Below are 138595 nucleotides of genomic sequence, written 5' to 3' on the forward strand. Positions count from 1 at the left end.
GTACTACCTCCTCCTGGTCATGAACTATGGCAATATGCACAACTATTTCCAACCAAGGCACCTTACCTGAGCTTTGATGTCCAGAGCCTTCACTGGGGTTCATTAATTGGTTGAATGATTGGTTGAATCATTGCACATGTGGTTGAACTCAATCTCCAGTGCCCACTCCTTACCTGGAGATTGGGCTAACACCACATGGCCATAGGCACCCACCATGAGCACCTTTGTAGCAGGTAGCAGAAATTATCAGGTGAGGTCCAAGGGGTCCACCTTGAATAACAAAGATATTCCTATCACTCAGGAAAATCCAAGGGCTTTTAGGTTACTTCCCAGGAATCTGGAACAAAGGCAGACCTCTCTTCGGGAAGGTCAAATTTCTTACCACACATGCACCTAACATATTGGAGAGCTGAAGTAACATGAGCTATACTAGTTATTACACTAAAGTTTGATTTTATTGGAAACAAAAGTATTTGCTTACATAAGTCAGTCTCATCGAAAGGATAATAGATAGCATGCAGAAAGAAGAGGCAGCAGCAAAATATTATAGGATTTGCTATCTCACCATTTTTTACCTGCTTTTTCAGGTTTGGGACCCAAGGTTTCATACAATGGCATGAAACGTTGATTTAGAAGTAAAATTAGTCACATTAAATCCCCATTTCCTTCCTTTTATATAACAACATTTTCATCTATATACAATAGTGTGCTTCATCGCACTGTAGATTTGCTTCCATAAGCATTCTGAAAGCACAGAGAAATCATTCTATGCCTCCTTCATCTCTCCTCAACCTCAGGAAGGGTTAGTATGTCAAAATGTCACTGCCCCATTAGATTCTGTGGTCATGTGATCTCTTCTGTCCTCTTTCCTCTTGTTTTAAGTGGTTTTATCTGCTAAATCACTACTTTATATTTCTACATATTCAATTACATCAGGAGTAGCTCCAGGGAATTTCAAAATGTTATTATAAATAGTGAGTGGGCAGAACACCATGCAGACTGTTTGAAATAGACATAAAATTTTATTTCCATCGTTGCCTTCTTATTACATTTGTTCCAGCTAAACTGTATGTGGTAAAAGGCAAAACAAAATAAAGGTGAGTTAGTCAAGGAAAACAGATTGGATACCCATAAATTCATGGTAACCAACCTTGACACATGCTCAACAATGCCAGAACATACTCTACATTTGTCTGGTCAACTCATTGTTCTTCCTTTACTCTGACTTTATACTCTAACCTCAAATCTTAACTCACCCTTCTTCTCAAAATTTAGCAGATGACGTCACCATTTAACAGAAAGTACAAGAATTATGTATATATACACACACACACACACACAAATGCTCCCCTCACTTGCCATGAAATATTCTAATTTGCCATATATATGGAACTAAGCTAACAGTGTTTCTTTTTGGTTGAAATAGAAGTACAGCACCTTTGCCTATATCAGGTTAGTACCTCTGTCTATGCTTTCAATCTCATCTTCACTCTTCTCTGGAAAAAGGCATTATTGATTATTCCCTTGATTCCTTTTCTTTCTTATATATTGCAACATCTCTCTAGATTGTTCTATTGGTGTTTAAACATCCTCAAGTCTCTCCGATTTAAAAATAGAAATCCTGGGAATTCCCTGGTGGTCCAGTGGTTAGGACTCTGTGCTTTCACTGCGGAGGGCAAAGGTTTGATCCCTGGTCCAGGAACTAAGCTCCCACAAGCCCCTCAGCACAGCCAAAAAATAAAAATAGAAATCTTTCTCTCCCTGCTACGTCCTATACCAGTTAGCAGCCTATCCCTCTTCTCACCTTTAAAGCCAAATTTCTATAAAGAAGTGTTTCAACTTAGCTCCTACTCAGTCCTCTAAATACAGCAGTCTGGAGTTTTGCCTCTATCATTGTGCTAAAACAGGTCTCATGAAGTGCACTCAAGGCCTCCTGTTGCTAAATCCAATACTTTTCAGTATTGTTTGATTCTTCTGCGCACTCCTTGAAATACTTTCTTCCTCAGGATCCCAGGACACGATATTCTCTTGATTTGGTCATAGCTACAGCTGTTAACTTTGAACTCTTTTTCATCCTTTACTTAGATATATAATGTTGAAGCTCCCAAAAGTTCTATCAGAGACCCTATTATATTGTCATTTTGCATGTTTTCTCTTGGAACCATCATCTATGCTCATGTGTCCATTCCTCCCTAAACGTAGATGACTCCCAAATCTTATCTCCAGCTCAGATTGGTTCTTTGTATTTCAAGTATGAATTTCCAATAGTCAACTTGGCAAATTGTCTCAAAATCTCTTCAAACACAGTACACCGAAACCACAGTCATGACTCACCTTCCTTCTCCAAAAGTCTTATCCTTCTTGTGATGGTACATGTCTCATCCATTCAATTGAATATGACAGAAATCTGGGGTTATCCTTGATACTTTCCTCTCCCATCCATCACCATGTTGAGTCAATTTTTTGCCTTATATCTATTTTTTTCTGCCTCCATGCACACATTCCAGTCCAAGGCACCATAATAATACCTTCATCATGTTATAGCTAGAGTGATCAAATGATGTCACTTCTGCTTAAAACACTTTAATAGCCATCTATTTCTCTCTTAGGATGCAGATCAAAATCCTTGAGTAGTTTACAAGGCTCTGTTTGTCCTGGCACCTACTCATCCCATTCTTCCCCTGCCCCTTGCTTTCTTTGTTTTAGCCACAATGGCCATCTTCAATTAATTGAAGTGCCACACTCCTTCTTGCCCTGTGTTCTGCATGAAATACTCCTACTTCTTTGCTTTACCCAGGTCACTCCTAACATGTCTTTAGCTCTCACTTTATTCATCTCCCCTAAATAGCCTTCCTGATATTGCTGTCTAGATAGAATCGCCCTATCATATGCTCTCATGGTAACACTGACCTCTCCTTCATTAATGTGTCACCTTCATAATGTTATATCATTTATATTATCATTTCTTTAATCTTTATCTCCCCTGTAGAACAGAGAACAATCAACTTATTCTACCCCCAGAATGTACCGTAATGTCTGGTTATCATTTAAGTATTTGTTAAGCACATAAATAAATGGACTTGAGGACATGGGGAGGGGAAAGGGTCAGCTGCGACGAAGTGAGAGAGTGGCATGGACATATATACACTACCAAATGTAAAATAGATAGCTAGTGGGAAGCAGCCGCATAGCACAGGGAGATCAGCTCGGTGCTTTGTGACCACCTAGAGGGGTGGGATAGGGAGGGTGGGAGGGAGACGCAAGAGGGAGGAGATATGGGGATATAAATTTATGTATAGCTGATTCACTTTGCTATACAGAGAAACTAACACACCATTGTAAAGCAATTATACTCCAATAAAGATGTTTTTTAAAAAAGAAATACTACTGAAATACAAAAGAAACATTGTTTCTGAAACACAAAATCGGTTATAGAGAGCAGACTTACTGCATTTTAGGGTAACATTTACACAGGTATGGAGAGGAGGCATTTTGTGAATTTCCCTTCTGCTGCCCTTATTGGTCAAAATGTGTCCCTCAAGCACTTAGGAAGCCTCAGAAGTGATCTAGAGATCAACTGGGAGGTAAACTAGCGGGAAGGTTAAATGGGGGGGAACCAAACACCTTCCATGCTCTCTGTTCCACTTGAACTGGGTTAACTTTGATTTTCTCTGCGTTTTACATTAGACTTCCGTGGAATATTTTGTTTTTATAAGTGCCTACTCTTCCTCTTCCTCCTCAAAAATTTTGAAAATTACTGAACTAGGTAAATTTCAGTGTACAGAGAAGAAAACTGAAGCCCATGTTAAATAAATGAAATAACCCAAAGCTGCAGAGGTGGTGAGTGTAGAATCTCTATATTAGATGGAAAAATGAAAAATCACGAAGAGGAAGTGAATCCCCTGGAAAGAATATGGTAGTCCTTTGACAACAAAGAGACATTGCTCTTTTTCCTCTCCTCCTTTCTTCCCCCTGGTAGTTCCCTTTCCCTCCTGCTGCTTTTATTCTTACAATACTTGCTACATTATCAAGTCAGTGGACTTCACAGACTGAATGTGAATATTTCGTTTTCTGACTTTGTAAAGGAGGGTCACTCTGGTAACTAAGTTTCCCAGGCAATTTCATTCTGTCATTTGCCAGATGGAAATCCCAGATAATTTTTAATGCCAGAACTCTCCCCAAATAACTAGTTGTCTGTCACTCATTTTTGTTTCTGAAGTAAATGTGAAAATATTCAAGCATTAGCTCAGTCTGTATTGATACAATTCATGCATACCAAGGAATCCTGATAAGCAGGAAACAAATTAGAGGTAAAGTATATTGTCATCCCTTCTTTGCAAACACAAGAGGGCACTAAATGCTGAAAAAGAGGTCAGAGATTTTACAAAGGGTACATAAGTAGATTTTCTCACTAAAGGGAGCAAGAAAAAGTTACATTAAAATAATATACTATATGCACTCTTAAAAAAAGTATCTCTCTATAGAACACACACGCTGCTTTAAGATAACGGAAAAGGTAATTATGTTAATCTAGAGAAACATATTACTATCGGAAGAATTATAATAAAAATCAACCAGAAAAAAATGATATCTTCCTCAGGAATCTTAAAATAATGAAAAATCTATATCTATATCATATATTTCATTGCTATCCTCTCTCTCTGTGTCTCTCTCCTTTCCTTCCTTCTTCCCTCCCTCTATACTTATGCCTCTATTTCTATTTTTTTCTCCAGCTATAGGTCCAGCTTTATACCTTTAGCTATAGTATATTGGCACGTATCTCTCTGTCTTTCTAACTCTCCCTCTTTCTCTCTCTCTCTCTCTCTCTCTCTCTCTCTCTATATATATACACACATACATATATATGTCACATAAATCAATGAAAAACTCTAACATCTCAACAAAAATGTGAGCAAAGCATGAAAACAATTCACAGAAGTAGCATGGCAAAAAAATTATAAGAAAAAAGTTTATCTATAATAGTAAAAAAGTAATATAATCTAAACAAAAACAAAATTTAAGCGTTAAATGCTAGTAAATATTATATGCAGCAAAATAGATACTCTCATACACCATTGGCAGGGGTATTAAACTGGTCAAACAAACAAAAACCAAAAACCAATTCCAGAAAACAATGTGAAGATGCATGTGTTTAGATAGATAGATTTTTTTTTTTTAAACATCTTTATTGGGGTATAATTGCTTTACAATGGTGTGTTAGTTTCTGCTTTATAACAAAGTGAATCAGTTATACATATACATATGTTCCCATATGTCTTCCCTCTTGCGTCTCCCTCCCTCCCACTCTCCCTATCCCACCCCTCCAGGCTGTCACAAAGCACCGAGCTAATATCCCTGTGCCTTGCGGCTGCTTCCCCCTAGCTATCTACCTTACTACGTTTGTTAGTGTGTATATGTCCATGACTCTCTCTCGCCCTGTCAAAGCTCACCCCTCCCCCTCCCCATATCCTCAAGTCCGTTCTCCAGTAGGTCTGCGTCTTTATTCCTGTCTTACCCCTAGGTTCTTCATGACATTTTTTTTCCCCTTAAATTCCATATATATGTGTTAGCATACGGTATTTGTCTTTTTCTTTCTGACTTACTTCACTCTGTATGACAGACTCTAGGTCTATCCATCTCATTACAAATAGCTCAGTTTCATTTTTTTTTAAGGCTGAGTAATATTCCATTGTATGATAGATAGATTTTTTAACCTGAAAATTTACTTCTTTAAATCTACCTTAAGAAAATGAGAGATATGTAAAATATGAATGTACAGATATTTGCCAGAGCAATATAATAGTAACAAAGTAGAAATAAACTTAATACCTTACAGTAAAGAAAATGCTATAATAAACTTCTGTTTTAGCCATAGACAGAATATGTTGTCATTAAAATTTAGGTATTCAAAAACTATTAAATGATATTTGATAACATTATGATATAATGTTAAATTTTTTTAATGGGAAATAAAATTATATACACAGTATGTTCCCAATACATTTTTTAATGTTCTTTTATTAATGGTGGTTAGATTTATGCAGTAGGGTTACAGATACATTTTATTTTCTTTAAAAATTTTTCATACTTTCTGAATTTTCTAGAATGGGCACATACCAATCTTATAATTAGAGAAAAGAAACATCTGTAAATTGTATTTTGAAAAAAAAAATCAAAGTTTCCCCAAAGATGCAAGAATAGTAAAAATAGCTCTTATTAGGATACATTTAATAACTGAAAATGTTCAGGTTAAAAGATATATCACTATCTGTCTATTTACCTATCTATCTATCCATTCATCCACCCATCCAATCATACACCAAGACACATACTTATGAGTAGTATATCAGAGTACTTATTTTGTTATGTACCTACCAACATTGAATAATATAATCTTTTCTTATATAGCATTGCTTAATTACTATTGAAGCTGAATATATGTTGTCTTATGATTTTCTGGCCACTAGTAATTCTACTACTGTGTTAAATTTTCTGCTATTATATAATGTACATTCCATATTCAAAATTTCACCTATATACCAGAAATTTCCATTTTAGAATTTTTTTCTTCAATCAAGAAACTAATTCAGGGTTACACAATACATTTGCGTTCAGTATTTCTTTAGTGTCTGGAACAGTTCTTTAGGCTTTCTTTGTCTCTGGCAACATTGATTTCTTCAAAGACTACAAGCTAGTTATTATGTGTAATGTCTTACAAGAATTTGTGCCGTTTTTTTCTTATAATTCAATTCAGAGTATACTTTTTTGTCTGGGATATTGATGAGGTAATGCATCACATCAGATGTCCCATTTTTGGTGACTAGTAAGTAATTTCTGGGAAGATATTTTGAGATAATGTCTATATCCTATTTCTCATCAAAGTTTACATCATAGCTTTATCATCCTTTGATGATTCATGCCCGAATCAATTATTGCTATGATAATCACAAGATGGTGACTTTCTAATACCATCATTCCTTCTACTTTTAGTAGTTGGCATTCTTCTACTGTAAAATTTTTCCTTTCTCCCCAATTTACTTATCAGCAGTATAGGCACATGGATTCTTCTTTTAATCAATGGATTATAATTCATTACCATAATTCTTTATTTTGATATTCCAATTATGCCAGATTTGGCCACTGGAAGCCTCTTCAGGCTAGGCCTTCATCATTTTGACATCTCCATCTTTTTTTGAGCACTTCCTTACTTTGTGGCACCACAAAGTGTTCCAAGCTCATCTTGTACTTTTCCTGTTTCAATCATGGAAAATTCTAATCTAAGACTACGGGGTTCCTTCTAGCTTTTCACTATTCTATGTTTGTATCTCCCTTCTCTAAGAGTGACAATCCTGGCTCCAAACATCATCAATGTCTTTCCTCATTAGCTCAATACTGCAATATGCAAAAAGTAGTTTCCGAATTGCTAGACTCATGCTACTGTGAAATACAAACCTACTGAGTAGAGTTCAAAACTAGTTTATATATATTTTTGTCTTTAGAATAAGGGTATAGTTCAAAAATTGTTTGGTTTAAAAATATTTTTTAAATTAATTTGGTTAGTTCTTTTATTTCTTTTAGTTATGTTACTTGAAAAATTACTTTTTACAAAGCTAATTATATTTGGTTAAATTTAGCTTATATGAAAAAAGTTAATATGAAGGTTCTTCTGGACTTATTAATACATTTCAATTTGATGCCAAATTAGAAATATTTACTTTGTTTTTTACAATATTACTCAAAGTATAAAATAATTATCAATGAGTCCATACTGATACAAGTAAATGACTGAGTAAATAAATGGGGGACCAGAGACAAATCTCCTATGCAGAAAAATTCCAAATAATTTATGCCTTGATTTTGTCCCCAAGGAGATGGAGCATAACTCCTTACTCCTTAAGTGTGGGCTTCCTGTCAAAGCGGACGGTATGAAAAAGAGTAACAGCAGTAAAGAAATCTACTAAACACTACCTCATCCAGGTAATCAAGGTTAACATCAATAATGATAAGTCATTTTGATAGTACTTACCCTCGATATAATGGGATGAAAATGGCACTTTACCTCTATCTAATCATGAGACAAAGTTCAGACAAATCCCAACTGACTGATATTCTAGAAAATACCTGACCAATACTCCTCAGAACTGTTCAGGTCATCAAAAACAAGGAAAGAATGAGAAAATATCATAGCCAAAAGGATTCTATGGAGATGTGACCTACTAGATGTAATGTGGCATTCTGAGTGGGATCTTGGAAGAGAAACGACATTAGGTAAAAAGTAGGGAAATTTGAACAGATATGAACTTTACTTAATGATAATATATCAATTTTGGTTCATAAATGTAACAAATGTACTACACTAATGTAAGATATTAATAATAAGCGAACCTGATTGAGGGGTACATGGGAACTCTCCCTACTATCTTTGCAATTTTTCTGAAAATCTAAAGCTATTCTAAAATGAAAAGCTTATTCTAAAAATCAGTGTAAAATATTTGGAAAAGACAAAATGTATGAAGAGGAATACCTACATCATCTTTTTCACCATTCCTACATAAATACCTTTAATATTCTTAGCATATTTCTCTCATTCTTTGTCTCTTTCTCCCCTTTCCTTCCTCCCTTTTTTCTACCTCTCTATTTATCCTTGTCCCTCTATTTCTATCTGTATCTCTTTAAATACTTTTCATACTTCCCTTTCTCTCTCTCACAGTCACTGACTCTCTTTGGGTAAGTGTATGTGTGAATTGACCGGATCCCAAAATAAAAGAGATGAGATATTTTAACTGATACTTGAAAGTAGCAACCAAATCAAGAATATGGAAGGATTGGAGAGCAGGCAGAAGAATTGGTGAAGAGATTTTCTTGGAGAAAGCTGTTTCTATACTGTGAGTCCTCCAGCCACCCCACCCCAGACCTTGGCTAAACCTTTACTTGAAGCCTATCAGGCAGACAAGTACTCACAGGATCACTCACAAGACTTAAAATTTGTTACTGTAATTAAGAAAATGACAACCAGTAAATGATTTGTACCAATACAGTCTATGGCAGCAAGGTAGAGAGAGTTACACTGGGATAGGCCTGAACTCTCAGGCTTTGTTGAAGCAAGGGGAATGAGAGAGTTTTCCCATTAACCAGTTGTAAACCATGCAGGAGCAAGAGGCAGTATTGGGTTATCCTAGTTTCTTGACCAACGAAGCTGCCTAGAAAGGTAGAGGAGCCCTAGCTGCAAGAAGCTGGATATGGCCGACAGAATCTTGGGGGCTAAGGATATGTGCTATAAGCAACCACGTGGAATGAGGAAGTGGCCACCCAGGTCAAGGGAATTGCTGGAGAGAGGTGCTCAACAATGGTAGTCACTAAGGATCCAATAACATTTGTCAGCAAGTGAGATCATGAAGCCATCCAGCCTAGTCAGGATGCCTCTGTGCCTATTATGGGCTGAATATTTGTGTCCCCCAAAATTCATATGTTGAAGGGCTAACCCACAGTGTGACTATTTTGAGGCAAGGCCTTTAGGAGTTAATTAGTTTTAGATTAGGTCATGATGGGATTAGTGCTCTAGTAAGAAGAGGAGAGATCTCTCTCTCCACCTACATACATTGAAGAAAGGCCATACAAGGACACATTGAGAAGGTGGTTTTCTACAAGCCAGGAAGAAAGCCCTCACCAAGAACTGAATTGACCAGCACCTTGATCTTGAACTTCCTTGTCTCCAGAACTGTGAGAAATAGATATCTGTTGTTTAAGACACCCAGTCTATGGTATTTGTTATAGCAGCACAAGCTAAGACAATGCCTTTCCTCACTTCTACTTCCTTTCTTCTCAGCTTTGCCTCTAGAAACCAAAAACATCAGCTAGAAAGTGGATTAGGAGAAGGGCAGAGAGATGAAGGAGTCAATTATACAACCTCTTTCCTGAAGGCAGGCAGCTGCCATCTACAGACCTTAGCATAGAGGGAGGTAAGAAATCTTATCTTTCAATAAAAATTGAATCACTTAATTGATATCTGGAAATGGGCACATTCTAATTACTGAATTGAAATAATATTTTGTAAAGTTAAGTGATATTTTAACTCTTTAAAAGCAGAAAAGTATTGGATTCTTTCTAAATACCATCCAGGGTTAGGAAATGTTTACCTCTACCAAACAAATATTTAAGGGACAGTGAAAGACTAACATGAATTAGTGTTTCAATTGTGCAAAAAATCATGTTTGCTCATTATCCTGAATATATATCTGTTATGGGTTGAATTGTGTTTGCCCTGAATTTCATATGTTGGAGGCTTAAGCCCCAATACTTCAGGACGTGACTGTATTCGGAGATAAGGCCTCTAAAGAATTAAAAAGTTAAAATGAGGCTGATAAGGTGGATCCTAATCCAATATAACTGGTATCCTTATAAGAAGAGGAAATCTGGATACACAAAGAGACACCAGGGGCAAGTGTGCACAGAGGGACAATGATGTAGGGACACAGAGAAACAATGGTCATCCGCAAGCCAAGGAGAAATAGAAACTGAACCAAACTGAACTTGCTAACACCTTATCTTAGACTCCTACCCTCCAGAACTGTAAGAAAATAAATTTCTGTTAAGTCATCCAGTGGCAGCCCTAGCAAACTAATACAACATCACCTATATATATTTTACATATCACATTTATTTCCCCAACACCTTCCAGTTCTCTGTTTCTAACCCTGAATGCATTCCTCAAACTAATTCACTTTCCTTTTCCTCTGTTATTGTCCTTGGCTTCCTTCCTAGGCTGAAACTGGAATCCTTTCTCTTCCATTAGGCCTTCTTTTAGCCTCTATAGGTACAAAATGAGCAGATCTAAATGGATGCTGGCACTTTTCCTGAAGCCTCTTTTACAGGGCTAATGTAACCACCAGATGCTGTTCTTTCCATTCTCAACTCAAATCCTGTGGTTGAACTGAGCCAAAGTCTGCCAGCTATACCTTATAAATATCTCATCAACTAATATCCCACCAAGACTTGGAGAAGTGAACTTCCCCTAGGCATTGGAAATATATAGCAAGTCATACAAAAGCTACAAGTTCAAAATCTTTGATGGCTCCTCAGCACAAGAGGATCAGCCTCAGGAAAGGAGGTGTAATCACTGACAGCTGCAGATTTGCACTATACCAATAATCGTCTCCTTTCCTTCTACTTTTTCCTTATGCTCATGTCACCTGGAGTGGAGGTGTGTGTGGTTATGTGACTTTCCTCTCTCTTGCCAAAAGTCTCTTTGTCTGGAAGAACAAAGGGTTTTTTTTGTTTTTTTTGTTTTTTTCAAGAAGGAGGTGCCAAGGCAATGGAAGAGATGGAAAGGGTAGAGGCAATGGGATCATGTTTGCTGCCCACCACACCTCTTGGGTCATATGAGAGCTCCTGGGTAAGAGAGGAATTAGAATCAGGGTACGATGGAGCCCCTGTCACGAGGGACCTAGCAAGAGCCAAGGAACTGGCACTGCCCTTGTGGGACTCGGTTGTTAGAAAATTGAGCAGCGGATCATTCCCCTCCCTTCCTTAAAATATCCTGCTTTGACCTCCAGGGACCTCAGCAGCTTTAGTTTAACTACATGCATGTATTATCACAGGTCCCCTGAAGTTCCCTCAAGCAGTTGTGAAATGCTGGATTTTGACAAGGGAGGGCTGAGTGAGATGTAGCAGGTGCTATATGCTGCTTGTGGCTGAGCAGAAAGACTGAGTTTTGAGAATGTTTGACAGGTGCTCTTTGAGGATCCCTGGAAATGATAAGGGAAGATACTTTGCTGGGACAGGGGGTATGGGGGTGCATTGGAAGTACTGACTGGGGATAAAATTAAGGTGGAAGTCTACCTCCTTTCTGCTTCATATTTCCATGCAAAATGACCTCTAAATGCACAATGATCTCATCCCAATGAGATGCTGATCAATAAACTTTTGAAGCAGCCTGTTTTTCTTTTACAGACTCCCATTTCTTTGTCTTTGAAGATGACTTTTCTGGCAATTCTGGGATAGAGCCAACCCCTCAATGTAAAGCAAGTATGTAATCAAGCAGGGTGGGCTCATTTTCTCTGTGAGTGACTGCTTGCAACTACAAATAAGTATCTAACTTGGGGGAACTAAATAAAGAATGTGATTAAGAACTTTCTTCTTAAAACATGAAATTACAAACCACAGCAGGCTCAGTTACAAGTATGCTCATGATTTGCGGGGAGTCAAAGATATTCTTGATGTTTCTTATGCTACTGGTTAAAACCATGTAGCCTTTGGGTGGAGCACTAGAAAGAGGATTTAATTAGGTAGATAAAATGCCAGATGTAACCACTGAGGCAGTGATACCCTTTAATTGCATTTTCTTTGTACTTATGGTTGAAATTGTAACCAAATTAGGTACTTTGAAAATAGACTAAATTTGCACAAACATATTTTATAAAAGGCCTGGCAAATTTTAGTGTACAAAACTGTATGCTTTCACTAACTTGAAGCTCCTGTATTTCAGTTAAGTTTGGTTTTCTATTTAACCCAAGTTTTAAGGACTCCTTTAAAATTTCAATAGTGGGTATATTTTAGGGAACATGAATTGGATGACAGCATATTTAAATCCAAGCATTATATCATCTTTTAATGGGAAATTACTGTTTCTCAGAAGCTTTTATTTCATTGCCACAGCATAACAGATCATCTGAACGCTACATAATGGAGCACTTTAATCAATATGTGATTCTGCTGGGTCTTAAGAGTTCCTTCCATTACTTCAAGCAATATTTGTATCGATATGTTTATGCGTGATGCATTTGATTTCAAAATCCAAAAATCTTTCATTTGCTTCATAGATTACAAAAAGTTTTAGACTAATAAAAATAAATTCCTTCATAGAAATTAAAGGCATGGATATATATTTAACAATAAAAGGTTCCATCCTCTCAAAAACTTTACCACTTAAAGTCAACTCAACAACAATAACAAATACAATAAAGTGAAAATGGCAACCCATGGTTTAATATTTGAACAAGTGAAAACATATGAGTTATTATATTCATTGCACCAAACAACCCTGTGAGTTAGGAATTATTTTCTCCATCTTATAAATAAAGAAACTGAGGCTCAGAGAGATTAAGAGTCTCACCAAATATCGTATGGTTAAGAACTGAGAGAGCTAAGATTTAAGATCAGTTTCATCAAACCCCAAAGCCGACACACTTATCCATAAACAGTATTGCTTGATGGGAAGGAAGAAAATCGACTATCAGGCTATCATAGTAATCAAAGACGGGGGCTATAAAGTGAAAGCAGTAGGAGATTACCCAGTGTGACTTCCAGCTGGATGAAATAATTTTCAATAACTGAAGAGTGACACATTTCAAAAGAAGAAATAACAGAAAATTGGTAATTTAGATATACATTTAAAAAATATTGCACAAAATCAAAGGTGATTTTAGTTTCCACCTTGAAAAGCTATGTGGTAATGAAGAACACGAATTGTGGAATCAGGATGTGATGGGTCCAAGCTCTCGCTCTTTTAATAGCTATGCAACCGTGGGCAGTTAACCTTTTTAAGCCTTAGTTTACTAAATCATTTTTTTAAATAGGGATAAAAATAATAATTTCGTCTTAGCCTGGATTTCCCCTAATAGCAGAGCCCGAGGTAAGACTTATATACAGGATGATTATTTTGGGAATTGATCTTAAGGAAGGTTTGGGGGTGGTTTGAGGGTGGGAAGAGTCAAACATACACAAACATGAAAGGAAGACAAGCCAATCCAAGGGCTAAAGGGGGTAGATCCCTCTGATGAACCCTTGAAGAGCTGTGTTAAATGCATCTCAGAATTGCCCCTCCAAGAAATAAAAAAGGGGAATATTTATCCCTCATTCCCAGTTGGTCAGAGCAGCTTTATGTTGTGTTAATGTTCTCCTACTTAAAGGTGTGCGTGTGTGTCAGAATAGTGTGGAGTGGACAAGCGCAGGAAACCCACTTCATGGTGATGGAAAAACCCTCGGTCAGGAAGTATGAGATACTCAGTAGAGTCAAAGCAAGATTCTTTCAAACTGCACATGTGCATAACTAATTGCTATAGTAAAAACTGGCATATAAAGGTGAGCCAAAAAGTTAGTGATAGAAAGGATATCAGCAATTGCCAGAGCCTAGTAGATTGGATAAAGGATTGACTACAAATGTGTGGAATAGTTTTGGGAAATGTTCTATATTGTGAATGTGGTGATTGTTACATAACTATATACATGTCACAAATATATCTAATTGCACACTTAAAATTAGTGATTTTAATTATTAATATAATTATAATTACTAATGTACATTATGCCTCAATAAAGTTAATTTTAAAAGAGGGTGAGCCAAGATGTGTAGTACATACAGAGGTATCTGATAATAAGTACCTACCTCACATCATCATGAGGAATAAATGTAGTAATATATGCAAAGCACATTAATTAATACATATTTGAATAATAGTAGCTATTATAATTACTAATCACCAACTTGAGATAATCCTGGTGACTTTGAAATAAGTGGGACAGTTGAACTAGTTTGGAGGAAACTGATTTAGCCTTGTATCTGTTCAAATTAGAGTAATATTAAAACATACAAGTGACTTAAGACTTTAGAAATGTTCAATAAGCAGTTAGTGTGGAGCTGGATATTTGACTGGGCACCTCAAAGAAGAGAGAGTTAATGAAAAAAAATGAGTAAATGAGAATAACAAGGGAGATTTTGCTGAAAGAAGATGAAAGAGGCAAGGAAATCATTGAATATAGAAAACAAAGATGAAAACTAGCATTCTTTTAATGTATACTATGTGCCAAGGACTTAGCATTATTATTTAATTTTCATAAACACACTGTTTGCTGGATATGACTGTCTCCATTATACAGGTTAGGAAATTAAGGTTTAGAGAGGTTAGCCCACTAGCTAAAGTTTATGCAGCCACTTCGAACTTGGACAGGTCTGCCTGACCCAGAACCTGACTTTAACATGCATGCTCTTTCTTCCATATCATACTTCCCAAAGAGTAGGAGAGTCAGAATTATGGATGGAGACTCAGAATGGCACAGGCCCATTGTGAAGATCTGGAAAGAGGCACTGGATATAATAATGGCTGATACAAGGCAGTGAAGGATAACCTTTAAGGCAACAGCTTCTTTCAGCTGCATGACAAGATTCAAAAAAGATACAATGGTAAAGAAAATCTAGACCCAGTGGGTGTAGTTTCTCTGATGGGAAACTTTATCTGTGAAAGATGAAAGGGAAATATAGTAATATAGGTATCTCCACTCAAGGCCCAAGATCCAGATTCTCATTTGATGCAGCCAGTGTAGACCATATGGGTTCATTTGTTTTTTTATCTCCTGTTTATGTGTATGCCAAAGAAAAATAACAATCCTAAGCATCTGGCATTTAAACAAGAGGATGTGATTGCTTTATACCAAAGGACACTTGTTATTACAAGAATATAGTAGCACTAAAGCACAGATGGGTCTTTCTTACCTCTTGTCATCTGCTGCCACTGCTTGCCAAAGGTCTAGAATATGTCTTCAAAGAGAAGCCAAGAGATTGGTGCTTCGATGGTGAGGCAAAGTCCTGATTTACTCTCTCTATCTCTGCTGATTCTAGTTGTTTCTTTAGGTAAATTTTATGTTTTTTTTTCAGAATTAGAAAATTATTTCTCAGAATGGCACTGAGCCACAAGCTGCTGCAAGTATGTAATCCAATTATTCTCCCAGATTCAGGAGAGCAAGGGAGGAGTCAGCCACTGACTCAGGGAATAGGAAATGTGATGATAGACCTTTGACGTATCATTCACTCAACAAATAGTTATGAGAACCTTTCTATGCCAGGCACCATTCTAAGTGCCACAGGTACAACAGAGAAGAGAACTGAGAAAACCTCAGGCTCCATGGATCTTATACCAAAATAAATATGCATCAGCAATTAAATATGCAAAGTCAGAAAGAGATAGCAGCTATGAAGAAAAATGCCAGCTAAGAGGATAGTGATGTAAGGTTATTGTCTTAGGGTGGTCAGCAAAGTTCTTCCCAAGGAAGTGACATTTGCATAGAAAACTAAATGATGGAAGACAACGAACCACCAAGCATCCGTGGGAAGATCTTTATGGGGAGAACAGTCAGTGCAAAGTGCTCAGGAGATGATGGGAAAGTGCTCATTCGGTTTGAGGAACAGCAACAAGACAGCATGGCTAGAACGTGATGGGAGAGGTGGGAAATGGACTTAGATCACGTAAATATAGTGTGGCACTCCTACTGACAAGAAAGGTGTTTAGATTTTCCCTTATATGTGACAGAAAGTCATTGGCAGACTGCAGGAAGAAGGGCGTCATTTGTAATCTCAGTGGCTGTTGCAAACAGGCATGAGAGAGATGAAAACATTCTTGTTCCTGGCCTTCTGCTGAGACAGTACCCCATCTCTTCAGTCTGGGAACCAACTGCATTTTTCTAGTTACAAGGCATAGTAGACATGCCACCCAAGTGCTCAGAATTGTACTGGCTTTTCTGATGACCACAATAGTTCCAGAGGCCAGCCTGTAAAGTGAGCATTTTTTTAGGAAAGGGAAGAATGTCAGATGGTAGGAGCGATGAAGGTCCTAGTAAACAGGACTAGAGCTTATTGTAAAAGTCCAGGGCCTAAATAAGTCAGGATTCAAAGAAATAAATATTGCAAATAAGGAGACTTAGCCCCCTCCTCTGAAACCAGTACGTAGTGAGTGAGGAGTCTGTGTGGAGTGAGAAAATGCCTGCAAATCCCAGAGAAATGGTTGAAGCAGCATTTTGTTGCAGGGGAAACAATATCCCACAACTATATCCTTACCGACTGGTAAATCTATAACTACCTCTGCTAGTCAATAAAACTGTCTCATATTTGTTACATTTTTATTGTTTCCAAAGTCCTTTCATGCATATGATTTGTTTGACTTTCCCAACAACTTTGGGAGATGGGTGGAACAAGTTAAGAGCCTTAATATTCACAGATGAGGAAGGAAGGATGCAAAGTCATCTGTTCAAGGTCATTGTGCCTTTTAGCTCATTAAGGGACAGAGACAAAGATAAAATGCACGTCTTTTGACTCCTGATTCAAAGATCCATAACTTAGAGCATGCTATTTTATATGGATTGTAATGATGTTGAAAATACATGGAATAAATGAAACTTTTAGGGGTTAAAAAGTAAATGATTGCCAAGTAGCCCAAAAGGAGACACTTACTGTAAGAGTTAAAGCCTTGGCATGTAGAGAAATCGAGAAAGCCGACTGATCCAAACGACAGACTGGAGCTGCCATACCCTTGCTTTAGATACCAGGGAGAAGGACTCATTAGATGACTTTCCAAGGTCTTTTCTGGCCTCCATAGTGTAGCTCATGAACTTGTCCTCTTCAGAGTTAAATCCATCTATTTAATCAGGCTGCTAGAATAAAAAATGTTCACATGCAGGTGTTGCTCAATTTTATACACTTAACTTTCATACAGCTTAGGCTTTCATGCATTATATACTGACACCCCTGAAGTGCTTTCCTAAAGAGAATTCATACTTTTTTTTTTTTTTTTTGCGGTACGCGGGCCTCTCACTGTTGTGGCCCCTCCCATTGCGGAGCACAGGCTCCGGACGCGCAGGCTCAGCGGCCATGGCTCACGGGCCCAGCCGCTCCGAGGCATGTGGGATCCTCCCGGACCGGGGTACGAACCCATGTCCCCTGCATCGGCAGGCGGACTCTCAACCACTGCGCCACCAGGGAAGCCCGAGAATTCATACTTTTACTTACCAGTTGGCAAACAAGTATTTTAAGCAATCATTTGACAGTTTAGTTACCAAAGTATCACCATTTTTATATCTACAGCTGTGTTTCTATTGTCATTTAAACACTTTTGCATACCACCCTTAGTGTAGGACACAAGAGGCAAATTTTTAAAAAAAAGGCACTACCAGATGATGCAATAACATTGAAACAAAGGCTGAATAATCTGGAAACAAAGGCTGAAATTATTTGGAGGGCTAAAAAAGATAACTTTTTGGTCTCAATACAAAACTGTGTGTTCAATTACATTAAAAGAACATGTATTCATTATTCATAACGTAATTCTGGAAATGTATGGTTAAAGATTGTGTCTAAAGAGGCAGGGTGTAGCAATGGAGGAAACTGACAGATCCTAAAATGATGAATGGATAAGCAAAATAAAGTATTTCAGTGATAAGAATTCAGAGAAAGTTTCTCAAGATCTCAAGAGTTATGGATAAGATACATACCTTTATCAAAAGAACACAAAGAGGAGCCAACTTTTTGTTAACAAAGTTTAGAGAAGTTGATAAAATATTAGCAAATTTGGCATCAAAATATTCCATTTAATTTTGCACAAAATCATCATTAAATGTCTTTTCATATATCACTTCAAATATGGTACAGAATCAAGAATAGAAAACATAATTATATAAAATTATAGAACAATAATTTTATTGTTTTTATTTAATCTACATAAAGCAAAGATTGTACCATCTGTTAAATCACAATATCTACAGCACCTAGCAGAGTACCTGGTATATGGGAATAATATGAAACAAATCACATCATAAACCTTTTATTAGACTCAAACAATGATTAATCAAGAAGAAAAAACCAAACGCTTGTATCATAACTAGCAATTTATTATAATTACATGTAAGTCTATTGCTTGACTTATGTATATTCACATTTCAAACACAATTCCAGAATGCATCAAGTAAGGAACTGCCTATAGTCTGAAATCACTTGACCAGAACTGATATATTCCTAGAGGTTTAAATAGAGAACAGATAGCAATGTATAGGAAAAAAAAGGTGATTTCCATTTCCACAGTTAACCATGACCTTCACCAAAACACTTGTCTCAAGGCCTATTTTCTCATCTGTAAAAGGTAATTCTTGGTTCTAAAACGTCAATAGAAGGGGGGAAGAATAGAGTAACATGAAAATTAAGAAAGGTCAAGGCTTCTTTGGTTATGTCCTCCTTATTCTTAAATCATCCCATGCTTGCCCCAAACTCAAAGTCATGCCCTCCTTAGCACTCTCAAGGCCCTCAGCTCAGACCTCTACATCACCCGTAATTCATCATCACTTATCTATTTTTCCCTTGTTAGAGGGTAATTCTTCTTATCTCCCAATTATTGGGGAGGTGGCAGTTGATAAGGTCTCAAAAACCTAGAACCAATTCAGAGGAGCCTGTGAAGAGTGTGACCATTAGCTCTGCCTGAGGTTGAAGTTCTCAAGGCACTAAGACACACTTTGAGCAGGGCTCAATGGAAAATGGGTTAGTCTTGATAGCAGCTAAAATTTTAACACATTATGCCCGCACTGTATAATGTGACCCTTAAAAGTCCCTTAGGTGGCTACCGTTAGGCTTATAGAAACTTGACCAATGCCATCCAACTTTTAAGGAGCAGAGACTGAATTCGAATTCACGACAAACATGTTTGACTTTCCACCAACTGTGTTAGAAATCGCGTTTGCGCCCCGGAAGCGGACCCTTTCAGCTGCGAAGTTAACACCCACGCGCAGGACTCGGGAGGGAGGGGGCTGCTAGAACCTTGGAGACCTGGCTACGCGCGGGCCTTAAGGGGGTGGGGTCGCCTTAAGGAAGGAGGGGTTTTTCTCACCCGACAAAAAATAACTCCTCAACTGGAAAGGGGTTCTCTTCGAGTGCCGTCCATGCTAGGCGGAGGGCTGGGCAGATGGAAGAGGACCAGGCCAACTGGCTGAGGACGCAGCTGGCCCGTCGGCTGGCACCGGAGGATAGTTCAGAGAGAGGGGAGGCGGCAGCCCGGGAGAACCGGGAGAACCAGGAGCCCGGGACGAGGGCCAACCCAGTGGGATGGGACCAGCAAGGCCTGTTGAGAAGGGAGCTGCCAGGCCGAGGGGCCCGGGGGACAGCGGGCCCCAAAGCGGGACAGGAGGCGGCGGAGCCGGGGCCGAGTGAGTCAGAGGGCAGGAGCGAAGAGGGGCGGGCTGGCCTGGAGCCCGGCGGGCCGGGGGGCGGGGAGATAGAGGCCCCGGTGGAGGACTTGGGGAGGAGTAGAGAGAGGCGGGGAGAGAGCGCCCTGGCGGACTCAAAAGAAGAGCGGCCAGGGAGCCAGAGGAGACAGGGCTCGTGGAAGCCGGGAGACCAGCAGGCCGGCACGCTCCGGGAAACGTACTGGGAGAGGTCCCAGGAGCGCTACAGGGAGAGGGCGGTGAAGCCGAGGGTCAAGGGCCAGGTCGACTGGAGGTACCGGCTGGAGAAGAAGCCCAGCTGGCTGAAGCCCCCGACGCTGGTGGAACCCGAGGAGAATGAGGGTTATAAAGAGGATCTCTTGATCCCGGCGCAAGTGCGGCGGCCCGTGGTCAAATTCAGTCTCCAGGCCAGATCTCGCCTCCAGTCGCAGCGGTCGGCAGTCTGCTGCCCCTCGAGCAGTGTCATCAACGAGCTGACGAAGATGGGCGACCCGAATGTCCTGGAAATGGTGCAGGAGGAAGGTAGGAGCCGGCGGGGTGGCGGGTCGGGCTCCGTGAGTGGACCGCGCCAGTCTAGGCGCGGGGACCCTGGGGGACGTTGGCGGCCCTGCGGCCCGGATCCCGGGGATGTTCGCGTAGCGGCTTGCTCTGCGCGAGACAGGGACTGCAGGCGAACACTCCCTGCCCGGGCCGGGGATTTTTTCGGGCTGCTCCCGCGAGGCCAGCACCTGTGCAGAGCCACCCGTGCGGTTCCGAGACCGCCCTCCTTGCTCCTCTGGACGCCGCGGACCGGTCGCACAGTGCAGGGAGGCGAGGCGAGCACTACGGGCGAGTGAACTGAGGTGCTCGGGCCTCTGCACCCAGGCGGAGGAAAGAAGGAGTCTCCCACCGAGAGAGCCTAAGCTTAGGGCGCATGACAGCAGTTCCCTGTGTGGGGAGCTGGCCCTCGAGTCTTGTTGCCCCTTTCTATTCGCCGATTACTGCTCAAGCTTTGAGATTATCGTTAATTATGGAAGGGCAGACCGAACCCTAAGGTCCATCAATTTGAGATTCTTATGCACTTGGGGAGGATGCTGTTTTACGAGCTTTCATTGAATGTTTAGTTCCGTTGAAAAATGTTTGCCCATTGTTTGCTTCGGGGTTTCCCATCTCCCAGTACCCATGATACTTGGACTTTCTTCCTGAGCCATGCCTGAGGCCCCAGGAACCGGCCAGAAGCTAAACAGGTGTGGGTCCAGGGAAATACCAAGCCCTCTGGGACAGGACGGAACAGAGAGAAGGCCAACCCCTGGAAACTCCCGTGTGGTCACCCCGGACCTGTATTCTGTGGGTCTATTTTAGTACACGCATTTTCCTGAAAATGCATGTATTTTTCTGGGTCTATCTCCAGGGCCCTCAATGATACTCAGTTCTCTCAATGACACTCTACTTTCATGTCTTGTTTAGTGTTAGATCTAAACATGGAAACAGGTTTTTTTAAGGGATGAATGATCTAAGAAGTCATACTATTTAGTCTTCAAAGACAGCAAGAAATAAAGTGCGTTATTGCATCCTCCTCCCCTTTCTTAACAGCTTGAGATATACTTTATTTACATACAATTAAAGTCACCCATTTAAAACGTACAATTCAAATTTTGGTATATTTACAATTTTGTGATCACCATAATCTAATTTTAGAACATTCTCATCACCCCAAATAGAAACCTCTTAGTAGTCATTACTCCTCCCCCCACCCCCCCTTCCCCTACCCTCAGCTCTAGGCAGCCTCTAGTCTATTTACTGTCTCTCTAGATTTGCCTATTCTGGACACTTCATGTAAACAGACTCATACAATATGTGGTCTTTGTAACTGGCTTCTTTCTCTTAGCATAGTGTTTTTGAAGTTCGTCCATGTTGTAACTTGTATCAGTGCATTATTCCTTTTTATTGCCAAATAATTTTCCATTGTATAGATATATCCACATTTTATCCATTCATCAATTGGTGCACATTTGGATTATTTTCACTTTCTTGGCTACTGTGAATAATGCTGCTATGAAGATTTATTGCAAGATTTTGTATGAAAATATGTTTCTATCTTTCTTGGGTATACACCTAGGAGTGGAATTGCTGAATCATATGGTACCTCTATATAAACATTTTGAGAAACTGCCAAACTGTTTTCCAAGCGTCTGCATCACTTTTCATATTTTCGCCAGTAATATATAACAGTTCCAATTTCTCCACATCTTCACTAACATTTGTTATTGTCTGTCTTTTTTATTTATAGCAACCCTAGTGGTTGTGAAATGCTATCTCAACGTGGTTTTGATTTCCTTTGTTTCAGTGACTAAATGTGTTAAGTACCTTTTTCAATGCTTATTGACCATTCATATATCTTCATTGGAGAAATGTCTTCAGATCCTTTGCCCATTTAAAAAATTGAGTTATTTGCCTTTTAGTTATTGTGTTGTAAGTGTTCTTTATATATTCAGTATATATGATTTGCAAATATTTTCTTCCATTTGGTGGGTTCTCTTTCCATGTTCTTGATGGTGTCACTTGAAGCAACTCCCCCTTTTTTAAACAAAAAATAATTTAAAGATAGAGGGAGATACAACTATTGAAAACTTTAAACTTTGACTAACGGCTCTGCTAAATAATGCAGTAAACTTGTTAGGGAAAATGATTGATGTTCAGTGTGCAGAAGAAGTCAAATGTCTTTTAGACAAATAAGATTAGAAGTCCTATTCTGTACTTATTCAGTGATTTACTCCTTTGCAGAGAATTATTTCCTATTGTAATTTCAGTAACCTGAAGCAATAGATTTTTTTTTCATTTGAAGCATTCAGTATTTACTTATCAGTCCTTCTGAAGTAAAGCTATGAGAAATATATTCTTCATTGAAGGAAGAGTGGAGGGAAAAAATGTGGAGTATGTAACTTTATACATATAATGAAGGAAAAAATATATCAATATTGCATTACAGAGATTGACCATTACTTTCTCTCAGATGTTAGAAGATCTACTTTAGCCTCAGGATAATTTTGCTTACTAGAATGTATACGTAAATCAGTGTTACTTCAGCTTGAGGTCATACTGAAGTATCAGTCCATCCCAGGAAGGTTTTAGAACTTTTCCTGAAGTAATTTCAGTTCCCCTTTTCTTGGCAAAGACTTTTGTAATTGATTTATATTTCCTCTTGTTGTGATAAAAGCTTTGCCTCTGATTTGGGTGGAGGTAGGAGAAAAGGATATTAATGTGGAATACATGTATTTGATGGTTGGGTCTCACGAATGCATCCTGCCCAAATTCCTATAACCTGTTTTGTTCATAGATCCAGAATCCAAATAGCAGAAGACAGTGGCATTGGTACAAGCAGAGCCTAAGGAGCAGGGTGGTCCAGCCCACTCAGATGACTCTTACTTTTCTAAATGTCTTTCAATATGTTGATTAATTTGCTGAGTTGGTTTTATTGCCCATTATTAGGATTTCTGTTACTTCTAGGGTTATATGAAAAGTGCATTGCAATGAGGATATATTTTTTAACATTGACAGTCACGTGGATTTTTGGAAACCCAGTTCTAAATATATGTTTCTGGAGTTTAATGACACAGTTATGAAAACAAAAGTGTTGGTTGCAGAAGGCTGAACAATACTGGGTTCCACAGCATGAATTTTTAAGAGCTACTTTTATTCCTGTGTTTTAAAATATAAATGGATTTCTTAGAGTAAACTCCCCAATATAGGTAAACCTGGATCTCTGTATTATGTAGTTCCTAAATAACCTTTGAAGAGCAAATATGAGAAAGTTAAACAATTGATTTACATGTGATAAAATTTCTTCCCGGAGAGAGAATGTTAACATTGTGTCTTTCAGACATAATAGATGTTTCTAGGATTTGTCATATTTTATCAGTTTATTTTCTTAACAGTTGAACATTTAAGCAATCAGTGATCTCCAATTAGCTGTTTTCCCACAATCTAATAATTTTTAAAATGAAATTATAAGGACAATGTGTAATAGACCATTTAAATAGTTATGTAAAGAAACACTGCTAGTAAAATATCAATGTTGCTGAAATTGAACTATTGACTGGTTGACATTGTAAGGAAGTTCTGATTTGAAATATTCTTTTCTTTGGCTGATTTATGACACATTCAGCATTGGAAAAGAAAGTTTAAGGGTTTAACATTGGAAAAGGCAGTTTTAAAATTTAATATAAAATTGCTTGCGTCTTTACATCTACATCAAGCATTGTATTTAACCAAACCACCTATCCTTTAGTAATATGAATATTTGATTGCATATATGTTATTTTATGCTGCTGGAAGAAGTGTAAACTGAGAAGACCATTTGGTAAATGCAAGGGCTATTTTTGGGTTCTGGGTTTGTTGCAGTGTGTATTCTTAGTAATGTGCTTTCAGTGAAAACTCCAAGCTGTCTTTGGGCTGGCTTAAATTTTAGCTCCTATTTTATGATTCTCCATAGTGATTGATATTAAACCCTTGGTAGTTCTGGTTTCTAGCCCACAGGAAAAGTACAGTCAATTCTATTGACTTTAGAGGAAGTTGCAGGAATAATGAGAAGCCGATCTAGAGTTGTTGGCTCCAAATCTTGCCTCTTCAGATAGGCCTCTGTTTTGACAGAGGTTTGGAGATTATGCACAGTTTCTTCATCTTTATACTCTGAGTGAGTGTGAAAGTGTATCTGAGTCTATGGCATGTGTGAACATCTGATTGCGTGTGTATGTGAGAGAGAGAGAGTGAGTTAGCACTATGTGCCAGAGGGAGCATGGTGTGTGAGGAAATACATCTATCTTCTTTAATCTTTCTGCTTTCAGAAAGGGATACGGTTTACAAAGTGTGCTCTACACGGCTCTCAGGGAGCTTGCAGTCTTGTGGAGGAAGGTATAATTGGGCTAGGTACCCACAAAGGGCTTAAGCTCAGGGTGGTATGGGGGCAGGGAAGAGGCTAACTGTGAGGCAGATGAGGAGGTTTCAGGCAAGGCTTGAAAGGAGGATGTCAAAACTGATATAAAGTGAAAAATAAGCAAGAATTAGACTAAAAAGATACTGTTGTTAGATCCAGGGCGAGGAAGCAGCAAGTTGAAAGGTGAAAGCATAAGAGAGAACTAGTACGGACAGGAGATAATCTGGAGGAACTGTATTCACCCCTTTCCACATTCTCGAATAAACGCATTGCATCAAGTTCTGATAGCAGTTTGAAAATATTTTTTAACTAGGTGTTTTATGTTAAATGCAGCAAAAATAATTAGAGGAAGGAGGGGTTAATGCTTCCAGTTTTTCTACTTTATTTTCTAAAATACAGAATTATAAAATACTCTATAACTCTAGCTTAAGGTGTGCATTTGTTTGCTCTGTGCTTGGAACTATATTTAGTTCCATGCACAATAGTGACTGTTTTTGCCCTCAAGAAAATAAAAGCCTCCTTACGTCAGTGTGCAAGTACAATATGTTGAGAGACAAAGCATGTATTTCTTAGAATCCTGTTCTTTATCAACTCATAAGAGTTTGCTAGATTGGTTTCCTTTTTATTGGAAAGTCCAATGAGAGGTGGTCAAGACATTATGGAATTTTGAGCTGTACATCTAGACAGTATTCATGGGTAAAACCCTTTGATGATGGTACTGTATAATATTTTATATTTTTCAAATAATTTTTACTTATATTTTTAATCTTTTAGATGAGAAAACCTGTACTCAGAAAAGTTGTGATATGGCTGTAGCTACAGTTTGTTAGTTTTCAAGCTTTGCTAGCTATTAACTTTTTAATAGATCTTGCAACAAAAAACAAAAGATATTCTTTCATCTTTATTCTGACACTCTAAAACTCATCCCAAAGAATTTTAAACAGTTATGAAAATTAATAAAAGGATAGAATATATCCTAATAATAATAGCAATATCAACAAGAATAACTAACATTCATTGATCACTTCTGTGCCAATGACTGCGTGAAGCAATTTACACGCATATTTTTCATTTGATGCTTGCACATATCTTAGGAGATAGACATTAATGCCATTTATGTGATATTTGGTAGCTCTGAATTTATGTCATATTCTTAAGTTGCAAGGAGGCTAGGAAATGTGTTTTTTCGTTTTTTGGTTTTTGTTCTTTTTTTGCTAGAGCTCTTTGCTGTACCATATAATTAGTATTTTGTTAGTAAAGAACAAGGAAGAGAAAGGATATTTGTGGGGAGCCAGCATCTGCTGTGTTAATTGCCCACCATTAATAATCTTCCCTATTTCATTAAATGAAATCTCGACTTGCTCAAGCCTAGGAGTCTTTAATCTTCTTTGTCTCTCCACCTGCACATCTGAAATTTGATAGCAGTTTGTTTCCAATTTTTACTCAAATATCTAAAATCCATTTATGTGCCTTCATTTGCACTGTTGCAACTCCAGGCCAGACTGCCATCATCTCTTGTGATTCATTGCAGCAACCTCATAATTTGTTTCCTTTCTCCGTTCTTACTTTCTTTTAACCCATTCTCCAGTCAGCAACTAGTGCTTTTCATAAAATTGAAATGTAAATTCTATTTAAAAGCTTTTTTGTGGCTTACTATTTCTCTTAGAAAAAAGTACAGGCATACAAGGCCCTCCACAAACTGTCTCCCACTCCATGCCTGTCCAACATCTTCTCAGGCCTCTCTGCCATTTACCTACTCATCTCTAGCTTGACCTTCGTTTCTTTCAACACCTAAAACTGTTCCTGTCTCATAGCCTTTATGTGTTCTTATATGACTTGTATCCTCTCAACTTTCACATCTCAGTATAAACATTACTCCCTCAGAGAGATTTTCTCATATCTAACTTGCACCCCTCCCTGTTTCTCTCTCCCTCTCTCTTTGCTCTTTTTGTCTTTTTTATAGCATTTATCACAATTTTTGGCCTGTCTCCTCTACTGTACTGTAAATTTCTTAAACAACAGAAAATCAATACATGTTAGCCATTATCACCACTGTCATTATCAATATTATACTGATGATCAATGTCAAGAGCTGTGAAAAGTCTGAGATTTTACCGCACATGGAAGTTAACCAAGTAACCTGTTACAATTTCATGGTTACTGGTAGAAGACATGAGACACCTGGATCAGAGACAAAGGACAGTTTACTATTCACAGCATTAACAATAGGGTGAGTAGCAGCGTGTTCTAGTTTCCTGAGCCCAAGTTGCCACAGATCAATGCAGAGAGGGCCTGCACATTCGGTGGGTGGTTTGCAGTACAGGAGAGCAATCTGAGCTTAGGGAGCTTGAGTCTTTTTTATTGGTCAGTAATTTGCCTTCCCTTTGCTCTGGAGGGAGACACTGATGCAGTCTTCCAAGACTGTAAGCAAATGTGTGCTTTGCTCCTGAAGGAGTCTCTATCACTATCTCAACAAAGATCCTTGAAAAGATAATCCAGAACAAAGGGCAGTCCGTGTCTCATTTGCAAGATGTGCAGAAACTTGAAAGACCCAAGGAGAATTGTATCCCAACAACATCTACCCTTAACTGTTCATCCCTAAGTAACATACTTTGGTTTTGTATAGCTAACTTTATATAACTGAAATATTACTAAATATTTCTGCCTTTTTTGCTGAACTATTTTTGGGAGATTTATCTATGTTTTTGCATGTAATTAAAATTAAATCACTTTTGTTGCTAACTATAAAACGTGGTATGATTATACCACATTGTATTGATCCATTTTACTATTTCTGGATATTTGAGGTGATGTTGATTTTCTAGTTAACCCCAATAATACTGTTATGAACATTCTTGTACGTTCCCATAGTGCATGTATTTCTACTGAGTTTATACCTAAGATAGCATTTTTAAACTTTTTGATCTCAGAACCCCTTTATACTCTTAACAATCATTAGAAACTTCAAAGAGCTTTTGTGTATGTGAGTTAAGTTTATTGGTATTTACCAAGGATATCCACTTTTCCACTTCTATTTGACATAGTACTGGAAGTTCTACCCAGAACAGTTAGGCAAGAAAAAGGAATAAAAGACATCCAAATTGGAAAGGAAGAATTAAAATTGCCTCTGTTCACAGATGATATGATCTTTTATTTAGCAAACCCTAAAAATTCCATAAAAAACCTGTTAGAACTATAAATGCAGTCAACATTTATAAAGTATCATAATATGAAGTCAACACACAAAAATCAGCTGCATTTTTGTATATAAACAATGAACAATCTGAAGAGGAAATGAAGGAAATTTTTTTACATTAGTATCAAAAATAATTAGATACTTAAGAATAAATTAACCAAGAATGTGATGACTTGTACAAATAAGACTACAAAACATTGCTGAGAGAAATTTTAAAAGTCATAAATACATGCAAACACATCTCTTGTTCATGGATTAGAAGACTTAATATTGTTGAGATGTCAATACCACCAAAGTGATTTATAGATTCAGTGCTATCCCTATCAAAATTTTCATTATGTTTTTTTGTAGAAATAGGAAAATTCATCCTAAAATTCATATGGACTCTCAAGGGACCCCAAATAGCCAATCAATCTTGAAAAAGAACAAAGCTGAATGACTCACTGATTTCAAAATTAACTACAAAGCTACAGTTATCAAAATTGTATGGTACTGGCATAAAGACAGATATATAGACCAATGGACTAGAATAGAGAGCCCAGAAATAAACTCTTGCATGTATATGGTCAAATTATTTTTTACAAGGATGACAAGGCCATTAAATGGGGAAAGGTCAGTCTTTTCAATAAATGATGCTGGGAAATTTGGATATCCATATGCAAAAAAGTGAAGTTGGGTCCTTACCTAACACCATATACAAAAATTAACTCAGAATGGATCAAAGACCTAAATGTAAGACATAAAACTATAAAACTCTTAGAAGAAAACATAGGACAAAATTTCATGACATTGGATTTGACAGTGGTTTCTTGGATATGACACCAAAGGCACAGGCAAGAAAAGAAAAATAGACAAATTGACCTCACAAATATGAAAAAAAATTGTGCCTCAAAAGACACTGCAAGTAAAGTAAAAAGGCAAACCACAGAATGGGATAAAATGTGAGCAAATCATATATCTGATCCAGTTAGAGAACTCCTAAAACTCAATGATAAAAAACCAAACAACTTGATTTAAAAATGGGCAAAGGACTTGAATAGGCATTTCTATAAAGAAGATATAAAAATGGCCAAGAAGAACATGAAAAGATACTCAACATCATAATCATTAGGGGAATGCAAATCAAAACTACAAAGAGGTACCACCTCAAATCCACTAGGATGCCTACTATCAAAAAGAAAAAAATACAAAAGTTGGAGAGGATGTGGAGTAATTGGAAATCTGGTGCACTCTTGGTGGAAATGTAAAATGGTACAGTATGGTGATTCCTTAAAAAATTAAAAAAAGAATTACCATGTGATCTAGCAATTCCACCTTGTGTATATACCCAAAAGAATTGAAAGCAGGATCTTGGAGATATTTGTACACCCATGTAGATAGCAGCATTATTCACAGCAGCTAAATGTGGAAGCAACAGAAGTGTCCATCAGTGGATGAATGGGTAAGCAAAATGTGGCATACATATACAATGGAATATTATTCAGCCTTAAAAGGCAGGAAATTCTGACATATGCTATAGCATTGATGAAACTTGAGGACATGCTATGTGAAATAAACCACTCACACAATGAAAAATACTACATGATTCCACTTATATGTGGTACTTAGGGTAGTCAAAATCATAGAGACAGAAAGTAGAATGGTGGTTGCCTGGGGCTGGGAAAGGGGAGAATGAGGAGTTGGTAATGGGTATAGTGTTTCAGTTGTACAAGATGAAAAGAGTTCTGAGATGGATGTTGGTGATGGTTGCTCAATATTATGAATGAATTTAATACTGTTGAACTGTATGCTTGTTAATGGTTAATATGGTAAATTTCATATTATGTATATTTTATCACAATAAACAAAATTGGGAAAGAAAAAAAAACTATACAAATGGTAGGTTTATATTTTCTGTATTTTCAGAATATATACTAACACTTCCTAAAATTACAGTTACTGTGGATGGCTCTTAAGTGGTAGCAATATTTTATTCCATTCCCATTGTGATTTTCTCCCCCAAGTTTTTGACTTGTGAAATATTTCTCAGTGTTTTGCAAATTGGAGTCCCTAGAGAATAAGAATCAGAATTCTATATTTAACAGTTTTTAGCGTCAGAAACTTATTTGAAGATGTATTTCAGTCCAAATGACTCAGCACATAACTATCATGAAGATATCTGTGTCAGGAAAGTAATTTGGCCTATTTAAAACTGGTAGTCCTCTGTTAGTACTTTACTTGTAACCAGTGTGGTTCAGTTCCAGGAAAACACACTGATAGAATAATAAATCTCACATGGTGAGAACAAAGAGATAGGGATGGACATCCCTACTGAATGTTTTCCTCTCAGCAGTTGTGTGGCTATGGAATTACAACTGTATTCATCAGAGTTAAGTTTATTTCTTAGTGGGTGAGATTATAACCTACACATTAGTATTTGATGATTTTCCTCTATATTATAGACAGTTTTTGGTGCTGAATTCTTTTGAGTTTGTTTTGAACAACTTAGCTCCAGGAAGATCTTGGATGTTTTCTTCCAACATTATTTTCTTTGGACTTCTTTTGTTTAAATTTTGAATTCCTATTTTCTCCTTATCAGACTTTTAACATACTGTGATTGGTTGGCCATTTTAACATGATTTTGTTGTTGTTGTTGTTTAATTTAGAGAGAAGAGCCAGTAGAGAAGAACGTTTTTTTGAAGTAAGTGAGGTAAGGTAAATATATGTGTTGGCCTCCTATAAGTCAGAACAAAAAATTGAGCCAAGGTTAGAAATGCACTTCATATGAATACTTAGGTCTTTGTACTCCAGTTATTTACTCATACTACATTCTTGATGTTTTGTCCTCCAACCTGTTCATTTTTAAGTAAGTAAAGCAAGTTCCATGTTTCATGCAGATTTAATACTGAATCTTTCTGGATGTTATAAGGGAGCAGCCATAAGTTTGGATTTGCTTTGAGGCTTTCTGTGATATAAACTCAGAAATGCTGAGACTTGATATGCAAGATAATAGTATTTGGCTTAATACTTTGCTTGACTATAATGCAGGTATAATATTTGATAGCTTTTTTGTTAAAGTTATTAGTAGTATGTGATTAGTGCATTTTTACTGAGGTATAATTGACATATAATATTATATTAATTTCAAGTATACAACATAATGATTCATATCTGTATACACTGTGAAATATCACCACAGTAAGTCTAATTACCATCCATCATCATACAAAGTCACAGATTTTTTTTTCTTGTGATGACAGCTTTTTTTTTAAACAGCTTCAGTGAAGGCTCCTATATTTTTATAAAGTCTTTATTGAATTTGTTACAATATTGCTTCTGTTTTATGGTTTGGTTTTTTGGCCCCGAGGCATGTGGGATCTTAGCTTCCCCCCAGGGATCGAACCCGCACCCCCTGCATTGGAAGGTGAAGTCTTAACCAATGGACCCTCAGGGAAGTCCCTTGTGATGATAGCTTTTAAGATTTATTCTCTTAGCAACTTTCAAATATGCAATACCATACTATTGACTATAGTCACTTTGCTATAAATTACATCCCCATGACTTATTTGTAACTGAAAGTTTGTACCTCTTGACACCTTTCACCCATTTTGCCTACCTCCAGCCACCTCTCCTCTGGCAACCGCCAGTCTGTTCTTTGTAAGTTTTGTTCTATTTGTTCATTTGTTTTGTTTTTTAGACTCAACATACAAGTGAAATCATACAGTCTTTTGTCTTTCTCTGTCTGACTTATTTCACTTAATGTAATACCCTTAAGGTCCATTGATGGTAGCAATTGGCAAGATTTTATTCTTTTTTTATGACTAAGAAGTATTCCATTGCATATATATAATATATATATATACATCTTATTTATTAATCATCCATTCATGTATACTTAAGGTTGTTTCCATATTTTGGCTATTGTAAATAATGCTGCAGTGAACGTATGGGTGCATGTATCTTTTCAAATTAGTGTTTTCATATTCTTTGGATAAATAACCAGAAGTGGAATTGTCACATCCTGTGGTAGTTCTGTTTCTAATTTTTTGAAGAATCTCCATACTCTTTCCCGTAGTATCTGTACCAATTTATATTCCCATCCGCAGTGGACAGGGGTTCCCTTTTCTTTACATCCTTGCCAACACTTGTTATTTCTTGTCTTTCTGATGATAGCCATTCTGACAAGTGTGAGTTCATATCTCATTGTGGTTTTCATTTGCATTTCTCTGATGATTAATGATGCCAAACGTCTTTTCATGTGCCTGTTGGCCATCTGTATTTCTTTGGAAAAATGTTTATTCAGATCCTCTGCTCATTTTTTAAAATTGTATTATTTATTTTTTTGCTGTTGAGTTGTATGAGTTCCTTATATATTTTGGATATTAACCTCTTATTAGTTATATGACTTGCAAATATTTTCTCACATTCAGTAAGCTGCATTTTCATTTTGTTAATGATTTCCTTTGATATGCAGAAACGTTTTAGTTTGTTGTAATCCTGCTTGTTTATTTTTGCTTTTATTGCATTTGCTTTTGGAGTCAGATCCAAAAATTATCTCTAAGACTGATGTCAAGGAGCTTACCACCTATATTTTTTTTCTAGGGTTTTATGGTTTAAGGTCTTACATTTAATTCTTTAATCCATTTTGCATTAATTTTTGTGTATGGTGTAAGATAGTGATTTAGTTACATTATTTTGCATGTGACTGTCCAGTGTCCCCAACAGCCCTTATTGAAGGAGACGCTATCCTCTCCACATTGTATTTTCTTGGCTCCTTTGTCATAAATTAATTGACCATATACGTGGGTTTATTTTTGGGCTCTCTATTCTGTTCTATTCATCTATGTTTCTGTATTTATACCATTATGTTTTGATTACTATATCTTTATAATATAGTTTGAAATCAGGAAGCATGATGCCTCCAGATTTGGTCTTCTTTCTCAAGATTGGTTTGGTTATTCAGGGTCTTTTGTGGTTCCAGACAAATTTTAGGATTGTTTGTTCAGTTCTTTGAAAAATGCCTTTGGAATTATGATGGATTGAATTAATCTGTAGATTGCTTTGGGTAATATGGACATTTTAACAATATTAATCTTCCAATCCATGAACATGAATATCTTTCCATTGTTTTGTATTCTCTTCAATTTCTTTCATCAGTGTGTTACAGGTCTTTCACCTCCTTGGTTAAATTTATTCCTAAGTATTTTATTCTTTTTGATGCAATTGTAAATGGGATTACTTTCTTAATTTCTCTTTATGAGAACTCATTGTTAGTGTATAGAAATGCAACTAATATTTGTGTATTGATTTTTTTTAACATCTTTATTGGAGTATAATGGCTTTACAATGGTGTGTTAGTTTCTGCTTTATAACAAAGTGAATCAGCTATATATATACATATATCCCCATATCTCTTCCCTCTTGCATTTCCCTCCCTCCCACCCTCCCTATCCCACCCCTCTAGGTGGTCACAAAGCACCGAGCTGATCTCCCTGTGTTATGTGGCTGCTTCCCACTAGCTATCGATTTTACATTTGGTAGTGTATGTAAGTCCATGCCACTCTCTCACTTTGTCCCAGCTTACCCTTCCCCCTCCCCATGTCCTCAAGTCCATTCTCTAGTAGGTCTGTGTCTTTATTCCCGTCCTGCCCCTAGGTTCTTCATAACCGTTTTTTTTTTATGTTCCATGTATATGTGTTAGCATATGGTATTTGTTTTTCTCTTTCTGACTTACTTCACTCTGTATGACAGACTCTAGGTCCATCCACCTCACTACAAGTAACTCAATTTTGTTTCTTTTTATGGCTGAGTAATATTCCATTGTATATATGTGCCACATCTTCTTTATCCATTCATCTGTCGATGGACATTTAGGTTGCTTCCATGTCCTGGCTATTGTAAATAGAGCTGCAGTGAACATTGTGGTACATGAGTCATGTGTATTGATTTTATACCCTGCAACTTTACTAAATTTAATAATTAGTTCTAACAGTTTTTTGGTGGAGTCTTCAGGGTTTCGGTTATATAAACTCATGTCATCTGTGAATAGTGACAGTTTTACTTTTCCTTTCCAATTTGTAGGCCTTTTATTTATTTTTCTTGCCTAATTGATCTGGCTAGGACTTCCAATACTATGTTGGCTGAAAGTGGCAAGAGTGGGCATCCTTTTCTTCTTCCTGATCTTACAGGAAAAGCTGAAAGCTGTTTAGTATGATGTTAGCTGGGGGCTTGTCATATATAGCCTTTATTATGGTGATATATGTTCCCTCTATACCCACTTTGTTGAGAGTTTTTAATCATAAATGGATGTTGAATTTTGTCAAATGGTTTTTCTGTATCTTATTATTTTTATCTTTGATATGATCATATGACTTTTATCTTTTGTTTTGTCAATGTGCTGTATTATGTTGATTGATTTGCTGATGTTGAACCATCCTTGCATCCCTTGAATCAATTTCCTCTTGATCATGGTATATGATCCTTTTAATGTATTTTTGAATTTTGCTTGCTAATATTTTGTTGAGGATATTTTCATCTGTGTTCAAGAGGTGTATTAGCCTGTAATTTTCTTTTTTTTTTTTTTTGTGGTGTCCTTGTCTGGTTTTGCTATCAGGCTAATGCTGGCCACATAAAATGAGTTTGAAAGTGTTTCCTCTTCTTCAATTTTTTGGAAGAGTTTGAGAATGATAGATATTAAATTTTCTTTGAATGTTTGGTAGAATTCTCCAGTGAAGCCATCTGGTCCTGGAATTTTGTTTGTTGAGAAGTTTTTGATCACTTATTCAATTTCCTTATTAGTAATCAGTCTGTTCAGACTTTCTATTTCTTTCTGATTCAGTCTTGAAAGATTGTATGTTTCTAGGAATTTTTCCAACTCTTCTATGTTGTCCAATTTGTTGACATATAATTGTTCATAATAATCACTGAGTCTGCTTACATTTACATTAATTGTACTTATTGCCATTTTGTTCATTGTTTTCTGGTTGTTTTCCTCTCTGTTCCTTTCTTCATCTCTTGCTCTCTCCCCTTGTGGTTTGATGAGTTTCTATAGTGATATGGTTGGATTCCTTTCTCATTATCTTTTTTGTGTCTACTATAGATTTTTGCTTTGTGGTTACCATGAAACTCACATATATTAGACTGTGTGTGTGTGTGTGTGTGTGTGTACACACATACAGTTCATATTAAATTGATAGCTAGTTGTTTGAATGCATTTTAAAACTCCACATTTTTACTCCCTCACATGTTTTATGTTTTTGAGGTCACATTTTACATCTTTTTATTTTGTGTATTCCTTAACTAAATATTGTAGTTATAGTTATTTTTACTACTTTTGTTTTTTATCCTTCATACTAGCTTTATAATAATCCACTACGTTTACTATATATTTATCTTCACCAGTGAGATTTTTACTTACATATGTTTTCTTGTTATTAGTTAGTGCTCATGTTTTTTCAGCTTAAAGAAGTCCCTTTAACGTTTTGTGTAAGTCCGGTTTAGTGGTAAGGCTTTAGAGGCAGCAGGAGAGCACAGGGCTGGGTCACACCCACTGCTTTTAGTGATGGAGCAGGAGAGTGCAGGGACGAGGCACTCCCACTGGCTTTAGCTGGACAGTGGGAGAGTGCTATCACTGTATGCACCCACTGGTGCTAGCAAGGTAGTGGGAGAGGGCAAAAATGGCCCCCAGCAACACCTCTGTCCCTAGAGAGAGTCCTAACAGGCCCTGCCCTGCCCCTCTGATAGATGCTTTAAGATTGGCAAATGAATCTTTTTCACGTATAGTTTAGGTGCTTTTCAAACTGCTTCTTTTGTGGTAGGTCCCAGGGTGAGTGAGTCTAGAAATGAGCCCTTTAAGAGTAAAATCTTAGTTCCCTATAGCCCTTTGGGTCTCCTGAACATAAGCCCTGTTGGTTTTCAAACCATTCATTTTGGGGGCTTGTCCCTCCAGTGCAGGTCCCAAGGGTTGGGGTGCCTGATGTGGGGCACAAACCCCTCATTTCTCAGGAAGAAGCTCCATATTTGTGAGATCCTTCCTGATTATGGGTGAGCCTCACCCAAGAGTGGGATTTTTGGTGGGATTGCATCTCTGTTTTTCCCACCCTCATCATTGTGGCCCTTTTATCCTTTGTTTTAGAGGTGCTAGTCAGATAGTTTTCATTTTTTAGAGGGAATTGCTCCATTTTTAGCTAGAGATTTGATGTGTCCGTGGGAGGAGGTGAATTCAGGATCTCCTTATACTGGCATTTTGAACCTGATAAGTGCTTATTGATGACTATGCCAGGGTTTAAGTTACTCAACCTGAATTAAGTAAATATATTAAATAAAATTATAAATAATAAAGTTAAATACAATTTGCAAAAATATAGGATTCCCTTAAGCAAAGTCCTTATTTTATTTATGTAAACTTGCAAATAGATACTAACTTTTTTTTTTTTGTATACAGAGTGTAAGCATTCTAAAAGTATTTCAGATAAAATAATCTTTCTGTTAGGCTCTAGTTGACCCAGAGCCATACTCGTAGAGTTGGATGTCCTTGAATTGGGTTAGGGATGAACAGCCAAATAGAAAAAGTCTCTTTAAAAATAGCTTTTTAGGAGTGACTGGAATTCCCACCCTGGGAAACACAACTTACCAGAATAGGTTGGCTGTGTGCTACTTAGCTGGATAAACTGGCTCGTTTAGCTGGTTGACTTAAGATTTCTAGAAGTTCTGGGATCCTTTAGAAGCTCAATGACCAAAATACTAAGAAAAATAGAATATGAGAATTGAATAAACTATGAAAATCAGTTGGTCCAGTTATTTTTACAGTGTAATTTGTAGACCACCTGAATAAGGATTATATAAAGAATTTCTTAAAAATGCAGACTCCTGGGACCAACCTCAGACTACTAATCAATATTTTTGGGGATAAGGTTGGGGAGTCATGATTTAAAAAGAGCATCCCAGGTTATTCATATTGCCATTAAAGTTTGGAAACCACGGTCATAAAGCATAGGCCCCACAACTAAAGTGATGTAATGTGGCACAGAGAACATATTTATTTATTTATTTATTTATTTATTTTGCGATATGCGGGCCTCTCACTGTTGTGGCCTCTCCCTTTGCGGAGCACAGGCTCTGGATGCGCAGGCTCAGCAGCCATGGCTCACGGGCCCAGCCGCCCTGCGGCATGTGGGATCTTCCTGGACCAGGGCACGAACCCGTGTCCCCTGCATTGGCAGGCAGACTCTCAACCGCTGCACCACCAGGGAAGCCCAGAACATATTTATTGAGTGAGTTAGTGAATTAAGACAATTATCTAGAAAATAAAGAACATCAAAAATTAAAGCTTACATGTCTTTGGAGCAGACTGAGGAAAGATTTATCTTATGAGATTGACTGATGCAACTTGAATGATAATAATATTGTCATTTTCATTTTGTCCATATTGACATAGCAATAATATACTTCTTACAGATCTTTATATGTATTGCTCAAGTTAACTTCAAGTAATTATGAATTACTTCATATTCTTTGCTTCTTTGTGTATCTTTCATATTTATATGTATATTCCAAACTTAAACTTCTGTAACAAAAAACATTCTCAAGTCATATTTATACTGTTCCTTACCTCTGCACATTTCAAGAGCAACCGTAGTATTTTAGAAATAGCATATGTCATAATTTTTAGTTTTTTTTAGTGTTACTTTTATACGAAGGCAGTAAGTGACAGGGAAATGTTCAACCTTATGAGAATAGCACTATCATACCAAACTCCCTTTAGACTTAACCTATAGTTAGGTCTAGCATATATATATTTTTAATATAAAGTATGTTGGAATAAAAACAGCACTTCTCCGAAACAAAGATGAAGAATGGCTGATAAGGTTTAGAGTTATTAAATGGGTATATTATTGAATTAGCTCCAAAGTGACTGTTGCTCTTACTTCTAGAAAGATGGAGTAGATAAAATTTTCTCTATTTCTTTTTCTAATTATAGCTAAAAACCCTGGATATTATATGTAAAACAAACATAATAAGACTGTGAATGTTAGAGAAGAAGACAAACTGGCTAGGGACTTAACTCTAGGGGGAAAGCCATTAAAATGACAACAGATTTCACATTAGAAACCATGGAGGCTAAAGGAAGCAATACAGATTTTTTCAAGAGCTCAGTGCCAAATCAGAATTCTGTAGCCAGTGAAAATACCCTTCAGGAATGAACAGAGAAATCAAGACATTCACAAAGGAAGGAAGGCTAAAAAAATTTTTCACCAGCACATCTATTCTAAAAGATTGGCCAAAGGAAGTTCTCTAACAGAAAGAAAATGATAAAATAAGGAATTTTGTAGCATGGAGATGAAGGAAAAAATCAACAGAAAGAGTAAAAGCATGAGTAAATGCAATAGACTTTCTGTCTCAAGTTTTCAAAATTATGTTTTGAAAGTTGAAGTAAAAACTTTACAAGGTCTGATGTGGTTCTCAATATATGCAGAGAAATAGTTACGACAATTATAAACAAAGAAGGTTTGGGATTGTAAAGGGAAGTGAGGGTTTTATACTTCATTTGACAAGTAAAACATGTATACTGTAAACTGTGATAAATAATGTATATGTAATGTAATTAATATCAAAGCAACCACTTAAACTATACAAAGAGATATACTCAAAAACGGTTTAGATAAATCAAAATGGAATTATAAAAATATTTCCAATAACCCATGGGAAGTCATGAAAAATAAAACAGAGAAACATAATACAGAAGAAACAAACAGAAAACACAAAAATAAAATGGCAGAACTTTTAATTCCTAATACACTAGTAATTACATGAAGTGTAAATAGTCTAAACACACAAATTGAAAAGAAAAAAGAGTTTGGCAAAGTGGATTAAAAAATGCAAGTAAAAGGATTAAAAATATACATTATGGATGAAAATAAATGCAAACACTAACAAAAAGAAAGCATGAGTGTTATATTAATATCACATCATTAATGTCGATTACACATTGGAGTAAAGAAAATTACCATGGACAGAGCAGGACATGACATAATGATAAAAGGAATCCATCCAACAATGAAACATAGCAGTGCTAAATTTGCATGCACAAAATAATAACATCATAATATGTGAAGCAAAAACTAATAAATGGGAAGGAGTAATACACAAATCTATAATTATAACTGGAGACTTCACTCTTCAATAATAGATGGAACAACTGAATAGAAAATCAGTAAGATATAGATGAACTCACATCAACTAACAGGATGTAGCCAACATTTATATAGTATTCCACCTGATAGCAGCAAAATACACATCTGTTTCAAGTAATGATGGAACACATGCCAAGACAGACTATATTCTGGGCAATAAAACAAACCTCAACAAATTTAAAATAATTGAAATAATGGAATGTGTTCTTGAACCACAATGTAATCAAACTAGAAATCAGTAACATTGTTAACAGGAACATCTCCAACTATTGGAAACTGAACAGCATAGTTCTAAACAATCCAAGGGTCAAAGAAAACCTAAAGGAAAAAACAAAATGAAAACAAACAGACAAAAAAAAAAGTGACCTGAATAAAAGTGAAAATGCAACATATTAACATTTGAAGGATCTAGCAAGAGTAATGCTGAAACGAAATTTGTAGCAAATTTGTAGCACTGAACATTTATGTTAGTAGGGAGGAAAAGTCTTAAATCAACAATAAGCTTCCCTTTCAAGAAATAAGAGCAAAATAAACCCAGACAAAACAGAAGGAAGGTAATAATAAAGATAAGAGCAGTAATCAGTAAGTTGAAAACAGAAAAATATTAGAGAAAAGCATTAAAACAAAAAGTTAGCTCTTTGATAGATAATAAAATTGGCAAACGTCTAGCTAGACTGACAAAAAGAGGAAAGAGAGAGAGGGAGGGAGAGAAAGCGAAATATTTGAGTGATCTCAGGAGTATGTGCTGTGGTGTGCGGGCTATCATGGAGCGTGAAGATTTAAATCCACCATACACCAAGGGAGGCATCACTATTACTTTAACTACAAGTGGGTTTTGTGTATTTATATCTATGTATGGCTTTTCTCTTGGGTTATAAGTATAAATCCTTAAGAATTCTGGTGATGCATTTTCTAGGGTATTCACTTTAATAATTTCAAACAAATGGTGAAAGGCCTAAAATAGCCAATTAATTCTGTCCTTCCTTTTGGTGCCGTTCAGGATTCAGCATCATTAAAAGATTGGAGCCTCTTGTTATTTCTCTGCAATGTAGTACTTCTTAATCATTTCTTGTATCTCAGATTTTTTTTTATGATTCGTTAAAGCTACCTCCAAATTTCTCATTCTTTCTCAAGCGCCCTCTCTCTCTCTCTCTCTCTCCCCGCATAAACATACACACACATTATACACCCACACATGCACATGTATACACACAGTTTTGCAACCAATTTCAGGTGCTTCATAGCTCCCCTGAGTTGTAGGTTTAGTACTTCTGCACAGAGAACCTAGAGTTTTTATTGTTAAAAGTTATATACTCCCCACTTGCATTATTATTATTAATAGCATTCTATCTTCTCCATGACGCTATTAGCAGGACCTGAACAGCAGAGAGTCCAGTTTTCTCATCAGTGAAGAACCAAGGGTAAGCAGCCATCTGTACTGTACTTTCTTGCATGGACATGACGGGGTGTTTTTTTTGTAGTCAGCAATCGTGACTATTTCTCAGTTCACAGTTTTTCAGGTTCTTATACATGATATTAGAGAATTTTTTACTTTGGAAAAAAATCAGTTTCTTATGGGGAAAAAAATGTCGTTAGACACATTAATGAGAATGACACATAAAGCATAGCACTTTGCTAGCATTTTACTTTCTCAGTTTTACAGATGAGAAAATGAAGGATCTGAGAAGTTTAATGACTTGACCAAAATTATCCATTTGTTTAGGGGGGCAGATCCTGGACTAGACTAGAACTCAGGTTTCTGAGGCCTAATTTAGTATTCTCTCTCCATACATCTTTCTTCTTACCTGTAAGTACATGCCTAAGAATAATCACGAAGAAGTACAGTTTATTTAAAAATCAAATTCGAATATCAATTAAGAGGTTAATAAAGGGATTCAGAATTTTTTGTTAGTTGTGTAGTAAATAAAAGATGCTGTTTGGGAAGATGGGGAAATAGAGTTATACTGACAGTTTTGGTACAGATGTTTCCCTTTTCACTAGAGTACTGATCTTTATGTTCCAGAATGAAGGTTGTAGGATTGATCAGATTATAATACTTGAAATTTTATTGTTTTTCTTTTTAATTTATGTTTATTTTTTGACCATGTAAAACATTCACGATTCCAAAGTTGAAAACTGTAAATCAAATAAAGTTTAGTGAAGCCTAAAGCTTATGCCATTTTGGTGTCACTTTTCTTTTTTTTTTTTCGGTACGCGGGCCTCTCACTGCTGTGGCCTCTCCCGTTGCAGAGTACAGGCTCCGGATGCGCAGGCCCAGGGGCCATGGCTCACGGACCCAGCTGCTCCGCGGCATGTGGGATCTTACCCGACCAGGGCACGAACCCGTTTCCCCTGCATCGGCAGGCAGACTCTCAACCACTGTGCCACCAGGGAAGCCCTTGGTGTCACTTTTCAAGAAGAATAATGGGACAATAATTTACTTTAAAGTTTTTACAAAAATGTTTGACTGTGAGAACACATTGCTAGAATGGGACTGGTGCAAGTAAGGGGCCCTGAAGCTTAGACTTTATTAGCTTGAAGGTAAATGTATCTCAGTTTGAAACTATGAAACAAATCATTTCAGAGGAAAATTTCTTCCTTGTTTTTCCTCTTAAACCTTCTGTAGTAACCATTTTTATTTAGTTTATCTTTCCAATGTATCCTTTACTTTTGTGTGTGTGTGTGTGTGTGTCTACATACATATGTATATTTATATTCTTCCTGCTTCTTTAAAGGCAGCATACTGTATATACTGAACTGTTCTTTGGTTTTCACTTAAAAACATATCCTGGGGCTTCCGTGGTGGTGCAGTGGTTGAGAGTCCGCCTGCCGACACAGGGGACACGGGTTCGTGTCCCGGTCCGGGAAGATCCCACATGCCGCGGAGCAGCTAGGCCCGTGAGCCATGGCCGCTGGGCCTGCGCATCCGGAGCCTGTGCTCCGCAACGGGAGAGGCCACAACAGTGAGAGGCCCGCTTACCGCAAAACAAAACAAAACAAAAAAACATATCCTGGAGTTCACTCTATACTCTATACTGTGTCAATTTCACTCTAATTTGTTAGTATGTGGCATAGTATTCTATTGTGCGGGTTTAGGATAGTGTATTCATACAGTCCCTTTACTGATGGATGTTTGGGTTGTTTTTAATCTTGGAAATCTTTTCTCTTTTTAGTCTTTAACCCTTGGGAATCAGTTTTATAATATTTTGGCCAAATTTATCTTTCTAAGTAGGATTTAAGTATCAGAAAATAAAGGCATATGTAATTTTACCATATATTGCCAAATTCCCCTCCGTTTTGCATTTATAAGAAATATATGAGAGTCCTGTTTCTCCATAGCTTCATTAACAGTGTATTAATAAGTTTAGATGTTTGCCTGTCTGTTAGAGAGATAGATAGTGGACCTTTTTCAGTTGAGAGCTTTTTCAGTTAGCTCTGTATCCTGGGATAGTTTAAACTTTAATTTCTCTCAATATGAGTGAGACATTTTATCTTTTTCTACATTGATGGTCATTTTAATTAATTTTGCTGGATCATTCTGTGTATATTTCTTTGTCTATTTTCCTGTCAAGCTATTAGGTTTTCTTTTTTTTTTTCTTGATTTTTTTGGAGCTGGTCACATATTTATTATTAGCCCCTTGCCCGTGATATGTTGCAAATAATTTCCCCAATTAAGTCATATACTAACAATTGAAGTTTCAAATTCCAAATGATTTTAAAGTGGTTTATGGTATTTCATTCTTTATGATGACGTTGTCTTTGGTCAAACAGTAAGTTATTAAAATTAAACAGTAGGTTTCCCTTTTTTAATCGACTTTGTATTTTAGTATAGTTTTAGACTTACAGATTTATTATGAACATAGTACATAAAGTTCCTTATACGTCATGTTCATTTTTCCCTATTTACATCTTGCATTAATATGATATATTTGTTGCAAATAATGAACCAATATTGGTACATCATTATTAACTAAAGTCCATACTTCGTTCACATTCCCTTAGTTTTTCCCTGGTGTTCTTTTTCTATTCCAGGATCCCATCCAGGACACCACATTGCATTTAGTTGTCATGTCTCTTCAGGCTCCTTTTGGCTGTGACAGTGTCTCAGACTTTTCTTGTTTTCAATGATCTTCACAGTTTTGAGGCATACTCGTCAAGTATTTTGTAGAATGTCCCTCAATTATGGCTTTCCTGATGTTTTTCTCAGAATTAGACTGGGGTAGTGCATTTTTGGGAGGACGACAATAGGAGTAAAATGCTTTTTTCATCACATTATATGAAGGGTACATTGCCTACCCACGTGACTTATCATTCTTGATGTTAACCTTGATTGCCTGGCTTGAAGTCATATTTGTCAGCTTGCTCTACTGTGAAGTTTTTCTTTCTATTCTTCCTTTTTATACTGTAGAAGAAAGTCACTGTGTGCAGCCCACTCAAGAATTGGGGGATTATGCTCCACTTCCTTAAGGGTAAATGAATTATTTGGAATTCTTCTGTATGAGAAATAGGTCTCATTTATTTATTCATCAGTTTATTTATACATTGTCTATTTATTTATATCAGTTTGGGCTCAGAGATATTTATTTTATATTTTGTATTATAGACTCAATACTACTTCATTTACTTTGTTGCTCAAATTGGCCTTGCTTTGATTACTAAGAGCTTTTTGATTGATCCCTGTATCCCTTTGATAGAACCCTATTGATTTTGCTTTGTTTTTAGCTTTTCTTACTTTCTGGCATTACAAGATGCTCTAAGCTCATCTTGTCCTTGTACTTTTCCTGTGTCAGTCCCAGAATCAACCATTTTTCCAGGGAAATTTTCTTTTAATGTTATAGAAATATCACAAAAGAAAAATCTGTATCAATCAGGGTCCTATTAGGCATACTCAAAATAGGATAATTTGAGGAGGGCTTAAAAAAAAACTTTTACAAATATGGAGTGCCAGAAAAGCCCAGTGTGTATAGATTTAGTAACCGTGACTCTATTATCATCCATAGAACTGAAGGGAATTGGGAGGGAACAATTATTAGATCCAGGAGAGAGTCATGTACTTGAGACATTCTTGAGAGGCTTAATGACCTTCAGTGGAAGGATACAGCCTTCCTGAATCCAGCCTCAGAAAGGAAGAGATTTACACTCTTTTCCCTCCTTCCAATCATTTATGGGAAGCCAGAAGTCAAAGGAGCTCTTTGATACCTATCAGTATAACCAGTCGCCCTCCCAAGAAAAAAAGCAAGGTAGAGATGGATAGAGAAGGGTTCTGCTGAGACAATCCAAAGATATCCAGCAGGATATCATTGGATATATTTTCCTTTTGGAAAAAAATGTAATCCTACCATTATTATGATAGAACTTCACTACTAATGATTCTGTAAATACAGAGGAATTCACATAATTTAACCTTTTATTTTGAATAAAGTAGTCAACAGTGGATTTGATTGAGTACCTAAATGGCTAGCTAAATTGCTAGAAGGATGCTAAAACCATTAAATGAAACACACAAAAATGGAGAAAATTATACCTAAAAGAACCTGTTTCAGAGTGAGTGCCATTTGTCTTGGGAGGAATAATTTGAAAAGTACTTAATGTTTAAAGAAGGAGGAATGGAAATTGGAAAGGCACACTAGAGGCATGCCTTAATAACAATCAACATGCTGTTAACAGGTTTTGAAGGGGTGTAGATCTTGTTCACCTCAGGGATGATATTCCAAATATTTAATGATATGCTTGACATAGGCACAAACCAGCCAGAATGTATAAATGAACCAGAAGCAGTAAGTATGAATATAAATTAGTATTTATAATTGATCTATGTATGTATTTAGATATGATTGCTCTAGGACTCAGACATTTGTCTCCTAGAGGTCTTATTCAGTCTCATGGCATTAAATACCAATGATATGTTGTAACACTTAAATTTAAGTTTCTAGTATAGACATCAGACTTAAATATTAAGACCTTCAGACTTAAATATCCAAGCCATTTCCCCATCATATGCATTTAAATATCTAAAGACATCTCAAGATTTACATGTCTAAAATGTAATTTTTTCCTAGACAAAAAAATGCTCTTTTGAAGTCTTTCATATCTTAGCTACATACAATCTATTCTTCTAGTTGTTCAAGTTAAAAATTATCATCTTTATTGTTTATACATTACATACAACGAAATGTACCCATTTTAAGTGTACGGTTTGACAAATTTTAACAAATCACAACAATCAAGATATAGATTTCCATTACCTCAAAAAAGCTTCCTTTTTCTGTTTCACCTCTGCCCTAGGCAACTGCTGATTTGTTTTTTTAATTTTTTTTCTAAAGTAGTATGTTAATGGAATCATACTATATGATGTATGTAATAATATATACTATTTTGTGTCTGGCTACTGGCTTTTTTTTGTTCAGAATCTCATCCAAAATTTCAAATGATACTGATAAATTGAATCTTGTTGAATATATCTGTAGTTTTTTGGTTTCTTTTATTTTGTTTTATTGCTAAGTAGTATTCCATTGTATGGATATACCAAAATTTGTTTATCCATTCACCTGTTGATGGATATTTGAATTATTTTCAGTTTGGGGACCATTATAAATAAAGCTGTTAGGAACATTTGTGTAAGAAGTGTTTGTATAGACATATATTTTCATTTCTTTTCATTAATTTCCTAGGTGTAAAATTTCTGGATCATATGAAAAATGTATGTGTAACTTTATATGAAACTGCTAAACTATTTTAAAACGTGGTTGTATATTTTTCATTCCTACCAGTAATGCATGAGAATTCTAGTTGCTCTACATCCTCACCAGCACTTGATATTGTCAACTTTTTAACTTTAGTGATTGAATGGAGGTTATCTTATGGTTTCAGTTCTCATTTTCCTGATGAATGATAATGTTACACATCTTTTCATGGGCTTATTGGCCATTCATACATCTTCTTCTGTTAACTATATGTTCAAATCTTTTCTGTATTTTTAGAAATTGGATTATCTTTCTATTGACGTGTAAGAAGCTTTTATGTATTCTGAATGCAAAACCTTTGTCAGTTGTCTTTATTGCAAACATTTTCTCCCAATCTGTGACTTTCCTTTTCTTTTACTTAACACTGTTTTTAAAAATACAAAGTTTCGAAGTTTCAAAGTTCAATTTCTCATACTTTTTCTTTTATGATCCATGTTTCTTGTGCTCTAAGAAATATTTATCTGCACCAAAGTAGGGGAGATTTTCTCAGATTTTCTTCAGTTTTATAGTTTTAACTTTTACTTTTGGTCTAGGATTCATTTTGAGTTAACTTTTGTAGATGACTTATGGTGAGAATTAAATTTATTTACTTTTTAAATATGCATATTTAGCACTACCTATTGAAATGACTGTCTTTTCCTCATAAATTACTTTAGAAGCTTTGTGGAAACTGACTGTGTATGTGTGAGTTTATTTCTAAACTCTCTATTCTGTCCCATCATATGTCTTTTTTTTTTGTGGTACGCGGGCCTCTCACTGTTGTGGCCTCTCCTGTTGCGGAGCACAGTCTCCGGACGCGCAGGCCCAGCGGCCATGGCTCACGGGCCCAGCCGCTCCGCGGCACGTGGGATCTTCCCAGACCGGGGCACGAACCCGCGTCCCCTGCATCGGCAGGTGGACTCTCAACCACTGCGCCACCAGAAAAGCCCTGTTGTTTTTAAATAGCAGCAACATTAACTCATCTATACATAGTAGGCTCATCAGTTAACAGAGCAGGGAGTTTCCCGCCTTAGTCACCAGTTGCTTAGGTCTCTTTAGCCTATTCCAGGAAAACAACAGTTTAAACAAAACTTTGCATGACAAGAACTGAAGCTCTTTATTGATAATTTTATTAGATAATTTATCATTTCATTATACTATAAAATACAGTACTTGCCTTTTTTGTGCCATAGGTTTTCTTTCAAATATTGATATCACAGATGTTCTTAATTAATTGCTTTGGTATTTTAAAAATAATGGTCATGGTAATTGAAGACTGAAGACAACTCAGCATTTAAATAATCAAATGACTTTTCCTTTTTTTCTTCAGTATTTTGGTAGTGAAATATTTTAATGGTAATGAAAGATTCTTAATCTTTTTTGGATCTGATTAAAGCTTTGGAACCTCTTCCTAAAAAAAAAAGTAATTACACACACATGTACATGATAATGGTAATTTCAGTGTTTTTTCAGTAATGAAGTATTTTACACTATTGGGTACATTTTCATACCATACATGGTCCCAGAATAACTGTAGTAATTTTGCTTTCTTTGTCAGATGTGTATAGGCATACTTAACAGAATACCTATTATACCTATTTTACTTTACATTTCCATTCTCATGTTTTCCTTCATTATTCTTTTTTCTCTTTCTTTTTTGTTTTCTTCTTAATCCAGGTCCACAAATGTGTATTATTTAAAGTTATTGTAAAGGGATTTAGGGAAATTTACTTTGAAGTCTCCTTTTTTTTTCTTTCATTTATTTTTTATTGTTTTCTTCCTTTTTTTTGTTTTCGTTCTTTTCTTCTGTCTTCTCCCACCCTCCAATTTAATTATTACACATACACATGCATATTCACATGAGTGATCATACTGAGGGTCTTGTTTGTTTGCGTGTCTGTTTTTGCAGGGGATCTTTTCTTTAATCCTGGGCAGGATTTGCTAACTCTCTGTTGATTGCTTCACAGTCTGCAAAGCGATACAATTTGTTCCTGAGGCGGCGTCTTATGGTAACCAGTGCTGAATGATGCTGCTTATGCTTTGGATGCATTGCTAGTGCTGCAGTGCTAGCCCAAGCCATTTTTGTTGCAATGAATACTATTGATTTGGGGGACTTTGTCACTGATTCCTATTCCCCAGGCAACTGGGGTTTTAGAATGGTGATTCTTAATCTTTTTTGGGTCTGATTCAAGCTTTGGAAACTTTTCCTAAAAAAATGTAATTACATACACACATAAATACACACACACGCCCATACACATATACACACATGCAGTTTACATAGTTTCAGAAGTTTACGAATCCCCAGCAAGAATCCAAGTTTATAAACCTCAGAAAAACGACCTCATTCAATAGACACCCAGATATTTGCCTCACTATAAACAGGCATTTCCAAGAACAAATCAAACACAAATACAAATATAAATACAAACCTCATACACACTGCAAAAAATGATCTTAATGTCATGTCCTGAGCAAAACAAAAGTGATGTGTTTTAATAGTGTACAATTATATGTAACAAAATTATCAGGTTTTTCTGCCCCAGTTGGCTTCAACCAGTTTTTGTTAACAGTCCTAAGATATGTACCTCATGGTGATTTACAAGGCTACCAGTGATTTCTCTGTATTTAAAATTTTTTTTACAGTTTATAGTTAGGATATGACATAATAATAGATATTTGGGTTTTTCTACATAGCCAAAGGCTACCTTGGCTACCTTTCAGGAGAAGGGAATTACATACACCCATTTTGACTGAACATTCAGGAAATAATTAGATTCACTATTCTAGTTACTTTGTTTATTCCCTAATAGACAAGAACTCTTGAGTGTGATTTTTGTTGATTTCTATGTGCACATCTTCTATCACCAGAACTTCTCTCTGTGGACCTAAATTTAGCTTGTTCAAACAATATGACCACTTATAAATATATGGTGTTTAAAAAAAACCTCTATCATACAGAATATGACTGTCCCAGATTTAGAGCAAAAAGATTATTGTTTTTTCCCTCTAATTTTTTGCTTTGATTATATTTAATCTAATTAGTATCTTTTTTCCTTCCCCAGTTGGCTCCACAAATTTTGGTGAATTTCATAAGATATGCTAATACTGTGATGATTTACAAGAGCTCAAATAATTTTTTTGTTTTGTTCACCTTTTTTTAATGATTTATAATCAAGATATAACATGATAACCATTTGAATTTTTTCAGGGTTTTCTTTTTGTTTTGCTTTCTTTTAGGAAAAGAGAGATGATTATGTATCCTTTGACTGGGGTGTAGAGAACTCAGACATAACATTTGAATTACTGTATTTTGATATGTAATCTCTAGACTCCCTGAATATTTTTTGTTTCTTCATTCTTTTTTCCACTCATTTCCTCCTGTGCACTGGGAGCTAGTTCTTTCTGAGACACATCAGTTATGCATTCACATAGATAAAATACAGTTATTCTGTTCACAGACCACAGATCAAACATGAGATTTTTGTCTTATTCTTACTTGACTGATCTACAACCAATCCTTTTTATGGGTGATCTGCCTGGCCTGACTTGAATGAAAAACAGCATAGAGTACCATAAAAGAAACTCATAAACTAATATAAATACCAGTTATGAAAATTAAAAACCCAGTTCCCCAATCACAGGTTAGCTAAAGCAGTTGGAAAGTTGCCTATGTTATAAATTTGCATCACAGGGTTAGAGAGATCACTGACATGCACTGCATCATCTATTTACATCATTCGAGGTATTATATGTCGCCTATTCCAAATATTAACTATTACATATTATATATAAACTATAAAGAAGACCAAATCAGTCAAACATGAAATCTCTTCTTTCTGAAGCTCTCTAGTGTTTTTGCAGTTTTGAAAGGGGAGGAATTAATGAACTACACATGTGAAAGCTGAATTTGTAAGTTTGACGATTATACTGAGAGAATTGATAACACAAATTTAAACAGCGGATTGCATTTAGCTCACTTAGGAAGTTGATGTTGAAAGGAGATTTGCATGAGAGTTTACTTGCAGTGAAGCCAGCTGGCACGCTAACTTGCTTTCTAATTTTTAACTGCATGTTGATTTCATTTTAGCCCTTCAAAAGTTGAATTAGAAAGTAGCAACTTTATGAAAACATACATATAAGCATTAATCATAAGTTTATGTTCTTGCAGTGAGATTCATTAATTGGTCTATAATTAATTATACCCCCAAAGTAGTGTGTGACCATGAATTATTTGTTGGACTAATTGGTACGTTGTTTAATGAAGATAACAAGTCTCTCTGAATATGCATTTTGGGATCAATGTATACATGTATTCATTTTGTTTTGGTATAATTGTAGCATTTTTATTGTGTGTGCATGTAGTAAATATGCTTAGCTTCATCTTGAGTCTTTGTTGTTTAATATGTAACTTTATGGCATTTCCCTTTCTAAAATAAGCATGATCTTCTGTTGATGAAAACTCTGGTTGTCTTCATCTGTCATTTCAGGACTGAAAAAAATTATATGCTGACCAAATTTTAGCTAATCCCTTTCATGTTTTTGCCATGTGAAAGTAAAACTGTAATTTAAAGTTGTGTCATTCATGTCTCCTGCAGTTTAAAAAAGATGAACAAAGCAAAGATTCTATCTTCTTCAGAGATGGGATTAGGCAAATTGATTTTGTGCTTTCCTATGTTGATGACATAAAGAAAGAAGCTGAACTGAAGGCAGTAAGTACTTATGTAAGAGAGATGGGAATAATAAGAAGAAGCACGTTCTATACTTTGACAGGGATGTTTCCTCTGAATTATGTTGTAAAAGTTAGCAGCCCCAGAGTGTTACTGAAAGCTGAAACTGAGTGAAAAGACTACAAAATACGCAGCCTAAGAATGGATGTGTAAAGTCAATTTTATTTTTTGGATATTTTGGACAGTGACTTCTTTTTCTTCTCCCAAGTGACTGATATATTTTTTATATAGCTCACCTTTGATATTAAATGTGACCTCCAGAATTTGAGGTGTATATCTGAATATAATATTTCTTTTGTGTTTAATTTTCATTTTGACTTTCATTAATCCATTTTATCTGAGTAGCCTTGATATTATGTTCTTTCTGACCTTATCACTTTCTGAACTTACATTATTTATTCATTTTTTTTACTTGTTTACTGTCTCTAACACCATAAATTAAGTTCACAAAACCAAGGACTTTGTCTTGTTCATTACTGTATACTCAAATGCTTAGAACAGCAGTTAGAGCATAATGGATGCTTAATAAATATTAGATATTTGAAATAATGAATTAATATATTAATTCACATGGGTAAGCATATAAACACATATTTGCTAACATACTTACATAGGAAATAAATGTCACATAAAGTAAAAAACTGTAGCTGTTATCCCCGTAAGGCCCTGTACATAGCCATTTCTGTCCATTTCTTCCACCCTTTGCCTGGAAACTCTTCCACCAGGCCTCTAAAATTCATTTACTATCACCATATTCAGCTCTTCTCTGAATGTCCCCTTCAAGCCTAGCTCCTCGTGTGGGTTTGGTGCCTTCCACAGCAGTCCTCTCAAGCGGTGGTGGTTTTTCCCTTACGCTTTTTCTGGAAATGGATGAATGCCTGCTCTCCTTTTATCATATTGTTGATTACAGTCTATCCTCCCTCGCTCAGCCTTGAAGCTCCTGAGTTTTAAATCTCATCGGAGTTATCGCTACCCTGCATTGTTGCTGTCATTAATCCATCCCTGGCCTTCTGTTCTATTTCTCAACAATTTTAGCTCCTGGATCACCATCACTCTCTCCACAAATACTCCCTTTTTAAGTATTGATTATCTCAGTGGTTATCTAGATGATTATTTTGGCATCCTAGCCTCTCTGTTCCTTGAACTCCCTTTTGCTAGTATCTTAGTCTCTAACTCAGCCATTCACTCCCCTAGAACTTGTCATTACTAATAACTACAACTCTTTATAATCTCATTCAAAGTATCCAACTGTCTGACCAATCCCTCGAGTATGTCTGACCAATACTCTTCTTCCTTCAGCTGCACCAGGACCAGATAAGATGCAATTATCTTAACTCCTTTTTACTGCTGCTCCTTATCTTTATGCTCTTCTTTATGCTTATTCAGTTTAAATCTCATATCACATTATACTCTATTGCATGTGCCATCAAATCCCTTGCCCATCTCTCAGTTGTACTTAACTTTGGAAAACAATTTTAGTTAAACCCAACTTTCCACCTGCTAATGCTAGAACCATGCAGAAAGACAGACATACATTTCACTTACTGGTTTTATCTCATATTTGTGCTGATAGACCTCAACTCGGTCCTTAATGCTATCTGGCAGTCATACTTCCTTAATTTATTCAGTTTCCCACTCTCCTGGGTGACTGTTTTATAACTTTTTCTCTCTCACACCTTCTATGTATCCTCCCCATTTTCAAGCTTAGCTGACCACTTTTCTAAGTCACTGAGAAAACTGAAGCAAGTAGAAGAGAAATTCTTAATTTTCATTACCACATTTGTCCATCTACCAGCATCTTCCACCTGTATAATCTACCTTTCTTCCTTTTACCATAGATGTACTATTTATCCTTCTATCTAAAGCCAACACATTTGCTTGTGTTCTGGATCCCTTTCTTCTTGCCTACCGTTTAGGAGTCAACAAGACTACCCCCAGGTTTGCTGACTCACTAAAAGGACTCACAGGACACAGCATGTAGCCATACTCAATGGCTATGTTTTATTGCAATGAAATAATAAAAGCAAAATCAGCAAAAGGAAAAGATGCATGGGGCAAAGTCCAGAGAAAACCAGGAGCAAGGTTATAAGAGTTCTCTCCCAGTGGAGTCACACGGGATGCAGCTAATTCCTCCAGTAACAATGTATGACACCACATTGGAAGTACTGTTTACTAAGGAAGCTCATTAAAGACTCAGTGCTGTAGGATGTTATTGGGGGCTGGTCCTTGTAACCTTCTGCCTATCTCATACCAACATTCCGTAGTCCCGGAAGAAAGCAGATGTTCAGTATGAACTACATAGTTTGTACAAACAGTTGAGGTAAAGTGAGCCACTCTTAGTAGTCCTGGGAATGGTGGGAACCCTCACAAAAACCAAGTTCCCAGACACCGGAACCAACCTTGCAGGCAGGCCTTTCTAAGGATAGCAGTTTCAAGCCTGTTATATTAACTCTTTTCTGTATACCTACTTAGGGATATTGCTTTTACGATTCTTTCCTCTCTCTTAAAATTGCATTTTGTGTTGTTCTTTACCGGATCATTTCTTTCAACAAATAAATGTGCTGTTAATTCTTCCGTATTAAAAACAAAAAGCAAGCACAAAGACCTCCTCTTAATCTCAATTTCCCTGCCAGCTAATGTCGACTTCTCAATTTCCTTTTTGCCCAGTTTTCTCTTAAACCCATTCCTATCAGGCCTTAACATCACCCACTTTGCTCATCTTCAGATAAATGAATCCAGTGATCAAGTCTCAACCCTCATCTTGCTTGACCTGTTAGCAGCATTTGCCACTGATTACCATTCCCTTCTCTACAGTTTATGTTCTTCACTCAGCTTCCAGGTCTCCACATTCTCTTAGTTTTCTTCTTATTTCACTAGCCGCTCCTTCTCAATCTTTTCTTCTCCCTGATTTCTTGTTACTGTAGTGCCTCAGGTTCAGTCCTTAATCCTCTTCTTTTCTCAGCCTACATTGATTTCTTTGATGATGCTTCCTGTCTCACAGTTTTAAAATTTAAAACCATGTTTGTGCTAATTCCAACGTTTACCTTTCCAGTTTGTACTTCTTTCCCCTGTGACTATTCTGCATCTCTACTTGGAAGTCTTAGAGAATCTCAGACTCAGCACGTCTAAAATGAACTCCTGGACTTCCCCTGAAAGCCTGATTCATCTACAAGTCTTCCCCAACTACAATTATTTATCATACATTTCAGTAGTTGCAAAGGATATCATCTATAATGTTTTGTAAATGGTCCAGTTTTTAGCATATATCTCTAGAAGGTAAATACCATGGAAATTTGACACTCACCATCATTTATTTTAAAAAATGAATTATATGAAGAAAATCTCTTTTAACACTTTGAATTTTACATCATTTATTTTTCTCCACCTAAAATTTTCCTTCCACTCTGTCCACATAATTTTTTCCTAATTTAAGTGTTTTATCTTTGGGAGTCTTTTATTGTTTGTTCAGTCTTAAGTTTGCTACAACAAATGTGTATATACCTTGAAATGTTTTTATTTCCTTTCACCAGAACAGTCTAAGCCTTAAACGTCTTCTTTTGTTTTGAGGTTTTTTTTTTTTTACAACTGTACAAGTGCATAATTGATAAAACATCATGAATATACTACAATATTTGACAAGTAGTTATCAAACATTAAAAGTAAAGTCATCCTAAATGCGTCAAATAATGAAATGAACACGGAGGCTTTAAACAATATTTTCCACATCTTACTCCTCCGCCATCTAGTGGGAAGCAGACACATAGCACAGGGAGATCAGCTCAGTGCTTTGTGACTACCTAGAGGGGTGGGATAGGGAGGGTGGGAGGGAGACGCAAGAGGAAAGAGATATGGGGATAGATATATATGTATAGCTGATTCACTTTGTTATAAAGCAGAAACTAACACACCATTGTAAAGCAATTATAGTCCAATAAAGATGTTAAAAAAAAACCCCAAAACAATATTTTCCTTATTTGTAGATGAATGAGAATTATTCCTAGAATGAGATGGTTCAGCTTCAAGTATATTTTTATATATGTTTGTATAAATTAAGCTTGTTCAGATAAATAAGTAGGTTGGAATAGAAAATGTACTGTTTTAGCAGTTTGAATCGTTTTTGAGCTCCTGAATTATAGCCCCAAATTACAAAGTGATTTATCATAAAAGTAATGTTTAATGGTCTGTCACCTAATAATCCTCTTAGCTCGGCCTTCAGTTTTACTGGGCTCAGAGAATTGGTGTCCACATGACTTGCAAAACCATTTGTTACTACAGTGAGAAGATTCACTTTTTTTTAATACTGATAACAATATTTTGAATGTCCCTCTCTGCCCCTTGTTGTTTTGTTTTGTTTTTGCCTTCCTGGATGTCCACAGCCTGCCTTTTCTTTGGTAACCTAGGAGAAGGGCAATTGTGAAAGGGTATCAGAGAGAGGAGAATTATTCATAGACATATTCTCACATGTAGTAAACTTTGGAAATGGAGAAAAAGAACCCATTAAAATTATATTTTATTCCTTGTAAAGTTTGAAGATCTCTCAAGGTGAACATATCCATTTGAAGATGTGTCCTGTAACATCCTAGTGAAACCTTTTAAAATTTCAGTTACTATTTTTCACACTTAAATCATAATTTTTTACATTTAAGTCACATTTACAGTTTTTCACACTTAAGTCACATTTACACTTTTTCACACTTACATAAGAGTTAAATCATACTTGAATCACTGTTACAATTTTTTCACACTTAAATCATAAAGCCAAAAGATTTTTTGACAATTAATCATTGTTTTAAAGCCCACAGTAATGATTATTTGCATTTAATTGAATTAAATTTAATTTTACTTTTTCTAAGTGAAATTATTCTTCATGATTAAAAAGTCATGATGATATTTTGGCTTAAAATTGCATTAAATATGTCCTTTATTTGAAGAATACTGATATCTTTGTAGTACTGAATCTTCCCAACTAGGAGTATAATATGTCTCTCTGTTTATCAAATTTTTTATGTTAATTAGTATAGTTTTCTGCATTATTTTCAGATAGAGGTCCTGCATATTTCCTGGAGATTATTCCTAGATGTATTGGATTTTTATAGTTATACTGTGATTTATAATATAGGTGAAAAGCAGGCCATGGCAGTCAGATGGGGGTAATACATAGAGTACTTTTTTATACAACCAAGGGACCATCTGGAGGCACAGTCATTGTGTAACAAGTCTGTTTATCACTGGGCAAATAAAAGGGTTTTACATAATACTACTAATTTGTTTTTCCATAGGAAAGAAGAAAAGAGTTTGAACAAAATCTCAGAAAAACAGGTCTTGAGTTGGAAATTGAAGATAAAATGGTAAATGTAATTGTTAATCTATATCAGAGTCTTAGTTTTTTAAGTTTTGTTTTCTTCTCCTCTGACCTTTGACTGGCTAGACTTTGTGTTTGGGAGTAAAACAATAGCTATTTTGGCTACTGACATGTAACTGAGGATGGTAGGGCCTGTGGTCTTCCAGGTAAATAAGTAGGTCAGTACTCTGAATTTGAGATGATAAGGGATGAGTGGAACACTTTAAAAATAGGCATAAATAGTTCTAGTCAGGATCCAGAGAAAGTAAAGACATGGTTTTTGTTTCACATCTGTGTCATTTTGAAGGCAGCCTATAATCTAGCACCCTAACTAGTTAACCTGGCTATCTTGCAACACAACCTTCTAGTTAAGCCAAGACACTTTTTGTGCTCATGAATATGCCAAGTTTTTTTTTTTTAACCTCCTACCATTTACTGGTTTTCTAGAATTTCCTTCAAAATTACTTTTAAAGACCTATTTCAGATCCCACCCTGTCCATGAAACTCTAATACTCTCTACTTCTAAATTAATAGTCTCTACTTCTTATTTATCCCTGTATTTTACTGAACTAGTAAATATGAATTATACCACATATTCTATGTGTAACTTAATTATTCTCCTGTGTAATGAACCCTTATTACCTAAAGTTCCTCCTTTAGGTGTAGGTGATACATCAAAACTGGGTAAGAAGAGGGAGTATATCTTATACTTTGTATGTATCTATTATACTTATACTTTGTATGTATTTCTCATATACCCTAAACACAGTTCTAAGCTTATAGCTAGTTGCTAAAAACTTAAGAGATTTCCCAGAAATCTCTTAAGTTTCTATGGACTTCAGACTAGTGTACATTGACCCTGAAATATATTTTTTAAAATATTCTTTGTCTCTGTCTGTCTCTATGTCTCTCTGTCACACACACACACACACACACACACACATATAGTATACACATATATACATATATATGTAAGTATAATATGTATAACTGTTTTGAGCATTTGCAAAGTTTTGCTGAAATTTTTCAATAAATTGAAAATACTTGATGTCTTTAATTTGTTTGAGATTTTGTAAAATTTTCTTTCTTTAATCAACTCAGTAATCTTTCTGTTATTTTGCCTCCATCTTATACAGAACTCCGAAGATGGGAAAACTTATTTTGTCAAGATCCATGCCCCTTGGGAGGTATTAGTTACTTACGCTGAAGTGTTGGGAATCAAAATGCCTATTAAGGAGAGTGATATTCCTCGAGCTGACAAAATGCCTTTTAGCTGTATGCTTGGGCCTCTGAAGCTCCCAAGGAATGTGAAGCATCCTCATGCTGAATATTTCACTGCCCAATTCACCAGACATCGGCAGGAGCTCTTCCTCATTGAAGATGAGTCAAGCTTCTTTCCATCCTCATCAAGAAACAGAATTGTAGGTAGAGAAAACCTTTGGGCACATCCCTTGGCGTAAGGGATGTGTGCCTGTGTGTGCTTTTATATGTGTGCATGTGTGATACTATGTCTACAAGAGGTTTCTGTTTAAATTTTGATAAGTGTTCAGTGGTATTGGGCAGGTTTGAAGGGCTACTTGGACCGCTTAACGCTGTTAACCTCCCTACTTCTCCAGCTGTCGTTTAAAAATGAGTGGTTGACAGTGTGGACACAGCAAAGAGAGGCCTCTTGCAATATTGGGGAAATCACTTAATTGAGAGCCAGAGGACTTTGGTTTTGTAAGACTTTTGTAAAATGGTTTTATAAACTTATAGTTAGGTTTTATAAATTCAGTGCATAGCAGAAAGAATATTGGTCATTCCAACTGGAAATGGAATGTTTTAATTTCTTTGTATATGATGTTGACTGAAAAAAATACACAACCTAAAAGTTGAGAATTATGTTTTATTCAAGGACATTACTGCGAACTCTGAGGAACTGTTATAACAGGTAAGGGAGGAGCCAGGGTACATAGGACTTGTTGCTGGAAAAAATACATGTAGTGGGACATTAAAAGATTACTGCTAATCACAAAAAACAGATATCTCAAGTTAAAGATTTTAGTGCTTTTCTATGCATGGGAAGATGCAAGAGTCTGGGCTCATTGAAATTATTCCTTTGATATGCCTCTTAACTATGTAGGACGTGTATCCTGTTTTTCTCCATCCTGAATTCCCTGTTGTGGGGAGGCTACAGTGGCTGACGGCTTGGTGGCAGGCAATATTTCTTGTTTACTGACATGGCAGGTGCCATATTACTTTGTTCACAATAGATAGCATTTGAGAAACATCAGAACTTTTTCCTTCCATTTAAAACTGTTTTCAGTCTTTCTTTTTTTTAATTTTTGTTTTAATTTTTGTTTTCAGTCTTTTGAATAATAATATTTCCTCTCCATTTGTAGTCCGAGGGTCTTGAAACTTCCCATTGACAAGGAAAAAAAAATGTGTATGTGTTACACTATCACCCTTTATAAAATTTTGTACTAATTTAGAGTTCTATTAACAACATAGGAGAATGCTGTTTTCCACATATCTTTCTCAACACTAAAAAGTACCAATCTTTCTTTTTCTTTCTTTTTAAACTGTAGCATAACATAAATAGAGATAGGCACACAAGTGTGCACTGCTCTTTGAATTCAATCACAAAATGAACACAGCTATGTAACCACCACCCAGATCAAAAGAGAAAACTTTCCTAGCCCTCCAGAAGCCCTAGAGCCTCCTTCCAGTCACTATTCCTGTCCCTCTCAGCAGAGGTAGAGTTTCACTTTTAACAGCAGAGATTAGCATAATCTGTTTTTTTATAAAATTTATAAAATTTATAAAAAATGGAGTCATACGGTATGTATTCTTTTGAGTCTGGCTTCTTTGGCTCAACATTTATTTGGTTGATTAAATTAGCTACGGTTGGTTAATTTTATTCATTAATTTTCATTACTTTCTATGGAAACTTATTTGTGTATGTATCATTATGGTTTAATTTACAATATCAAATGAGATTTATCTCCTTGATTATGTTTATTGGGCATTTAGATATGCACTTTTTTTTTTTTTTTTGCGGTACGCGGGCCTCTCACTGTTGTGGCCTCTCGCGTTGTGGAGCACAGGCTCCGGACGCGCAGGCTCAGTGGCCATGGCTCACGGGCCCAGCCGCTCCGCGGCATGTGGGATCTTCCCGGACCGGGGCACGAACCCGTGTACCCTGCATTGGCAGGCGGACTCTCAACCACTGCACCACCAGGGAAGCCCTAGATATGCACTTTTGTTAAGTCCCTGCTAATGTCTCTTGATTTTGTTTTTCAGTTAGGTCTTCCCTTGTTGATTTGTAGGAACAGTTTATATATTCTTTATTTGAACCCTTTATTCATTATATATTTTACTGATATTTTCTTACTTTGTGCTTCCTTTTTCATCCTTTTTATGGTTTCTTTTCATAAACAGGTGTTTTTAATTTTAATGCACACTTGACTCTTGAACAACATGGGTTTGAAATGCAAGCGTCCACTTATGCATGGATTTTTTTCAATAGTAAATACTACACTACTACATGATCCATGGTTGGTTGAATTCTTAGATGTGGAACCGCAGATATGGAGGGACCTTGTGTACAGAAGGCAAACTATATATTATACTCACATTTTTGGCTGCCCAAAGGGTCAGTGCCCCTATCCCAATGTTGTTCAAGGGTCAACTGTAGTCTACTTTCTCGAGCCTTTAGTTTATGAATAAAGCTGTTAACCTTTAACTACCACCAAGATCATGAAGTTATTTCCTGTATTCTAGAAGTTGTATTATTTTACTCTTCACATTGAGAACTACTGTCCACTTGGAATTAATTTTTCTTCATGGTGCAAAATAGAGGCCTTTTCTCCCCCATATGTATAGTCATTTGACTTACACCAATTATTGAAAACATTCAACTTTCCATATTGTTTTACAGTTCCCTCTTTGTCATAACTCATGTGTCTAGATATTCATAGATCCACTTCTGAGTTTTATTCTGCTCCTTTGACCTATGTCTGTTTTTGTATCCATACTGACAATGTTGAACTTTGACTGAGTTCTGTTCCCAGAAAATCGGGACAATTTAAAAAAATCTCCCACTCTTGTTCTGTAAAACCGCTTACTGCAAAGAACCACCCTTCCCTATATGACTTAAAGAATATTCATAGATAACCCCCCTGTTTGACTTGACAGCACTGTTCGCCACATAATTTATTCTAAATTCATCTGCTAATTGAAGTGTTCATCAGTATTAGTTGTCTCTATCCCAAATAATAATAATAAAAATAAAAACTTCTCATATATCTATGTGGAGCAGGTAGTTACAGCTTAGAACCAGGTGCCTAGACTACACTCCCATAGAACCAAGGAAACAGGGATGTTATCTTTCTTGATGTTTACATTTAAAAGGGATGGTTCCTGGAAAACTTAAGAAAAACACTCCTGAGTTATGAAACTGGCAAGAGGCTTATTTAGCTTTTAAAAATATTTACATACATCTCAAAGAGAAGAGAAAAAGAATTTATAATTACAAGTTCTCTAAAGGAAATGCTCTAAAATTTGGCACCAGGGAAATTTCAGTTCTTTCCTTCCTTCCTCCGTCCCTCCATCTTTCTTTACTCTCCTTCTTCTTTCTCTGTCTTTCTCCCTTCCTTCCTTCTTTCCTTCCTCCCTCCCTCCCTCCCTCTCTCTCTCTTTCTTTCTTTCTTTCTTTCTCTCTCTCTCTTTCTTTCTTTCTTTCTTATTGATATAACATATACCAAACCCATGTATCCAAATTTGTATTCATCTTAAAGTAATCATATTTGCAAGTATATACTTAATCCAGTGACCCTGCAAATGTGCAAAATAATTTTGAGATTACTTAAAATACTCTTACTGTTAATAATAGCAAACACTTAAATAGCACTTACTATGTACTAGGCATTTTTTTTTGTACAACATAGTGATTCAATAATTTTGCAGGTTATGCTCCATTTAAAGTTATAAAATACTGGCTATATTCCCTGTGCTGTACAATATATCCATGTATCCTATTTATTTTATTCATAGTAGTTTGTACCTCTTATTCCCTATCCCTATCTCACCCCTCCCTCCATCCCTCTCCGCACTGGTAACCACTAGTTTGTTCTCTATCTTTGTGAATCTGTTTCTGTTTTGTTATGTTCATTCATTTATTTTATTTTTTAGTTTCTACATATCACATTCTACTGTAAGTGATAACTTACAGTATTTGTCTTTCTCTGATTTATTTCACTAAGAATAATACCCCCCAGGTCCATCCATGTTGTTGTGAATGGCAAAATTGACTTCTTTTTTTGTGGCTGAGTAGTATTTTAGATCTATATTTACCCTTACAATTTCTTCCTTTCGTTATTACTTTATAGTGATAAACGTTAGACACATTCCCATTCTTTGTTTCATAAGTGGTTAGCTGAACTCTGTATCCTCATTGATCCCTTGAAACAAAGGACTGTTAGGTAAATTAACCAAAATTCAGTTGAACTTACTTCCCCAAAGGGCCCTAAACTTTGCTGCACCCTCAACCTTAGCCAATGTTGGCATGTAGACTAGCCCTTCCTTAACACAAAGAAAGACACTTCCTGAACTTGGCTTACTTCTCCCTATAAAAGAAGTCATTTTATGCTTGGCTTTTCAGATGTTCCCAGATCTCTCTATTGCAACAGTCCCCCTCATCCTCTTGCAGTAATCGTTAAAATCTTTCCTAAGTTTGGATTTGTTCTTGTTTGACAACACCATGCTGTATTTATTACCATAGCTTTATAATAAGTCTTAATATTTGGAAGAGTAAAATTTTCCACTTTGTTAGCTCCCCAGTGTAGAGTTATTTTTGGAGAATCTTTTTGGTGAATCTTTCCTAGAGAAATAATCCAAAGTATGTAAAATAGTTAATATTTATCACATTATTTATAAAAATCAAAACGATTTTGCATAAAGTATCATTTATTTACCAAGACATAATATTAAACTGCCCTTAAAATGAATAACCAGATTAAATAATGATGATTATCTAATGTTTGTCAAGGGTGACAAACATTGCAATCAAGAATTCCTTAAACAGTAAAATATTTAAAAGGGGGGGTGAAGAGAAGTATATCTAAAACAGTGCTAAGAAGAAGGACCTTCAAGATGGTGGAGGAGTAAGATGTGGAGATCACCTTCCTCCCCACAAATACATCAAACACATCTACATGTGGAACAGCTCCTACAGAACACCTACTGAACACTGGCAGAAGACCTCAGACTTCCCAAAAGGCACGAAACTCTCCATGTACCTGGCCGTGTGGCTGACAGGGTCTTGGTACTCTGGCCGGGTGTCAGGCCTGAGACTCTGAGGTGGGAGAGCCAAGTGCAGGACATTGGACCACCAGAGACCTCATAATATCAATTGGCGAGACATGTCCCAGAGATCTCTGTTTCAACGCTAAGACCTAGCTCCACTCAATGACGAGCAAGCTCCAGTGCTGGACACCCCACGCCAAACAACGAGCAAGACAGGAACACAACCCCACCCATAAGCAGAGAGGCTGCCTAAAATAATAATAAGTTCACAGACACCCCAAAACACCACTGGACGCAGTCCTGCCCACCAGAAAGACAAGATCCAGCCTCATCCACCAGAACACATGCACCAGTCCCCTCCGGGCAGACACCAAAAATAATGGGAACTACAAACCTGCAGCCTGCAAAAAGGAGACCCCAAACACAGTAAGTTAAGCAAAATCAGAAGACAGAGAAGCACACAGCAGATGAAGGAGCAAGATAAGAACCTATCAAACCAAACAAATGAAGAGGAAATAGGCAGTCTACCTGAAGAAGAATTCAAAGTAACGATAGTAAAGATGATCCAAAATCTTGGAAATAGAATGGAGAAAATACAAGAAATGTTTGACAAGGACCTAGAAGAACTAGAGAGCAAACAAACAATGATGAACAACACAATAAATGAAATAAAAATTTCTCTAGAAGGGGGGCTTCCCTGGTGGCACAGTGGTTAAGAATCCGCCTGCCAATGTAGGGGACACGGGTTCGAGCCCTGGTCCGGGAAGATCCCACATGCCGTGGAGCAACTAAGCCAGTGCGCCACAACTACTGAGCCTGTGCTCTAGAGCCCGCGAGCCACAACTACTGAAGCCCGCGCGTCTGGAGCCCATGCTCCACAACAAGAGAAGCCACTGTAATGAGAAACCCACGCACCGCAATGAAGAGTAGTCCCCACTCACTGCAACTAGAGAAAACGTGTGCACAGCAACAAAGACCCAATGCAGCCAAAAAAAAAAAAATCTCTAGAAGGAATCAATAGCAGAATAACTGAGGCAGAAGAATGGATAAATGACCTGGAAGATAAAATAGTGGAAATAGCTACTGCAGAGCAGAATAAACAAACAGAATGAAAAGAATTGAGGAGAGTCTCAGAAACCTCTGGGACAACATTAAACACAACAACATTCGAATTATAGGGGTCCCAGAAGAAGAAGACAAAAACAAAGGGACTGAGAAAATATTTGAAGAGATTATAGTTGAAAACTTCCCTAATATGGGAAAGGAAATACTCAGTCAAGTCCAGGAAGCACAGAGAGTCCCATACAGGATAAAACCAAGGAGAAACACACCAAGACACATATTAATCAAACTATCAAAAATTAAATACAAAGGAAAAATATTAAAAGCAGCAAGGGAGAAGCAACAAATAACACACAAGGGAATCCCCATAAGGTTAACAGCTGATCTTTCAGCGGAAACTCTGCAAGCCAGAAGGGAGTGGCAGGACATATTTAAAGTGATGAAAGGGAAAAAACTACAACCAAGATTCATCTGCCCTGCAAGGATCTCATTCAGATTCAAAGGAGAAATTAAAACCTTTACAGACAAGCAAAATCTAAGAGAATTCAACACCACCAAACCAGCTTTACAACAAATGCTAAAGGAAATTCTCTAGGCAGGAGACACAGGACAAGGAAAAGACCTACAATAACAAACCCAACACAATTAAGAAAATGGTAATAGGAACATGCATATTGATAATTATCTTAAATGTAAATGGATTAAATGCTCCAGCCAAAAGACATAGACTGGCTGAATGGATATAAAAACAAGACCCGTATATATGCTGTCTACAAGAGACTCACTTCAGACCTAGGGACACATAGAAACTGAAAGTGAGGGAATGGAAAAAGGTATTCCATGCAAATGGAAATCATAAGAAAGCTGCAGTAGCAATTCTCATATCAGACATAAATGACTTTAAAATAAAGACTATTACAAGAGACAAAGAAGAACACTACATAATGATCAAAGGATCAATCCAAGAAGAAGATATAACAATTGTAAATATTTATGCACCCAAATAGGAGCACCTCAATACATAAGGCAAGTGCTAACAGCCATAAAAGGGGAAATCGACAGTAACACAATCATAGTAGGGGACTTTAACACCCCACTTTCACCAATGGACAGATCATCCAAAATGAAAATAAATAAGGAAACACAAAATTTAAATGACACATTAAACAAGATGGACTTAAATGATATTTATAGGACATTCCATCCAAAAACAACAGAATACACTTACTTCTCAAGTGCTCATGGAACATTCTCCAGGATAGATCATATCTTGGGTCACAAATCAAGCCTTGGTAAATTTAAGAAAATTGAAATTGTATCAAGTATCTTTTCTGACCACAATGCTATGAGACTCGATATCAATTACAGGAAAAAAGCTACTAAATAACCAAGAGATCACTGAAGAAATCAAAGAGGAAATCAAAATACCTAGAAACAAATGACAATGAAAACATGACACGACAACCCAAAACCTATGGGATGCAGCAAAAGCAGTTCTAAGAGGGAGGTTTATAGCAATACAATACTACCTCAAGAGACAAGAAACATCTCAAATAAACAACCTAACCTTACACCTAAAGCAATTAGAGAAAGAAGAACAAAAAACCTCCAAAGTTAGCAGATGGAAAGAAATCATAAAGATCGTATCAGAAATAAATGAAAAAGAAATGAAGGAAACAATAGCAAAGATCAATAAAACTAAAATCTGATTCTTTGAGAAGATAAACAAAATTGATAACCATTAGCCAGACTCATCAAGAAAAAAGGGGAAGACTCAAATCAATAGAATTAGAAATGGAAAAGGAGACGTAACAACTGACACTGAAGAAATACAAAGGATCCTGAGAGATTACTACAAGCAACTATATGCCAATAAAATGGACAACCTGGAAGAAATGGACAAATTCTTAGAAAAGCACAACCTTCTGTGACTGAACCAGGAAGAAATAGAAAATATAAACAGACCAATCACAAGCACTGAAATTGAAACTGTGATTAATAATCTTCCAACAAATAAAAGCCCAGGACAAGATGGCTTCACAGGCGAATTCTATCAAACATTTAGAGAAGAGCTACACCTATCCTCAAACTCTTCCAAAATATAGCAGAGGGAGGAACACTCATTCTGTGAGGCCACCATCACCCTGATACCAAAACCAGACAAAGATGTGACAAAAAAAGAAGACTACAGGCCAATATCCCTGATGAACATAAATGCAAAAATCCTCAACAAAATACTAACAAACAGAATGCAACAGCACATTAAAAGGATCATACACCATGATCAGGTGGGGTTTATCCCAGGAATGCAAGGATTCTTCAATATACACAAATCAATCAAAATGATACACCATATAAACCAACTGAAGGATAAAAGCCATATGATAATCTTAATCGATGAAGAAAAGTTTTCAACAAGATTCAACACCCATTTATGATAAAAACTCTCCAGAAAGTAGGCATAGAGGGAACTTACCTCAACATAGTAAAGGCCATATATGACAAACCCACAGCCAACATTGTTCTCAATGGTGAAAAATTGAAAGCATTTCCACTAAGAGCAGGAACAAGACAAGGTTGCCCACTCTCACCACTATTATTCCATGTAGTTTTGGAAGTTTTAGCCACAGCAGTCAGAGAAGAAAAAGAAGTAAAAGGAATCCAAATCGAAAAAGAAGTAGTTAAAATGTCACTGTTTTCAGATGACATGATACTATATATAGCGAATCCTAAAGATGCTACCAGAAAACCACTAGATCTAATCAATGAATTTTGTAAAGTAGCAGGATACAAAATTAATGCACAGAAGTCTCTTGCATTCCTATACACTAATGATGAAAAATCTGAAAGAGAAATTAAGGAAATGCTGCCATTTACCATTGCAACAAAAAGAATAAAATACCTAGGAATAAACCTACCTAAGGAGACAAAAGACCTGTATGCAGAAAACTATGACATTGATGAAAGAAAGATGATACAAACAGGTGGAGAGATATACCATGTTCTCTGATTGGAAGAATCAACATTGTGAAAAAGACTCTACTACCCAAACCAATCTGCAGATTCAGTGCAATCCCTATCAAACTACCAATTTCATTTTTCACAGAACTATAACAAAAAATTTCACAATTTGTATGGAAACACAAAAGACCCCGAATAGCTAAAGCAATGTTGAGAACGAAAAACGGAGCTGGATGAATCAGGCTCCTGGACTTCAGACTATACTACAAAGCTACAGTAATCAAGACAGTATGGTACTGGCACAAGAACAGAAATATAGATCAATGGAACAGGATAGAAAGCCCGGAGATGAACTCACACACATATGGTCACCTTATCTTTGATAAAGGAGGCAAGAATATTCAATGGAGAAAAGACAGCCTCTTCAATAAGTGTTGCTGGGAAAACTGGATAGCTACATGTAAAAGAATGAAATTAGAACACTCCTTAACACCATACACAAAAATAAACTCAAAATGTATTAAAGACCTAAATTTAAGGCGAGACACTAAAACTCTCACAGGAAAACATAGGCCGAACACTCTATGACATAAATCACAGCAAGATCCTTTTGGACACACCTTCTAGAGAAATGGAAATAAAAACAAAAGTAAACGAATGGGACCTAATGAAACTTAAAAGCTTTTGCACAGCAAAGCAAACCATAAACAAGACAAAAAGACAACCCTCAGAATGGGAGAAAATAATTGCTAATGAAGCAACTGACAAAGGATTAATCTCCAAAATATACAAACATCTCATGCTGCTCAATATCAGTAAAACAAACAATGCAATCCAAAAATGGGCAGAAGACCAATATCAGTAAAACAAACAATGCAATCCAAAAATGGGCAGAAGACCTAAATAGACATTTCTCCAAAGAAAATATACAGATTTCCAACAAACACATGAAAGGATGCTCAACATCACTAATCATTAGAGGAGTACAAATTAAAACCACAATGAGGTATCACCTCACACGGGTCAGAATGGCCATCATCAAAAAATCTAGAAGCAACAAATGCTGGAGAGGCTGTGGAGAAAAGGGAACCCTCTTGCACTGTTGGTGAGAATGTAAATTGATACAGTCACTGTGGAGAACAGTATGGAGGTTCCTTAAAAAACTAAAAATAGAACTACCATATGACCCAGCAATCCCACTACTGGGCATATACCCTGAGCAAACCATAATTCAAAGAGAGTCATGTACCACAATGTTCACTGCAGCTCTATTTACAATAGCCAGGACATGGAAGCAACCTAAGTGTCCATTGACAGATGAATGGATAAAGAAATGTGGCACATATATACAATGGAATATTACTAAGTCATAAAGAGAAACGAAATTGAGTTATTTATAGTGAGGTGGATGGACCTAGAGTCTGTCCTACAGAGTGAATAAGTCAGAAAGAAAAACAAATACCATATGCTAACACATATATATGGAATCTAAAAGAAAAAAAATTTTTCTGAGGAATCTAGGGGCAGGACAGGAATAAAGACACGGACATAGAGAGTGGACTTGAGGACACGGGGTGGGGGAAGGGTAAGCTGAGAAGAAGTGAGAGAGTGGCATTTACATATATACAAATGTAGACTAGATAGCTAATGGGAAGCAGCCTATGTCACAGGGAGATCAGCTCAGTGCTTTGTGACCACCCAGAGGGGTGGGATGGGGAGGGTGGGAGGGAGATGCAAGAGGGAAGGGATATGGGGATATATGTGTATGTATGGCTGACTCACTTTGTTATATGCAGAATCTAACAACATTGTGGGGCAATTATACTCCAATAAAGATATTTTTAAAAAAGGAAAAATAAAGTTTATGGAACCAAAAAAGTAAAAAAAAAAAAAAAAAAAGTTATGGTCAGCTTGGGAAGATTCTTTTAACCTCTATTCTCTCCTGCCTTAGAAATAAACTTTTTTTTTGAGATTAAAAAAAATAGAAAAAAAATAGAACAGTGCTAAAATGGCCAAAGTCAGCAGTCAGAAAAGCAGAAATACTGGAAAGTTCCTGCAAGACAAAAAACAGATGAGATTAAATTGAGAAATATACAAAAGCAGAAGATACAAAGCCCAAATTATATGGAGGAAAAAACTGATAAAAATATGTAAATGATTGCAAAGTAGTTGCAGAGGTGTGATAATCTTGAGTTAATAAATTCTGATATCAAGAAAAGGCCCTATTCAAAACATCAGAGTAATTAATGAAAAGTATTCAAGACAGCTTGGCCAAGTGTCAATTCTACTCCATATTATCCTACCTGAACTATTAGTAGCAGTGGTATTGGACTCTAACTTGAAACCGTGATTATAGTATGAATTCTGGTACAAAGGACTCACAGCGGAGCTTGGGACAGGAGAAGAAAAATAACTTATATGACCCATTCCCCCTCTCCCCAAGGGAATAAGGAGCTCTCATACCCAGGAGGTGAAATACCTGTGACTCCATACAACCCCAACCTCTACATCTTCCCCCAAACAAAAAGGGGAAGGTTCCTTCCATAATCAGAGCCTGTACTGAGGCAAAGTAGACTCTGTTAAATTGTGACTTGAAAAAAATATAGAAAGCATAAAGTTCTGAAATGTGTGTTTCTTTATGCTTACCTTATAGGTTTATTATATTCTCTCACGGTGTCCTTTTGGCATAGAGGATGGGAAGAAAAGGTTTGGGATTGAAAGACTGCTAAATTCTCACACTTATGCATCTGCCTTTCCACTCCATGATGTAAGTATGTGCTTGGTCTTGAAATACTGAGCCCATTTTCCCTTTCCCACATTCAGAGGCTGCCTTGTTGGGAGAAGGAATCTTCCATTTGCTTCCTGTTTTATGACGGGTTGCTTAATCTCGCTCATGTTGGGAAAATCCCCACAGACTCCCTAGGTCCAAGCTGAGAACTATGCTGAAACACATAGTTAATACCTCTCTACATTGAGATTTCGGTGGAAATTCATTTAAAAATTATTACATTTGCACATGAATTTTCTTTAGAACACATATTGAAAACAGCAGTTATATTAAAAGGACATTTTAGGACATAACTTTTGGAAATTTCTATCCATCAAATCTTTTCTTATTTATAAAGTTAAGTTGTAAAGGACTTAAATTGCATGCATTCATGTATTCATTCGTCAAATGTATAATTGGTTTTAATTATATGTAAAGTATTCTGTTAGGTATTACTGGAACACAACTATGAATCCAAGCTCACAGACTAGGAATTTCTGGGAAATAAAGCATAAGTACAACTGCAAAAAAAGCTAAAGACTTCAGTCCATAAGAAAGATTCAGACAAACAACCGAGATTCTGGAGTAGGATTGAGGCTGGCAGATCATGTACAAAAATATTGAGTTCAACAAAGAAGTGACATTTTATAAGGTGCACCCATTCAACCAAACCTAAAACTTGGCTTGTCAACTGAGATAGCCTAGTTTCTGGGGGTTTCTGAGAGAAACCTTTCCTTTTGGATATTCAGTGTTTAAATTTCATCACCTGTTGAACACATATAAACTAGTTTGGATCATCTCCTGGAACCTTGGTTTCCTTTTTTCCTGTTTAACTCTGCTATACTTGTAAAGACTTTTTGATGATGACCTCTTTTCGAGAAACACATTCCTTTGGAATATAAAAGAACTAGGTATTTCTATTTAAACAAGTAGCATCTAAATCATTGCCCTTTTTTTAAATTTTAATTTTTATTTTATTATTTACTTATTGGCTGCTTTGGGTCTTCATTGATGCATGTGGGCTTCCTCTAGTTACAGCAAGCAGGGGCTACTCTTCGTTGCAGTGTGTAGGTTTCTCATTGCGGTGGCTTCTTCTTGTGGAGCACGGGTTTCTAGGCGTGCAGGCTTCAGTAGTTGCAGTACACAGGCTCCCGGGCTCTAGAGTGCAGGCTCAGTAGTTCTGGCACACAGGCTTAGTTGCTCCTCTGCATGTGGAATTTTCCCAGACCACGGATCGAACCTGTGTCCCCTGCATTGGCAGGTGGATTCTTAACCACTGTGCCACCAGGGAAGTCCTGCCCATGTTTTTGAAAATGATGTTGCTGTCATGGTTTCCAAAAACCCAAAGCCAATCTCTCTCTTTTCCAGCTTTCCTCTGTCAATATTTATTCAACAGTATGTTAACTGTTGACTCTAGGTCTGTTAAACATTGGTTAGTTGATTATCTTTGGTATGTTAGCGGAATTTTTCAAAATGAGTGGCAGTTCTCAACACTAGTATCAATTCAGGTGAATTTAACTTGTGTTAGAGAAACTACCCCACCCTGCATACACACATACACACACTTTTCCCTGGGACAAAAGAACTTCTAGGGGATTATGGATTCTAAATATTGCCACAGCGTTTGATCAAGTAGAGAGATCTATAGCAGGTTAATAAACACTTTGCAACACATTCTTTGTTAATCATTCTTCACAAAAGGGCTCATTCTTCTTTTGAAGATTTTGAGGATTATTATGTTTGTTTGTTTTTAGGGCATTGATTCTTTTCTTACTCTCACCAGGTCATAAAGCCAAACTGTCCTCAGTCACCAGCAATTTTACTCCATATATCTAGCCTTCCAGCAGAGTCCTCCACGGTCACTAGAAAATCAGTGTTACTGAGCTCTTGCTACAAAGAACTATCATTTACTATTAATTTTACCTTTTTTCCTTTCTTCTCTCCTGAATACAGATTTAGGTACTGGATTTTTCTCTTATGTGCTTTAAAGAACCTTTTTTTTTTTTAAAGATACGCAAATAGGCAGCATTTTTCTTTTTTTCTATTTCATTTCTCAAGATTCAGTAGGACAACCTATAGAAGAAGACAAAATTTGGAATCTGGATGATATAAAATCTTACACCTTGTCATACAGAGATTTTCATATGTGCTTAAGTTTAGATTGGGTGTTTGCTCAGTGTTGTCTTCAGTAGTTTACTTGTCTAGGCAAACAGTTCAAGAGAAAATATGGAACAGCTATGTGTAGACAGTGCTCTGCTAGGCCCTAATTAACTTTATATTAATAAGCCTACTCAGTACCTAAAAATGGGGAAGGAACTTACACGTGAAACAATATTGAGGCTTTTAAGTGCTAAAGTCTGTTGTATATTTTAAGTCCTTTGGGAAACATATCAGCGATGGCCAGTGAGGACAAGACAGGTTGCCTAGAGGGGATTCCAGTCATAGCTGTGTGACTTTGGATCATTCACTTAATTTTGCTTGAGGTTCAGTTTTTCCATTTATAATATAAAAATGTCAGCCTATTTCCAAAGTCCCAGCCAGTTATACAGTTGTGGGAATCCCTGAGCTGTTGGAATTTGAGTAGAGATGAAAGGAGGACTCCAGGTCAAAGGAGCAGCTTGAGTAAAGCCAAAGTCTCAGACTTTAACTTCTGTTTTTAGATAGCTGGCTGTGAAAATTTAATAAATAAAGCACTATTATTTTCATTTATTGTAGAGTGTAGCAAATGTACTACACTCTACAATACACTAAATGATTTAGTAATTTACATCAGTAGAATATGAAAATCCAAATCGGAAAGTGAAAGAGAACATTTGCCTCATTCACTAGGCTTTTTATAAAAGCAGTGTTCCTTTATTCACCCTTGTCTTTTGCTTTGTCATTCAGTACTTTCTTCTTGCGTGTCTGTAGGGTCAATATTGGAAGCCATCAGAACCTCCGAATCCTGTCAATGAAAGGCACACACTTTGCCAGAACTGGGCTCGGTTTTCCTATTTTTACAAGGAGCAGCCTTTTAATTTGATTAGGTAAGTTTCTTACACAGAATCAAACTGATTAAAACTTGATTATGTGGTTTTTATTCACAATGGCATCGTATTCCATTCTTTTTACTACTATTCTCACCCACTACATTTCCCATCTTCCCAGTTTTGTATCTACGCTACCATTTAGTCATTCATTTGTGAGCAAAATGCTGTTGTCAGAATGGTCTTAACCACACTGCAGAGATAGCTTGATGGTTCAGAAGTTGGGCCTTAGCATTTAGGTACATGGGGTTCAAATCCAAGCTCTTTCTCTTAGAAGCATATAAATATGGTCAGGTTATTTAACCTCTATGAGACTTATATCTGTAAAATAGGAATAGCAATAGTACTTTCCTTATGGGGTTATTTGATAATTAAATGATATATGTATATTTCCTTAGCATGGGGTTAGCACTTAGTGTTTAACACAATAGTTTTTTGTTTGTTTGTTTTCCTCTGCGTCTAGGAATTTAGAGGATAGCAGAAAGGTCATGTATGGATGTTTGTGTGTGTGTTGATCCCAGAAAGCTGTGAAGGCAATTGTTCTATTATCTCAATTCTTTAGACAGTTTCATTAGCTATGCAAGAAGACTATGGTTGCAGGTTCTTGCTTTGAACCATGACAATATTACATGCATACAGGATGTTAGGAGACTCCTGCTATGATTTCAATAAAGAAACAATCAGATTACAGACCCCTGGTTGCTAGTAGCAGTATTTTTACTCAGTGAGGTATGCTTTTACTGCTCTGCTTGCACAGCCTCCTTTTTATGAGACTGATTCTGATGTCTACACCCAAACCAAGTGAAATGTTATTCCAACAGTTTCATTTAAGGCAAATAAGAGGCGACATTTTTAAGAATAAATAGAAGGCAACTAGCATATAAACTGTGGTTTCCGTAAATCTTTATATAAACTCTTGATTGGATGGATATTTTAATTGTTCTGATTAATGGCCATTTAATTTTTTTAATTATAAAAGTAGGACATGTATCTAAAAAATTCCAAGCAATAAAGAGATGTGCAAGTTTTAAGTGAAATTACACCTCCATTGAATTCCACAGAAGTAACTATGGCTATTTGGTAATAGCCATTCAGTCTTATTTTTATGTGCATGTGAAGTAAAATACATACACTTTTTTTTTTTCCTGGAGCAATGGAATCTTTATTTACTTTTTTGCTAAGATTTTCTTTTATCACTAAATAGTATATTATTGGCATACTTCCCTTTGAGTATACACAGATCTATCTTGTGCTTTTTAACACAACACAGGGTACCATATTATAAATTTTGCATAACTTATTTGTCTATTCTTCTATTGAAAAAGACTAGGCTGTTTCAAACTTTTCACTATTACAATTAGTGCCCTTGGAGAATATTTTCATGGTATGTTTTCAAAAAAGCAAAGTTGTCAGAATGAGGTTTACATATTTTACATTGTTCAAAATATATTGAGAGTGTTTAGCTGTCTACAGATGTTTCTGCTATAAATATTCCCCAAAGGTTTGTACTTATAACCCTTGATATAGACAAATGCATTACACCTCAGGTCAGTACCTTGTTAGCACTTGCTGATTTTCTTTTACAACAAAGTGGAAGCTCAGATTTTTCCATCAGATGGCAGTATCTAGCTTAAATTTAATAACATTTTAAACCTTTTCATCCTATTATTATAACTTTTCATTTATAGCAAATTATACTGCTTTTCCATTTCAGTAATGAAATAAGTTTTTTAATAAACTTAAATTTTTAACACAATTTAATGTAAAGAATTGATAGCTAGGTGTAAAGTTTTTAACTAGGTAATCGAAAAGACAAGAAAGAAAACACTATATTATCACAGAGGGAGGAACTGCAGAAAACAGCTCTTATTCCTAAGGTTTCTTCTCAGTGATTATGTAGGATAATATCCTTATTAGTAGTAATAGACAATAAAGTATTTAAGGGTAAAGGACCATGATGTACATATTCAACCAACTTACTTGCAAGTGGTTCAGAAAAAGGCATGTATATATGGGGAAATATAATATGTGAAGTGAGATAAAATGCAAATGCAGCAATATTTTTACAATAAAAGAATTAAAGGATATATGGGTATTATTTGAATTATTCTTGTAAATTTTTTATATATTTGAAATTATTCCAAAGAAAAATCTTTAATAAAAGGAGAGTCCAGAAATAGATCCACATATATATAGTCAATTGATTTTCAACAACGGTGCCTGGTCATTCATTGGGGAAAGGATAGTCCTTTCAACATATGATGCTAGAACAAGTGGCTATCTACATGAAAAATGTGAATCTTGCTTCTTTCCTGTACAAAAATTTAAACTAACTTGAAATGGATGAGAGAACTAATTGTAAGCGTTACAACTATAAAACTTCTAGGAGAACATATAGGAGAAAATCGTATGTGGTTTGGAGTTAGGCATGGACTTTTCAGATCAAATGCAAAAAGCACAATTTAAAAAAATGTATAAATTTAACTTCATTAAAATTAAAAATGTATGCTCTTTAAAAGACAGTTACAAAAATAAAAAGGCAAAAAGACTGGAGAAAATATTTGCAACACACATATCAATAAAGGACTTTTATTTAAGGAACTTTTGCAACTCAATAATAAGACAAAATTTAAAATGGACAAAAGATAAAAGATTCATCACCAAAGGAATATAATTATGGATTGCCAATAAGTACATCAAAAGATGTACAACATCTTTATTCACTAAGGGGATAAAAATTAAAATTTCATTAAGATGCCACCACACACACACTAGAATAGCTAAAATCTAAAAGATTGGCAACAATAAGTGCTATCAGGGATATGGAACAACTTGAAATCTCAAACATTGGTGGTGGGAATGCAAAATGGTATAGCAACTTTAAAAAAACAACTTTGACAGTCTCTTATAAAGTTAAATATGCACTTTCTATTCTACTTGTCCCAAATCTATTATTAAAATGTTTATCATTGCCTCAGTGATTTGAGGTACCACCTTTATCATATGCTAGATTTCTATATGCAGTTGAGTTGCTTTCTGGATGTTCTGCCTATTCTGTTGATCTAGCTAACTATCCATGCAGGCTATTTATTTAATTTAATTTTTATTTTATATTAGAGTATAGTTGATTTGCAATGTTGTGTTAGTTTCACGTGTGCAGCAAAGTGATTCAGAAGGCTCTTTTAATTGTAGTGGCTTACCTCTAGAGGCTTACCTCTAATATCTAGTTGGGCTAATACCTCATCATAGCTCTTACTCTCAGTGTTTCCTTGTACATTCTACATGTTTATTCTTCCATATAAACTTTAGTATCAACTTGTCTAGCTTGTTACTAAAAAAGATGGTTGGTATTTTTATGGGTATCAAATTAAGTTTATAAATTAACTAAGGTAGGCTGGTACTTTTTGTTGTTGTTGTTTTTTTTGTGGTACGCGGGCCTCTCACTGTTGTGGCTTCTCCCGTTGCGGAGCACAGGCTCCAGTCGCGCAGGCTCAGCGGCCATGGCTCACGGGCCCAGCCGCTCTGCAGCAAGTGGGATCTTCCTGGACTGGGGCATCATGTCCCAGTCCCGTGTGCCCTGCATCGGCAGGCGGACTCTCAACCACTGCGCCACCAGGGAAGCCCTAGGCTGGTATTTTGATGATGAGACATTCTAATCAAGGAAAAGTTGTCAAGGGAAAGGTATGTCTTAGTTTAAGCCTACTTTGGGGTTTTTCAGGAGTGCTATAGAGTTATAAAACTTTCTTAAGTTTAATCCTAAGTATTTTATATTTTTGTTGCTATTATAAATTATGTATTTACTTACATGTTATATGTTATTGTCTTCTGAGTGTTAGTTTTATATTCTAATGCCCTGATGAATTCTTTATTGAATTAGTTTTATTGATTCATTAAGGCTATCGAGGTATATTATCATGTAATCTTTAAATAGAAATATTTTACTTTTCTTTACCAATTCTTATGTCTATAATTATTTTCTTTTATTCAATTAATTGGCTGATAATTACAGAACAATGTTGAATAATAGTTGGTGTCTTTGCCTTGTTCCTGATCTTACTGGAAATGCCTCTGGTGTGTCCTCATTTAGTAGGAAGTTCTTTGCCTTTGTACATTAATTTATCATCTTGCCTGGGGCCTTGGAGAGTTTTGTTTGCTTGTTTGTTTGTTTTAAAATCTGATTGTTTTAACACATTATGTCTTGGAATTGGTTGTTCTAAGTCAGTTTTCCCTGTTCCTGGTGGATCCTTTAACTATGTATCTTTTATTTTGTTTGGGTTTTTTTTGTTTGTTTGTTTTTCTGGAAAGTGTTCTTGGGTTATAGTTTTAAAATATAATTATTTTCCAGTGCTTTGATTATTTTCTTTGGACTCCAGTTATCTGTATGTTTGGTCTTTTTTGCCTGTCTTCATATCAGACAATTTTCCTGAGACCCTTTTTACTTCTCTAAGTCATTTTCATTCTTTTGATAGGTATCCTGTTTTTCTTATCATCTTTTATTAGATTTTCACTTGGTGTCCATTTATTCTCTTGAATACCTCATAATTTCATCATCAGTTCTGACATGATCTTATAGGGTTCTTCTCTTTCCTCTGTTTTTTGGTTTCTTTCATCTCTTGTTTTATTTATTCCTGTTTTTTCCCACTTCTTATTTTTATATTTCTGATATTTTCTTACATTTCCAGTTATTTATTTGAGATTTAATTCAGTTTGTACTGCTTTTTTACAGTATTCCTCATGTTCTTTTGGGAGAATTTTCATTAGCTGAAGCTCTTTGTTTCACATTTTCAGGGTTTTTTTAACATAATTTTGTATAGTATGCTCTGCTCTTTTCTGTTTGTGTTTAATTCATGGAGTTTCTAGCATTAGAGTACACTCTTCTGTTAGTTTTTTTTCCTATTCCATGCAGTTTCTTTCATGGATGATATCCTGTGCTTGTCATGCGCCTTTTCTTTCATTTCTATAGAACCCTAACTCTCTCTCTTTTCTGCCACTTTTAAGAAGTACCACCCTTTATATCTGATTCTTCCCCAGAAACATTGCTTTTCTGAGGCTGCCACTTCCAGGCTTACTCATTTTCAGATCCCTTTCTTTTAGCTAGTACTAGGAATTACCAAGTCCCAACATGTGTTCAGTATTATGGCATTTAGTTAGACTTTTTCCCAGGGATTATTTTGTCTGTGTTTGTCTAATGTCCCCACCCTACTTTACATGTTTTCCCTAGAATTTCTTAAGCATCTTCTTCACTGCTCTCTGTACCTCAGGCATGGCAGCTGGTAATAGGTACTCAGTTGGAACTGGGTTTATTTCTTTACTTACAAGTAATTTGAAGATCATGGTGTTCTCTGTCATGATGCTTGAAGGCCTATATCAGGTATGGTTTTATTTCCTCTCCTTGTTGATTTTATGGTTTTATGAAAGTTTTTTATGGGAAGACTTGTTAAAAATAAAAATATCCTTAAAAGTAGAAAGGAATTGTCTATAGATGCATAATTACAATGCCCACATTCCTTTAATGAGCATTTATTTAGCATCGCTAGATATCAGCAAGAGGCTAGGGCTATAAAGGTAATCAGAATGTGGTTTCCTAACACAAAGATATTTGCAGGAGGACACACAAGTGCATAATAATTACAGCAGAGTGATTCTCATGAAAGAACAGAGCACAGAGGAAAGAGCACCTACCTTTATGACAACCTCAGGGAAAATTTCACAGTGATTATTCTTGAGTGTGTCTTGAGAGAAGTAGCAGGTTGCTAGGTAAACAAGTTAGTTAAGAATATCCCAGGTAGAGAGAACAAGTACAGAGCACTGGGCTAAAGAAGAGCATTGTGCATTTAGTTCTTCATTTAGGAGGCGTGGCTGGTAAGATTTGAATGTTTATCAGTAAAAAATCATGAAGAACACTGCTAAGATGAAAGGAGAAAACCTTTAAAGGAGGAAACGGTCATTGTTTAATCTTGTGCTTTAGAAACATTACTCTCTTGGAAACAGGACAGATAGTAGAAGGATGCAAGACCGAAGTCAGGGAAGTAAGGAGGCTGTTAAAATTTTCCAGTAATAGGGCTTCCCTGGTAGAGCAGTGGTTGAGAGTCCGCCTGCTGATGCAGGGGACGCGGGTTCGTGCCCCGGTCTGGGAAGATCCCACATGCCGCGGAGCAGCTGGGCCCGTGAGTCATGGCCGCTGAGCCTGTGCGTCCGGAGCCTGTGCTCCGCAACGGGAGAGGCCACAACAGTGAGAGGCCCGCGTACCACAAAAAAATAAAAATAAAAAATAAAAAAATTTTCCAGTAATAGATATTGAAGGTCATATCCAGGGCACTGGTAACAGGAAAGAGGGGACTATGGATTAGAAAAAGGCTTTTATGGGACTTCCCTGGTGGTCCCAATGGTTAAGACTCTGCGCTTCCAGTGCAGGGGTTGCAGGTTCAATCCCTGGCCGAGGAACTAAGATCCCACATGCCTCATGACAAAGCCAAAAAAAAAAGAAAAAGAAAGAAAAAAAAGAAAAAGACTTTTATGACAGAATTTATTGGACCTAGTGGATTGGATATAGAGGGTTAAAAAAAAATGATGACTAGGGGTGCCTGGAAAGAGATTTAGAATATAGGATTTGAATTCCTAGATTTCACATATTTCATGTTATCTCTACACCAAACTTAAGTTCCATGTCCAAATATTTGTAAATATTTTTACTGCCTTTTGGGTACTGATCATTTTGTCATATTAGATTATATTTTTTCAGGGAGAACTGGGAATACAAAGGTTACCATCATTGGTTTATCAGTCTTCAATATTATATGCCTTCTGATCCCAATTTTTCTTTCCAATTTAAGAGCTCCAGATAATTTTTCTGATATCATCTATTGGGATGGCTTAATGCGTATAAATAAAATTGATATACTGCTATATAGCAAATAGGTTAGAACAAATATGTTTACAGTGACTATAATGGTGCTATTAAAAGCCAAGATAGTGTAATTGCTAAGCTAAGTTTCTCAGATGTCCATGAATTCATGGTAAAAATGAATCTCTTTAGACCAAATGTTTGCATTTTGTTCATTCATTCCTCAAGCCTATATTTATTTCAATTCCATCATCATTGTTTTGATTATTTGCTATGTCTCAGACTAAGTCCTGGGAATACAAAATTAGACCAGTGTCTTCTCACAAGATCTCACAACGAAGACTATTGAATGTATTCTACCTATGAGATGCCCTGTTAAATGTTATGGGGCCACAGATGAGTGCAAAATCTAGCAAGTAAAATGGACAGGTTAAGAAATACCGTAAGTGTAAATAAAAGGCAAATTTTTCTAAAAAATTAATACTCAAAAGAAGTATTTATTCTCCTTATGTTTGATACTTCACAGAGTATCTCATATTATTGGCTTTTTCTCATTTTCTTTGTTTTGAATAATAAGAATTTAACATCTTAAACGTTATTTCAATAATATGTAAATAATATATACGTATTTACCATAATACAAATCTAAGACATGTCTCTTGCTTTTTGCATTCTTAAGAGATGGTTTAGTTGTTAATCTATTATTAAGCTCCTCAAATCCAAAGTTTAGTAAAATTATTTCTATAATTCCATACATAATAAATGTTCATTTGAGAATTTCTCTTTTTGAGAATATTTTAAATACTAATTAAAGGTCTGGAGTTCTTGAGGACTTTTTTTTAATTCTCAAGGAATAAGATTCTTGAAATTTGAAAGGAAGAAAAATGTAGTTCTTTGAAATATCCAGTTTCTTTATGAATTCCCAAATAACTTTTTGGTTAAGCATATAGCAGTAATATTGATGTTTTACCTTAAAAATGATTGATTCTATAATTTTTAAAACATCAAATGGAAATAGACACGATGAATAGTAAATTTTCCCAAATCAAATATTTTTATTCTTTTTTTTAGATTTTGATGTTATGCAGTATTATAATAATTGCTATGTTTTTCAGCAAAAACAAAAAAAGAGAAAAAGCAAGTTTACTCATCCTATGTGAGTGAACCTAAGGAAGTTGTAAATGGTAAATTAACAAGGGAATACAATGGAATTATAATTTAATTTCAAGTTTGTAGTAATTTGAAAAGCAGAACAAGGGAAAACAACAATGTAAAAATGTTTATTATCACTGAAAATAATGAAAAAATGAAAGAATGAAAGATGGTACAAGCAGAGAGATGCCTGTTTCATTAGAAAAGATTAGAAATTTTGAAAACTGAAGAATGGGATATTCAATAAAATTAATATTGAGTGAAAAAAATTAAAAACCTTCTCATTGGGAAATTAAGTTTATGTTAAGTAAGTTTATGTTATGTAAAATTTAAACCCTTTATGTTTAGATTTGCCTGTTTTTTGAGCATGTGTGGAAATTACAATTTAATAAATAGTGCTGTAATAGATTTATATATATCATGCTATTAGAGCCCAAAAGGGATTACATCTCTGTCTAGGAAACTGTGGTAAGACTTCACGGATTTGGTGAGCTGAGCTCTACGTGAATAAGGGAGAAGATTAACCTATTTTGTGTTGTTTTTTTAAAAAACCTGGTTTTATGAGGCAGAGAAAACCTTGTTCTCTGGTTCTTTGAGAGATTCCTTAAGGAGAGAGTCGGTTTAAAAAACAACAGAAAAAAACCCCCAAAACTTGGTTATAAGACTTGAACATTTATGCCAACTAATGCCGTCACTTTTTAACTCCTTGTAAAGCAAGTGCTGAACTGTATATTTTATGGAACTTTATTAAACACTCATTTTTGATTCCTTGGTTTGCTCCTTGTCTTACAATTCTATAAGCATCCATCAGAGCTCCAAATTTAGAGGAAGATGGAAGTTCATACATACAACCACTCTCATCTGTTGTGGTCTGAGTACATTCTTCAATTTTAGAGAGAGATAAAGCAAAAGTCCATGCACAGATTGTGAATGTGATTTTGATTTGTTAATTGCTAGAAGAATGTTCTGCACTTTATTTCAAAACATTTAAACTCTCTTTAAAATTTAAAAGCTTTTCAAATTACCTGATTATTTCAAAAGTAAATCTTAACTTCCACTCAGTTGGCTTCTTACTTACATGTGTTGTCTCTTTTAATCCTTACACCAATTCTATGGCTAAGCATTATCCTGCATTTTATGATGTGGAAACTAAGGTTTAGAAAGTTTAGTAACTTTATCAAAATTTCACAGCTGGAAAGCAATGGAGCCAAAATTAGAATTCAAGTTTGTCTGAATACAAAACCAAGACTCTCAGGACTGTATCATTCTTACAACCTCTGATTCTCTTTTTACCCTCTTTCATAGGGATTATTACGGAGAAAAAATTGGCATCTATTTTGTCTTTCTCGGATTTTACACAGAAATGCTGTTTTTTGCAGCTATAGTTGGCTTAGCTTGTTTTATTTACGGCTTATTATCGATGCATGATAACTCAAGCAGGTAAGTGCAACTGAGTTGCCCCAATAGAGAATCTTAAGCTAACTGAAACTGTTGCTATTATTTTTCTGGAATTTGTGTCAGAATGTTTCCTATGGCAGCAGATAATTGATATTTCTGAAAAAGACCCAAACATAGCAGCTACCCCTCACCTGGTGCTTTATGGAAAATTTGTTTTTAATGATGGGCTCTAAAGATTCTGTTCCTCAAAGCATGATTTGATCTACAAAAATTGCTAGTTCATTTCCCCTTGTGCCATATGTAAGAAGCTGTATAAAGTTGTTCCAATAAAAGCAGCTTTGGACTTTCACCCAAACACGTCACTTTTAATATAACTTTGCTCTTGGGAATCTCTGGCAGTCCAGTGGTTAGGACTCCACACTTCCACTTACGGCGGCATGGGTTCCATCCCTGGTCGGGGAACTAAGATCCCACATGCCATGCCGTGTGGACAAAACAAAACAAGACAAAAACAAAACAAAACAAAACAAAAACTCTCCTCTTCCCTCTGCAGCACTGAGATCTGTGACCCTGAGATTGGGGGTCAGATTATCATGTGCCCACTCTGTGATGTAATGTGTGACTATTGGAGACTAAATTCTACCTGTTGGGCTTCAAAGGTATGTATGTATTGTGGTATGTTGAAAAGACTTGCAATTTCCCTCCCTCATTTGATACTAAGTAGTCTTTGTGATGTTGTTATTGTTTTACAGTTCTCCCATTTATTTGACAATGAGTCAACAGTGTTCTTTGCAATATTCATGGGAATTTGGGGTGAGTAAATAGTTACATAAAAACAGCTTTCTCCATGTTATCTGTTTTATGGCCATTCATATAACATATACAGTTGGCATACCTTATAAACCAAAGGTGATTTTACATCTTTATGTCTTTGCTAGCATCAGTACACTGATGGAGTCCACATCAATGGTCATTCATCTTGATCCTTGGTCCAGAAAGGTCTCTATTAGTCATCTGCTAATTTCTCTGAAAAACACTATAATTTTTGAAACTTCATATGTATTCAGATTACACTGTCAGAACTGTGGTAAAAACAGGCTCAGTAAGTGCTTAATTCAGGAGAAATAAACATAAGTATTTGGTGGCTGGAGGATATTGAGTCATGGACACAAACTGGAACAAGACTCAAAAATTGTTGAGAGCTGGGCTTCCCTGGTGGCGCAGTGGTTGAGAATCCGCCTGCCAATGCAGGGGACATGTGTTTGTGCCCCGGTCCGGGAAGATCCCACATGCCGCGGAGCGGCTGGGCCTGTGAGCCATGGCCGCTGAGCCTGCGCATCGGAGCCTGTGCTCTGCAATGGGAGAGGCTGCAACAGTGAGAGGCCCACATACCGCAAAAAAAAAAAAAAAAAAAAAAAAAATTGTTGAGAGCTAATACTCAACATTTGAATTTGAATTTAAATTTCCTGTGTCAAATTCTAGTTCCAGCTTCCAGTTCCATTTGGTAAAAATCTCCCATGTAAGGTGGAATTTCCCTTAATTTTGGAAATGTCCCAGTATCTCTTCTCTTTTGTATCACGTGGGAAGTAGAAGTGTTATGAAGTTATTCCCGCCATCAGTGAGGAAAGTATTTTCTGTAAGAGTAACTTGGCAAGAGGAGGCCTAAAGACTTCTAAAGCATGTCTAAAAATTTGGGGGACTCTGGTGAAAGATAGACTTTTTTCTCTCCAATTTAACAAAAAAAGTCTTTAAGAAGCACAAGTGTGTGCATTTAAAAACTGGCCAAGGAGGGACTTCCCTGGTGGCACAGAGGTTAAGAATCCAGCTGCCAATGCAGGGGTCACGGGTTTGAGCCCTGGTCCAGGAAGATCCCACATGCCGCGGAGCAACTAAGCCTGTGCGCCACAGCTACTGAGCCTGCGCTCTAGAGCCCGCAAGCCCACGTGCCACAACTACTGAAGCCTGTGTGCCTAGAGCCCATGCTCTGCAGCAAGAGAAGCCACCGCAATTAGAAACCCACACACCACAACAAAGAGTAGCCCCTGCTCGCCACAGCTAGAGAAAGCCTGCATGCAACAACAGAGACCCAACGCAACGAAAAATTAATTAATTAATTAAAAAAAGAAAAATACTGGCCAAGGGAACAAGGCAGCTTGATTCAGGCAATAGGACACCAACATTTGTGGGGGTGTGTACATGAAGCAGAGGTTCTTATGGGTTTCTGTTACTTCTGCTTGACTGCTATGGTCTGAAGAGAAAAGGCCAGATTCAAAGAGAGAATGGGAGACAGAGAAGTCTTACCCACAGTTCTCCAGCAGCCTCCTCTGGTTAAGTTAGTATATGGACATCTCTTCATTATGTGGCTACCAAATCCTGCCTGTCATTTTTTGGAATCAGAAATGGATGATAGGTACACAAATTACAACAAATGTAGTAGTTTTCAATTCTTTCCATTGACAGAGATTGTACACCAACACTAACCTTATATGTCGTAACAAATAGAGGAGCAATTATGCATAGAACACCCAGCAGCTGCAGTGAACATGGGGGTAGAGATATCACTTCAAGATAATGATTTTGTTTCCTTTGGATATATACCTAAAAGTGGAATTGCTTCATCCTATTATATTTATATTTTTAATTTCTCAAGGAACTGTCATATTGTTTTCCATAACAGCTACACCAACTTACATTCCCACTGACAGTGCATGAGGGTTCCCTTTTTTTTCAGTTTTGTTCTTTTGCAAAGGAATATCCAATCTTCCCAAAGCCATTTATAGAAGAAACTATTCTTTCCCCATTGAGTATTCTTGGCTCCTTTGTCAAATATTAATTGACCATAATATATGGGATTATTTTCTGAGCTCTTGATTGTGTTCCATAGGTCTCTGTGTTTCTCTTTATGCCATGCCAAAAGTACCATGCTATTTTGATTACTATAACTTTGTAATATAGTTTGAGATCAGGAATATGATGCCTACTGCTTTGTTCTTCTTTCTCAGGATTGCTTTGGCTATTTGGAGTCTTTTGTGGCCCCATACAAATTTTAAGATTGTTTTCTCTATTTCTGTGAAAAATAGCATTGGAATTTTGATAGGGATTGCATTAAATCTGGAGATTGCTTGGGTAGTATGGACATTTTTATATTAATTCCTCCAATTTATTTCCATTTATTTGTGTCTTCTTCAGTTTCTTTCATCAGTGTCTAGTAGTATACAGTGTACGTATCTTTCATTTCCTTGGTTAAATTTATTCCTGGGTATTTTGTTCTTTTTGATGTTACTGTAAATGGGATTATTTTCTTAATTTCTCTTTCTGTTAGTACATGGGTAGTATATAGAAACACAATGGGTTTCTATATATTTATTTTTATCCTGGAACTTGACTAAATTTATTTATTAGTTCTAACAGTTTTTTGGTGGTGTCTTCAGGATGTTTTTTATAATTTCATGTTATTTGCAAACAGAGACAGTTTTACTTCTTTCCTTCTTTCTTTCTAATTTATATGTCTTTTATTTATTTATTTATTTTTGACTAATTGCTCTGGCTAGGATGTCCAGTACTCTATTGAATAGAAGAGGCAAGAATAGGCATTCTTGTCTTGTCCCTGATCATAGAGGAAAAGCTTTCAGCTTTTCACCACTGACTATGATGGTAGCTATGGGCCTGTCATGTATAGCTCTTATTATATTGAGGTACATTCCATTTATACCTATATTTTTGAGAGTTTTTATCATGAAGGATGTTCAATTCTGTTAAATGCTTTTTCTGCATCTGTTGAGATGATTTTCTTTTATCATTTATTTTGTTAATGTGGTATACCATGTTGATTGATTTGTGGATGTTGAACTATCCTTGTATCCCTGGAGTAAATCCCACTTGATCATTGTGTGTAATTCTTTTAATATATTGCTGAATTTGATTTGCTACTCTTTTGTTCAGGTTCTTTGCATCTATGTTCATCAAGTATAACTTCTTTACTTGTAGTGTCTTTGTCTGACTTTGGTGTCAGGATAATGATGGCCTCATAAAATGAGTTTGGAAGTTTTCTTTCCTCTTCTAGTCTTTGGAAGAGTTTGAGAAGGATTTATTCTTCTTTACATGTATGATAGAATTCACCAGTAAAGCTATCTGATCTGGACTTTTGTTGGTGGGGACGTTTTTGATTACTGATTCAATATCCTTACTGGTAATTGGTCTGTTGAGATTTTCTATTTCTTCATGGTTCAGTTTAGGTAGGTTGTATGTTTCTAGGACTTTATCCATTTCTTCTAGGTTATCCACTGTGTTGGCATATAATTGTTCATAGTAGTCTCATGATCCTTTGTATTTCTGTGCTATCAGTTGTCATGTCTCTTATTTAGTTTCTAATTTTATTTATTTGAGCCTTATCTTTTTTTCTTGGTAATTATGGCTAAAGGTTTTCTATTGTTTATCTTTTCAAAATAAAATAGTTTCGTTGATCTTTTCTATTGTCTTTTTGTCTCTTTTATTTATTTACCCTCTGATCTTTGTAATTTTCTTCCTTCTACTACCTTTGGCTTACTTTGCTCTTCTTTTTCTGGTTCCTTAATGTCTAAAGTTAGGTTGTTTATTTTAGCTTTTTCTTGGTTCTTAATGTGGGCATTTATCACTGTGAACTTCCTTCCTAGAACTGCTTCTGCTGCATCCCGTAAGTTCTGGTATATTGTATTTCCAGTTTCATTTGTCTCAAGATATTGTTTAATTTCTCTGTTGATTTTTCTAAGTTTGTTCAGTAGCATGTCCTTTATTCTCCACATATTTGTGAATTTTCCAGTTTTAACTTTTCCTGTAATTCTATTTTCATACCATTGTGGTCAGAAAAGATGCTTGATATGATTTCAAACTTTTGAAATCTATTGACTTGTTTTGTGGTGCTAATATATGACCTTTCCTGGAGAACATTCCATGTGCACTTAGAAGAATGTGTATTCTGCTGCTGTTAGATGGAAAGTGCTGTCAATGCCCCTTAAGTCCCTCTGGTCTAACATGTAGTTTAAGTCCAATGATTCTTTATTGATTTTCTGTCAGGATGATCTATCCATTGTTGAAAATGGGGTGTTGAAGTTCCCTACTATTATTATGTTGCTGACAATTTCTGTCTTCAGGTCTGTTAACATTTGCTGTATATATTTTAGGTGCTCCTCTATTGAGTGCATAAGTATTTATAAGTGTTATATCTTCTTCTTTGATGGATCTCTCTATCATTATAGAAAGATCTTCTTTTCCCCTTATTGTGATCTTTGTCTTAAAGTCTATTTTGTCTTATATAAGTATAGTTAATATTGCTTTCTTTTGGTTTCAGTTTGTATGGAATATCTTTTTCCATCCTTTCACTTTTAGTATATATGTGTCCTTTCAGCTGAAGTGAGTTTCTTGTAGGCAGCACATAGTTGAGTCTTGTTTTTTTATCCATTCAACGACTCTGTGACTTTTGATTGGAGAATTTAGTTAAGTACATTAAAGTAATTATTGACGGATATGGACTTACTATTGCCATTTTGTTAATTGTTTTGTAATTCATTTGTTCCTTTCTTCCTCTTTTGCCTTCTTCTTTTGGGGTATGATAATTTTCTGTAATGGTATGCTTAGATTCCTTTTTCTTTATCTTTTGCATGTCTTTTATAGGTTTTTGCTCTGTGATTATAGTGAGGCTTTTATAAAACATCTTATAGTTATAACATTCTATTGCAAGCAAAGCAAATTAATTCCAAATGCATACTAACGCTCTATATTTTTACTTTCCTTCCCATGTTTTATGTTTTTGATGTCACAGTTTATATCTTCTTAGCTTGTGTATCCTTTAACCAATTATTATAGTTATACAATTTTATTGTAGTTAGTTATTTTTACTACTTTTGTCTTTTAACCTTCATAATAGATTTACAAGTGTGTTACCTACCACCATTATAACATGAGTATTTTAAATTTAACTATGCATTTACCTATACTAATGAGATTTGTACTTTTATATGTTTTCATTTCAGTTTAAAGAGGTCCCTTTAACATTTCTTGAAAAGCCATTCTAGTTGTGATAAACCCTTTGCACTTTTACTTGTCTGGAAAACTTTCCAGGTAGAGTATTCTTGGTTCTCAAATTTTTTTCAGCACTTTGACTATATGCTACTCCCTTCTGGACTGCAGTTTCTGCTGAAAAATCTGCTGATAGTCTTATGAGGGTTCCCTTATACATAAGTTGTTTTTCTCTTCTTGCTTATAAGATTCTCTCTTTGTCTTTAACTCTTGACCTTTTAAATATAATGTGTCTCAGTGTGGTTCTCTTTGTTTTCATCTTTTTTGGAACTCAGTGGGTTTCCTAGATATGATATTTGTTTTTTTCCCCATGTTAGAGAAGTTTTTACCCATTATTTGAATATGCTGTCTCTGTCTCTCTCTCTTCTCCTTCTGGGACCCCCTATAATGCAAATGTTGGTCTGCTTGATATTGTCCCATAACTCCCTTAAGCTGACTTCACTTTTTTTCACTCATCTTTCATTTTCATTTCATTCATTTTTTCTCCTCTGACTGAATGAATTCCACTTCCCTTTCTTGGGGTTTACTGATCCTTTCTTCATTTTATGTAGTACGTGCTGAACCCTTCTATTGAATTTTACAATAAAATTATTGTATTCTTCAGCTCTATGATCTCTGTTTATTACTTTCTTATATTTTCTGTCTCTTTGTTCAAATTCTCACTTTATTCATGCATTGTTCTCCAGACCTCAGTAAGCATCTTTATGACCATTATTTCGAACTCTTTATCAGGTAAATTGCTTGTTTTCATTTCATTAAGGTCTTTTTCTGCAGTTTATCTTGTTCTTCTATTTGGAACATATTTTCCTTTGTTTCTTCATTTACCTTGCCTCCCTGTGTTGATTTCTGTTCATTAGGTAAAACAGCTACCTCTCCCAGCCTTGAAAGTGTGGCCTGTGATTGTTCAAGCTGCCTTCTTTGTTCTTAGTGGTTCCCAGTATTTGGGGGGTGTGCCAAAACCCATCAGTATCCCAAATGGGAAGATCTCAGTCAGCACCTAGATGCAGACTGTTTGGAAGCTGGACCCTCAGGCAGCAGCTATTAAAGTCTGCAAGTAGATCTGTTTCAAAGAAAGATTGGAAGATGGGCATTTGTGTCTGCTGCCTCTACTTTTAGCCCTGGGGAGAAAACCAGTTAGGAACTGTTTGTTTGCTGCAGCAATCAAAACAGTATGGTACTGGCATTAAGATAGACATGCAGACCAATGAAACAGAATGGAGCCTAGAAATAAATCCACATGTATATAGTAAATTAATCTTCAACAGGATTTCCAAGAAAACAAAATGGGGAAAGGATAGTTTCTTCAACAAATGGTGCTGTGGAAATCTGGACGGTGACATGCAAAAGAATGAAATTGGACCCTTATCTTTGTCAGCTGAAAAAGAATCCACAACCTGAAAGTTGAGAATTATGTTTTATTTGGCAGACTTTCTGAGGACTTCAAGCCCAGGAGGCAGCCTCTCAGATAGCTCTGAGGAACTGCTCTGAAGAGGTAAGGGAGGAGCCAGGATACATAGGAGTTTTGCAACAAAGACCAGGTAGTCAGAACATCAAAAGATTACTGTTAATTAAAGAAAACCAGATACCTTAAGTTAATGAATTAGCGCTTTTCTTTGTATGGGAAGATGCAAGAATCTGGGCTAATTGAAATCATTCCTTTGATATGTACCTTAGCTATCTGGGGCCAGTATCCTGTTCTTTCCCATCTTGAGTTCCCTCAGGGCTCACCATCTGGGCTGTAGTGGCTTGATGGCTGCAACATCCTTTGTTTACCGATATGGCAGGCAACATTTTTCATTCACATCTTACACCATCACAAAAATCAATTCAAAATGGATTAAAGACTTAAACATAAGACCTGAAACTGTAAAAATCCTAGAAGAGAGTCTAAGGAAAATCTTTATGACATTGGTCTTGGCAATGATTTCATGCAGATGGCACCAAAGCCCAGGCAACAAAAACAAACAAAATAAGCTAGACTACCTCAAACTAAAATGCTCTGCACAGCAGAGACAACAATGAACAGAGTGCAAAGGCAACCCATTGAAAGGCAGAAAATATTTGCAAACCATCTATCTGATAAAGGGTTAATCTCCAAAATATATATAAAGAACACCTGTAGCTCAATAGTTTAAAAAAAAATAACAAAACCTAACCTGATTAAAAATGGACAAAGGACTTGAATAGACATTTCCCGGAAGAAGTTATACAAATGGCCAACAGATATATGAAAAAATACATAATGTCATTAGTTATCAGAGAAATGCAAATCAGACCACAATGAGATGTTATCTCACACCTGTCAGGATGGCTATTACCAAAATGATGAGGATGTGAAGAATTATAATGAACTCTTGCATACTACTGGTGGGAATGCTAAATGGTACAACCGGAAAACAGTGTGGAAGTGCCTCAAAAAATTAAAATAGAACTGTCATATAATCTAGCAGTCCCACTTCTGGGTATTTACCCAAAATAATTGAAATCAGGATCTCAAAAAGATGTTAGCACTCTTGTGTTCATTGTAACTCTCTCCACATTAACCAAGATGTGGAAACAATCTAAATGTCCATTGACAGATGAATGGGTAAAGAAACTGGTGTGTGTGTGTGTGTGTTTATATATATATATGTATATATATATATGTGTGTGTGTGTGTGTGTGTGTCTGTGTGTCTGTGTAAACTAGTTACATCTATGCCTTAGAAGGGTTATAAGGGAAGGTTTTTCTGGGGGTGTTGGTAATGTTTTATATACTTTTCTGTAAATATGTTGTTCTTTAAGGGAAAGTTTGTTTAAAAATTATATATATTGTATATTATACTATATAATATTATATATTATACATACATATATATATAGAGAGAGAGACAGAGACAGGGAGAGAGACAAAGAGAGACAGAGAGAGAGAGAGAGACATACTGTGTTATGAAATGGCTCCTATGTTTTCCTTAAATTTCCCTAAGCCTGAGAATGTGATACAATTGCTTGAATGATTTCAGTAAAAGACATGCAAACAAAATCTAGGTGTTAGTAAAAAGTCAAGTTTAAATATTATTTCAAATTATCTGAATGAAGAGAGAGAGAGTAGCTTGCCTGAAAAAAATTTTTCTTGCATGGACTGCTGTCTAAGAAACGAATTTGTATTTCTATATATGAGTTATTTCAATACTATTACATAGTATTATGCCAAAATTTATAATTTTATCATCAAACAGCGACAGAAGAACCATCATACAACCAAAATGATTTTTTAAAGTAAAGAAAAATCTAGTTATTATCTCCTTATTCACTTATTCCTCCATCTCTTTATTATATTTGTTCTTATGCATTTCTTTGCCCATAGTCACATTGTTTTTGGAGTTTTGGAAACAGCGACAAGCCAGACTGGAATATGAGTGGGACCTGGTGGACTTTGAGGAGGAGCAGCAGCAGCTCCAGCTGAGACCTGAATTTGAAGCTATGTGTACACATAGGAAAGTGAATGCAGTGACTAAGGTATATTAGGAGACTGAAATAGGCAGTATATTCCAATGGACACCAAGCTGTGGGTGGCCTCTCAAGTAATGCTGTGTATTTCAATTTGCCTTTAAAATACTCTACAACATATAAATCATATAAACTTGTTTACTCACTTCTAATATACATTTTGAACGCATGCACAAGTAGGTAGTAAAGTATAATGAGCCCCGGGATGGAATCATCACCCAGCTTCAATTATTATTATTTCATGGGCAATCTTTTTTCATTTATACACCTACCCCTCCCTGCCACTAGATTATTTTGAAGCAAATCCAAGTCATCATATCATGAAATACATAGTTTTAATACTAAGTGAAATAAAAGGAAATGGAAAATAGTGTGCATGCTGTGGGCTTTGTATATAAATATATAGACATGGAAATGATGCTAAGTTAATGCGTGAAAATTAAAACAGTATTGTATTAAGGTAGTGGGCTTACGAGTGATTGCTTTATTCAACCAAAGGTTATTCACCTAGTCCATTCTAATTAATTATAATGGGAAGATCATTGCACTGGTGTCTGGAAAGGAGAGTCTAGATTTTGGGATAACTGGCAAACTGGCTGTATGTTGTTGACTGAGTTATTTGACTTCTTGGTACCTCATTTTTGTTTCACTTGAAAACGGAAGATACTTTGCAGACTCTTGGCTGCATATTCTTAGAGTCTCCACCTTTCCATAATCTATAATCACCATGTTACCTGATGCTATTAAAGAGAGAATAGAATATGTCTCTAAAAATCTCTTCAGTAGAATTCCCTACTCTGTTCAGGACACTGTTCTTGTGTATAATACTCAACATTCTTCTCATAGTACAGGCATTCACTAAACGTTTATTAAATTGCCTTGAAACATTACAAAATATTCAGTAAATGAATGAAGAGAAAAATCACCTCAGAAAATACATTAACAATTTGGGTGGCTATTTGAAATTAATAAAAAATATATTAAAAGAGATATTTTCATAATAATGACATGATGTATATTTGTTCATACTTAATGGGATAAAGAAGAAAATAAAAGCAGGTCTATTGGCTTTGCCAAACACCGTTGACCAAAAGCAAGATGTACTGAATGTTTACATTTGAAACCAGTTGAAAAACAGTATGTATTGATTCACTGTGAATCGTCTACTTCACTTAGCTTTAATGGCTTTGGAAATGAGAGGCTTTTTTTTGTTTGTTTGTTTGTTTTACTTCATTGCAGTGCTTCTTCAGTGGTTAAGCACAACCAGAATTCTTACATTTGAGTCTGTTGGGAACACATACATGCAGGAATGGACACACACACGTGCACACACAAATATGCACACACACACGAACACACTGACACATTGGATACACACATGCATATACATGTACATAATCAGATGTATCCACACACATCCTGGGGTTCAATAGAGCTCTTGGGCAGCCTACCCTGACTGCTATGTTCTGTTTGCATTCAGTCCTTTCTGAAAAATCCTTGAGACTGTACAGATGTAAAATCTTATATGTTAAATAGAATTACATGATTTAGATTTCTGCTGACAACTATTTTTTACTGTATGACAGTATTTTGGCCGTAAGATCTAACTGCCTCTCGATATAGCTAAAAATATCAGCTGGTATAATTAATATCTTCCATTAATGACTTAAAACACCATAATTGTAGAAAAGTCTGGGCCCCTGAACTGTGTGGAAGAAGACAATTAATCCTATAAATATAAAGAAGGCACCCTACTTAATATCATACAGAGCAATTACAGAGCAGTGCATTCAACTCAATTCAATTTAACTCAATTAGAAAATTTTAACATCATTAAGGCATGTCCACTTAAGCAGCAGCCCTCAGGTTTTGACTTTGTTTTTCCTGTCTCCCTCTCCCTAAATACAACTCTAATTCAACACTCAGGAAATAATGTGTATCCTTTATATCTCACATCATTTGTAAAATATTTCATCTGGGAGCCCTAAAGGTTTCTACCTAAACATAAGGAACCACTACTAGAATGTAGCATTCCATGAGCTGTGGTGAACCCATTGAGGAGGTTTCTACTTTAACATGGCTTTGTGATTTTGACTACTGCTTGGATTCCCAACTTTGTAGATTTTGAATTTTGCTGTGATTTCTTCACAATTACAGGAGGTGGAACCTTACTTGCCTTTGTGTAGTCGTATTCCATGGTACTTTTTATCGGGAGCCACAGTGACTTTATGGGTGAGCATTGTTTAAAAACTATTATCATCTATTGATGTAAGATCATACTGGGATTACCTCAATAGTTTTGTCTGCAATGGCTTGAGTCCCTCTCTTCCCTCCCACTCCACAGTATTTTTTTTATCTTGAATGGAGCTCTTATATAGAATAAACTGTAATTTGCATGGATGTGCCATGATTAAACCTTGCATAAAGAGTTGGGGGGAGAGAGAGGTACTTTATCTTAAAGCCCGTCCCTCTCCCTCCCCCAGCTCTTTGTTAATTTGGTGATAACTTGAAACCAGAACAGTAAAATAAATAATTTGATTACAGACTATTTGTTTAGTTTTTTTAAAAAAATTATTAATCTATCTTTTATCCATTTAAAATACTTATACAAAATGAAAAACTTTATACCATTAAGGTTCGTTCTCTTGCCAAGATAAATGGAAGAAAATGTTACATCTTCTACATGAAGAATTTAATTAGCATATCCCATTGTTAGGGAGTCAGATTTTTTCCATGCCTTTTACCTGATAGATTTCTCCATCATCATAATCTATTTCCTGCCCTCCCCTTTCAAAATGTATGTCCTCTTACAGTTGACCTTTAGTTTTAGGAAAACAGGCAAGGTTACCCTCTGAGAAGTTAGCCTGTTGAAGTATGAATAATTAGCAGTTGTAGACTGTATTTTAACCTCACCATTCCATATTGTCCTATAATATTTTATCTTTAACCTTTTTTGATAAAGGTATTGGTTTTTCTATTTTAAATGTGTGTTTTCCTAGATGATATAACAATCATTTTAGGAGAGATGATAGAATAAAAGGGGGTGATAATCAATTTGGGACACTCCTTGAAAAATATTCTAGAGTGTGGTTCCAGAAAGATCACTGTCATTTATTTCTAGTACTCATTCAATTTGATTCAGTTCCTCAACTTTCACAATAAAATTCTCCAATCATTGATATAAAGATCTTTGTGATTTTGTAATATGTAAAGGTATAAAATTTATACAAATATCTAAACTACCAGGCATATCAGACTACTAATGGCAGTATTCTGAGGGGAAATGAAATCGAATCTTTAAACGTATTTTTCTTGAGAAAGTAAGTGATCTTCACACTACACATTTAACTACAACCTAGAGCAGAGGTTACCAAACATTTGCTGTAAAAGATATATTATAGGCTTTGTAGGCCACAAATCGTCTCTGACACATAATTGTCTTTATTTTTCTTTACAACCTTTAAAAATGCAAACAAACAAACAAAAAATATTCTTACCTTAAGGGCCACGCAAGAATAGGTAAGGCCACAAGCAGACTCTGGCTTGCTGGTAGTTTTCCAACTCATTCTAAAGGATAGACCTAGAGGATGGTCAATGAATACTTTTCTATTTTCAATTTACTCAGCTGCTACCATACACTTATCGCTAACCCTTTTACGTTCCTAGTTTTCATTTCCTGCCATCTATGGTGAGAGGGACTGACTTGGCTTGCTTTCCATGTCAGATCTGCTAAACTTAATATATGAATTGAAAAGAAGAGTATGTTTCAGATATATATGCATCACAGGGATTCAGAGACCAGAGTAACCAGTTTTTGTTTCCCTTCCCCAGATGTCTCTGGTCATCGCGTGTATGGTAGCTGTGATTGTATACCGCCTGTCAGTCTTTGCTACATTTGCTAGCTTCATGGAAAGTGAAGCATCCTTAAAGCATGTCAGAAGTTTCCTCACTCCCCAGATAACCACATCTCTCACTGGATCGTGCTTGAACTTTATTGTCATCTTGATCTTGAATTTCTTTTATGAAAGGATATCTGCCTGGATTACAAAAATGGGTAAGCCGGCCAAATCATTAGTATGACTCTGAAAAAGGGTTCCTATCAATGCTATACCTCCATTCTGGATAATCCCCAAGGGAGTTCTTTGTTTGTTTGTTTTTGTTTCAAACTAGTTTGTTTAGGGGTTCCATTTTCAGTCCTCAATAGATTTTATGTATTTCTCATATGCGTCTTCACTCATTAGTTCATCTAGTTCTGAAGGGTTACTGAGTGTCGTCTTGATCAGCCAACCATCTTCACAACAAGATTTGTTGACAAGTCCTGCATTTTCTGTTAGAGCTTCATTAATTTCAGTTACTTCTCCTGATAGAGGAGAATAGAGTTCACTAGCAGCTTTCACACTTTGCAGAGCACCAAATTCCTCTCGTTTGTTCAATTTTGTCCCAACTTCAGGCAGACTACAGTAAACAACACCTCCCAAAACTTCCTGTGCAAAATTGCTGATTCCCACTGTTCCAACACCGTTTTCTGATGTTGCCCATTCATGTTTGTCTGTGAATTTACGACCTGACAGCAGAGTGGGGCCGGTGCGCAGCGCCGGACAGCGCCCGGACGGCGCCCGCCCGCAGTCCCCAGGGCTGCAGCGGGCAGGGCGCGTTGGGCGCAGAGATGGCACACAGGCTGCAGACCGTGGCCCGCACGCTCTGCGCCACTCGCAGAGCCATGTTCGCAGGGGTGCAGAGGGTCTCCGCGCGCTGGGAGTTCATTTTTTAAAGGCACATTTTAAGGCAGTTTTGCTCTACAGGTAGACCCATAGCCTGGTACTTCAGAATCCCCTAACAGCTACATTCAGGCCTATTATAGTGGAAGCAGGAAAAATAACTAATAACTAGGACTAATAACTAGGACTCTGTAGATCTTTCTGAGTATTCTTACCTTAATCCTTCCTTGATGGGGTTAGTTGAAGCCTAAATAAAATCCTCACACGTTTCTGAAGACACAGATAATTTTTATTTCATGTGTATGGTATTTAGAAGGTATTGGATTTTGAAAACCATTGTGAGGAAAACAGAACAATCAGGTCCTCCTGAATAAATCTAAAAGTTAGTGCTTCTCTTTTCGGTTGTCATGTGTTAGAACCTGGGTTATGTTCTTTTAAAAATTTCTCCTAAAGCCATGAGGGAAGGTGAAGGGGTCACAGGTGGAGTGGTAGGTTCAGTCAGGAAGACTAGCACAGAGCACAGTTGCTCCTGGTCTTGCCCCCAGCAAGTTGGAGATGAGATCAGAGACTCAACTCCAGGCCTCAGCTTCTTCTGGGACTGCTGCCTCCAGGAGCTCATGCCCCCCTCCCCTAAATCTGTACACTGACAGTGTGCCCAGTGGTAACCAAAAAGGCAGCACGGTATTTACTCAGCACTAGAGTAAGCACTGGCAAGCAGCTGTCATTAAATCTATTTTCGAATTTGGAGTTCTTCTCTCTTAGTTTTACTTATTTTTTCTGTTAGCAACAGCCAAAAACTAAACAATTATAGCAATTAGCACCTACAAACAAAGCACCTAAAAAATATCTCAGCTTTCGTCAATGAGAAAAATCTCTTGCATTCACATTAGAGATTTTGTAGGAATGCAGCTAAATTTCAGTAAAATGGAAGCGTTATCTGTGTCTTTAGAATATGTGCCACTATTTCAGTGTTGCTGAAAATGTCATGGATTTGGCTGCATCAGCTTGTGCTCTTGGGAGATCATCAGTTCAGAAAAGCATGGCCCCTTACTCTTTCATGCCTCACGTTTTTTTTTACTATGGTGTGAAGAGACTCTAACATTTTCTTATCTTTGGAATTCATAAAATGATAGATCATGATCATGCATTTTAAGTAAAGGAGAGGGAAAATATGTACTATTACTGCCACCGTTTGCATGACATTGTTTTCAAAACTGATAAAGCCGCTTAATTCATGAGAGGAAAGCACAATTCAGTTTGAAATCATCCTCTGCCCTTCATAAGATTCACTTTGTTTACACCTGATTGAAAACAGAGGAGCGAGATCTGATGTGTTTACAGGGTATCATATAGTGTTACGGGGATAAGCATGAGGCTCTTCAGTCTAAAAGGCACTTGAATTCCATATTTTGACTGTGTGACCCCAGGCAAGTACTTCATCCCTCTAAATGTACTAATGAAGGTTTCTCAGCCTTCTCTGTTGATTAGATTAATACACAATCTCTAATTGAAAGCCTAGTACACATCCATAGCTACTTAATATTGGTCAGTTATGACCAGAGTGGGGAAGATTTCAACAGACTCTCAGAATAATATGACTAGATATCCACTTATCCCAGGGAGTAAAAAAAATAAGGAGAAGCAGGAAGGTGCATTATTAAACCTTGGTGTTTTTTATTTACCAGAAATTCCTCGGACTCACCAGGAGTATGAGAGCAGTCTTACCTTGAAAATGTTCCTGTTTCAGTTTGTAAATTTTTACTCGTCCTGCTTCTATGTAGCTTTCTTTAAAGGGAAGTTCGTGGGCTATCCTGGAAAATACACATATTTGTTTAATGTGTGGAGAAGTGAAGAGGTAAGAATTCTCTAGAGAGGTGAGGTTTGTGGCTTCAGTAACTCAGTGTTAACTAAAAACCTTTAGGTGTGCCCGGCACTAACTCAGATTTTATCAAGCTGCAGGAAAAGTCAAAGACACTGACTGTCCACAGAGCATATTGGTCTTAGAATCCTGCTGTCTGATAGACTTTCCAGTTCGTTCTGGGCAAGAAGTTATATTGTACCTATTGTTTGGTATAAAATATGAACTATGAACTGGAATAAGTAAGTTCTGTATTCCTGAGGACTTCCATCAAAGGATGAATAACTTTCTAGAGGTACAGCAAAAAGGGCTCTGCCACGGGTACAGAGTTACAACAGTTCAGTGCTTTCCAAACCTGGCTGTGCATCCAGATCACATAGAGAAAATAACAACTTCCAGCCCTAATCCAGATATAAAGATTCAGAATTTTCTAAGGCCCAGAAATCTGTTTTTAACATAGTTCACAGCTGAATCTAATGTAGCTAGACTGGTGATCAAGCTTGGAACTTGGAACTAAATATCCATTTATATTTCTTTAATATCTGTTCCAATGCAAATCTTCAGATTCTCACCCTCTGGTTTGGGATTTCTTTTGTTGCAGAAGTCCATCTTTCATCCTTTACTTTATTTTTCTCCTTTTTCTTCTTACTAGTGTGATCCTGGAGGCTGTCTAGTAGAATTGACAACCCAGCTGACCATCATAATGACTGGGAAACAGGTCTTCGGAAACATTAAAGAAGCCATTTATCCGTATGTATGACTTACAAGTTTTTGCTTTTTTTTAAGTAAGCATGAGAGATTTCCTCTGGAAAAAATGGAATTCTTTGATTATCATTGTGCCTTTGTTAGCTAATGTTTAAGTCAACAGCAACAAAAAAACTTCACTTTTAATCAGCAGTCAAGAATATATTGGGACTTCCCTGGTGGCACAGTGGTTAAGAATCTGCTTGCCAATGCAGGGGATACAGTTTCGATCCCTGGTCCGGGAAGATCCCACATGCCGTGGAGCAACTAAGCCCATGCACCAAAACTACTGAGCTTGTGCTCTAGAGCCCACGAACCACAACTACTGAGCCCATGTGCTGTAACTACTGAAGCCTGTGTGCCTAGAAGCCCGTGCTCCGCAATGAGAAGTCACCACAATGAGAAGTCACCGCAGTGAGAAGCCCGCGCACCGCAACAAAGAGTAGCTCCCACTTGCCGCAACTAGAGAAAGCCCGCATGCAGCAACGAAGACCCAATGCAGCTAAAAATAAAAATAAATTAATTAGTTAATTTAAAAAGAATATATTAAGGTAATACATACTTTTAAATATACATCTGTTGCTTGAGAAAGTTTAGGGAAAGGTAGTTATCTCTGTCTCCTGTGAAGTTTCCACTGGGAAATCTGTTATATGCTCCGTAGGTCATTCTACATGTTCCATTTTATTTCTCAAAATTACTAAAAGTTGAATTCTTTAAAAATATCTGTGTGTCATGGACACATCTATTACTGAACCAAACTCGGGTCCACTCACCTGCCTGCAGTAAATCCAATCTACTGACACCGGGTTATGGTGAAGGAAATTGCAGTGTTTATTGTAACTCACCATACAAATAGTCTGGGACAGCTAGTGCCTGATGGGTTTCAGAAAAGCATTTTCAAAGTCCAGGTGAGGGAGTGGGGGGTACAGGGTATGTGATCAGCTCATGCACAAATATCTGATTGGTTGATGATGAGGTAACAGGGCTGTGTCACAGGGGTTAACATTAGGCTCTAGTAGGCCTGGGGGCTATGTGCTCATGGTCATCAAGTAGTTAACATCTTCCATTTGGTGGGGGTTTTCACATCTGTAAAACAACTCAGGAAATGTGCATCAGATACTATTCTCTATTACTTCCGAGAGGAGCTAAAGCAGAAGATATGCGGAGGAGTCTGTCCCAGGAAGGCCCCATAGGGTCCTTCTCAGTTACACATCTAGGCACAGAAACTGTTTATGAATGAAATTCTGGCACGTGAAGGAATCACTCTCTGTCCCCAAAGCATAGCAATAATGAATACATTATAAAAAAAGAAAACCAAAATGACAGTAGATCTGAAATATAAGGTGAAAATTCCCATGTATAAAAAGAGGAAGAATTAGGGGCTTCCCTGGTGGTGCAGTGGTTGAGAGGCCGCCTGCCGATGCAGGGGACACGGGTTCGTGCCCCGGTCCAGGAAGACCCCACATGCCGCGGAGCGGCTAGGCCCGTGAGCCATGGCCACTGAGCCTGCGCGTCCGGAGCCTGTGCTCCTCAACGGGAGGGGCCACAACAGTGAGAGGCCCGCGTACCGGGAAAAAAAAAAAAAGAGGAAGAATTATAAGCCTGTAATCTTGTGGGGCTCTGAGTTAGGAAATTATAGTGTCAGGGTGTAACACCTATAGGATGAAGTGGACCAAAAGTGCACCACTTAAGACAGGGGACTAGCCAGTTTAACTGTACTTAAAGCCAGGGACTGGGTGTATTCTTACTTACTCATGAAAGATGGTTGAAAACACCCTCCCCCTCTCTCACCCACTGCCACAGTTTCATAGTACTCCTGGGGTGCTATTTCATGTGCTGACAAAGGAAGAACATAGATGTATACTTGCAAATGGTATTTGATACACCACATCCCTAATATTGCCACAGAGAAATAATACCAAACTGTTACTTTAAATCCTAGCTCTAGATTGAGAACCTGGAGGCAGAATGGAGGTAACCCCTAAACCAAACACAAGAGGGAAAATAAATAAATATGCACAGAGAGGAAAAGAGACAGGACAGTAAAAGAAAAAAGAAACAAGTAAATTTAAGACTACAGACCAAGATTCAAAAGCTTATAAGATTTAATGCTACAAAGGCCACTAACAAAATCAATTCTTAGAAAGTGAACTTACTCTAGGTAGGAGATTCTGGCAAAGCCTAAAAACATAAAAGGAGGTGATACTGTCAATAAAAAAGATAAGGAAATAATTTAAATTAAAACAGATATAAATGAAACAAGAACAAATGAATATGGGCTTCCCTGGTGGTGCAGTTGTTAAGAATCCGCCTGCCAATGCAGGGGACATGGGTTCGAACCCTGGTCCGGGAAGATCCCACATGCTGCGAAGCAACTTAGCCCATGCACCACAACTACTGAGCCTGCGCTCTAGAGCCCATGAGCCACGACTACTGAGCCCATGTGCCACAACTACTGAAGTCAGCGTGCCTAGAGCCCATGCTCCGCAACAAGAGAAGCCACCGCAATGGGAAGCCCGCGCACCGCAATGAAGAGTAACCCCTGCTTGCCGCAACCAGAGAAAAAGCCCACGTGCAGCAACGAAGACCCAACATGGCCAAAAAAAATAAATAGAATAAAATAATAAATAAATTTTGAAAAGAGAGCAAATGAATTTGAAAAAGAATTAATTATTAAATGTAAAATCATACTTTAAATAAACAGAACAATAGGTGGTATCAATTACAGATCAGACACAATTGAAAAATGAATTAGTTAATTGGAAAATAGTACTGAGAAATTCCCACATTGTACAGTGCAACAGAGAGACAATGAGGTTAAAAATATTAAAGTGACAGGAGGCTATATAGTGGCTTCTACATTAATCTGCTAGTAGTTTCAGAAAAAGAAAATTGAGTAAACAGTGGAAAAAATCCTTTGAATAGGTAATTGCTGAAAATTTTCCAGAAATGAAGAAAAACATGAGTTCCAGAAATGAAAATGGATCCTGAGTATGAAGCAAAATAAATAAAATTAAATTCACACCCAGATATGTTATGGTCAATCTACAGAACATTAGAGATAAATAATCTTAAAATCTTTCAGAAGAAAAAGGAATGCCATCTACATTCAATAGGTTTCTCACTAATAACATTAGATGCGAAAGTATTTTCAAGATTCTTAGTGAAATAAAATGTTCACCTTAGATTTCTAGAAGCATTTTAACTATTATATAAAGTACAGGTGAAATAAAGGCATTTTTAGACATGAAAAAACTAAGAGTTTACATTCATAGACCCTCATTGGAAGAACTACTGAAAAAAGAAATGAAAGTGTGTAATGCAAGAAACATTGGTTAGTACAGCAATTGGTAGCTCAAAGAAAAATGTAGTACTTTGGTATAAATCTTTAAAATATGTGAGATTTGTATGCTGAAAACTACAAGTCCTGTTGAAAAAAAAATTACATCTATGTGAGTGGAGAGAAACGTGTTGATGGATTGGTAGACTCAACTTAATAAAGATGCCAATTATCCCCCAAATTGATAAATAGATTTGTTATTCCAATCAAAATATCAGTAGGATTTTAGTAGGTACAGATAAGTAGATGCTAAAATTTATATTGAAGGCAAATGAACTAGAATAGTCAAAACAAATTTGATAAAGAAGAATAAATTTGGAGGAATTACACTATTCAATTTTACGACTTACTATAAAACCATTTAAATCAACATGGGATTGTTGAAGGGATAGACATATAGGTCAAATGGAACAGAGATTGAAGAAATAAATCCACACAAATATGGCCATTTTATTTTTGACAGAGTTGCAGAAATAATTCATTGAAGAAACAACAGTCTTTTCAATAGCTGGTGCTGGAACAACTGGACATCCATATGCAAAATAACAAAACTTCATGAGTTAGTTCAAAAGTTAATTCAAAATGGATCATAGATGATAAAACCATTTTTTTTTGAGAAAGCAAGGAAGTGATTACAAAATTCAAGATGAGGGTTACTATGTGGGGATCAAGGGGTTTGTAATTGGAATGGAACACATAGAAGTGCTTCTGTGATTCCTAGCAAAGTTCTCTTTCTTGAACTGGGTAGTATCTTTTCCTTTGTGATTCCAGTTACATGCATGCCCATCTTTCTGATATTGTCTCAAAAATCTCAGGTGTTCTTTTCCCTTTTTAGCATTCCTTTTTTCTTTCTATTTTGGTTTTGATATAAGCAGAATATGTTTTCCTTTTAATTCACACATTTGCTACAGTATTTCATATTGTCTTATTTGTTAATTTTTGCCAATTTGGAGAGTGTGAATGATATCTCATTTTGGTCTTATTTTTCATTTCCCTGATTAAGAACATGAATGAGTCTCTTTTGACCATATGTGTTTTCTCTTCAATGAAGTGCTTATTTGTGTTGTTTAATCATCCTTCTACTTGTATGTATATCTTTTTCTAATTGATTTATAGAAATACTGTATAACTCTGGTTACTGTGTTTTTGTTTGTTTGCTTTTTGGTTATATGTGTTGCAAATATTTTAACCCAGCACAATTTTTGTTTTTTTATTTCTTAATAGTATCTTTTTTTTTTTTTTTTTTTTTTTGCGGTATGCGGGCCTCTCACTGCTATGGCCTCTCCCATTGCGGAGCACAGGCTCCGGACGCGCAGGCTCAGCGGCCATGGCTCATGCGCCCAGCCGCTCCACGGCATGTGGGATCCTCCCGGACTGGGGCACGAACCCATGTCCCCTGCATCGGCAAGCGGACTCTCAACCACTGTGCCACCAGGGAAGCCCATTAATAGTATCTTTTTGGACCAGATAATTGTTTGGTGTGAGGTGCTGTCCTTTGCGTTGTAAGATGTTTTGCAGCATCCTTGAATTCTACCTGCTATATGCCAGTAGCCCACCTTCTCCCCAGTTGTGACAGCCAAAAATGCCTCCAGATACTGCAAAAGTCCCCTTGTGGGCTAAATCACTTCCATTTGGGAACGACCGCTGTAGATGGACAAAAGTAGATACTTTTAATATAGCAAAATTTTTATCAATCTTTTCTTTTATGGTTTAGTATTTTTAAAGTCTCGTTTAATACACCCTTTCCTACCTTAAAATCAAAAACCTATTCTCATATAATTACATCTAAATATTTTTAGCATTTTAACATTGTTGCCTTTCTCTTTTAAATTCTTAATATACATGGAAAAGCTTTTTGTGTTTGATATGAAGGTCAAATTTAATTTCTTACACACACACACACACACATATATATATACATATATATTACATATATATAATATATATCATGTTACCATTTATTGAGAAGTCCCTCTTCCCCACTCTCCATGATCTGCAATACCATGTATGCCAAATGGCAAGTACAAGGCTATTACTAGGCCTCCATTCTGTTCCAGGATTTGTCTGTCCCTACACCAATACTACATTCTCTCAATACAGCTTTATAATAACTCTTCATATCTTCTGGGACAGGTTTTACCAACTTATTCCTCATCTATAGAATATCTTGGCTATCCTTTGTCTTTTGTCTTTCTGTGTAAATTTTAGAAACATCTTGTCAGATTTCACATGGGAAAGTATTTTGGTTTTTTGATTGAAATTACATTCCAGTTGTTTCAATAAGACAACTGACATTTTATTATGCCAGGTCTTTTTATTCATGAACATTTAGTTTGGACTTTAATGATTCAAATAAATATTTAAACTTCAGCATACAGGTCTTATAAATCTTTGGTCAAATCCATTTCTAGGTACTTTTCATTTTAATTGCTATTGTAAATGGTATCTTTCTAAAAATTATATTTTCTACCTGTGTTTTGTGGGTATATAGGAATGCAATATATTGATAAATCTATTATTATTTCTAATAATTTTTATCTAACTTCATTGGGGTTTTCTATGCAGATAATCCATTCACATTACTGTTAGTAATTATAGATGTCTCTTCTATTTCCAATTCTTTTGCCTTTTTCTTTTTCATTTTATTGTTCTGGCTAAGATCTCCAATAAAGTCTTGAATGTGATCATACACACCCTTATTTTGTTCTTGATTGTAAAGGGGATGCTTCTCACTTTTCCCTATTAAGAGTGATGTTAACCCCAGGATTTTGGTAGATGCTTTTGGTCAGATTGAGGTAATTATCTTCTTTTCCTACTTTTCAGTCATAAATAGGTTTTAGTAGGTGATTGAAATACATCAAATGCATTTTTCTTCATCAGTCAACATGATTTTATATTTTTCTCCTTAAATTTGTTAATATGGTCTCTTACATTGATTGTGTTTCTGATAAAAATAATCTTTTTGTTCCTTAAGTAATCCAGCATTATCATGATATATTTTATATAGTATAGAATTTAGTTAGGTAATATTTTATTTAGGATTATTGCATTTATTTTCATGTGTTAGATAACCTCTTCGTTCCCTAGTCATACATTTTCTATTGTAACCCACTTCTCATTTCCCCAAGTGGCCTTCTGAGTATCATGACAACATAAAGGATAGTGAATTAAATAGATAAAAACCATCCTGTAGTGATCCTCTCCTCCACATGCTCTTTAACAGAACTGTCTCTGAGTAAATACACTTCCCTGCAGAGAGTCAGGGTTGTCTTACTTTCTCAATCACCCAAGTAAAGATCTTTTGCCTCATCAAGTACTGTGAACAGAACACAAGGTTCTGACTTGGACTTTAGCTGTAGTCTTACCTCTACATGTTCTGTGATCTAAACTTACTTACCCTCCCTTACCACCATTTTTTAGATCTAAGACTGATTCTCTGACCGCTTTCTTTTAAACCCTATTTCATGTATTTATTTTTATCACTTCCAACAGCTTGGTTCTGAATTGGTGGAGACGCCGAAAAGCTCGAACCAACTCTGAAAAGCTATACAGTCGATGGGAGCAGGACCATGACCTTGAAACTTTTGGTTCTCTCGGGCTATTCTATGAGTACTTGGAAACAGGTAATTTTCAACCACTGCCTTGAAACATGGAATAGGCTGAGTAAAATAAGTATTTTTCAGCTCTTTTCTTCCTACCTTGCACATAGTAGGTGTTCAGTAAATCATTGGCTAGTGGATGAAAAGATAGATGGGTGGGTATGGAAAAGGTTGGTTCAGTATTTCTATTTCCCACCAAATAGAATGCAGAATGAAATTAATTTCAAAACACCAATCTCAGAGATATTTTTCCTATCAATTTAATGTTAATACTGTTGAACCAAATAAAGTAAGGATCACTTTTTTTTGTGGAAACAATCAAAATATTTATTGACAGATGAATGGATAAAAAAATGTGGTATAAAAATACATATAATGGACTTTTATTTTATTCAGCCTTAAAAAAACCAAATCCTGCTCTACATGACAACTTGGATGAACCTTGAGGACACTATGCTAAATCAAATAAGCCAGTCAACTGTGTGATTCCACTCCTACTCACATGAAGTACTTAAAATAGCCAGACACATAGAAGCAGAGATAGAATGGAGGTTGCCAGGGGCGGGGGGGGGGGGGGGGGGGGGGAAATGGAAACCCTCCCCCCTCTTCAAATAACACTTAACAAGGGCAGCTTTGTTTTAACCTAAAACAGAAGAAATGAGTGCCAGTTACAAACATTCATACAAATCTCCAATATCAATTCTTGATAAAGATCTTAATTTAATACCTTGTCCAACTAGATTATTTGGCTTAGGTTTTTGTTTTGTTTTGTTTTGTTTTGTGGCAGAGCCCTAACCACTGGACCACCAGGGAATTCCCCTTGGCTTCGTTTTATAAGGCAGAACACTGTCTCTCCCTCCATGTCCACAGGAGAAAGGGAATGTTGCCATATCTTTTCTGAGTCTCTTTTTGTTAACTATGAAGACTTGCATTTTGTAAGGCTAATCTCTGGAATTCTGTTATAAGTAAGGATCAGTTTTTAATACCTGTCTCAAATTAGTTTAAGTAGCTTTCTCCTTTCATTTGCCTCAGTGACTGCTCATAGAATATGTTGAAAAACATTTACAGAGGCTGACATACATTTAGTGTATGTCCCTTGTTTCAAGCTGAAAAGAAGAAGGCAAAAAGCAGTTATGCAAGGGAAACCCAAATTGAATGCAAGAAATGCATAAAATATTCTAAGGATTGAAAAGAGAAGAGACCTTGAGATGAAATTTTAGGAGAAATAATAATGGGGACTGCTTGTGAAGTTTATCCAGGGTGTTTCCTCTCAGATGTCCTTCTCTGCTTCTTTGGTGGAATTAAAGAGGACTGTTTTCCCAACTTATTCTCATGGCCCATAAAAGTCATGGTAGAATAACGGAGATGACCTGAATTTGCTACCGATTCTCCACTATAACACATACATATGATACCTGGATTAAAATAGGTACATCAGGACAAATAGGAAGAAGTCTCCAGTTATGAAATTAGGTAGTCCTTGCTTTATGAAGTGATAAGGCTGTAATTTTTAATTAATTGCTTATGTTTCAAGTGAATTTGTACATAAATGTATCAGAGATTATAACTAAAATTAAAAGATGAAATCAGGGTTTCATAACAAGATTAACTACCATTTATTGAGACACCACTAAGAGTTAATTTATTCTGGATATTTTACATACATTATCTCTAATCTTGAAACATTCTATGGAAATAGTCATTTTATCTTAGAGGGTACTGAAACTTGGATAGATTAAGTAATTTGCCATGGGCCACAGAGATTATAGGTAAAGATCTGGGATTTGAACCTAGAAATTCAAGCTGTTTCTACGTAATACTTTGTCTTAACTTTCTATTTCTTGGTTCAGTAGAGAAGTCAGGAAGGAGGCAGTTTGTTCCCTTGGTTTAGTAGATGACAAGACTGATTCTAATGAGAAATCTTATGAGAAGAGCTGAAATCCAGAAACACTCAAGATCTAACTAAAAACAGAGGACTAGTAGAAGATTCTTTTTTTTTCCTTCAATGGAAAGCCATTTTTTGTATCTCTTCTTATTTTTTCTTCACTCATATGGGAAGCCCAGTTTGCCAGCTGCATGGATTCTTTCACCCCAAGCACTGATGGAAACAAAAGAAGAAAAGTGGAGAGAGAAGCCAGCTTACACAGGTGTTAAGCCTCAATGAGGAAAGAGAGTAAAACTTATTTAGAAAGATGTCAAGTTAGTATAGAGGATCAGAACCTTAACAAATACCTCATTCCAGGATATGTATATTTCCTTTGCCCACATATATTTCTGATGCTTTATATGATTCATTTCCTGATTTGTTGTCAGATATCTTGTTTGTTCTTCCTTTTCCTCTGTTAACATCTTCAAATCTTAAATAATGCATTCATTCATAAGGCTTATAGTTGAGTGTTTTTATATACCCCAAACATACAAATGAGTCGGTCATTATCCCTGATCTTAAAAAATACATAGATTAGCAAAATAGAAAACTTGATTACCCCACTGATGTGCCAATACCCATGTAAATGCTGGGGTAGCATAGACCTAAACATAGACCATAATAAAAGACTGTGTTTTATGAATAATAACAATATCTTATCTAACAAGAATAAATGCTTTCTTCAGACAAGCAGGTCTCAAAAGAAACAGCAGAGATGGAGCTGAGCTGTGCATGACCAGCTCAACAAATAAGTCACTGTGCTTCCTATAGGGAAGAGGATGTGGACAGCTGGAAAGAGACCTGGAGTGTTTTGCTGATGTAGATCCCTCCAAAATGAGGGAAGTAGCAGGAGTTAGGCAGAGTGTTCCCCGTTTTCCCCTCCACAATAATGAGTTTGTGAATTTTTCTTTTATCCCTGCAGTTATCCAGTTTGGATTTGTTACATTATTTGTGGCCTCTTTTCCTTTGGCTCCTCTTCTTGCTCTCTTGAATAATATAATAGAGATTCGAGTGGATGCCTGGAAGCTTACTACTCAGTACAGGAGACCTGTAGCTGCTAAGGCTCATAGCATAGGTGTTTGGCAAGACATTCTTTATGGAATGGCTGTCCTTTCTGTTGCAACTAATGTAAGTAGACCTATTTCAGTGGAATAACTGTACTTTTTTTCTTTTCTTGAGGATGGGGAGATGGGAAAGATGTTTAACTCAATCTTTATTTACATTGATTTCATCATGGTCCATAAAGATAAAACATCCCTAAACTTTTATGTGCTAAACAACATAGGCAACTCTATGACATGCAAACTCTTACATATACAAGGAAAATTGTAAAAACATGCTTATTAAAATACCATGATATATTTTCATAGCATGTGACAAAGTAGACAGAAAATAAGTAATGATATAAAGGATTTAATAATACAATTAAAGCTTGATTATACATAAAGTTGTATACTACAAACAGAATACACAACATTTACCTGTCATTTTTTTGGAGCACTTATTAAAAATGATAAAACTGAATTCCCAAAAGCAGAAATTTTACAATGAATATTCATCTACAATAATGGTATAAAAAATGAAGTTGATAATAAGATAGCCAAAAAAGAAAATTAAACCACTTAACATTTATGCTTCCAAGGAAGCTTATTGTACAAAGATGAAATAAAATTGAAGTTATAAGGAAAGCTTAATTAAAACGAAAGCCTATCAAAATTTTCCTAGCTGATTTTAGGAATCATCCAGAACCATATTTATAAAAACTATATACCAATAAATGCTTTTATTATTGAAAAAGAAGAAGGAAACCATGAGCTGAACATGTAACTTATGAAACTAAGAAAAAATGTAAAGCTAATCAATAGAAAGCAGTAAGAAAATTAATGAAGATATAAACAGAAATAAATTAGAAAACAAACAAAAAGCAATATAATTGCTAAATAAGTCGAGTTGGTTCATTGAAAGGATAAACAAAACTGAAAATCTCAAACAAAAAAAGAATTACAGGGTACAAGTGAGAAAATTATAAGAATGTTATGTATACATTTATTCTAATAATTTTTATATCTATTTGAAATTGTCACTTTTTTAGAAATAAAACTGCCAAAATATATTCAGTAAGTGATAATAAAACATGAAATGGACCAGTAACTATAGAAGCAATATTAAAAGATTTTAAAAATCTACCACTAAAAATGTAGATGGCAGGGCCAAATGGTTTTAAATTGACTTATCTTACCTAAAGGAAACATGACATTTATAGTATTCCAGAGCTTAGGAAAGGATGGGAAAATACCATTCCTGTGGCATCAAATACTGAAATTAATTGCACTGAACTGTGGGAAATTTACCAGTATGGTCTTCTATTTCTTCATTCTCCATTCCCTACACACACACACACACACACACACACACACACACACGTCCAGGCCAGTAAATTTGGTTAAGAAATGTAAGAAATAGCAAGCCATGGTGGAAGGAGATAGACACAGGCATGGTGTTTTTGGAGACAGATACATTTAGGTTAAATTTTCAATGTAGCACTTTCTAGCTATGAAATCTTGGAATACTGATTATACACTGTAAATGAGCTATTTTATGTTCTAGGTCAAAGACTCATATATTAATTTGATTAATAATAGCATTCTAATCATTTTGTATCCATAAGGCATATGGAACTGAAAGATATACAAATCAGACATTTGTAAAACTGCATTGTTAGCTCACGATCTCCCTCTTGTTTTGTCCTTTAGGCTTTTATTGTTGCATTTACATCGGACATGATCCCCCGTTTAGTTTACTACTATGCCTACTCAAAAAATGCCATTCAGCCTATGAAAGGGTATGTCAATAACAGCCTGTCAATATTCCTGATAGCTGATTTTCCAAACCACACTGTGCCTTCGGAAAAACGAGACTTCACCACTTGCAGGTTTTCTCTTGTTTTCATTTTGTTTTTTAAATGTATTTCTTAAGTTCTCCATTTCCTTCATGTCTTACAAAAAAAAATTTACTTGGGGCAGTAAAAATCCTGGATAAAGTGCATGAATTCTAGAATTCACACATTGTATGGCTCTGATTTGAAAAAGTAGAATGCCCAAAAGTAAGACAATATTATGGGTAAAGATAATGTCAATTTTGAATTGTTTCTTATTTTCTAAGTTTATTGGAAAAATTTTCTTCAACAAATACCTCCTTGGTCCCAAGTTGCAATATCTGTAATCATACAGCACGGTCATATTTTACGTGCATTTAACCTACTTGAATTTAACTATGTGTCCTCAAAAAGAGGCAGAGTAAGGAAGAGAGAAATAATATGATTAGTTCACCAGCCATCCCATTTAAAAGGTTTCTTCATGTAGGGAGTGTGAACTTGGATTTGTAAACCTGCTGCTTTCACACTCAGTGTCTCACGTACTGTGAGGATCTTTTTACTCTAGGATTTAAAGTTATATATATTTATTTATGTATGTGTGTGTATGTATGTATGTGTGTATATATATATATATATATATATATATATATATATATATGGTACGTCAAGTCTTTTAAACTTAAACCTTAAACCAAGTGCTTCATCTGGGATTCCAACAACAACAACAAAAAAACCCAGCAAAATGTTGCAACACAGGTAGACAAAAGCATTGTTATATTCTATATTTATATAGAGAGGAATCATAACATGGGCAACTGTCAGATTTCTTGATGTCATCACTTCCTACCTGAACTAAATCTTTGAACATTAATATCTAGACACTTGCAGAAAAAAATGAACTCACAAATTGAACACCAAGAAAACCCCAGAAGGCTAATAAGGAAAACAAAAATAATGCAGTGTCATATAAGCTGAGAAAATAGAGTTTCAAGAAAATAGGAATGGTCAACAATGTCAAGTTCTGTTCTTCACAGGTCAAATAAGATCTGGATGAAAATGTTCCTTCAGTTTAATGATAGGAGACAGTTGGTGTCAGTGGAGTGATGATAGAACTAAGTGTGTTAAGGAGTAGGAAGAGAGGGAATGGAATGGAAAGAGCAAATTTTGCTATAACTCTCTAGAGAAATTTGTCTCTGAAGGACAGGAGAGCAGTTTCACTTGTGTCTCTTGCTACATATGTACTATACAAAAGTAACATATGGCTCTTCTTTTTATCTGTATAGGAAAGATAAATGTTTCATAATAGCAATTATTTTCCTTTGACTTGACTTTTGTTGTCAACTGAAAGGGTCTCTTACAAGAAATAATATGAATTTATACTAGGTCTCTTTGTTTGAAGTTATAGCTTATATTTTGCATTTACTTCCATTTTTTTCAGGTACAGAGATTACAGAAATCCTCCTGATCACGAGGAGAAATATTTTCATAGTATGCAGTACTGGCACGTCCTTGCTGCTAAGATGACCTTCATCATAATTATGGAGGTGAGCCTTTATTAACTTTCATGCCAGTTAGTGTCTTTTCTCCCTTTAGGCATATATTTCTAAGCATATTTGTTCCGCAGAAAATTAGCATTATCTCAATAGACTATTTTGAAGGAAGTATTTGTTCTCATAAAAAGTAAGTTAGGAATATTTTAAGTACAGTGGATTGCCTATTACTCACTTACTCTTGTTGAAGACACCAAGGTAACAGAAAAGAAAAAATAAGACCTCTGTCTTTGAGGTCAGTCAGAGGGCAGAGGACCCACTTATTTTACTGAATACCTATTATTAATAAATAGTGGTTGCAGAGGCTATAATAATAACTTTGTAAGTTCGGCTTTATTATTCACCCTTGACAAATGAATCCAACAGTCAGCAAAATTAGTTAGTTGGTTTAAAGATAATCGGCTAATATTAGAGCTGGGTTTCAATGCCAGATGTCTCACTGCCAAGCTTCTGCTCTGTCCACTATATTATGTTTCCTACCTTGTGGAAAATCTAGGGTAATTATGGATATAAGACATGCAATACAAAACAACCAATACAGAGCGGGTATTTGGCTAAGTTACAAATTGAGTGCTACAAATCATAAGACATGAAGGCCGATAAGGGAGAGATAAATAAATGTTAGGCATTTTTTCACTCGACAGTAAAGTCCAATAATAGACTAGATAAGTCTAATACAAGAAAATACAAATTCCTATCAGTTTTTGTTTAATTTGTTTTATTTTTATCAAGGTTATACATGTAAGTAATTTAAATCCTTACCCCTCTCAGTTCCTTATGAATTTATCACTTTCATTCCCACATTTTCCATCAGCGGTTTAGATCATCTTTCAGCCTGGTAAATTACAAAAGGAATTCTTTGGAATTTTTGTTTCTGTTTATTTTTTTTGATCATCCCAGGCTCCGACTCACCATCATTCTGGAACTTCTCTTATACTGAATACTATATTTTCTTCCATCTATTTTTCTCCCATTCTTGAATTACTAGCTTATTTTGATAAAGCACATCTTTCATTAATTTTCTGAGGAAAATAATGGACAATTTTTGAGAACTTGAATATTAAAATTTCTTCTTTTTCCACATAGATAATTAATTGGTATAGAATTTGATTAAAAGTCATTTTCCCTGAAAATTTTTGAACCAACTTTTTTTAGGTATTCCTGAAATTTTCTAAGACATTGCTCTATTTTCTGTCAGCTTCTAGTGTTGCTATGAAGTACAATACCATTCTAATTTCCCATTCTTTGTTTATGAATTTTTTATGTATCAATAAGCTTTGAGGATTCTCTCACTAGTCCTTTTATGAAACTTCACAAGACAGTCATGTGATGTTGGACTATTAATATTAATTGTTCTGGACACTCACTAAGCCCCTTTGACCTGCAAATATAATTACCCTTTAAGTTGAGAAAATTTGCTTGTACTTTTTTTTTTTTTTTTTTGCGGTACGCAGGCCTCTCACTGTTGTGGCCTCTCCTGTTGCGGAGCACAGGCTCCGGACGCGCAGGCTCAGCGGCCATGGCTCACGGGCCCAGCCGCTCCGCGGCATGTGGGATCTTCCCGGACCAGGGCACGAACCTGTGTCCCCTGCATCGGCAGGTGGACTCTCAACCACTGTGCCACCAGGGAAGCCCTGCTTGTACTATTTCTTTGATAATTTCCTTCTTTTCTCTGTTCTATCTTTCTGGGACTTCTGTTATTCAGGTGTTACAAATGTTTTGAAGTTCTGTTATGTTTATCATTTATTTTTTCTCCTATAAATAGTCAGATTCATATCTTTGCTTTTTTATTCTACTGTTCTCTTGCTCTCATCATTATCTAGGTATCCTCTTAGTTCCCATTTGTGTGCTTCAGTCTTACCCTTTCGTATTAGAGACTTTCTTACGTATTTGGTTGTTCTTGGCAATCTGCTCATATTTAAGAGCGAAGCAAGGAAAGCCCGATTATAAGCTTTGTGTGCATACAGGAAGAACGTCACTTGGGTGGGCTTCACTGTAGGGTGATAAAGGGGCCTTTTCATTTGAGACCTACAAAATTTTGATATCTATAATTCTAACTTCTCTGATGAGTTATTTTTCCCAGAGAGAAATCCTCCAACCTCCTGTTTGTTGAGCTATTTCATGACTGTGTTGAGAGCCAAGAAAGGCAGGAGGGACTAGAGATCTCATGGTTCAGAATGCTGAATTGCATTGAGTTGCCCTGTTTCCAGTATGGTGCCACACCTCCATCTTTCGCCATCTCTGCTGCCTGTGAGTTCACAGCTCTCTGTCTTAATTTCTGCAGAAAATATAATTTCTGCAGAAAATAAGGTACTCAGTTGCTGCCAGGGTGGGATTGGAGAGAAGTAGTTCCTGAACATGGTTGAGAGAGAGGCTCTGAAAATTCATCTGCCCCTTATACAAATTTTTAAATAAGCCTCTTATTTTTAACTCCACCCACACTACACCTTCAAAGTCCTTAGTTGAACTTTTCTGAACTTTTCTGATGATTTGAAACAAAATTGGCCTTTGTCTTGATTTCTACCATCACTGTATCACCAACTGCAAATTTAAGTGCCAGCTTTCTTCACTGTCTCGAGTCTGTTATCACTGTTTCCTCCCTTTTTTGTGTGTCTTTGTGAACAATACAATTTTTAAATTTCTTTACAAATATTTTATTAGGTTTTCAGGAGGAAGCGTAGATGAAGAGTATATTCAATAACCACGTTCAACTGGAATCTCTGTAATCACATATTTTAGTATATACTTATTTGCTTAATGTTGGTCTTTGTAGGAAAGTTCCAGGACAGGGACTATATCTCTTTGTTTTTCCTTCTAGCTACTGTATCGAGCACAGTTTGTTGAACGAATGAAACAATTTGTATGAACATCTGCTGAACATTTGACAACTCTAGCAGTGTGTCTGATTTTCTTTTGTTTCCTCTAGCATGTTGTGTTTCTAATGAAATTTTTGTTGGCGTGGATGATCCCTGATGTTCCAAAAGATGTTGTGGAAAGAATCAAGCGAGAAAAGTTAATGACTGTCAAGATTCTCCATGACTTTGAGCTTAACAAACTAAAAGAGAACTTGAGAATGAATTCTAGTGATTTTGCCAAGCATCTCATTATTCAGGAAAACAAAGTACAGCTGGCTAAATCAGCAACCTAATCAACATAACAAGTAAGCGGCTGGTTGCCTGTCTGACTTCACAGTTTTCCCTGGGTTTGGGGCCAGAAGCCAGAAGCCATGTGTCAATTTTACCCTTTCTTCTTTTTTGCTTAACTCAAAGTTTTTGTGCACTCATATAGAGGCCAACTTAGCGGAGGCTGGAAGAATACCACTTGTCTGCTTCATTGGCTGGGCCCACCCCAGATATTGTTTTCTGGGGTTCTATAAATGATTGTTAAATGGATGTGTGAAATCAGAATATTGGAAGATCATGGGATGTTGCAGTTTAGAATTAAACACTGGACGTGAGCTGTCCCATCACCTTCCAGTGCAGCTGCACAGTTTCATGGTCTTCATTCTGTTGGGTTGTGTTATATCTCTGTCCCATCAAGAAAAGTATTGGGACAAAAAGAAGTGAAGAAGTCTACTGAGCCATAAATATACCCTGCCATTTTAGACTATGCAGATGTAAAACCAATATCAGATGAGATAAGAAAACTTACATATTAAAAATATTGGGTAAATCTCATGGCAGGGGTTTGTTCCCAAAATCATCCTGAATAAGGTAAACTTCCATCAGAATTCCAGATAGTCCTTCCAGGTAAATACAAAATTGATTTTTCAAGAGACTGAACATTTGGGTTTAAGCAAAAGACTAACAACTAATTTCTTTAAATATAACATTTCAGAAACAGGAGTTTTAAAACTGGATTGTCTTATCTGGGAAACAGCATTAAGAAGGTTTTAGATTGTTTCAGGTCTTTAAGTAAATGAAAGATATAGAGAAGTGAGTGTGTCTTCTTAGTAGTTAATGAATGCAAGATAGTGTATATCAATTAATTTATTGACTTCAATCTAAAAAAGCATTGAATTATTTTTAAAAATAATTTTTCTTCCACAACACCTATTTTGCATCATGAAGCCTGTTTGAGCATTAACTATTTGTATAAGTTAGGTACAAGTTGTTTATGAAATTCTATCTCATTTAAACCAGTCTCAAATCTTGTAATGAGTTTACAATTTTTTCTATTGATGCACTGCTGTACAATGCTCAGTGCCTTGCTCCTATGCCTTTGGCCCACAAGATGTGGTTGTACTGTTGATTTAATGTGATGTAACATCTCAGGTGTGAGCTTCTTTTAGAGAAATTGTTAGTTTAACATCAATCACAGAGTTTAACACCAAATGTGGATCACCCAAGTAAGAATGAGGTGATGGATTTGATAGCTAAGTAAAAAAAATATATTCGTTGAATTATTTCTCTCATACTTAAGCCTATGGCACATGTACCCCAATTCTTGTTCTTCTTTCCCTTAAAAAAATACTTAATATATATTTTAAACACTATAGAGAGATGTAGTTTAATTTTATAACATTTGAATCTCTAGTTTCAAATTACACTTCATTTTCAAAAGAATAGTGTTTTTTAATTGCACACAAAAGAAGAAACTTTATTACAAGATTTTTAAAAAAGTAGTGTTTCGTTATTTGATCCTAATACGATTTTATAGAATTGCCAGTATTAAGTGTATGGCAGGTAGTATTAACTAATGATCAATATTAAGCATTTAGAACTGAGGATTATGAATTTATAAAACCATGAGACAGTTACCCCAGTATTAGCAGTAATTTATCATCCACTGGGTAGATTTTATGAACATTTTTGCATAATTTGAAATGATCTCATTATTGAAGAATGATTTCACATGTGGAGGAGTTTATTTTCTTTGAGAGAACCAGTTAGTGTTACTATGAAATTAGCCACAGATGCAGTATTTTTGCTTGTCAAAGCAAACTCTGTTACTATTGATGTTGTACAGCTCATACTGCTTCCTTCCTGGGAGCTAATAAAAATAAGGAAGAGCATGGAAAATGGTTTCTCAGATATAAGGTTTACTTTTTATGGCTTAACAGTGTTTATAGAGCTAGACTGTAAGATAAATAAAGACAAATTTAATTCACATGGTTATCTGTACACTGCAATCTTAAAACAACTCAAGTGTTGGGTTTCTAGGATGTACGGAGAAACTAGCAAGGGAAGAAATAGTTTTTAAGATAAGTCAATAGTTCCTATGATGGGTAGATATTTTCCTTTTAAAATGTTGACAAATACTTTATATTCACATTTCAGTTTTCTACCAAGAAGTTTCTCACATTTTAAAAGGAAATACAGGTATCTCTCACTTTCCTAAAAGTTTGATGAACAAAATCCGAAAGCCAAATCGCTTCAGATAGATTTGTCTTGTCTAGTTAAACCCATTAGTTGTTGTAAGAGGGCTGAGTTGAGCACCTGACTACCAGATGTAAGTTGATATTTATCAGCATGGCAGATGTTTTTATAATTCAATCAAATCCATAGTTATTTTTTTCAGAAATGTTCCAGAAATCATTTGAGACTTTCTTTGAAATAATATGAAGTACAAAATCCAAAGAAAAAAAAAACCTCTTTTCAAATGTCATCTCAAATTTTCACCTTCATCAGTTTTTCTTTGCACAAAAGAAGCAGAATCCACTTCAAAACATTTCTTTTAGAGGAACCCATCAAGAAGAGGGGGGTGTCTTAATTAAATGGAATGCTATCTTATTTTTGCTGCCTCTCGTGACTCCTGTTGACTCTAACAGTCTTCTTTTAACTAAGCCATCAAGCAAATTATCAAGGAAAAGAAAGAGGAAAGAAGAAGATAAAGAAGAGGAGGGACAGAGGAAGGAGATAAGAGTTCCCTCCTTATGAACCTGTGTGTGCTCCTATGGGGAGAGAGGTGTTGTGAGGTGCATTGTGCAGCTGTGGATGCTAAGAAGAATGTCTCTTTCCTAAAACATCTAATGAGGGTGAGAGAAAAGCCAAAGAAATTTCAAGTTGAACACTATTATATGTCAAAAGTAAAACTGATTTCCAAGTGACTTTGTAGTGTCAGCTGCCACGCGTAGCCCTGGGTCTCTGTTGATTACAACAGTTGAGGCTGAGGAATTTGTGCTGCTGATTCAAAAGGTGAATATATTGTTGTGAAAGAACAATATATTCTCTTTTGTTTTTAATCAGTACCAGTTATTATGTTATCAAAGAATGTTATTAAGGAAAATAGCATTGCAAGAAGTACCATTGGCCAGGCTTAGATGTCTGCTCACATGAATCCCTATTACTGTTATGTTATTTTTTTTTTCTAGACCGTATTTTACTCCACTACTTTATGTGTAATAATTCAAGTATGTCAGTTATTCCAGGATTATGTAAAAATTCAGGAGAATATTAAAACGTGGTTCAATGTGTGTTAAATACATTCTTCCCTCTCCTAAAACTGTTTGACTAGGTGTGTCTTTCCTATGAAAGATTATGTGTCATGGTGTTAACCAAGAAAACAAGTGATTTCTTTTCTTCTCTTTCTTTCTTCCATTTTTTTTTTTTTTGCAAGGAGGGTGGTATGCAGGTACACAAGAAAAGTATCTCTTAAGTTACATATACATAAATTTTATAAATCTCAAGAGATTCAAATATGCACAATGAATAAAGTAATACTTAACTTTAAACTACATTTTGACATGAGCTCAACTTATTCTTACAGTAAAATATTGATATGCTTTTTCTGAATTTGAGTGCTCTAAGAGGTTTTGAGGTCATTTTTTGTTGTCTAGAAATATTAAAATGCATTACGTATAACATGTTTAATTCACAAAATTACATGTTTGTCACATTTAGAGATGCACATTCCTTGAAGAAGGAGTCTAGATGGTCCAGAAAAAATGGAGAAGGTGGTAATTTTTTGTTGTTTTGCCTTTTTATCTTTTCTACTTTGAAAGGTGATTAAAATGAACAAAAAGGCCCAAGGAGAAAAATAGTGTGTTGAGATATTTTCCAAAATTTTTTCTAGGTCCGCCTTTCCCCAAAAGAAATCCACAACCAGCTTCCTTGGAATTGTCTGGGCCGCTTGTGAGATATGCATATCCCTTGGTCCTATCCCATATCCCAAGGAACAGAGTCTCTTGGAGAGGAGCTTTTAAAAACCTTCAGGGTTACTTTGGGGGGTGGGATATAAGACTGATAAGAATTTCATAAAAATGCCAAATTCCCTAGCCAGAAGTATTTTTTGGAATAACTCTCAAACATTTATTTATCATTCCAACCTATCAGAGAAATATGTAGGCTCAGGATTTCCAAATTTGTCAAACTGTTCTAATCCTGCAGTGTGTAGAAGTAATTGAAATCTTACACCCTCAGAACCCTAAGCCTGTGTAGTTAAGAAAATAATTACAGAAAATGACTATAGAAAATACTTTTTAAAAGAGGGGAGATAAGATTAAATATATTTTATTTTAAATATATTTACCAGTATATTTTACGAATATATTCAGGAAAATAAAACTGCATACTGGTGAGAAATTAAATTCATCACATTGTAAGTTTTAAAAATGCAAATAGATTCTCAGACAGGATATAATCAGGACAGCAAAAGTACTGTGAATATTGTAGAATAGAGGATTTGTTATAGAGATAGGCCTTTTGAAATTGTGGAAGGAACTGGGAAGTAATGGTCTGGGAGGGAGATTTTGGAGGGTCAGAAGAAAGGTACCATTTAGCTCTCCTGAAACACCGCCATGTGTGGACACATTGGAGTGTGCACAAACATCCAGGTGCTGTAGTGAGACTAGGGAGGAAAGCTCAGGAAGGAGTCTGTGGAAAGCTGTGGCTCCTGTGTAGCTACTGCTCTGAGCTTTCAGCCAAGCTTCACTCGGGGGCTCAGGGCCACTCCTGGCCAGAAAGATCTGGATGTGGAGTGGAAGAGAGTATGGACAAGTAGAGCCCACTGGACCCCCTTCTGTGTGTCCCTCTCCAAAACTGGCTTCAAAGACACTCAGAAAGAAATAGCTGTGGCTTCCCTTCTGTCTGCCTCTTTTGTAACTCTAACCTGACGCCATATAAGGAAAAGACTTGGTGGTCTTTTGGTAAATGGTGGTAAATGCAGCTTCACCAAGTTGACAGAGTACAAACTACCATGTGGACAAAAAAATTTAAATAAAAATAAACTATTGGTCATTTGAACAATGTGATTAAAAAATAACCTTAATTTAACTTCATGAAATGTTGTACTCAATAACTGAAGAATAGGAATTTCTTTTCATGCAAATTCTAAACATTTACAAAACCTGACCAAATACCAGGCCATTAAAAACAAACAAACAAACCAAAAACCCCAGCAATTTCAGTGGGGGAAAATTGATCAGATAATTTTTTCTGTTCACAATAAAAATGAAACTAGAAAACAATAATAAAAAGATAACTAGGAAAATTATATTACAAATTTTGAAATAACTCATCATAAAATGGAATTTAGAAAATAATTTCAGTTACATGGTATTGAAAATACTGTGTAGCTGAAATTTTATGGGTGCACTAAATACTTCTTGTGGGTGGTTTTCAGGGAAAATGTATAGCTTTTAATTGGGCTACTTAAAAAGAACAAAGACAGAAAAACAGTAAGCATCAAAAGAAGAGAATAGCAATATAATTTTTTTAAGAAAAGGAAAAGGAAGAAAAAATCAATTTAAGAGGAAAAATTAATGAAAAGCATACAGAAAACATTATTCTTAATGGGAACATGTAAGATTCATCCTGTTTTTAATCAGCAACAAGAAATTACACTTCCATAATAAAATTCTGGGTTTTATTGAGACCACTGAACCCTGAGAACAGCTAGAAAAGCTGGATAAAATGTTTAAAAAATTAATTGAAAACTTCAGAAAATTTCAAGGCGAAGGGGGACTTGCCTTACAGAACCAGTATCTAGGAAAGAAAAAAACAGCCTGAGGGAGTTAAGGCATTTATGGTGATTATTTCCTCTTAAGGAAATTGGAGATTCCAAAAGCAAAAATAATAGCTGAAAAGAAAAGAAGTTAAGCTGAACATTCAACAGACATAGGGCTTAGGAAAAATAGTTAAGTTAAGGTTCTGCCAAGAATGAGTAGCCCTGGTAAAGTCCCAGAGCTTTCTTTTGAAACATTCCATATAAGGACACAGAAAGGTTGAAAGTAACAGAATGGACAAAAAATATGCCAGGGAAACACTAAAGTAAATGAAATAAAATAAAACAGATTTATACATATATCAGAAAAAGAAGATTGTGAGGCAAGATGTAGTATTAGAGATTGATATATTTTACAATGAGGAAATGGTAATTTAATCCAAAAATGGGTGGAAGACCTAAATAGACATTTCTCCAAAGAAAATATACAGATTGCCAACAAACACATGAAAGGATACTCAACATCATTAATCATTAGAGAAATGCAAATCAAAACCACAATGAGGTATCACCTCATACCCGTCAGAATGGCCATCATCAAAAAATCTAGAAACAATAAATGCTGGAGAGGGTGTGGAGAAAAGGGAACCCTCTTGCACTGTTGGTGGGAATGTAAATTGATACAGCCACTATGGAGAACAGTATGGAGGTTCCTTAAAAAACTACAAATAGAACTACCATATGACCCAGCAATCCCACTACTGGGCATATATCCTGAGAAAACCATAATTCAAAAAGAGTCATGTACCACAATGTTCATTGCAGCACTATTTACAATAGCCAGGACATGGAAGCAACCTAAGTGTCCATCGACAGATGAATGGATAAAGAAGATGTGGCACATATATACAATGGAATATTACTCAGCCATAAATAGAAATGAAATTGAGTTGGATGAATGAAATTGAGAGAGGTGGATGGACCTAGAGTCATAGAGTGGAGTGGAGTCAGAGTGGAGTCATACAGAGTGGAGTAAGTCAGAAAGAGAAAAACAAATACCATAAGCTATGGTAACAATCTTATGGTTACCAGCGGGGAAAGGGGGGGAGGGATTAAACTGGAGGATTGGGATTGACATATACACACTACTATATATAAAATAGATAACTAATAAGGGCCTACTGTATAGCACAGGGAACTCTACTCAATAATCTGTAATGACCTTTATGGTAAAAGAATCTAAAAAAAAGTGGAAAAAGGGAAAGGGAATTCTACATAGTGATGGATGCAGCTCAAACACCATCTCCTGAAACTTACGTCAGTGTCTGGATGGGACAGATCTTTCTCTCTTCGGTTTCCCGCTGCCTCTTCTACAGTCCTCTGCCTCAGTTCCCATAACTCATCATTACAGAAGTTTATTTTTATGTCTCTTTCCTCTACCAGCTGGATGTTTCTTGATGGTAAAGACAGTCTTATTCCTCTTTATATTTCTAGTCATTAGCATAGCACCCAAGACGCTATGATTGATTAATAATATTGGTAAATAAAGGGATGAAAAACATAGGTACAAATAAGTGTACCTTTGTTCAGATGAATCTGAGTTTAGATTCCACCTCAAACACTTCAGCATGGTGGGACCTTGGGTATTTTTACTTTTCTATCTGCAATATATTGCATCATTCTGCTATGAAATATTATATTGTATCATATCACATCACATACCTACTTCACAGGGTTGCAATAAGGATGAAATGAAATACAATTTATGAAGCATTTCAAACAATGTCTGGAGCTTGATAAACGGTCAATGATATGTAATGCTTTTAGAAAGTAGGATGGCATATCAATGTGTTTTTATCTTTCTAACTAGAATCAAAACTCCGTTAGGATGGAAAATTGTCTTGCTCATCCCTTTATCCCCAGAGTCTGAAATAGTCTGATACATAGCATATGCTTATTAAATATTTTTTGAGCAGATGAATGAGTTGAATTTTGATGGAAATATATGGAAGGATCCAAAAATGCCTAATTTTGCCTTAACAATCATGATTTTCCTCATCTGTGAGCTCACTAAGGGGTTTTATATGTAAGGATTCCAAAGAGGAACCAAAAGACTCCTTTATGATAAGTTTTATTGTGTTTTATTATTCTTATAAGTTTTATGACAAGTATACCCCTGCAGACCTCTGAGATGGAACATGCAGCTGGAGCTTGTGAACTAAGTGAGAAATTATCCTTTCCTCTAAATCTAGTTATTGGAATTGTACCAACTTTTTTTTTTTTTTTTTTTTTGCGGTACGCGGGCCTCTCACTGTTGTGGCCTCTCCCGTTGCGGAGCACAGGCTCCGGACCGCAGGCTCAGCGGCTATGGCTCACGGGTCTAGCCGCTCCGCGGCATTTGGAATCTTCCCGGACCGGGGCACGGACCCGTGTCCCCTGCATCGGCAGGCGGACTCTCAACCACTGTGCCACCAGGGAAGCCCTGTACCAACTTTTGTACAAACACATGAAGAAAGAAAAACAGAAGAGACAAGAAGGCCAAACCTTAATATCCTCCCTCAGTTGCATTAATGAAAGAGGTATAAAAGGGACAACACAAAGAGGTGCTTGATGCTTTAACCTAGTCACCTGGCCCATTAGTACAGGTGGACTAACTGATGTTTTACATCTCATCTGGGGAATCAAGTCTCTTTTGAGGGAGCAGCAAGAAGGGAGGTGGAGCAAAGGAAGTCAGGGGCATCCTTTAAAAATAAAAAATAATTTAAAAATATATAGTGTATATTTATAAATGAAACCGTTTTTATCTATATTCACATATCCTTCCCAGTTATTAAGCACAGTTTGTTACTGAAAGAGAGAGAGAGAATCCATCTTTCCTGGGTCACCATATAAACAAAATCCAAGGTTGCACTCTTTCCTGTGGAGGATAATAGAACTGTGGACTTGAAATTCAGTGAGCAGAGGAAATAAATCTTCAATGCCCTTCTAGTCCAGGACTTGCATGGTGCTGCATCTTATCCTTTAGTGGAACAGCTGCCTCTAGTAGGTGAGCCAAGCATGGGGGAAAGAGATCTGATAACCTGTGGCATCAGGTATCAGTTTGAATCTAGTTTTGAATCAGGATTTAGTTTTGAATTCTGAATCCAAAATACCAAATTGCTGTGTGACCCTAGTCAAGTCACCTAATCTCTCTGCTCCTCAGTTTTATCATTTGTGAATTAAGATCTTTGAACTAAATAATCTTTAATTTCTAAAATTATGTGTCTCAACCAAAAAAAAAAGTCATTGTTTCAGTTTCCTCTGTTTAAGGAAATATAAATGACTTCAGCGATCAAACTGCCAGGTCCCCCCACCTCAAAGTAAATTTAAAACCTGTGTGATTCATGACTCATTTTCAAAAGAAAGTGACATTTGCACCAGAGTTTCAAACCAGTTCATTCTGATTGCAAAGCTGTGTCTCTTCTGCTGTGTAGACAATGCAGAAATAAATATTGCTTGCTTTCCAATGGACATATTTATTCCAGAACACCAATTTATTCTTAGGGTAGTGAACAATTTTCTTTTAAATATTGAAGCTGCTTTTCTTAATGTCCATATAGCGTTGTTTTTATTTCCCCTAGACTGTAGCGAAGCACATTAAAAGCTGCAAAGTCCTGATGACTTTCTATCCCTCCTCATACTAAAGCATTGTTGCCTCCAGACACACTTCACCTGTTAAGGACCCAGACTTGCCTTAGCTGATCTTTTTCGCTGCCCTCCCAGAAGTATTTGTCCATCTCTAAAAGACCACCCTAGGGCTAGAAACAAATTGGATTCTATGGACCTTTTATGTTTTAAATTCTGGTTTCACTGGGATTGTAAAGGTTGTAATAGAGGAAATTATTTGGGTCAGAGGTGTTAGGCACCTCTTCCATTGGGCTTTCTAGCTCCTGTGGTTAGAGGAAATCTCTAATGAGGACAAGGTCATAGGAGCATATTAAATTGCCACACTATTCTGCTGCACAGGTTGTATTCCTAGATTTGGCCAAAAACTTGGCTCATTCATTCAGTATTAATTCATTCACTTCCTCAACTAGATGCCAGAAACTGAAAAAAATTATTAAGACTAAATAGCCATTTTTAAGCACTTGGATGTACCAGGCACTGTGAGCTGTATGTTTTACATACAGGATCTCATTTGATTCGTACAATTGCTTGATGTAAGTAATGTTATTACAGCCATTTCATATGAGGAAACTGAGACTTGAGCAGATTAAGGAACTCACCCAAGGAGGAAGAGGGAAGGAGCCAGGATTCAGTCCCAGGCAATCTGAGTCCGTATCAGACTAAAGAGAGTTCTCCACGGGGAGTCAGACACTAAAGGTTAATTAGCTAAAGTGTATTCAATTACTATTTGATCATAATCATTAACCAGCCATTACACAATTGTGATGAGGAATGAGAAAAGGGATTGAGGACTATTAGATTCTATTGAGACGTCAGAGAATGCCTCCCTGAAGAAATGACACTTAAGCCGAGACACAAATATTTAGAAGGAGTTAGTCAAGTAAAAAGTGGGAGGGGAAGTGAGCTTTCCAGGTGGACAGACCTACCCAATAAAAATAAATAAATAAAAAAAGAAGAAACCAAGACTTACTGACTTATTAATAACAACTGGACTATACTAAGTCCTTTATAAGGCTTATCTCTTTTAATCTACATAGAAACTCTTTAAGGTAGATATTATTATTTATCCTTATTTCACTCATGCAGAAACTGAAACTGGGTATAGTTAAGTAATGTAACAAAAGCCACAATCCAGTAATGGTGGGACAGGGCCTGGACTTAAGCAGTCAGGCTAGAATTTATGTTCTTGATTACAATTTGTTGTAAATGGGAAGGAGCCTTGTACATACTTGTCGTGTGTTGAACAGTGTTTCCACAAAACTCGTCTACCCAAACTTTGGAAGGTGACCTTATTTGGGCCTTGAGATGAAATCATTGTGTGTTGAACAGTGTTTCCACAAAACCTGTCTACCCAAACTTTGGAAGGTGACCTTATTTGGGCCTTGAGATGAAATCATTCTGGATTTGGGGTGAACCCTAAATCCAATGACTGAGTTTTTTGTAGTAAGAGAGGACACGGAGACACAGAGAAGAAAGCAATGTAAAGATACAGGCAGAGATTTGAGGGACACATCTACACACTAAGGAACTATAAAAATTGCCACCAAACACTAGAAACTAGGAGAAATATGGGACAATTTCCCCCTCACAGAAGGAACCAATCCTGCTGACACCTTGAGTTTGGACTGCTAGCCTCCTCCACTGTGAGAGGGTCAGTTTCCGTTACTTTAAGCCACCCAGTATGTGGTAACCTGTTATGGCAGCCCTAGGGAAATAATACAGTACACTTTGACACAGGGGAGCCTAGTAATAAAGTTTAGGAGGATTTATTTATTTATTCAACTTTATTCACTGTTTATACTGTTTGTCAGATATTTTGACAAGAGTTATGAAAAATGCACATGATGCAAATATAGAATCCACCTTCAAAGACTGCAAGGCAGAAACTAATAAGTGTCATATAAAGGTATAGATTAATAATAATAATCACTCTCACGTATTAAATATTTATATGACAGGCACTGTGAGTGATGGCTTACTATTTAATTTAGTATGCAAAAGGTAGATATAACTTATTACATTTAACAGATAAAGAAACTGAAGCATGACGAAGTCTAATTACCTTCTTCAAGGTTGTACATTTCTGCCAATGTCAAGGCTGGATCTCAATTTCCAGTGAGATGATAAAGGAAGGAACTCAGTTAAAGAGAATACGTTTGATCTGGGTCTTGAATGATGAATAATGTTGGGCATTGATGAGCGAAAGGCAAGGAAAAAGGATGTTATGGGTGAGAGTAACAGTGAACATAAAGGCAGAAAAACAGAGAATGGGGCTTTTGTTAGCGATAGAGTGCTCCAATTTGTTGAAATGTGTAGTACACTAAAAAAGAAACATGGGAAACTGATTTGGAATGGTAGATTCAGACCAGTTGTTGACCCTTGAACAACTGTCAGGAAGAACTGGGAAATTATTCTTTGAAGAGATTGAAGTTCAGAAAGATTGTGTTAAAGCAAGTAGAATGATCCGATTGTTGGCTTCAGGGAGATGAATCCCACCGGAGTGTGAAAAATGGACTGGAGACTGGCACAGACTGGTAAGCAAAGATCCATTTAGGAGCCAAATGTCTAAGAGAGAGGGGCAAAAGCCATTCACATTCCTCGGAAAACAAATCGTAGTCCAAACCCCACCTGCTCGGTGCTTTGTGACCACCTAGAGGGGTGGGATAGGGAGGGTGGGAGGGAGACGCAAGAGTGAGGAGATATGGGGATATATGTTTATGTATAGCTGATTCACTTTTTTATAAAACAGAAACTAACCATTGTAAAGCAATTATACTCCAATAAAGATGTTAAAACAAAACAAAACAAAACCTGTTGAGCCTTTCTGTGCTACCCAAGCAGGGATTCATATGAAAATGTCCTGGTTTTACATCATAACTTAAAGGAAAACTTTCACAATGTCTGGAGCCCTTGCTATCCTGCAAATAAAGGAGGAGGATGTCCTCAAATTTCTTGCATCAGGAATGTACTTAGGTGGCACCAGTGTTGACTTCCATATAAATATACATCTACAAAGGAAACAGGTGATGACATCTACATCATAAATCTGAAGAGGACCTGGGGGAATCTTTTTCTGATGGCTTGTACCATTGTTGCCATTGAAAATCTGGCTGATACCAGTGTCATATCCTCCAGGAACACTAGCCACAGGGCTGGGCTGAAGTTTGCTGCTGCTACCAGAGCCATTTTTATTGCTGGCCACTTTGCTTCTGGAACCTTCTTTAATCAGATCCAAGGAGCCTTCCAGGAACCACGTCTTCTGGTGGTTATTGACCCCAGGGCTGATCACTAGCCTCTTACAGAACTGTCTTATGCTAACCTGTCTGCCATGGCTCTGTGTAACATATTCTCTGCACTATGTGGACATGCCATCCTCTGCAACGACAGTGGGTTGGACGTGGTGGACACTGGCGCAGGAAGTTCTGTGCATGTGTGGTACCACGTGAGCACCCATGAGAGGTCATGCCTTATCTCTATTTGTACAGAATGCTGAAGAGATTGAAAAGGAAGTGTAGGCTGCTGCTGGAAAGGATGTGACCCAGGAGGAATTTCAGGGTGAGAGTAACAGTGAACATAAAGGCAGAAAAACAGAGAATGGGGCTTTTGTTAGCAATAGAGTGCTCCAATTTGTTGGAATGTGTAGTACACTAAAAAAGAAACACTCTGTTTATAAGCGTGTTTATAACACTCCAGCCGCTGAATTTACTGCCACTCCATCTGAGGTTACAGACCCTGCATCTGAAGGTACAGGTGCCCTCTGTGCCTATTCACCAGTTCGCTAGGGAAGACTGCAGGGCTCAGCCTGCCACTGGGGACTGGTCTGCAGCTCCCACTGGTCAGGACACTGAATTGGTAGGAGGAATGACCACTAAGTGGTCTTAAGCTGTTCATCCATGGGCTCCTCCACAGAAAAATGGAATACGATTGACTGAAAATAAACATCAGTTTCTTTAAAATAAACATACAACAACAAAAAACTAGGACCAGATTCTCCCCTAGAGCATCTAGAAGAATGCAGCCCTGCTGGCATCTTGATTTTAGCTTCATGAGAACTGTGTCCAACTTCTAACCTACAGAACTCAAAGAAAATATATTTGTGTTGTTTTAAGCCACTAAGCTTGTGTTCATTTGTTACAACAGCAACAGGAAACTAAAACAGATAAGCAGGAGAAAAGATATTTTTAGGTAGTATTAAGATCTAGAACAAAGAAAAAATTTTAAAGGATAGTATGATAGTGAGCCAATGAAAAGTCCCTCACACTTGGCCTGTGTTCGTGTGTATAGAGCAAGAATGAGAACCATTAAGATGGAGATGGAGGGCTTCCCTGGTGGCGCAGTGGTTGAGATCCGCCTGCCGATGCAGGGACACGGGTTCGTGCCCCGGTCCGGGAAGATCCCACATGCCGCGGAGCGGCTGGGCCCATGAGCCATGGCCGCTGAGCCTGCGCGCCTGGAGCCTGTGCTCCGCAACGGGAGAGGCCACAGCAGTGAGAGGCCCGCGTACAGCAAAAAAAGAGAGGCCACAGCAGTGAGAGGCCCGCGTACAGCAAAAAAAAAAAAAAAAAAAAAAGATGGAGATGGAGAAGTAGGCTTCATTAGAGAGGAGATACTTTAACATTCTGCGTGAGATCATCTAACTCTGATCTCAATGAGGAAATTTAAAACTGGTGTAGGCTCAGACATTAGAATTTTTTCTGTGATGAATGTTATGTTTTATCTATGCCTAAAAGAGAGAAACATGGGCCCTCTTTCGAGTTTTACACAGTAAAGGTAGGGATTTCTTTTTTTAAAAAATTAAGGCGTTTTGTAAGAGTTTAAGGTTCACAGCAAAATTGAGGAGAATTATATAGATTTCCCATGTACCCCCTGCCTCCACACATGCACAGCCTCCTCCATCATCCACATCCCCCACCAGAGTGGTACATTTGTTACAATTGATGAACCTACATTGGCACATCATAATCACCCAAAGTCTGTGGTTTACTTTAGGGTTCATTCTTGGTCTTATATATTCTATAGGTTTGGACAAATGTATAATTATATGTATCCAACAATATGATATATTTTCACTGTCCTAAAAATCCTCTGTGCTTCAGTTATTCATCCCTCCCCCACAAACCCACCCCTACCCATAACCCATGGCAACCACTGATGTTTTTACTGTCTCATAATTTTGCCTTTTCCAGAATGTCATATAGTTTCACATAATTGGAATCATACAGTATGTAGCCTTTTCAGACTGACTTCTTTCACTTAGTAATATTCATTTAATATTCCTCCATGTCTTTTCATGGCTTGATAGCTCATTTTTTTTTAGCGCTAAATAATATTCCATTGTATGTAAATAATATTCCACAGTTTATTCATTCACCTACTGAAGGACATCTTGATTACTTCCAAGTTTTGGTAATTATGAATAAAGCTGCTAAAAACATTCAAGTGTAGGTTTTTGTGTGGACATAAGTTTTCAGCTGAGTTTTCTTTTAAATATAAAATGGACACAGATTTCCAGTTAAATTTGGATAATTGAACATACAGTTTGTGTTCATTTTCTCCAAACGTTTCACTAAAATGATGGTGAAAAAGTTTTTTAAAAAGCTATAAACCCCCAAGAAAAAAAAAAGTGGGACACCAGGCAACAATATTTAGAAGATGTTACCCAGCTTTTAGACGATGGAAAGCTGATAGAAAAATGAAAAGTGACCTAGAGAGTGGGGAAGGGTGATTTCTAAACGCCTTTCAGTGGAAACCAAAAGGAACTCACCTAATTCATGCATTAACTGTAGAAAAGCTTGGAAATTGAAATGACCAGGTAACTCTGAAAGCAGGATGGTTGACTGAGGGTTAAAAAATGATTTGCCGCAATTGTATATGAAGAGGAGTTAGACCCACCCCAGCCTACACATACCAGCAGACAAGCAAATGGACCTCACCTATCATGGAAGAATATGGACATATATCTCTGCAGCGTGATCATATAGTCCCAGACCTCAAGGACAGAGGTGTAGCTGAGGTCTGGGGTGAGATGAGATGCCTTACTGAAGTCAGGAGGAAAAATGAAAGTTTTCATACTGAATAGTAAGACTCTATCCCCAGCTCCTTTCTCAGTTCAGCTCCTAGAATGCTGGTTACCAGATGTTTAATCTTCTTCAGGAAAAAGCTTGGAGAACTCCTGTAGACAGGAAGAGGGGAAATTGTCAGGAAGATTAAATAAGAATGTTTCTTGATTTGAAGGACTTACAAGGCTCTGCCTCTTAGTGACAAGCACAAAGACAACAAAAAGTCCCTTATTAAATTTTCAGAACACTAGAGATAGAGTACCATAATGATTCCAGAGAAAGATTTTTTTAAAAAACATGCACAATGCTTCAGGAATCAGAATGGTATTAGTCTTCCCAATAGCAACATTAGAAGATGGAAAACAATGAGATAATACCATCCAAAAATATTGTATCAATACTTAGAATTCATAGAAGCAAACTATCAATCAAGTGTGAAGGTAGAAAAAATCAGTTTTCACATTTGCAGGGTTTCAAATAACAAGATTTGTTATAAATAAATAAATAGCAGGCCCCTGTTTATATACATAAACAGGCTCCTGGTTTAGGAAACTGTGGGTGTATGTAATCCAGGAAGGATATAGGATCCAGAAAGCAAGGAGGTGACACAGAAGAGAGATGGAAAGCCCCCCAGAAGGATGGTGACTGAGAACTCCAGGTTGGCATCTATATGACAGAACTAGAAAGCATCTAGTGTAGACTGAAGGGCAGAAAGCTCCAGGAGAAATGTATCCAGGGGAGAAAAAGAAACTAATAGATTACCTGATGAGTTTGATTATATCAAGAGAAATTAGTTCTCTTGGTATGTTTTGAGATGGATTAATGACAGGAATATAGAAACATAATAAAACAACATCAACACATAGCAGGATAGAGTTATGGACTCTAGGGAAAAGAAAATGGTATATAAGAAAGGAAATGAGGGGCTTCCCTGGTGGCGCAGTGGTTGAGAGTTCGCCTGCCGATGCTAGGGGACGCGGGTTCGTGCCCTGGTCTGGGAGGATCCCACATGCCGTGGAGTGGCTGGGCCCGTGAGCCATGGCCGCTGGGCCTGGGTGTCCGGAGCCTGTGCTCCGCGACGGGAGAGGCCACAACAGTGAGAGGCACGTGTATCGCAAAAAAAAAAAAAAAAACGGAAAGGAAATGAAAGCAAAGTAGCCCTATAGTTTGGCTGTGAGCAGGGAGAGGTGGATGGCTTGAGGTGGAATTCTAACTCTGCCACTAAACTGTGTGATCCTGTGAGAGTTGCTTGTCATTATTATTTTGATTGGTATATTAACATTACATTTTTATTTAAATAAAATTAGTGAGAGAATGGGGGATAGCAAGTGTGTGTGTGTGTGTGTGTGAGAGAGAGAGAGAGAGAAAGAGAGAGAAGTGTAAAGCAGAATTAAAATTAATTCCTCATCTTTCAAAGGAGGATGTCAATAGATGTCAAAAATTGAGCATCAGACAAGAGCAGTGTAATGATTATAATAGCTGACACATATAGTGCTTACTTATTCTATGCCAGGAACTCCCTTATCCTTTAACACACACATGCACATACACACACACACACACACACACTCATTTAATCTTCTCCACAAAAGTGGTACCTCTTAGTAGCAAGAATTGTCAGTAGGTTAAATGAGTCAAAGGACTGCTGCTGTTAAAAAAAAATTTGACTTCTAAATCTAGTTTCATATATCACTTTGATAAAATGAAAGTTAAACTAAATGTAAACTGTATAATGCATTAGAGATATGTTTGTATTGTCTTACTTGCTATGGTAGAAAATTCTTTAATTTCTGTTATTACCAAAATTTTGCCTCCCTAGAATATGAAGTCATGAACTATTGAAAATTACTCTCCTTTCCCCATCTACCCTCTTCTGATCTTATAGCCTCCAGGATAGGAAGCACTATAAGAAAGCTGAGATCCATGCAAATATCGGGGTTGATTTGCACGCAATTTGCACGTCCTGATATTGTTTCAAGACGCATTTCAACCTTGAGGACTATCCCTAGAAGGAAAATACAAGTGGCCAAAGAATGGGGGTTTCATTTGCTCCTGAGTCATCTCAGTCTAAAAGGAGTCAGTCCCATCAGATCCATTGTTAGCTGCATCTGTCCCGAGGAGGAATTTTTAGATGGTGAAGGGCCCAAGGGTAGAAGAGTAAGGGCCATTGATTGATGCCATTTGCCATTGACATTTTCTTTTTCTCCACTCACTAAATAAATGTGCTAATTTTTCTCTTTGAATGTCTGGGGTCATGCCAGTGATGAAACAGGAGAGTGGGCTAGGGAGAAATAAAATACACTTGTTAGAAATTAAGTTATCTCACAGAAGCAATCTCCCAATGTCATTTGAGTCCATAATTTTCAAACTGATCTAAACAAGTGTTCTAGTGATGGCTCTTTTGTACTATCTACATGTCTGTGGATAATTTTTCCCCAATTCCTGAATGACTTAAAAGTCTGATGATCATAGGGAAAAGGAGACTATTTTTTTTTTTAGGAGACTATTATTTTTAAATATTTTATTGGCTCACACACAGACTGTTACAGTAGCTAGTTTCTGAATTGAGACCCCTTTGCCTTTATCTTCTCTCCACACAGTTTATCACACTGCTGCCTGATAAACTTCTAAGAACATTACTGTGCTTGATAAAATCATTTCTTTGCTCATAATTAAATTTTTTTTCCAATTATCCATAAGAAAAAAATCTAAATTTCTTAATTAAAATCTGAGGCCTCTAAGAACAAGATACGTGTCTTATTTATTTCTTCTTCCCTGGTATCCAGTAAAAGCATGTAATTATGACTTAGCAATGGTAATAAACATTTAATTGAATTAACTTGAAATTTAAGGCTACCTTTTGTCTTACCCTGTTCTGCCTTTCTAATATTTTGTTCTATAATTATTCTTACATGACCCTTCCCTCTTTCCAGTACTTTTAATTTATATTCTAAACCTTGGATTTGTCTATCCATCCTTTTTCCATTCATCCATTTATCCATTCATAAAATACTTTTAAGGTGATAAATCAAAATACTCTGAGTCGTAAGTAATGGAAACTCCAACTCCAATTGGCTTAAGTGTTAATTAAATGGGGTTCATTGACTCAAAAATTTGGAAGATCAGTCTTAACTAGAGGGCAGGTTTCAGGTATGGTTTGATAAGAGCTCTGACTCTGCTTCTCCACAATGAATGACCGAACATATTGGCACTCTGTATCCAGAGTCTCAGTGAATGACCACAGCCTCTCCATTTTACACAATAAAACCTACCGACTGTGGTTCTCACCACGGTATAATGGTGTATTTACTGTTATTATAATCCCACCGACAGGCACAAAAAATTGTGTAAATTGCACAGTTATTCAATCCTGATTTATCAGTGCCCTTTTATTCTTTGTATTAGGAAAAAAGCCATACATATAATTATTATTTGAAGCATGTTTTCCTGCTTTCAAAAAATTAAAATCAACTAGCTGTAGGTTAGCCTTTTTAGGTCAAAGAAAATTTTCTATTTGATCACTAGAGGGCAGCAGTTCGAAAACATTTATAGCTGCCATTGCATTTCATTACATTTTTGTTGTTCCTTCTCCAAAATTATGATTAGAGTATGCTTATAGCAGTTAAATATTCTGTATTTTAAATATTCTATCCTATTATCAAACTATGTGTTCAGATATTTACTCTGGAAAGGGTAACTTTAAATATTCTAGAAATGAAATCTTTTTACCTTCTGCCTCTCACAGTATGACTTAGAAAACAGTGTGAAGAAGTTAAACAGACAATCTCTAGGTGTTTGCAGCCAAGTGGGTGATTTCAATAATGTTATATGCTTTCTTCCAAGGAATACCATATTCCACAATCTGGAATGATAAGCATAATGGTACCCAAAGGGAATCAGTAACCCAGGATGATGAAAGCAAAATAGCATCCCTATAGGACTCAAAGAGAGCTAGAGAGAGAGAGAGAGAGAGAGAGATTTCAATCAGGTAATATTTCATCAGACCCGAAGAACATTACATATTACTTGTCATTTAATCTATTTATTAGTCTGTAAAATACCTTAAGTCACGGTGATCTCTGTTTTAGACTCCTTCATGTTGAAGTATGTATTTCTTTAATTCTCTTTACAAGTTGCATCTCTTTTCTATTAATTTTTTTCCAATATTCTCTTATACAATCACAGCTTTTACTTTAAGAAAAATATTTTTTGAGAGTTTAAAGAGGCTAATACTTTCAAAGTCCTTTTGTAATTTATCGCATTGCTCTATGTATATAGTGTGGGATTCAAAACTAGGAATATTTTTCTGGCATTAGAAGAGAAATAGTTGGTCTTCATTCACTTTAACACTTGGGTTTTTCCAAGGGACAATGTTGTGTAAGTGAATGAGAATTTTTTCCCCTTGGGTACACAAAGAAAGAAATGGAATAAAATGTATACATCTTTCTAATGGTAAATTATAAAGAGTAAGATGCACACAAAAAGGACACATTACGTATATGACTATATACATGTATTTTGGTAGTTAATTATATATACTTAAGATTACAGTTTATTTAGAACTCCCTACTTCCAAATTTTAAATCAGACAGATCACAGGTAAATCAAAAGATAATTTATATTAGGCCATTAAATATAGCAGTGCAAAGTACTGAGTTATGTACACAGATGTGGGTAAGACAAACTAAATTATTTCTTCTATCTCTGTTTCTCTAGAAATTGTATAATCATAATTTCTTGGAAATGTCTCTGAAGCTAACACTGCAAAGTCAAATAAAGCTGAACTAAAATCCATCCACTTAAAAACCCTTGGTAAGAAAAAAGTCACAGATGAATCCTAGAGCTTATTTGTATAGCCTCAACCTGAAAGAAGGGTGTAATTAGAATGAACATTGGTTTAAGTATTCAAAGTCAAATAAAGCCATACTATAAAAAACCTTTCCAAAGCAGTTTTCTCTTTAGGAATGTGCACGCTGTACAACTGCTATGAAAAGCTATAAAACTGTGCTGAGTCAACTGGTTTACTACATCCTAGAGAGAACCTAGCCCACAGTGAGTGCAAATATCTGTTGAGTGAATATTTGTTGATAAATATTTTTTGAAATAAATTTGCCTTAAAAACACCTTACCAGTGATTTATAAATAGCCCTAATTATAATGCCTTTAAGTATATATAGTATATATATATATATATATACATGCATATTTGGTGATGAGAAAGGAAGCTTATCAAACTTATATAACTATTTCAAAATACTTATAAAATTATCACAATTTATTCTGTTGGGACTGAAAACATTAACCCATTTTTACCCCATGATTACCACGTCATTTCTAAATCTTAACAGAGTGAAGTTTCTTTATAATGACTCTTTCATTAACTGAGGGACTCCCAGACAACCAAGTTATTTCTAAGGACATTTAGTATTTTGTCAGGTAATTGCAAACATATTGCCCACAGAGGATGCTTCATATTTTTAGGTGTAGATTTTAATTTAACAAGTGCCAAGAAAGAAGGAGAAGGAGGAGGGAGAGGAAGAGAAGAAAAGAAGAGGAGGAAGAGGAAGAAGGAGGAGGAGGAGAAGGAGAGAAAGAAGGAAGGAAGGAAGGAAGGAAGATAGGAAGGAAGGAAGGAAGGGAAGGGCAAGGAAGAAAGAAAGAAAAAGAAAGAAAGGAAGGAAGGAAGGAAGGGGGAAGGAAGGAAGGAAGAAAAACAGTTTTAATTACATAATTAAAGACAATTGCTTCTAAAATGATAACATATCCTTCCACCAGAGGGCAACATTTGCAAGACATTTAAATGATCTCTCAAAAGTATTTCCTACCACAAAGATATAAACAAATGCAAACGTAACATTGCTATTGGGTAATATCGTATGTAAATTTCAAAGACTACTATGATGACAATTATTTAAACAATTGCTTATAAAACTTAAAAATACTCAGTAAAACACAAACAATAAATTGACTTCTTTAAATATGTAAGAAAGTAGAACTTTCAGAAAGGAACATATTTCTCTATATCATTGGCATTTTTTTTTCAGTTCATTATTAGCTGTTTAGTTCAAATACAATAAAAAAAATCTTAGGGTGGAAGAAATGAAGAAAATAGTGTTCTACATCAATGAATAAATTAATGAAAAAGTCAGAGACTTTTATAAGTGGAAGGGCTGATAGAGATCACTTACTGCAAGCCTTCATTTGTACAAATAAGGAAACCAAAGTTTATTAAAGATAAGTAATTGATTCAAAGTTGCAGGGATGCTAATCAGCAGAGCCAGGACCCAAACGCAGGTCAGCTGATTTCACATTTCATAATCTACACCATTGATATTCAAATCGTGATCCACAGGTGCAGCCCTGAACTTGTTAGAATTGCTGAATCTTGGGCTCCACTGTAGAGCTATGGAATCAGAATCTGTATTTTAACAAAATCTTAAATGGTGAAAAACTACTCTAACCCATACTGCTTCTTCATCACTGGTTGCATGACTTCAGGCAATTCATTAAATCTCATTTCCCTCCTCAATAAACTGGGAATGAAATTAGTTATTTTGAAGAATCATTCCAAAGAATAAATGAGATAATGTAAATGAAAGTCATTCATAAATTGTAACACTACACGTTAGTTATAGTCAATGAAACCTTCTCCTTTTATTGCTAAGAGTGCTTGGATAAAGGGGACAATTCTACCAGAGAAAGAATTGCCTAATAATGTAATTTAAGGCTAAAATTGGATGGAAAATATTAACAGTAAGGGAAGGTGTCCAGAGAATGGAAGACTTTTTCAATGTCCCTAAATGAATACCATATGTATAACTACTAATATTTCCTTGCATAAAGATAAATCTGGTGAAAGTAAGGTCACAAAAGTACATGTTCAGTGTTTGGATTTGGGGACCATGCATGAAGAAAATATGTTGGATTAGTAAGTAATATGTAAATATGTGTCTCTAATATTGGGTGTAGCTGTTAAGAATAGCCTAAATTGTAGCCTAGCAACAATTCTTGTAATTTTTCACATACAACATTTTCCCCTTGTTTATGACTTTGCTCAAGATGTCTCTCCTCTGGCTGGGATCTCCCCAAGTGCCACCATCATTCCCCACCCAATTTCCTGGGCTGTCATCATTTTTACAGGACTAAGTTTCTCTTCAAGTCTTAAGACAGACAAGGAAATATCACCTCCTGAAATCTTTTCTGTACACTTTATACTCCCAGGCTGGGTTACTTAACTTGTCCAGTTTCACCCAGAAGTATCTGTCATTGTATTTATGTGTCTATTTCCTGTGCAGCTTGTGAGATCTTTCAGGGAACAGCCTCAGAACCTAGTGAAATTTTTAGCACTAAATAAATATTTTTAGTATGAATAGATTAATATTAGCAGTAATTCTGATTTAAACACTCACACTTTTATCAAGAGAATGGAGGAGAGCCAAATGACATTGATTTCAATAAGATGAATGTAATTATTTTACTCTACAAACAATGCTTTTGTGTTGGATTTGTATCATTCATATATATGTGTATATATGAATATATATACACACACACACACAGACACATGACTTAGCAATCAGGTTTGCCAGTGGTTTAGATCTCTAATCATTTCGGGTGAAACTTAGGCAGGAATGCTTGGAAAAATCATTTTTATGTCACCATCGTAGCTTCACAGATATTTGTTTGACTTCTATTTTTTATATAACTTTCTGGAATTTCAAAATAATGGATATCCCTAAATGAATTAAATTTAATGAACTTGGTCACTAAAGATTTGAAAAACTTAGATATTTTGAAAAACACTTGATGAGTCAAGTCCTGACTAGCCTGAATCTTTTGTTTGGAGGAAGGTAGTTTAATGAGTTTTCTTTTTTCCCTTTTTACAGTTGATCACCTTGGGGGTAGATACTATTTCGAGGCATTCCAGAGTTTTAGAAAAATCTTGTTCAGTATTGTAATAGGAAATATATATTTTAATGCATAACAAAATAAGAGAAAGATGCTTCCGGTATCCTTTTCTTTATTATAATTCATAGAAAATATAATTTGATAAATATTAAATTTAATAATGGTAGTTTTAGCTACTTTTGAAATTTTTTTCAGCTATCCATTCAGTGTATGCATATTCATTGTATTATTTGGCCTATTTGGGTAATATTCTTACATGTTTCTGTACTTGGATCCATACTTCTGAGATATGGTAACAGAATCCCTAAGAAAAATCTACTCCCCCTGTTGGCTTAAAGGAAATTCAAGGATTTTGACTTTGCGAATGTGTTTCAAGGACAATCTGTTT

General features: G+C 36.2%; 1 protein-coding gene and 2 pseudogenes across 1 annotated transcript; 2 read left to right on the forward strand and 1 right to left on the reverse strand.

Moving 5' to 3' along the window:
- The first annotated feature begins 19712 nt into the window (after nucleotides 1–19712).
- ANO5 (anoctamin 5) lies at nucleotides 19713–116142 on the forward strand. The gene is made up of 22 exons (XM_029206806.1): nucleotides 19713–20493; nucleotides 30725–30768; nucleotides 40621–40671; nucleotides 47940–47981; nucleotides 50571–50684; nucleotides 55982–56050; nucleotides 57180–57464; nucleotides 69005–69118; nucleotides 72029–72144; nucleotides 81446–81580; nucleotides 82092–82197; nucleotides 82291–82351; nucleotides 90938–91089; nucleotides 93238–93312; nucleotides 94912–95134; nucleotides 97484–97653; nucleotides 98309–98406; nucleotides 105233–105363; nucleotides 108189–108394; nucleotides 110020–110198; nucleotides 111580–111685; nucleotides 114618–116142. The coding sequence occupies exons 1-22, from the start codon at nucleotides 19713–19715 to the stop codon at nucleotides 114837–114839; spliced, it is 3480 nt and encodes a 1159-aa protein (XP_029062639.1). The 3' UTR covers nucleotides 114840–116142.
- Nucleotides 95271–95823, reverse strand: LOC114886377 (annotated as a pseudogene).
- Nucleotides 116143–127137: 10995 nt separating the features above from the next.
- LOC114887728 lies at nucleotides 127138–128122 on the forward strand (annotated as a pseudogene).
- Nucleotides 128123–138595: the final 10473 nt, after the last annotated feature.

This window comes from Monodon monoceros, unplaced genomic scaffold (genome assembly GCF_005190385.1).
Source record: "Monodon monoceros isolate NGI ecotype Baffin Bay Population unplaced genomic scaffold, NGI_Narwhal_1 Super_Scaffold_7, whole genome shotgun sequence".
Lineage (NCBI taxonomy): Eukaryota > Metazoa > Chordata > Mammalia > Artiodactyla > Monodontidae > Monodon > Monodon monoceros.

Coding starts and splice junctions, on each gene's coding strand:
- ANO5 (XM_029206806.1), top strand. CDS start 19,713: ATGGAAGAGGACCAGGCCAACTGGCTGAGGACGCAGCTGGCCCGTCGG. Junction 57,465..69,004: donor CCTCATCAAGAAACAGAATT/GTAGGTAGAGAA, acceptor CTTACCTTATAG/GTTTATTATATTCTCTCACG. Junction 91,090..93,237: donor AAGTGAATGCAGTGACTAAG/GTATATTAGGAG, acceptor TCACAATTACAG/GAGGTGGAACCTTACTTGCC.